The sequence below is a fragment of the Peromyscus eremicus genome, unplaced genomic scaffold (assembly GCF_949786415.1).
Source record: "Peromyscus eremicus unplaced genomic scaffold, PerEre_H2_v1 PerEre#2#unplaced_590, whole genome shotgun sequence".
NCBI classification, from domain to species: domain Eukaryota; kingdom Metazoa; phylum Chordata; class Mammalia; order Rodentia; family Cricetidae; genus Peromyscus; species Peromyscus eremicus.
Genome location: NW_026734826.1, coordinates 1 through 115,757, shown reverse-complemented (window position 1 = coordinate 115,757; position 115,757 = coordinate 1). Strand labels below are relative to the sequence as shown.

The window sequence follows — 115,757 nt, the reverse complement described above, 5'->3', positions numbered from 1 at the left end:
CTCCTTTTGTGACTGGAAAAAAAATACTAGCTCGCCTTACAAGAAACACACTCTGCTTTTGAGAAAAGAGCACTCTTCTAATCTACTGTGTTTCCTATAGGGCCAGAACACTGAGCTTGCTCAGAACAAAAGAACTGTGCTTCAGACGTACGGGCCATATCTAGCTCAACTCCGCTTAGGAAACTGACGAGAACAGTAGCTTCTCTTCAGTCCAATACACTGTACTTGCTGGGAACAGATGCAAGTGCTATTTGCACTGTGTATGGCAATGGGAGCACAATAGTGACTCTTCTTACCAGAAAACAACTCTTGCTCATAGGACAAGAAACTGCATGTGATTCAACTCCATTTAGGACTGGGAAACAAACACTAGCTCGCCTTACAAGAAACACACTCTGCTTTTGAGAAAAGAGCACTCTTCTAATCTACTGTGTTTCCTAGAGGGCCAGAACAGTGAGCTTGCTCAGAACAAAAGAACTGTGCTTCCGACCTACGGGCCATATCTAGTTCAACTCCACTTAGGAAACTGAAGAGAACAGTAGCTTCTCTTCAGTCCAAAACACTGTACTTGCTGGGAACAGAGGCGAGTGCTATTTGCACTGTGTATGGCAAATGGAGCGCAATAGTGACTCTTCTTACCAGAAAACAACTCCTGCTCGTAGGACCAGAAACTGCATGTGGTTCAAATCCTTTTCTGATTGGGAAACAAACACTAGCTCGCCTTACAAGAAACACACTCTGCTTTTGAGAAAAGAGCACTCTTCTAATCTACTGTGTTTCCTATAGGGCCAGAACAGTGAGCTTGCTCAGAACAAAAGAACTGTGCTTCCAACGTATGGGCCATATCTAGTTCAACTCCACTTAGGAAACTGACGACAACAGTAGCTTCTCTTCAGTCCAATACACTGTACTTGCTGGGAACAGACACGAGTGCTATTTGCACTGTGTATGGCAAATGGAGCGCAGTAGTGACTCTTCTTACCAGAAAACAACTCCTGCTCGTAGGACCAGAAACTGCATGTGATTCAACTCCTTTTGTGACTGGAAAAAAAATACTAGCTCGCCTTACAAGAAACACACTCTGCTTTTGAGAAAAGAGCACTCTTCTAATCTACTTTGTTTCCTATAGGGCCAGAACAGTGAGCTTGCTCAGAACAAAAGAACTGTGCTTCCGAAGTATGGGCCATATCTAGTTCAACTCCACTTAGGAAACTGAGGAGAACAGCCCAGGACGCTGCGGGGGGACTGGGTCTAGCAGAGCCCAGGACGCTGCGGGGGACCGGGGACTAGCAGAGCCCAGGACGCTGCGGGGGGACCAGGGACTAGCGGGGCCCAGGAGGCTGCAGGGGAGACCAGGAACTGGCAGAGCCCAGGACGCTCCGTGGAGGCCGGGGACTGGCAGAGCTCAGGACGCTGCGGGGGGGACCGGCGACTGGCAGAGCCCAGGACGCTTCGGGGGGACCAGGGACTAGCAGAGCCCAGGAAGCTACAGGGGACTGGCGACGCTGCAGGGGGACCAGGGACTAGCAGAGCCCAGGAGGCTCCGGAGGGACCTGGAATAGCAGAGCTCAGGACGCTGCGGGGGGCCCGGGGACGCTTCCGGGGGACCGGGGACTAGCAGAGCCCAGGACGCTGAGGGTAGACCTGGGACTAGAAGAGCCCAGGACGCTGCGTGGGGCCTGGGGACGCTGCGGGGGGACCGGAGACTAGCAGAGCCCAGGACGCTGCAAGGGGACCCGGGACTGGCAGAGCCCAGGACGCTGCGGGGAGACCTGGGACTAGCAGAGCCCAGGACGGTGCGGGGGGACCGGGGACTGGCAGAACCCAGGACGCTGCGGTAGACCTCGGACTAGCAGAGCCCAGGACGCTGCGGCGGGGCCCGGGGACGCTGCGGGTGGACCTGGGACTGGCAGAGCCCAGGAAGCTGCTGGGGGCCCGGCGACGCTGCAGGGGGACCAGGGACTAGCAGGGCCCAGGACGCTGCGGGGGGGGGGGGGACTGGGGACTAGCAGAGCCCAGGAAGCTGCTGGGGATTTGGGACTAGCAGAGCCCAGGACGCTGCAGGGGGGACCAGCGACGCTGCGGGGGAACAGGGAATAGCAGAGCCCAGGACGATGCTGGGGGACCAGGGACTAGCAGAGCCCAGGACCCTGCGGGGAGACTGTTGACTGGTAGAGCCCAGAATGCTGCAGGGGGACCTGGGACTAGCAGAGCCCAGGAAGCTGCAGGGGGACCGGCGACACTGCAGGGGGACCAGGGACTAGCAGAGCCCAGGACCCTGCGGGGGGACCGGGGACTGGCAGAGCCCAGGATGCTGCCAGGGGACCGGAAAGCTGCAGGGGGAACCAGGGACTAGCGAGCCCAGGACGCTGCGATGGGGACCAGGGACTGGCAGAGCCCAGGACGCTGCAGGGGGACCGGGGACTAGCAGAGCCCAGGACGCTGCGGGGGGGGGGGGGAACCGGGACGCTGAGGGGGGACCAGGGACTAGCAGAGCCCAGGAAGCTGCGGGGGGGACCGGGGACTGGCAGAGCCCAGGACGCTCCGTGGAGACCAGGGAATGGCAGAGCCCAGGACGCTGCTGGGGGGACCAGCGACTGGCAGAGCCGAGGACGCTGCGGGGGTACCGGGAACTAGCAGAGCCCTGGAAGCTAAGGGAGACCGGCGACGCTGCAGGGGGACCGGGGACTAGCAGAGCCCAGGACGCTCCGGGGGGGACCGGGGACGCTGCGGGGGGAGCGGGGACTAGCGGGCCCAGGACTCTGCAGCGAGACCGGGGACTGGCAGAGCCCAGGACGATGCTGGGGAACCGGCTACTAGCAGAGCCCAGGAATCTGCTGGGGGACCGGCGACACTGCAGGGGGACCAGGGACTAGCAGAGCCCAGGACGCTGCGGGGGACCAGGGACTGGCAGAGCCCAGGACGCTCTGTGGAGTCCGGGGAATGGCAGAGCCCAGGACGCTGCGGGGGGACCGGGGACTAGCAGAGCCCAGGAAGCTGCGGGGGGACCGGCGACACTGCAGGGGGACCAGGGACTAGCAGAGCCCAGGACGCTGCGGTGGGACCGGGGACTGGCAGAGCCCAGGATGCTGCCAGGGGACCGGGAAAGTGCAGGGGGAACCAGGGACTAGGGAGCCCAGGACGCTGCGATGGGGACCAGGGACTGGCAGAGCCTAGGACGCTGCGGGGGGACCGGGGACTAGCAGAGCCCAGGACGCTGCGGGGGGACCGGGGACTGGCAGAGCCCAGGAAGCTGCGGGGGGGACGGGGAGCTGCGGGGTGACCTGGGACTAGCAGAGCCCAGGACGCTGCGGGGGGACCAGGGACTAGCAGAGCCCAGGAAGCTGCGGGGGACCGGCGACACTGCAGGGGGACCAGGGACTAGCAGAGCCCAGGACGGTGCGGGGGGACCGGGGACTGGCAGAGCCCAGGACGCTGCGGTAGACCTGGGACTAGCAGAGCCCAGGATGCTGGGGGGGCCCGGGGACGCTGAGGGGGAACGGGGACTAGCAGAGCCCAGGACGGTGCGGGGGAACAGGGACTGGCAGAGCCCAGGACGCTGCGGTAGACCTGGGACTAGCAGAGCCCAGGACGCTGCGGGGGGCCCGGGGACGCTGCGGGGGGGACTGGGCACTAGCAGAACCCAGGACTCTGCCAGGGACCGGGGACTAGCAGAGCCCAGGACGCTGCGGGGGGACCGGGGACTAGCGGAGCCCAGGAAGCTCTTGGGGGACCGGCGACGCTGCAGGGGGACCAGGGACTAGCAGAGCCCAGGATGCTGCAGGGGGACCGGGGACTAGCCGGGCCCAGGATGGTGCGGGGGGACCAGGGACTGGCAGAGCCCAGGACGCTGCGGGGGCACCGGGGACTAGCAGAGCCCAGGACGCTGCAGGGAGACCGGGGACTAGCAGAGCCCAGGACACTGCGGTGGGACCGGGGACTATCTGGACCCAGGACGCTGCTGGGGAACCAGGGACGGGCAGAGCCCAGGACGCTGCGGGGGGACCGGGGACTAGCAGAGCCCAGGACGCTGCAGGGGGACCGGGGACTGGCAGAGCCCAGGACGCTGCTGGGGGGGCGGGGGACCGGCGAATGGCAGAGCCCAGGACGCTGCGGGGGGGACCGGGGACTAGCAGAGCCCAGGAAGCTCTCGGGGGACCGGCGACGCTGCAGGGGGACCAGGGACTAGCAGAGCCCAGGACGCTGCAGGGGGACCTGGGACTAGCCGGGCCCAGGATGGTGCGGGGGGACCGGGGACTGGCAGAGCCCAGGACGCTGCGGGGGCACCGGGGACTAGCAGAGCCCAGGACGCTGCGGGGAGACCGGGGACTAGCAGAGCCCAGGACACTGCGGTGGGACCGGGGACTATCTGGACCCAGGACGCTGCTGGGGGACCAGGGACGGGCAGAGCCCAGGACGCTGCGGGGGGACCGGGGACTAGCAGAGCCCAGGACGCTGCAGGGGGACCGGGGACTGGCAGAGCCCAGGACGCTGCTGGGGGACCGGGAAGCTGCAGGGGGAACCGGGGACTAGCAGAGCCCAGGACGATGCGGGGAGACCTGGGACTGGCAGAGCCCAGGACGCTGCGGGTGGACCTGGGACTAGCAGAGGCAAGGAAGCTGCGGGTGGACCTGGGACTGGCAGAGCCCAGGAAGCTGCTGGGGGACCTGCGAAGCTGCAGGGGGACCAGGGAGTAGCAGAGCCCAGGACGCTGCTGGGGACCGGGGACTAGCAGAGCCCAGGACGCTGCGGGGGGACCTGGGACTAGCAGAGCCCAGGAAGCTGCGGGGGGGACCGGGGACGCTGCGGGGGGTCGGGGGACTAGCAGAGCCCAGGACGCTGCTGGGGGGGACCAGGGGCGCTGCGGGGTGACCGGGGACTAGCAGAGCCCAGGACGCTGCTGGGGGACCTGGGACTGGCAGAGCCCAGGAAGCTGCGGGGGGACCGGGGACGCTGCGGGGGGTCGGGGGACTAGCAGAGCCCAGGACGCTGCTGGGGGACCGGGGACTGGCAGAGCCCAGGACGCTCCGTGGAGTCCGGGGAATGGCAGAGCCCAGGACGCTGCGGGGGCACCGGGGACTAGCAGAGCCCAGGACGCTGCGGGGAGACCCGGGACTAGCAGAGCCCAGGACACTGCGGTGGGACCGGGGACTATCTGGACCCAGGACGCTGCTGGGGGACCAGGGACGGGCAGAGCCCAGGACGCTGCTGGGGGACCAGGGACTGGCGGAGCCCAGGACGCTCCGTGGAGTCCGGGGAATGGCAGAGCCCAGGACGCTGCGGGGGCACCGGGGACTAGCAGAGCCCAGGACGCTGCAGGGAGACCGGGGACTAGCAGAGCCCAGGACACTGCGGTGGGACCGGGGACTATCTGGACCCAGGACGCTGCTGGGGGACCAGGGACGGGCAGAGCCTAGGACGCTGCGGGGGGACCGGGGACTAGCAGAGCCCAGGACGCTGCAGGGGGACCTGGGACTGGCAGAGCCCAGGACGCTGCTGGGGGACCAGGAAGCTGCAGGGGGAACCGGGGACTAGCAGAGCCCAGGACGATGCGGGGAGACCTGGGACTGGCAGAGCCCAGGACGCTGCGGGGGGCCCGGGGACCCTGCGGGTGGACCTGGGACTAGCAGAGGCAAGGAAGCTGCGGGTGGACCTGGGACTGGCAGAGCCCAGGAAGCTGCTGGGGGACCTGCGAAGCTGCAGGGGGACCAGGGAGTAGCAGAGCCCAGGACGCTGCTGGGGACCGGGGACTAGCAGAGCCCAGGACGCTGCGGGGGGACCTGGGACTAGCAGAGCCCAGGAAGCTGCGGGGGGGACCGGGGAAGCTGCGGGGGGTCGGGGGACTAGCAGAGCCCAGGACGCTGCTGGGGGGCACCAGGGGCGCTGCGGGGTGACCGGGGACTAGCAGAGCCCAGGATGCTGCGGGGGTCCAGGGACTGGCAGAGCCCAGGACGCTGCGGGGGGACCGGGGACTGGCAGAGCCCAGGAAGCTGCTGGGGGACCGGCGAAGCTGCAGGGGGACCAGGGACTAGCAGAGCCCAGGACGCTGCTGGGGACCGGGGACTAGCAGAGCCCAGGACGCTGCTGGGGGACCTGGGACTAGCAGAGCCCAGGAAGCTGCGGGGGGACCGGGGACGCTGCGGGGGGTCGGGGGACTAGCAGAGCCCAGGACGCTGCTGGGGGACCGGGGACTGGCAGAGCCCAGGACGCTCCGTGGAGTCCGGGGAATGGCAGAGCCCAGGACGCTGCGGGGGGGACCGGCGACTGGCAGAGCCCAGGACGCTGCGGGGGGACCGGGGACTAGCAGAGCCCAGGACGCTGCAGGGGGACCGGGGACTGGCAGAGCCCAGGACGTTGCTGGGGGGGGGGACCGGCGAATGGCAGAGCCCAGGACGCTGCGGGGGGGACCGGGGACAAGCAGAGGCCAGGAAGCTCTCGGGGGACCAGCGACGCTGCAGGGGGACCAGGGACTAGCAGAGCCCAGGACGCTGCAGGGGGACCGGGGACTAGCCGGGCCCAGGATGGTGCGGGGGGACCGGGGACTGGCAGAGCCCAGGACGCTGCGGGGGCACCGGGGATTAGCAGAGCCCAGGACGCTGCGGGGAGAGCGGGGACTAGCAGAGCCCAGGACGCTGCGGGGGGCCCGGGGACGCTGCGGGTGGACCTGGGACTGGCAGAGCCCAGGAAGCTGCTGGGGGCCCGGCGACGCTGCAGGGGGATCAGGGACTAGCAGAGCCCAGGACGCTGCGGGGGGTGCCAGGGACTGGCAGAGCCCAGGACGCTGCGGGGGGACCGGGAAATGGCAGAGCCCAGGATGCTGCTGGGGACCGGGGACTAGTAGAGCCCAGGACGCTGCGGGGGGACCGGGGACTTGCAGAGCCCAGGAAGCTGCGGGGGGGGGGGGGACCGGGGACGCTGCGGGGGGTCGGGGGACTAGCAGAGCCCAGGACACTGCTGGGGAACCGCGGACTAGCAGAGCCCAGGAAGCTGCGGGGGGGGACCGGGGGAGCTGCGGGGTGACCTGGGACTAGCAGAGCCCAGGACGCTGCGGGGGGACCGGGGACTAGCAGAGCCCAGGAAGCTGCGGTAGACCTGGGACTAGCAGAGCCCAGGACGCTGCGGGAGGCCCAGGGACGCTGCGGGGGAACGGGGACTAGCAGAGCCCAGGACGGTGCGGGGGAACGGGGACTGGCAGAGCCCAGGAAGTTGCGGGGTGACCGGGGACTGGCCGAGCCCAGGACGCTGCGGGGGGGACCTGGGACTAGCCCAGCCCAGGACGCTGCGGGGACCGGGGACTAGCAGAGCCCAGGACGCTGCTGGGGGACCGGGGACTAGTGGGGCCCAGGACGCTCCAGGGGGACAGGGGACTAGCAGAGCCCAGGACGCTGCGGGGGGTCCGGGGACGCTGCGGGGGTGACTGGGGACTAGCAGAACCCAGGACGCTGCCAGGGACTGGGGACTAGCAGAGCCCAGGACGCTGCGGGGGGACCGGGGACTAGCGGGGCCCAGGACACTGCGGGGAGACCGGGGACTAGCAGAGCCCAGGACGCTTCGGGGGACCGGGAACTGGCAGAGCCCAGGACGCTGCGGTAGACCGGGGACTAGCAGAGCCCAGGACGCTGCGGGGGGACCGGGGACTAGCCGGGCCCAGGAAGCTGTGGGGGGGACCGGGGACTAAAAGAGCCCAGGACGCTGCGGGGGGACCAGGGACTGGCAAAGCCCAGGACGCTCCGGGGGGACCGGGAATGGCAGAGCCCAGGACGCTTCGGGGGGGGGGGGACCGGCGAATGGCAGAGCCCAGGACGCTGCGGGGGGACCGGGGACTAGCAGAGCCCAGGACGCTGCAGGGGGACCGGGGAATGGCAGAGCCCAGGACGTTGCAGGGGGTGCCAGGAACTGGCCGAGCCCAGGACGCTGCGGGGGGACCTGGGACTAGCAGAGCCCAGGACGCTGCGGGGACCTGGGACTAGCAGAGCCCAGGACGCTGCTGGGGGACCGGGGACTAGTGAGGCCCAGGACGCTGCAGGGGGACAGGGGACTAGCAGAGCCCAGGACGCTGTGGGGAGACCTGGGACTAGCAGAGCCCAGGACGCTGCGGGGGGACCAGGGACTAGAAGAGCCCAGGAAGCTGTGAGGGACCGGCGAAGCTGCAGGGGGACTAGGGACTAGCAGAGCCCAGGACGCTGCGGGGGGACCGGGGACTGGCAGAGCCCAGGAAGCTGCGGGGGGCCCGGGGACGCTGCGGGGGACCAGGGACTAGCAGAGCCCAGGACGCTGTGGGGAGACCTGGGACTAGCAGAGCCCAGGACGCTGCGGGGGGTCCTGGGACGCTGCGGGGGGGACTGGGGACTAGCAGAACCCAGGACTCTGCCAGGGACCGGGGACTAGCAGAGTCCAGGACGCTGCGGGGGGACCAGGGACTAGCGGGGCCCAGGACACTGCAGGGGGACAGGGGACTAGCAGAGCCCAGGACGCTGTGGGGAGACCTGGGACTAGCAGAGCCCAGGACGCTGCGGGGGGTCCGGGGACGCTGCGGGGGGGACTGGGGACTAGCAGAACCCAGGACGCTGCGGGGGGACCAGGGACTAGCGGGGCCCAGGACGCTTCGGGGGACCAGGGACTAGCAGAGCCCAGGAAGCTACAGCGGACTGGCGACGCTGCGGGGGGACCGGGGACAAGCAGAGCTCAGGACGCTGCTGGGGGCCCGGGGACGCTGCGGGGGGACCAGGGACTAGCAGAGCCCAGGAGGCTGCAGGGGGACCGGGGACTGGCAGAGCCCAGGACGTTGCGGGGTGACCGGGGACTGGCCCAGCCCAGGACGCTACGCGAACCGGGGACTAGCAGAGCCCAGGAGGCTGAGGGTAGACCTGGGACTAGCAGAGCCCAGGACGCTGCGGGGGGCCAGGGAACGCTGCGGGGGGGACCGGGGCCTAGCAGAGCCCAGGATGCTGCAGGGGGACCGGGGACTGGCAGAGCCCAGGACGCTGCGGGGGGACCTGGGACTAGCCCAGCCCAGGACGCTGCTGGGACAGGGGACTAGCAGAGCCCAGGACGCTGCTGGGGGACCGGGGACTAGTGGGGCCCAGGACGCTGCAGGGGGACCGGGGACTGGCAGAGCCCAGGAAGTTGCGGGGTGACCGGGGACTGGCCGAGCCCAGGACGCTGCGGGGGGACCTGGGACTAGCCCAGCCCAGGACGCTGCGGGGACTGGGGACTAGCAGAGCCCAGGACGCTGCTGGGGGACCAGGGACTAGTGGGGCCCAGGACACTGCAGGGGGACAGGGGACTAGCAGAGCCCAGGACGCTGCGGGGGGTCCGGGGACGCTGCGGGGGGGACTGGGGACTAGCAGAACCCAGGACGCTGCCAGGGACTGGGGACTAGCAGAGCCCAGGACGCTGCGGGGGGACCGGGGACTAGCGGGGCCCAGGACACTGCGGGGAGACCGGGGACTAGCAGAGCCCAGGACGCTTCGGGGGACCGGGGACTGGCAGAGCCCAGGACGCTGCGGTAGACCGGGGACTAGCAGAGCCCAGGACGCTGCGGGGGGACCGGGGACTAGCCGGGCCCAGGAAGCTGTGGGGGGGACCGGGGACTAGAAGAGCCCAGGACGCTGCGGGGGGACCAGGGACTGGCAAAGACCAGGACGCTCCGGGGGGACCGGGAATGGCAGAGCCCAGGACGCTTCGGGGGGGGGGGGGCGGCGAATGGCAGAGCCCAGGACGCTGCGGGGGGACCGGGGACTAGCAGAGCCCAGGACGCTGCAGGGGGACCGGGGAATGGCAGAGCCCAGGACGTTGCAGGGGGTGCCAGGGACTGGCCGAGCCCAGGACGCTGCGGGGGGACCTGGGACTAGCAGAGCCCAGGACGCTGCGGGGACCGGGGACTAGCAGAGCCCAGGACGCTGCTGGGGGACCGGGGACTAGTGAGGCCCAGGACGCTGCAGGGGGACAGGGGACTAGCAGAGCCCAGGACGCTGTGGGGAGACCTGGGACTAGCAGAGCCCAGGACGCTGCAGGGGGACCAGGGACTAGCAGAGCCCAGGAAGCTGTGAGGGACCGGCGAAGCTGCAGGGGGACTAGGGACTAGCAGAGCCCAGGACGCTGCGGGGGGACCGTGGACTCTCAGAGCCCAGGAAGCTGCGGGGGGACCGGGGACTGGCAGAGCCCAGGACGCTGCGGAGGGACCGGGGACTAGCAGAGCCCAGGAAGCTGCGGGGGACCGGCGACACTGCAGGGGGACCCGGGACTAGCAGAGCCCAGGACGGTGCGGGGGGACCGGGGACTGGCAGAGCCCAGGACGCTGCGGTAGACCTGGGACTAGCAGAGCCCAGGAAGCTGCGGGGGGCCCGGGGACGCTGCGGGGGGACCGGGGACTAGCAGAGCCCAGGACGCTGTGGGGAGACCTGGGACTAGCAGAGCCCAGGACGCTGCGGGGGGTCCTGGGACGCTGCGGGGGGGACTGGGGACTAGCAGAACCCAGGACTCTGCCAGGGACCGGGGACTAGCAGAGCCCAGGACGCTGCGGGGGGACCAGGGACTAGCGGGGCCCAGGACACTGCAGGGGGACAGGGGACTAGCAGAGCCCAGGACGCTGTGGGGAGACCTGGGACTAGCAGAGCCCAGGACGCTGCGGGGGGTCCGGGGACGCTGCGGGGGGGACTGGGGACTAGCAGAACCCAGGATGCTGCGGGGGGACCGGGGACTAGCGGGGCCCAGGACGCTGCGGGGGGACCAGGGACTGGCAAAGCCCAGGACACTCCGGGGGGACCGGGAATGGCAGAGTCCAGGACGCTTCGGGGGGGGGGGGAGGACCGGCGAATGGCAGAGCACAGGACGCTGCGGGGGGATCGGGGACTGGCAGAGCCCAGGACGCTGCGGTAGACCTGGGACTAGCAGAGCCCAGGAAGCTGCGGGGGGCCCGGGGACGCTGCGGGGGGACCGGGGACTAGCAGAGCCCAGGACGCTGTGGGGAGACCTGGGACTAGCAGAGCCCAGGACGCTGCGGGGGGTCCTGGGACGCTGCGGGGGGGACTGGGGACTAGCAGAACCCAGGACTCTGCCAGGGACCGGGGACTAGCAGAGCCCAGGACGCTGCGGGGGGACCAGGGACTAGCGGGGCCCAGGACACTGCAGGGGGACAGGGGACTAGCAGAGCCCAGGACGCTGTGGGGAGACCTGGGACTAGCAGAGCCCAGGACGCTGCGGGGGGTCCGGGGACTCTGCGGGGGGGACTGGGGACTAGCAGAACCCAGGACGCTGCGGGGGGACCGGGGAATAGCGGGGCCCAGGACGCTGCGGGGGGACCAGGGACTGGCAAAGCCCAGGACACTCCGGGGGGACCGGGAATGGCAGAGCCCAGGACGCTTCGGGGGGGGGGGGACCGACGAATGGCAGAGCACAGGACGCTGCGGGGGGACCGGGGACTGGCAGAGCCCAGGACGCTGCAAGGGGACCGGGGACTGGCAGAGCCCAGGACGCTGCTGGGGGGGGGACCGGCGAATGGCAGAGCCCAGGACGCTGCGGGGGGGACCGGGGACAAGCAGAGGCCAGGAAGCTCTCGGGGGACCGGCGACGCTGCAGGGGGACCAGGGACTAGCAGAGCCCAGGACGCTGCAGGGGGACCGGGGACTAGCCGGGCCCAGGATGGTGCGGGGGGACCGGGGACTGGCAGAGCCCAGGACGCTGCGGCGGCACCGGGGACTAGCTGAGCCCAGGACGCTGCAGGGAGACCGGGGACTAGCAGAGCCCAGGACACTGCGGTGGGACCGGGGACTATCTGGACCCAGGACGCTGCTGGGGGACCAGGGACTGGCAGAGCCCAGGACGCTGCGGGGGGACCGGGGACTAGCAGAGCCCAGGACGCTGCAGGGGGACCAGGGACTGGCAGAGCCCAGGACGCTGCTGGGGGGGGGGACCGGCGAATGGCAGAGCCCAGGACGCTGCAGGGGGACCAGGGACTAGCAGAGCCCAGGACGCTGCTGGGGGACCGGGGACTAGCTGGGCCCAGGATGGTGCGGGGGGACCGGGGACTGGCAGAGCCCAGGACGCTGTGGGGCCACCGGGGACTAGCAGAGCCCAGGACGCTGCGGGGAGACCGGGGACTAGCAGAGCCCAGGACACTGTGGTGGGACCGGGGACTATCTGGACCCAGGACGCTGCTGGGGGACCAGGGACGGGCAGAGCCCAGGACGCTGCGGGGGGACCGGGGACTGGCAGAGCCCAGGACGCTGCTGGGGGACCAGGAAGCTGCAGGGGGAACCGGGGACTAGCAGAGCCCAGGACGTTGCGGGGGGACCGGGGACTGGCAGAGCCCAGGACGCTGCGGGTAGACCTGGGACTAGCAGAGCCCAGGACGCTGCGGGGGGCCCGGGGACACTGCGGGGGGGGACCGGGGACTGGCAGAACCCAGGACGCGGCTGGGAGACCTGGGACTGGCAGAGTCCAGGACTCTGCGGGGGGACTGGGGACGCTGCGGGGCGACCGGGGACGGGCGGAGCCCAGGACGTTCGGGGGGACAGGGGACTGGCAGAGGCCAGGACGCTGCGGGGGGGGACCGGGGATTGGCAGAGTCCAGGACGCTGCGGGGGAGCCGGGTGCTAGCAGAGCTCGGAATGCTGAGGGGGCGACCGGGGGACTCTCTGCATGGATATCTCTGTGTAATAAGTGTAGAAACTTTAAAATGCATCAGCAATATGGAGAATCAAGCAGAAGAACATCAGGGCTGGGAATCAAGGTGGGCATATTATTATATTAAGGCATTAATAAATTAAATGTAATGGACACATCATTCAAGATCTCTGGGATGCTGCTATTCAGATATTGTACTTGTTAATTTTCTGTTTCTGTGATAAAACACCATGACCAGAAGCATCTTACAGAATGAAGAGTGTATTTGGGCTTCCAGATCCAAAGGCATAGGAGTCTTTCATGGTGGGGAGACTTAGCACAAATGGCTCACATGGGGGCAGGAAAAGGAAGCTTAGGGGTTCCATCTCAACCACACTCAGAAAGCATAGAGTATGACCATTCAAGGCCTGTCTCCAGGGACAAATGTCATCTATTAAGGCTCCATCTCCCAGATGTTCCACATCCTCCCCAATTAGTACCGCCATCTGGGACCAAATGTTCAATTATCTAAACCTGTGGGGGACATTCTTGTTCAAAAACACCTCAGAGACTAAATATAAATATCTGGTATTGCAGATAGAGTGGAGATAATCAGAGCATAAAAATCAAGTTCTGTGAAACAATAGCAGAAATTTCCTCATATCTAAGGAAATTTATGAACCAGCTCTACAGAAGACATTTAGAACCACAACAGCCATGGCTGGATAATAACTTCTCCACATTGTATTGTAAAGACATTAAGCTGGGAAGAGGAGCTTGGACCTGCCTCATCTGAACATACCAGGTTCTACTGACTCCCCAGGGGAGACTTTGCTTGGGAGGAGGTGGGAATGGGAGAGGGGGTTGTGAGGGAAGGCTTGGGGAGTGGGAGGAGGGAGGACAGGGGAATCCCTGGTGGATATGTAAAATGAATAGAAAATTCTCTTAATGAAAGAAAGAAAGAAAGAAAGAAAGAAAGAAAGAAAGAAAGAAAGAAAGAAAGAAAGAAAGAAAGAAAGAAAGAAAGAAAGAAAGAGAATTTGCCATTTTTGAGGAGGTTCTCACTATGCAGCTCTGGCTCACTTGTCCAGGCTGACCTCAAACTCACAGAAATACATTTGTCTCTGTCTCCTGCCAAGGACTGGGATTAAAGGTGTGTACCATCACTCCCAAGCACACAAAAATCGTTATTTTACAGCTTTTCACCTCACTGAAAATTGCAAAAACACAGAACCAAAAACACCAGAGAGAAGTTTCAAGAAATTCCATGTCCTTACGAAAGCAATCCATCCATGACTTCTTAGTAAAAATGTAAATAAAAACAAGCCACAAACCCAAGAAGAAATTTTATAATGAATAATTGCAGTCCCAAAAGAAAAGAAGCACCAAGCAAGATTACAGTGGGGAGGAAAGGATCCACCAAACCTGAGGAAGAGATTGAGGATATGTGCAAATGAGTGCAGGAGACCGCCACATTTACATTACACATGCGCAGTGAGCACCATTTGCTCCATAAACTGTCAGTTATGCCTGAGGAAGAAAGAGCATGCTTTTGTTTACCAGTGTTGCTTAGCAACGTCTGTTCTATAACTGCCTGCTTCGGTTTGACTGGTCAAACCATAGCCTCGCACTTGTGAGAGTCGCAGAGTTAGGCTCTGGTTGTTAGACGGTCAGTGGTTAAAAGTTCATCATTTCCTAAAATTACTTAGTGTTGAGTTGATAGAAAGGTGGTCACTGCTATGCTGTCCACCCTGAGGAAGCTCTTCTGCTTTAAGAAGGAGCCGAAAACCCCCTTGGGGTTTTGTGACGGCCCAAGCAGGGGAACGGGATACTTGTCCTGCTTTCACTGTGGAACTGAAGACAGGTACCGCCAGCCTTATGACCCTGAAAACCAATTTCATGAGGCAGTATGCATGGGAAAGCGCAAAGTGATGGTGCGTCTCCTCAGGAAGAACCAATTTCATGTGAATGATGAGGATGAAGGGAAACGGTAAGAACACTTGGAAGATAAGGATGAGGGGCCTTGAGGAAATCGGGTGATGGGAGAAACCTACCTTTCCTAGCTCTATTGAGGGCAATAGGGGTGAGGAGAGACCAGCTGTGCTTTCTGGACTTACAGTCTCCTTGGTACCCGTGATCACACAGGTCCAGTGTCCAGATCTTCTTCTGGAGGAGGAGAACCATAAGACTAAAGCTCCAGCAGGTTTACTGTCACCCCGTAATTCCCCTATGGAGCATTTTCTTATGGAGCATCGAATACACAATAGAATAATCTAACAAATTATAAAGAAATAGGAATTAATTTCAATGTACCTAATAAACACAATGTTGTGTAAACTGTAGAAACTACAGAGATCAAGTAGTGTTGTTCCTCATAATGTCTTCCTCCCACCTAAAATCACCCAAAAACATTCAATATGGATCTTTTATCTGTGTGTACTAACATTTATATTCCTCACTGAAAATAACAGAAATAATCTAAACTTGATAGATGGGTGTGTGCTCCTCTTCCTGCTGCTCCTTCATTTTCTTGTTGTTTCTCACTAGTTTCCTGGGGATATCACTCTCCCTTCTCCGTAGATTTCTCTTAAGTTCCTTCACTCATTACTTCATGTGTTTCTGAAAGTTTATTCAGTGTGGCCTTGGTCAGCCACCATTTTAATAACACAATGTGCTGACAAGCTCCAAGTTCTCTGAAAGTTACTTCTGACATCTTTACTTATTTCTGATAGAGGTGAATGGAGCTTGCTGTGAATTTCATGATTTACAAATCAACAAACTATCTTGCTTTCCCAATTTTGGGTTTACTCGAGGTGGCCCACAGTGTCCTAAATCCTCATGAAATTGATATTAGATACTGACGTTAGGCATAGCATACATCTAATTCATATGTATGCTGTGAATTTAACTGTTGTCAAAAATGGCCATTCTTACATATTTAACTTGAGGTTCCATACTTACTTCCTTTGAATTAAAGTTCCTTAAAAAGCAAAGCCAATTTTGCTGTGCATTTAGATTTTGCTGTTGACACTTTTCACTTTTTCTCAATAGTACACTTCATAACTATGTTAAAAACAGTATAAAGACTAATAATGATGCGTGTGTAATATATATGTATATATATATATCATATATCACATTTCACTTAGTAGAGACATCATGCATGGCACAATGACATGTTACCTTATGTATTAAGAATTGCTTTTAAGTGTTGCCAATCATTGTTGTACATTATGAATTGTAAATGACATTTAACTTTAGCTTAATTAAAATGTGAGAAAAATCAAATCTCAAACTCAGTGCTGTGCCATATCTACAACCCAGGCTCCCTGGAGGCTGAGGCAGCAGGACCATACGTTTACAGCAGAACAAGTCTCAAGTTTTGAAGAGATCACCTTAGACTTGAAAATATATACTTGCTCTGTACATTCAATATTTCTTTATGTATATGTTTTATGTCTAAATACATGGGATGGGATAATCTTTCCTGGTACACATCTCTGGAAAAGACTAATTCTTTCTCTGCCAGAGGTCATTAAATATTTCTTACAGACCATCCAGTGATGAGCTCTCATGAGATTTTCCTAATCCAAACTAGCATTTCAACTGATCGTTTCATTTTTCAGATCTCATTTAAGCAGCCATATTATTGAGATTTCATAGGTATAGCTTCCCTGCCATAGCTGGAAGACACAATCTTTTAACAGATATACTAATACTCCAACTCTTATCATCTTTCCACCTCTTTTTCAGTGATGTTCCCTGAAATCTGGAGATGTAAGAGTTGTGATGTAGATGTTTCAGCCCGAATTTTGTAAATATGTAAATACAAATGCAATTTATGAGTACTCTAACTAGAACCTTATACCAGTGTGTACAGACCTATAAAGAGCTATCCATTATATGTGCATTTAAGACGGATTTTTATTTTTCTAGGTGAAAGATTAATCATAAAATTTCTTTTTTTATGCTTCTTTTTTTCCTTTTATTTTATAATTTAATTTAATTTTACATATCAGCCACGGATTCCCTTGTCCTCCCCCCTCCTGCCCCCCCAACCCCCGCCTTCCTGCAGCCCACCCCCCATTCCCATCTTCTCCAGGGCAAATCATAAAATTTCCTATGTGAAATGAAAAGTTCTACTCTAATTTCTCCACTCTCTGTTACTGGATTTGAGAAACATATTCTTCTTCACACTAATCCAAATAGTCTAAAAGAGCTACAGGGTTTGTGCGCTCATAAAAGGAATCTGTTTCTCCCAGGTTAGTGATGCATTATATAAATGCTTGTCTAAAGGAATGGGACGGAATGTACATTCTCATGCACCCTGGTTAGAAATGCATTTCACAAGTTCTCTAATAAGGTATTTATAATAAAATTATATAGACCTATAATGACCAGAGAAAATGTCTTCCTCTGAAATAGAATCTTTATGAGGTATTCATCATAGGAGTTCTCTCATGGCCTGAAAGAATGCCACATCTTTACACCTTCTGTTTAGTAATCATCTCTAAGTCTTCCAGAACAGTGCATTTGATTGATAATCATGTAGGGAGAGTATGTTCTTGGAAAATAGATTTCTTTATTCTAGATGATAGATCCTCAAATATAATTTTTCAAATTAAATAGTTCTTATTTTCTTCCTTCTGTATATTGTAATAGGAGTAATGCCAAAGATATTTTCCATAACACTTACATTCCTATAATGAGCTGGAGGAAATGTGGGCTTATAAAATGGGACCTGTGTGATATAGAAGAAATATTGACTATAGACATATGAATCTCTCCCACCTGCCTATTTCCAAATAATCAGTCGGAGGCTTATTATCAATTACAAACTGTTTTGTGTATGGCTCAGGCTTATTGCTAGCTAGCTCTTACCTCTTAAATTAGCCCATTTCTATTAATCTATGTATTGCATGTGTTTATCTGTGTTCTATTACATCTTGCTCCTCCAGAGGCATGCATTGTCATCCCTGACTCTGTCTGTCTTCTTCCTGTATGTCTCCTTGGATTTCCCACCTGGCTCTAAGCTGTCTTGCCATAGGCCAAAGAGCTTCATTCATCAACCCATAAGAGCAACACCTATTCACAGGGTTCCGAAAGACCACTTCACAGCATTTGACAAAACTTTCATTGTGGATTGGAGAAATTAGCCACATTCTTATCCAGTTACATAATTTAAATGCTCTCCTACATGTTTTGCATAAGTTTACAAGTAGCTCAATATTGTACAGTTGTAAAGATGTGCTCACAAAATAGAATCTACTCATTCTGTGTTAATCATGCCTCATAGACTACATTTCAATTATCAAATACTGGATGAACGTGAAGTGTCTTCCAAACTTTTATGTAACCAATTTCAAAAAAATTCTAACATTCTTCTTGTCCATAGTGCTATAAGATTTAAAAATGCGATAGTTAGTGTATACTTTTCACACAGCTTCTTCATTAATAGTGAAGAATGCACCATTCATAAACTTTTGTTTTGGAAAAGAACAGTGTTTCATTTTCTTCTCTATCATGTAACTGCATTATCCAATGTGGTAACTATTTCTCCAGAGTGCAAATCTACCTAGATCATGCTTCTTGTTCATGTGTTATATGTCTTAAAATGAGAATAGAGAATCTTGCTACATAAAAAGAATATATTCATTCGTGACAAAATTTTAACATGAGTTTCTGTCATGAAATGAAAAAAAAAAACACCATGGAAATGATGTCTTCTAGACACAATGGATCTGATGCACAAGTGAATTCATAAAGACTGTGGCAGTACACAAAAAACTTGCACAGGTTCAACTACATGGAGTTCCAGCATTGAGGAGGGTAGAAAATGAAGTAGGGTTCCCATCCCTAATAAAGAAGGTATCTGAAATTTATACCTGCCAGAAAGGGAAAACCTTTTTTCTGTAACGGAGTGACTCTGTGTATACAAAATCCCACAGCCAAGAGTAGTTGGCCAACAAAAATGAATTCCAGGTTCTTTGTGTATGTGTCAGGGGGAATTTGTGTTTTCTCATTTTTGTTTTTACATTTGTTTTGTGGTATTATTGCAAAAGAAAAAGAAAAGAGAAAACAAAAGCTTAGGTTCATAATGTGGAAGGGAGGATCTGGAGTGAGTTGGGGGAAGGGAAAGCATGGTCAAAATATCTTGCATGAAAATTTGAAAACCAGTAATCTTGTAATTGCTAAAAATATGAATCTAAAAAAGAAACATTTTAAACATTAAAAAAATAATTTTTAAAAGGAACAATAGACAGCTAACAACTACTGAAAGAGGGAAAATTAGTCTTTTCCAGGGGTAAGTCCCCTAGTCGTCATGTAACAGTATTTAATCACACACTCTAAATAGCCAGACCTCCAACTTAGGAAGGAACCTAAGGCTCTTGCTCAGTGAGTTTCCCATGCCCTTCATGTACATACCCTCTCCTCATCCATGCCTTTTCAATCATGTCCATTCTTGCTCTTTTAACAATAGCTAGGAAATGGAAAAAATCTTAATGTAGTTCAATTGATAGATGGATAATGAAAATGTGGTACATATTTACAAAAGCAACATGAAGTGGACTCAGCAGGTTGCATTAATCTCTCTCTCTCTCTCTCTCTCTCTCTCTCTCTCTCTCTCTCTCTGTGTGTGTGTGTGTGTGTGTGTGTGTGTAACAGTAATAATTTTAAAAAGAGGCTATCAGTTTAAGAGGTAATGGAAAAACAGAATAATTTGGAAGGTGAAAACATTGGAAGAGATCAAGGAAGGAAAGAAAAAAGGTAAAGTGATATAATTTATATGTTAATCAAAATATAACATGGAATTGAAAAATCAGAACTGGAGATACTGTGTAGTGCTTAAAGTGTTTCTTACTCTCCATTAGAACTAAAGTTTAGTTCTTAGAATGCAGTTCAAGTGGGTCACAACTGCCTGTTACTTCAACTCCAGGGAAGACAACACCTTATTCTAGCCACCTCAAGCACCTTCACACACATAACACATAGAAATACACAGAGAGACAGAGACAGAGAAATTTATTTTTTTCATATATTTGTATTTTATTTTATTTTTTTCTTTAGAATTTTTTTATTCATTTTACATACCAATCAAAGATCTCTTCTTCCCTCCCTCTGCCCCTCCAGCCTCCTCTTCCCAACCCACCCTTCATTCCCTCCTACAAGAAGGTAAGGGCTCCCATGGGGAGGTAGTTAGTAGAGGCAGGTCCAACCAAGCCCCACCCCCTGAACCAAGGCTATGCAAGGTGTCCCATCATAGGTAGTGCTCTCCAAAAAAGCCTCTCATGCACTTGGGATGGATTCTGATCCTACTGCTATGGGCCCCTTAAGAAGATCAAGCTACACAACTGTCTCATGATGCAGAGGGCCTAGTTCAGTCCCATGCAGGCTCCACAGCTGTTGATCCAAATTTTATGAGTTCCCACTAGTTTGGTTTGGTCATCTCTGCAGGTTTCCCTATCATGATCCTGATGCACTTGCTCATACAATCCCTCTTCTCTCTCTTCCACTGGACTCCTGGAGCTCGGCCTGATGCATGGTTGTGGATCTCTGCATCTGCTTCCATCAGTTACTGGAGAAAGGCTCTATGATGACAGGGTATTCACCGATCTGATTACCAGGGTAAGCCAGTTCAGGCACCCTCTCCACTATTGCTAGTAGTCTAAGCTGGGGTCAACCTTGGGGATTCCTGGCAACTTCCCTAGCACCAGTTTTCTCTCTATCCCCATGATATCTCCCTTTATCATGGTATCTCTTTCATTGCTTTCCCACTCCACCCTTGTTCCAGCTGAACCATCCAGTTCCCTTATGTTCTCATCCATCCCCGATCCCCTACCCTCCATTGCCCACCCCTCATGCCCAGTTTACTCATGGAGATCATCTATTTCCCCTTCCCAGGACAATCCATGTGTCCCTCTTTGGGTCCTCCTTGTTAGCTAGCTTTTCTGGAGCTGTGGGTTGTAGTCTGGGTGAGTACATACCATGTTTGAGCGAGTACATATCATGTTTATCCTTCTGAGTCTGGGTTACCTCACTTAGGATGATATTTTCTAGTTCTATCCATTTGCCTGAAAATTTCATGATGTCATTGTTTTTCACTGCTGAGTAGTACTCCACTGTGTATATGTACCATGTTTTCTTAATCCATTTTTCAGTTGAGGGGCATTTTGGTTGTTTCCAGGTTCTGGCTATTACAAATAATGCTGCTGTGAATATAGTTGAGCATGTGTCCTTGTGGTGTGATTGAACATTTCTTGGGTATATGCCCAAGAGTGGTATAGCTGGGTCTTGAGGAAGATTGACTCCCAGTTTTCTGAAAAACTGCCATATTGATTTCCAAAGTGGCTGTATAAGTTTGCACTCCTACCAACAAAGGAAGAGTGTTCCCCTTGCTCTACATTCTCTCCAACATAAGCTGTCTTCAGTGTTTTTGATCTTAGCCGTTTGGACAGGTGTAAGATGGTATCTCAGAGTCATTTGCATTTGCATTTCCCTGATGGCTAAGGTTGTTGAGCAATTCTTTAAATGTCTTTCAGCCATTTGAAAAATTTAATTTTTTTAATTTAAGAATTTTTTTTATCCATTTTACATACCAGTGACAGATCCTCCTCTCATACCTCCTTCCACTCCCCCACAGCCTTCCTCCCCCTGACCCAACCCCCATCCCCTCCTCTGAAAGGGAAAGGCCTTCCATGGGGAATCAGCAAAGCCTGGTACATTCAGTTGAGGAAGGACCAAGCCCCTCCCCCTTGCATCATGGCTGAGCAAGGGGTCCCACCATTGGTAATAGGATCAGAAAGCCAGCTCATGTACCAGGAATAGATCCTGATCCCATTGCTAGGGTCCCTTCAAGTAGGCCCAGCTACACAACTGTCTCCTGTGTGCAGAGGGCCTAGTCCAGTCCCATGTGGGTTCCACAGCTGTCTAAAGTTTATGAGTTCCTATGAGCTTGGTTCAGTAGTCTCTGTATATTTCCCCACCATGATCTTGACCCTCTTGCTCGTATAATCCCTCTTTCCTCTCCTTGACTGGACTCCCTGAGGTTGGCCTGGTGCTTGGCTGTGGATCTCTGCATCTGCTTCCATCATAATGATGATAGTTATGGTATTCACTAATCTGATTACTAGGGTAGGGTAATACAGTGGCATCCTCTCCACTATTTCTAGTAGTCTAATCTGAGGTTGTCTTTGTGGATTCCTGGGAATTTCCCTAGCACCAGGTTTCTCCTTAAACCCATAATTTCTCTCTCTATCAAAATATCTCTTTCATTGCTCTCCCACTCCATCCCTCCCCCCACTTGACTATCCTGTTCCCATATGTTTTCATCTCCCATCCCCTCCCCTATATTGCCCCCGCATCACCAGTTTACACATGGAGAACTCATTTATTTCCCCTTCTCAAGGTGATCCATGTGTCTCTCTTAGGATTCGCCTTGTTTCCTAGCTTCTCTGGAGCTGTGGGAAGAATAACTACTATATAAATAAAATTTAAAATAATTAGAAATGAAACATCCATTACTACAGTGAAGATACACATAAAACAACTGAATGTATAAGAAAATTAATACACAACTTGGATGTGAAATTCAGGAGAAAGAATGTGAAAACTATCACAGTAATTTTTCCAACATAATATTTGTATTGCTTATTGGGAATTTCAAAAAATGTGTAACAATCACACTAGCTTCCCAGTTCTCCCAGGTCCACCATCCAACATTTGTGACCCAGCTCCAAATACACCAAGTACAATTTGTGTTGCTCATGTACTCACTGGAGTGGCTGGCTATTGGGAATTTCACTTTTACAGGTTTTTTTTTTTAATGGAAATATATCTCTATACACAAAGCATAGAAATTCTTTCAAAAGAGTCAGCAATAGAGTGAAAATCCAGTACAAAAACATCAGGGATACTAAGGTATGTGTATTATTATATTTAGACACTAATAAATTAAAAGTAATGAGCACATCTTTTATGATCTCTGAGATGCTACTGTTCAGAGATTGCATTTGTTAATTTTCTGTTTCTGTGATAAAACATCATGACCAGCAGCATCTTACAGAAGGAAGTGTGTATTTAGGCTTTCAGTTCCAGAAGCATAGGAGTCTATCATGGTGGGGAGACTTAGCACAAATGGTCAACCTGGGGGCAGGAAAAGGAAGCTTAGAGGTTCCATCCCAACCACACTCAGGAAGCAGAGAGCAAACACAATGGGCAGAGACTATGACCATTCAAGGCCTGTCTCCAGGGATGGATGTCATCTAACAAGGCTCCATCTCCAAGACGTTCCACATCCTCCCCAATTAGCACTACCCTCTGGGAACAAGTGTTCAATTATCTAAACCTGTGGGTACATTCTCTTTCAAAAGTACCTCACACAGCAAATATATGTATCTAACACTACAGATAATGTGTGGAGATATTCAGGGATAGAAAATATGTTCTATGAAACAACAGCAGAAATTTCCTCATATCAAGAGAAATAAATAGACCCAAGTACACAGAATACATTTAGAATCACAACAGACATGACTGGATAAAAACTTCTCCATGAAATCATGTGAAATTAAAAACATTTTTTCATTTCATTTTCTTAAGGAGGTTCTCACTATGCAGCTCTGGCTCACTAGACCAGACTGACCTCAAACTCACAGAAATCCATTTGTCTCTGCCTCCTGCCAAAGGCTGGGATTAAGGTGTGTACCATCACTTCTGAGCTCAGAAAATAGTAATTTTACAGCTTTTCACTACACTGAAAATTCAAAGAACACTGAACCAAAAATATCAGGGAGAAGCTTCAAGAGAGAAATTTCCTTACAAAGACAAGCCCATCCTTGACCTCTTAGTGAAAAAGGAAATAAAAAAACAAACACTCAGCAAAACAAGAACAAAACCAAAAAAAGATATCATAATGAGTAATTACACCCACAAAGAAAGTAAGTACCAAGCAAGATTGTTGTGGGGAATAAAGAAATAAAGAGATCGAGATCTTGCAGGATATACACAAACTAAAGCCCAGGAGACCGCCACACTTATATTGCACATGCGCAGTGAGCACTATTTGCTCCATAAACTGTCAGTTATGCCTAAGGAAGAACGAGCATGCTTTTGTTTACCAGTGTTGCTTAGCAACGACTGTTCTATAACTGCCTGCTTCGGTTTGACTGGTCAAACCATAGCCTCGCACTTGTGAGAGTCGCAGAGTTAGGCTCTGGTTGTTAGACGGTCAGTGGTTAAAAGTTCATCATTTCCTAAAATTACTTAGTGTTGAGTTGATAGAAAGGTGGTCACAGCTATGTTGTCCACCCTGAGGAAGCTCTTCTTCTTTAAGAAGGAGCCGAAAACCCCCTTGGGGTTTTGTGACGGCCCAAGCAGGGGAACGGGATACTTGTCCTGCTTTCACTGTGGAACTGAAGACAGGTACCGCCAGCCTTATGACCCTGAAAACCAATTTCATGAGGCAGTATGCATGGGAAAGCGCAAAGTGGTGGTGCGTCTCCTCAGGAAGAACCAATTTCATGTGAACGATGAGGATGAAGGGAAATGGTAAGAACACTTGGAAGATAAGGATGAGGGGCCTTGAGGAAATCGGGTGATGGGAGAAACCTACCTTTCCTAGCTCTATTGAGGGCAATAGGGGTGAGGAGAGACCAGCTGTGCTTTCTGGACTACAGTCTCCTTGGTACCTGTGATCACAAAGTTCCAGTGTCCAGATCTTCTTCTGGAGGAGGAGAACCATAAGACCAAAGCTCCAGCAGGTTTACTGTCACCCCGTAATTCCCCTATGGAGCATTTTCTTATGGAGCATCGAATACACAATAGAATAATCTAACAAACTATAAAGAAATGGGAATTAATTTCAATGTACCTAATAAACACAATGTTGTATAAACTGTAGAAACTACAGAGATCAAGTAGTGTTCCTCATAATGTCTTCCTCCCACCTAAAATCACCCAAAAACATTCAATATGGATCTTTTATCTGTGTGTACTAACATTTATATTCCTCACTGAAAATAACAGAAATAATCTAAACTTGACAGATGGGTGTGTGCTCCTTTTCCTGCTGCTCCTTCATTTTCTTGTTGTTTCTCACTAGTTTCCTGGGGATATCACTCTCCCATCTCTGTAAATTTCTCTTAAGTTCCTTCACTCATTACTTCATATGTTTCTGAAAGTTTATTCAGTGTGGCCTTGATCAGCCACCATTTTAATAACACAATGTGCTGACAAGCTCCAAGTTCTCTGAAAGTTACTTCTGACATCTTTACTTACTTCTGATAGAGGTGAATGGAACTTGCAGTGAATTTCATGATTTACAAATCAACAAACTGTCTTGCTTTCCCAATTTTGGGTTTACTAGATGGCCCACAGTGTCCTAAATCTCCCTCGTGATATTGATATTAGATACTGACGTTAGACATAGCATACATCTAATTTCTCTGTATGCTATGAATTTAACTATTATCAAAAATGGGCATTCCTATGTATTTGACTTGAAGTTCCATACTTACTTCCTTTGAATTAAAGTTCCTTAAAAATCAAAGCCAAGTTTGCTGTGCATTTAGATTTTGCTGTTGATAATTTTCAGTTTTTATCAATAGTACATTTCATAGCTTTCTTTAAAAAATCCAGTAAAAGTCTAGAAATGTTTTATATTTATGGATATGTATATATGTATGTATATGTATATCACATTATATATCACATTTCACTTAGTAGAGACACCATGCATGGCACAATGACATGCTATCTTATGTATTAAAAATTGTCTTTAAGTTTTGGCAGTCACTGTTGTACATTATGAATTGTAAATGACATTTCAATTTTAGCTGAGTTAAAATGCGTGAAAAACCAAATCTCAAGCTCAGTGGTGTGTCATATCTACAATCCAAGCTCTTTGCAGGCTGAGGCAGCAGAAGCATAAGTTTATTGCGGAACTTGTCTCAAGTTTTGAAGAGATATCCTTAGACTCTAAAATTTATACTCCTTAATATATTTACAAAATAGAGATAATGGAACTAACATTGACTTGAAATATGTTTATTACAGTGTTAACATTCATAACTTAAATACCGAAAAGATTGTTAAGTTGTTGTTGAAGAATATTTTCTGAATAGTTGCAAAGAATCTAATTGAGTCATCCTAATTTGATAGAAGTATTCCTTTTAACACCCATTTTCTGGACAAGAATTCACAACACAGGAAGGCTGAGAAGTAGTTGGTTGATGGTAGTGTCTAGAGTAGGATTCAAACTGAAAATGAGTTCACCCAATAGTCATGTTCTTTTTGCTCAAATAGGCTGCTCTTTACTACGTAGTTCACTAATAGAGCACTTATCTAGGCTGCAACAGCTGTGTGTATTATTCACACTGCGATAAATGATAGTTGCAATAAATTTTTAAATACAGTAAATTATAAGAGCAAATAAAAATAAATTTTGAATGAAGTTAAATATTTTTATGGGTCTATGGACTTAAATACTATATAATATTTATAAATGCCAGAGTGATTGTGTATGTTGATAATAGTGCCTTACAGTTTTCCTTCAAAATGTCTCTCATTCCCACAGAACTGCGCTCCACTTTGCATGCTTCTATGGCCATATCAATCTGGTTCGTTTTCTGTTAAGATTTAAGGCCTGTGAGATTAATGCCCTTGACAATCAAATGTCCACACCACTAATGAAGGTATTTCAAAGACTTCAATTTCAGTAATTAAGTTGATCTAAGTGTTTAGAATGAAAGTAAAATTAAAGTCACTTAAATATAAATCATGGTGAAAGTTGGGGGAAGTTTCTTGTGTGTTCTTTAAATTGACAGTGTTTTCCTGGTAACGATATCCACAGGCTGTACAAAGCTGGGAGACAGAGATCGTGTCTGTCCTACTTGATCGTGGAGCAGATCCCAATATTAAAGATTGCAATGGAGAAGCAGCAATTCACCATGCAGTGTATGTAGACAGGCCAGATATTGCCAGCAGTCTTCTTGAATTTGGGGGAAACATTGAAGATACTACAAAGGTAAAAATTTTCTAAATTGAATCCCCAAGTATTTGAAAACTATATGCTTTAACAGTTGTCATATCTTGGTCCAATTTATTCACGTTTAGAAGTTGAAGTATTACTTGACTGGCACTTTGAAATAACTTGATCGGTATCCATCTAAGTATTGATATGTTGTTATAGTTTGTTTTTTACCCCATTGAGTCCAATTCGTGCTGCCCACATACTCTTGGGTATGTGACCATCCACTGGAGCATGCTCAGTCCACCCAGGCCACACCTTTAAATGAAAATGACTATCCAGTCCTAGCAGCTATAACTGTCAAGAAGTTCTCAGCTCAGAGCAGAACTTCATGCTAAATTCCTGCTTGCATAATGACATTTTGTGTCACTTGAGCTTCCAACCATCATCTTCTGAATGTTTTCACGGTGACTGTGATGTCATATGAACATCTACGCTGGTGTGCCCATGAGACACTCTTTGCTTTTGGTCATCCAGCAGACCTGGCTCTTACAAGCTTTAACCTGATCTTCTACAGTGACTCCAGAGACTTGAGAGGAGGTTTATATCAATAAGGTTAGAAAGATGGGTGGGTACAGAAGAGGGGTGCATTTGGAAAGTAGTGAAAGGGAAGGGGTGAATATGATTAAATTGCACTGAATATAGCTCTCAAAATTATTTCCAAAGGGGGAGAAGTAAATGTTAATTTATTGAAATCAACATTAGAGAATTTAGCTTACTTTTATGGAGCCATGGAAAATATTTATAAAAATAGATAATGGACTAAAAGGATTATTTGACTTACATTTCCAAGTTACTGTGTATTACTGGGAAAAGCACAGAATCAGGATCTTGAGAAAGCTGTTGACATATCATCTATCCTCAAGAGAGGGAGAAATGAATGAGTCCAGGATGCCTGTTTGCTTACTCTGCAGCTATCTCTGTAAAGTCTTACACAGCCATGTTCTGAAACAAGGCTGTGGTGCCACCCACCAGGGGCTGGGTTCTCTTCATTGGTTAGCCATCAAGATAACTTCCTATTGGCAGCTGGATATAACTTTGTCTGTGGTATCAGGAACTTGTAATCCTTCCTTCCTCCTCATATCTCCACAGAAACAGAATCAGTGGCCTCTTGAAAAACTCAGAATAGGTGTACCACAAAACTGCCTACATACCAATATCACACCCATCAAATATCCAATTCCAAAAGCTTCAACACCTACCCAAAATATTGACAAGCTGTGCTGGGATATAAATCACTTCAGGCTGTGGGTGATACTTCACCTTCAAAATGCTATCACAGACTGAATATTTGCAACTGAAGCATGGTACATTGCACTACAAGCACTTGATTTCCACACATCCATTAGTATGCATGCAGCAGAGGTTAAAATTTTAGTAAACAAACCAAAGGGCTATGGAACAGCGCAGTCCATTCATAACCTCCATTTTCTCCAGGAATGCAGTGCATGCTCAATCTCTAAGAGAATTTTAAAAACTATGCTTCATCCTGACTATAACAAATCAAATCATTTTGCTTTTGAGCCCCTATGATGGAACGGTTCCCTGCAGGTACTTCCACAATCCAACCTCCAAGTGTGTTTTATTTGCTAACAAATCCCATTTCACCTGCTTTGCCGATACAGGTGTTTCAGTCTACTAGCCTTATTTCTTAGTGTTTGATATAAATTTAGGATGTCTGAAGATTCCTTTTCTCCCTTGGCAGTTTGCAGAGCACCACAGGAAGCTAGTACTTGGATAGGAATCACTGGGTTAGTTCCAGCTTTATTCCTGCTAGTCTTTTCTCCAAAGGATTTGGTGTCTTCTGTAGCAAGATCTTACACTTAAGTGACTGGAGGCAACCAAGAACACTGGCAGTAGCTCATATTGTTTGGGAAATCTCTGGAACTCCCAAAAAGTCTAGGGAATTTTTACCTGCCTGGCACTGTGTATTTTGTTAGCTGTGGAGTTGGGCAAGGCTTTTCCACCCCTTGTTGCATAACTTCATGTAAATTACAATACATCGTCTTAATCTCACTGATATTGATAATCCTAAAATCATCATAGACTTCCAATATTAATTTTTTAGATAGGGTTTCACTATGTAGCCCAGACTCTCCTAGAAGTCACGATCCTCCTGCAATAATACCCTGCACTCTATTGATGGGATTACAGTTGTGCCTTCATTTCTGAATTCTAATGTTTAAAATACTTTTAAATTATTGCTCTATTTTGATTCCTGCTTAGGTTGTTTTCTAAGCAAAATATAAACCAGAAAGAAAGCAATGCCTTGCCCGTCTCTAAAACTTCCATTACACAGATCTGTATGCACTAGCTATAGTACAGTACAGTCACTCAGTAAATTGGAGTTAGATGCAATGATGATTAAAATGCAGCAAATACAGAGTATAACAGAGATCCACAACTAGTGAAAATGCAAAGACCAAAGGACCATGGGTGCCTACCACAATCCTACATCTACAATACAACACCCACACTTAAGTTTCGGGTGACACTGAGAAAGAAAGTTCTGAAAAAACAAACAAACAAACAAACTCTGAGTTCAGTGACCAGGATGACTGTTGCAGAAAAGTGTCTTCTAGATACAAAAGGGATAATTCATCTATGAAATCTCAATAATATGGTTGCCTAAATAAGACATGCACAAGGAAAACACCAGTTGACATGCAAACACTTGATAGGGGAAACTTCAAAACTACACTCGTAAATAAAGAGTTGCCAATTATCCATAACTGCTTAGAGTAGAATTCAATTTTCTCCAGGGATACACTCTAAACTCCTCAATAGTTTATCTAACCACAGTGGCCATGCTTAAACACACACACTTACACACATGCACATGCACACACATGGACACACAGACACACACAGACACACACACAAACCAACACACATACAGGAAGAGAGAGAGACAGAGGGGGAGGGAAAGAGAAAAGGAGAGGCAGAGACATAAAAAAGAGGCACACAGAGAGTCTGCTCACATTACATGGAACCAGTAGGTTGTACATAATACACATGTGTGTGCGACAGTAATAAAAAACAGGTCCTGAATTTCAGAGGGAGTTAGGGGGAGTTGGAGGAGTGAGGGTGTAGAAACTATGTAAATACAGATCTCATGTAGGAAACTGTCTAAAAATAATATAAATAAAAACATTTTAAAAATGTACTGGATTTTCTAAACACTAAGACAGTTTTCAACTTGTAACAGGACAGAATACATTTCAAGGTAAGCAATCAAAGATTCTTTGAGTTGGGCGGTGGTGGCACACGCCTTTAATTCCAGCACTCGGGAGGCAGAGACAGGCGGATCTTTGTGAGTTCAAAAAAAAAAAAAGATTCTTTGATTTCTTACTCATTTTGAGGTCATTTCTTTGGTGACCTGTTCAGAGCAAGAGGCAGACATTGTTACCCTTGGCCCTTCCTGAATGGAGAATCAAGAAGAGCTTCCTCTGTGTCCTCAGCAAATACCACATCATTACAATACTCTGAGAATTGTGCCTGTGAAACAACTTCTGCTGTTGCTGACATTTGCCCCACAGAAGATTTGCCAAACAGTACTTCAGAAATCAGGTTTTAAATACTGGACAATTCCATAGTTTTGTCATTGTCCTTAATTGAATTTTTCTGTTGGGAAATGCTACATCTGCCACATAACTGTCTTTTGAAATACAGGAGAATTTCTGACATAGAAAAGACAATTTTGCTCATCCATGCAACTTAGGATCTAACACCTTTGCCACTGTGTGTCGGTGTGTGTCTCTTCAGATAAACTCTGAGGGGAGAGTGCCATGGCTTCAAAGTACCATGACAACTTCTGTGACAGGAACCACAGGTCCATGGGTGTCACATGAGTTCTGTAATGGACTAGAGGACTTTGTGACAACTGCAGCCATGGTTAGAATATTGCAATCTTGAGGATCATTAGCAGGTGCATTAGGCTAATAAGGAAAAGACTACTGTGGTCAAGTCTATGGTAAACATTACGATCACGGGCTACATATATGATTTTCAGTTCAGTTGTGAAATATGCGGTATTGCGAATGATTAATTGATATCATTACAGGATGGGTTGACCCCTCTGCTGCTAGCACTCCGAGAAAGGAAACCCCGCATGGCAGCATACCTAATCACACACGGTGCGAATCTTCACGTATCTGATCAATATCTAAGGTACTACACTTTGCATTTTTAAAACACTACTTGTGTTGAAAATAGTCTAGAATAGTAAAAATCATTCATTTCATATGTGTTATGGGACTAGATTAGAAAAAGTCAATAAAACATCAGTTACATATCTAAAAATATCTATTACATGAAATGGTTATGCCAAAGAATGATAGTCAGGTTCATATTCCCTTTCATAATGAGAGGTTTTTATTTTGATTTTTATTTTGACTGCCATATGATCTTCTATGAATTGATAGCATTTATATTAGATTGTACATTTACAGTGTCAGTCCCAGTGTTTTCAAGTTTGCAATCACACAACCTTGTGAACACCCTTTAATCTTCAAATACTTTTGGTGGTGTGCAGAGAAGGATGATACATGAATGGTAGTTGTAAACTTACATATATGGCATGATATTAGTATCAGGATTTGAAAACATTTATTTTTAACATTAAAATTATTTGATAACATTATTACTATCATTTTACGCAAATTTCAATTCCATATATAATAGTGAATTGTATTTTAATAGAATAGGAAGGAAATGGTGTTCTTTTTCATATAAAGCTTTCTGTACTTCTGGTCAATTTTCTCCAAACAGTTATTCACCATAAACAATTTAAAATACAAATTCTACTCTATAAATTATCATAGTGGGCTAAGAAGTTTTCTGCTTGTTTTCTAGTTTTAGCCTTGGACATATTTTAGGAATCTGAACTCTGCTTTCAGGATGCTTAAGGCTACTTAGTTAATGGTCCATTCTACACACAAAGGCCTTATACTTATATGGTAAAATGTATACAGTTCACCATTTAAGTAATTGAATTGCCTCTGTCATTCTAGAACAACACTCATGTATGCTGTTAGATGGGATTGTGAAAATATGGTTGAAATTTTACTGAAGAAAGGTGTTGATCACCAGTTAAAGGACACATTTGGATGGAGTGCTCTTTATTATGCCATTATGGGGAAACGCAAAACGTAAGTCCAGAAGTTAAAACGCTAATTGAAACTAAATTTAGACATGAAATATTTACCAATGTTGTATTTTAACCAAGCGTGACTTCATTATTTAAATGCTTTTGGAATGGAAGCATTTTAGTCAACTCCACTTGCGATTCAGGATCATTATGACAAAACTCAGATCATTGTTTCCTTCTTGGCTAAAGGAAGACCAGCAATAGAGCAACCTATGTCTTGGAATTCATTAGTGTTCTCACCATGGGCTTACTCTTTATTTCAGTAATATCAAATTCTGAATTCTGTAGCATTTGATAATAGGTCCATTCATGAATTATAGAGTGCTTTCATTTAGGATTCTAATCAGATCAAGACTGAGAAGCAAGTTAGATACTGCTTTACTATTTCTGTGCCTGTTTTTAGGTGGTGAAATTTTCATAGCAAACTTTTAAACCAAAGTAGGGAAATCCTGAGTTTTGGAAACTTAAGTCGGAGCCTAAGGAAACACTTTCCCAGAGCGAGTATACTTAGGACTCCTACCTATATTAGGGCACTTTCCATCCTGTCAAGATAATCAAGATGATTTGAACCATAGTAAATCTACACCATCTCACTCTGTTCTTTCCCTCTAAAATGAGACACTTTGTAAAATCTTTTAGAACTAATAAATTTGAAGGGTATGTCCAGATGACTTGATGGAATCTTATATTGTCTTTGAAATATCTTAAATATTTAATATATTGATAAATGATTTTCCATCCATATTAAAATAATAACGTTGTTTACCACCATTTCCATACTTGGCAGAAAAATGGTGATTATTCAGCACGACTTATTCCTCTGGAGACAACAAAATACCTTCACACGTAAGTCTTTTGAAGTTTCCTTCTCTGTAGCCCTTCTTTAGATTAAAAATGTTGCATTTAGAATTTTTCAATTCTCTGTAATTAGATATTATTTGGGTACATACCCAAGAATAGTGTAGCTGGATCTTGAGGTGGATCCATAACCAGCTTTTTGAATAATGGCCAAACAGATTTCCATAGTGGTTATATGTTTGTACTGCCCTTACCATTGGGTGAGTGGATGAGTGTTCCCCTTCCCCTTCACTCGCAAAGAGCAGTTTTTATTTTTAAAATGCATTTAAATTATGATAGAATTAATATCCTTTCCTCCTTTACATTCCTCTCTCCAGCTCCTCCTAGGCAGTTTTAAAAACCAAGTGTCTATTGACGGCTGAATTGTTTAAGAAATTAGTTGTATGAAACTGCTTTGTTAAAAAGTTTCTCAGTTTTACACCGGAATTACATACTTGCATGTAAAAATATTTTTTTAATTACCATACTGTGATGAGATGCCAGCCTCTCCCCAGCCCACAGCACATTTTAGTGTACTTCATACATTTTTTTTCTAAAAATGTTAACATAGTGTCTACTTCATTAATAGTTCCACTACACTGTATTGTAATTCATTTTATTTGTTTATTTTATTTCATGTGTGAGTGTTTTTGCCTGCATGTACACCAGGCATGTGCATCATGTTCATGTCTGGTGCTTGTGGGAGAGAGAAGATGGTGTTGTATTCTTTGGAACTGGAGTTACAGGTGATTGTAAAATACCACATAGGTTCTGAGAGCAGAAAACAGGTCCTCTTGAAGAGCAATGCATGCTGTTAACTTCTAAGTTGTCTTCTTAGCTATCCACACACATTATAAAAAAAAACACATTATTTTCTCACAGTAAAAATGAATGCATTGCAGTAAGTGAACACAATTACTTTGTTATACATATCATAGAAAACATGATTTGTATGGCTAAACAAGACACAATATTCAATCCTTTTATGATTTCCTTTCCTGTGTATGTTATTAAAGGAATGTTTTCTTTTCTATAGATTTTAACTAAAGTACAATTAGATCACTTTCCCACTTCCCTTTCTTCCCTCCAGCACTCTCCCCACGCTCCCGCTTCTTCCATGTCCCCGCAGGTCTCAAATTGATAGTCTCTTCTTCCCTTATAATTACTCTTCAATGCACACATTCACACACAGAGACACAAATGTGTAACTACAACCTACTGAGTTCAGTTTTCTTGTTTGTAGTTACATGGTTTCAGTGCTGACTACAATTTCATCAGTCAAGCAATTAGGGGTTCCTGTCTGAGAGAGACTCACTATCCCTATCTCAGCAGTCATTAGTTTCCTGCAGTTCCTTGTCCAGGAGCATGGCCCTCGGAGATTCCTCCCTACTTCTTCCTTAGCATGTCTATTGATATTGTCTCTGTTCAGATCTTGTTAATATAGCCATTTCCATGAGAGACTGTTTCACAGCAGACTTCCTGATGTTTGCAGTCTTTCCCTCTGCCTGTTCTGTGATGTTCCCTGAGCTAGAGATGCTGGAGTTGTAATGTTGATTTATCAACTGAGACTGGGATCCCTAGACTCTGCTGATCTCTGCTTCATGTCTACATTCTGGTGTGAGACTCAAGAGAATCTTGATGAAGGAGTCATCTTTATCTTCTCAGAAAAATAGCTATTAGATTCATTAGTTCTTTGTACAGTTTTCTTTTTTTCTATTTAATTCATTTACTTTTTATTATTTCGTACTATCTACTGTTTGGGGGTTTGGTTTGTTCTTGTTCTTTTTTCTTCAAATTCTTGACTTGGATCATTAGGTCATTTATTTGTTTATATGCATACTGGAGTTTATTTTGCTGCCAATTTTAACTTTTATGACTCAGTGGTTGCATACTGTACATGGCATTATTTCAATTTTCTGTATTTCTTAAAGTTTCCTTTGTCTCTAGGCATATGCTCTATTTAAGAGGAGCCTCTTTGTGCTGCTGAGTGGAATATATATTCTTTGGTATTGAGGTGGAATATTTAATTATTGGTTAGGTCAATTGAATGAAGATGTCATTTAATTCTGAGATTGTATGTACTTGGGCTGGATGACCAATCAATTGGAAAAATCAGTGTTTGCAATCACATAACGTTATCGGGTCTGTGTTGATCTGTGCCTTTTGTTCCATTAGGTTTCTTGTGAAGTTGGGTGCACCTGCATGTGTGTGTGTGTGTGTGTGTGTGTGTGTGTGTGTGTGTGTGTGTGTGTAAGTATTCTATTTTGTATTTGTTGACACTTTAATTAGTATGAAGTGCACATCTTTGTCTCTTCTGCTTCATTTTAGTTTGAAAATGATTTTTCAGGTACTAGGATGCCGATACCTGCTTGCTTCCTGACAGTGTTTGCTTAGAATACATTTTGAGAATACATTTTGCATCCATTCATTGTAAGAGGGTGCTTGACTTTTAAACTAAGATGAGATTTTTCATAGACAATAGATAGTTGGATTTTGTTTCTTAATTTGTTTAGGTAGCCTTTGTCTTTTGACTGGAGTGTTGAGGCCATTGATATCTGGATTCGTTATTGAAAGTTGTACCTAGATTGCAGTGTTTTATTTTCCTGTTGTTTTGTGTTGTTAGATGCCCTTTGTATTTCCTTAAATTTTAGCGTTGCTTGTTTTCTTTCTAAAAGTCTCCTCTCACACTTACTCCTCTCTTCAGTTAGAAGTATTACATTTAGTAGTCTGTTTAGAATTTATTATTTGCTATAACTGTTTCAGGCTGCTTGTATCATGGAAGTGTTTCCTCTTCAGCTATGGCAGACAGATTCACTGGGCACACGAGTCCTGGTTGACATGCATGGACTTGTAGTATTTGAAGTTCATTGCTTCAGGCTCTTCTGCTTTTCAGAGTTTTGTTTGATAATTCAGCTGTTGCCCTGGGCACGTTCATTTCCAAATGACTTGTATACTTTCTTTTCTTAAGCTTTCAATATTTTTTCCTAGTCCTGTATATTTGGTGGTGTTACTATTATATGCTTTGGAGTTTTCTTTCTGATCTTGTCTGGTTGGGGTTTTGTTTGATTCTTGTATCAGTGTGTGTATATATTTCCTTACTTGGATGAAGAATTCCTCTGTGATCTTTCTATTAATCTTGTCTATGCTATTGATTGAGAATACTGTTTCCTCATGTATGCCAATAGAATTCAAAGATTTGAGCCTTTGATAGTATCTCAAATTTCTTTCCTGGTCTTCTAGCATGGTTTTTTTTTTATATTATTTGCTAATTAATTATAGATTTTTCTACTTTTTCTTTACATTCTCATATTCTATCTTTTGTTTGATTTGTTATATTGGTAAGGTTTTTCTCTGAACTTTCTAATTGGCATGCTGAAATTTTCAGTATTATATCTATTGCAGCCATTGATCTGGACCTAGTCTTCTGTGTATGGTGACAGCCACAAACAAAAAATGTGGGGGCAGAACAGGGAAGAAGTGACTTACCCAGAAAAGGTTGTGATATATTGTGTACTCTAATAAAATTTGCTTGAAGATAAGAGGACAGAACAAGCCACTAGATTAAATATAGAGGCCAGGCAGTGGTGCCACACATCTTTAATCCTAGCACTCGGGAGGCAGAGATCCATCTGGATCTCTGTGAGTTATATCCACCTTGGACTACATGAGATTTAATCAGTCTAGGAGAGAAAGAGAGGCAAGCAGTGGTGGCACCAACCCTTAATCCCATTACTGGGAAGTCACTGCCTTTAATCCCAACACTAGGAAGGAAGTGATGGCTGGGTGGAGAAAGGTATATAAGGCATGAGGAGACAGGAACTAAAGGCTTTTTGGCTGGAACCCCTTTTGTCTAGAGGCTTTTCAGCTGGAGCGCTTTCAGCTGAGTACTCAGAGGCATTCAGTCAGAGGATTCCTGGAGTTGGCGAGGTTAGACTTGGCTATGACTTGTTTCTTTGTCTCTCTGATCTTTCAGCATTTTCCCCAATATCTGGCTCCATTTTTTAATTAAAATAACATTTAGGATTCCTGCAACAGAGGGTTCACAGCTTTGGGTCTGGAATAGGATTGTTGGCTTCCAGAGAAAATGAAGTAGCCACCTAGCTAGCAAAGGTAGCTAGGAAACATGGAGGCCATGCCTGCTGCATTTCTTAAGCAAGGCATGTGGGTTTGGAGATAGTAGTAGGGGATAATAGGATGGGAAATGGAAAAAGAGAATTGCCCAACAATGGTGGCTCACAAACAAAGAGGGTTGTCAGCTTGGATCTGGACCAGGTGTGAGTTTACTGATGGCAGTTTTTGGGGGGTGACAGACAAAAAGAGACGTATTCAATAAAGGTGGCGCAAAACCTAAAATAATGGTAATTTTGTATTCAAATTCTTCCATTTAAACAAATATATCACATAGTGTTACTGAAATGTTTATATACACGGTGATTACTTCTGGCTCTACTGTATGGCAATGGTCTGGTTCCTAAATGTATAATTAGAAATTAATATTCTTATCTGTGAGGTGTTGAACTCAAGGTTTCATACTTTAAGAAGGAGGTGCTCTATGTGTTTGCTACTCCAATGACCCTATTTTTATTTTTATTTTTGTTTATTTTTGTCTTCCTGCTTTGTGTTGCCAAACTGACTCTTGACTGCCAAAAGGCAATCTCCAGAGGTCATACTTTTCCAAACTGTAGTCAAGTCTTTCACATGGCTTTTTCCCATATGCAGTAACCTTTAGAATGTGAATACTGTAGATGAAGTAAATAATGAACCTCTTCTTTGGGGGAAAAAAGAAGAAACTAGTCTACTAATTCCAGATTTAAATTCTGTTTTTATTGTGAGTCGTTAATATCTATAGTGCTTATCAGTAAATATGAAGCCACTCATACACCAGAGAATACTTGACTATCCATCCACAATCCCATTTTATCTTTTACCCTATTTTTGCAAGACAGGTGCTCTGCCACTTGGGCACATTTCCAGTCTTCATTTTCCATGGGAAGATACTTTCTCAAGGGTAATGTCAATAGGATCTCACCATGTGTGGTCTTTCTTATTTTATATAAAAGGAGAACTGTAGACAAAATTCTAAATGGTCTTAGTAAATAAGAAACACAGAGCCAACTAAAGAGTTAAAAGTCCAAGAGATGAGAGCACTAGTGAAGAGCCCAGACAGCCTTATCTTAATACCTGGCTGCTGTCTCTTCTCTAGAGAGAGAGACCTTCTTCCTGTGTGACTTGTCTTTTTATTGCTTTTCTGTTCTGCCTTCTCATTGGCTCTAAACCCAACCACATGACTTCCCTGTCACTGCCTGTCTATACAGACCTCCAGGTCTCTATGGTTGGTACTGGGATTAAAGGTTCAGGTCACCACTCCTTGGCTGTGTCCTTGACCACACAGAGACTCTACCTGCCATGGGATTGGATTAAGGGTATGTGCCACCACCACCTGACTTCTGCTTAGTGGCTCGGTTTTACTTCTGACCTCCAGGCATCTTTATTAACATACAAATAAAATCGCATTTCAGCACAAATAAAATACCACCATAGGGAACTAGGTTTCTATCCCAGTAGAAAGATCTTAAGTGAGTTATTAAGTGATATATATGTAGATACCTACATATGGATTTATAGTTTTATAATAAACAAACCTCCAAAGCAACTTTCTCGGACCTAGCCTTCCTAGTACATACTTTTAATTTTCTGTATTTTAGCCATGTGCAGAATAGATATTTTCTTTAGGAGGGGATCTTACCAGTAGTTATGTCCAAAGGTGACAATAGCAATTGTGGTTCTACCTTATTGTATCATAGGTAAGAATGAAAACTATAGCCAGATCTAAAAGAGCTCATTAGAACCTAACCACAGAGGAGATCAGGAGGGTGGGCAGCATTGATTTCACCTTACCTCTCTTTTCTGATACCTTGCAAGTCTTTATGAGAAACCTTGTCCAGATAGGTTTCCATAATTTTAGGGGAGATTGATAAGTACAATGATCATTGCCTCAGGTTCTCTCTGATAGGTTGTTTCATCCCTACCTAAAGGATTGCAGCCGTGCATCTGGGGAATATTTGTTGTGTTATAACAAAATATTTATGCTGTCTTCAAATTGATCCTGGTACCATTCTTCCAGAAAACTACTCTCTTTGCTATTTATTGATGATAGGCACTGATTCTGGCAACGGCACTATTTGCCATTAGTTGGACTTGTTGTCAGTATACATGGTCACCTACTTTGAGGTATCAAATGCTGATAATTTCTTTCATTCTTTTATTCAATAAATCCAAAGGAGGTGAAGATTTCCTGATGCATTTGTTATATTCCAGTACCATAGTTATTATTTACCCTAGAAGATTTTTTACTCTAGAAGATTTACCCTACGGTATTTTATAGACTAATATAATCGACTGAAATATGTCTACTTTTCATTCAATTATAGGAAATCAGCCTGAAGATGTCTTTTTATCGGGGTAAGATTTTAAGGTCTTTGAATATGAATGTTAACTTATAATTAGAACCAGGGAAAAGAACTAATGTTTATTGAATATTGTGTTCTTCACTAATTCCATCTGATTTATTTAGTGTCCATGATGCATTAATATAATCATATGTTTTAAAGCTTTCATATCCTTGTGACTAAGTGTCTTACTACTTTAGCAAAGGTCATCCAGAGAGTTTGATTAATTCTATGAATCCCATAGGTAACAAGTTGCCATCTCTTGACTGAACTGTCAGCCTGTGCACTCTCTTGTTCCTGTGACTACATTGAGATGATCTCATGTAGAAAGCCAGTTTTCCTTATGTGTCAACTCTGGATTAGAGTTTTCCTGAGAAACCTATCTAAAACCTCCATAGTTTTTCTTTTGAAAGTTGTTCTTAGACACTACATTGCTATCAAGATTGGAGGGGGAAACCTCTCTTTATTGTGTCTGTAGTGCCATAGGTTTGAAATGAGCAAGATGACAGAAGGCTTGGAATTACATTATTGGAATGGTAGTCCATGTGCACATATACCATGTTATGTTGATACAAGTGAGCATCTATTTAAGAGACGTTATGAACTTATACTCAGTTTTGTTTTCTCTTCAAACTACTGGACTGCCTGGGTACAGGAGAGTTTTTTTCTCATTTCATCAAGTCTTTGTTTCCCCATGACACTAAGAATTTTGAAATTTTTTATTGTACATTTATTTTTCCTCATGTTTCTTGACCTATAGTTTAGAATTTTTGACTGCCAGGTACTGCTTCTTGTTTTATTAGAAAATCTCAGATCTGAAAAATTTGTAGTTTTTAAGGAATTTTGAAAACTAATAAAAATATCCTGAGCACAGAAAACTAGATCCAACGTTATACATAAACAGTTGCTCTGAGGGAGAAGCCAAAACTAAAACACAGTATTCTATGGAGGTGGAAATACAAATGGCCCAATTTAGATTCCCATGCATTCCTTCACTAAAAGACCAGTCCTTACTGACCAGTATTTTGATTGAGAATTTCTGTAGGAAAATATGGGAATGAGTCAAGTGTTCCAAGAATGGCATTAAAAGTAGCCTAATGGTGGATGATTTGAATGACATTAACAGGGGAAGGGCAATTTCGAAAGGAAAATCATGGAGGCCAATAGGACTAAGAGTTTGGCCTCGTGATTAGTTTTTTAAAGACAATAAAGTTATTTACATAGACACAGGATGGTGAAAATCATCTGGGAATGGATAGGGTTGAACGTAATTTGGAAACTATATTACCTTTTGTGCTTAATTGATAGTAATGACAAATAGATTCTTCTGTTGAAACTTACTTGAGCAACCTGAAGTCTTTATAGAAAACGGGAATGTGGTATCACAGAGGGTGGGCTAGAGAATGTTCAGAACCAAGGGCTGAAATGAAAAATATCTGTGATCCACTGCCACTGCTTCTTTTCCTGTTACCTTTGCCAAATTCCTGTCCTTTTCAGATTGGAATTGCAGAACATAATCATAGAATTTTGTAACATATCTAGGCTTGGGATGTGTGTTGCTGACCCTCCATTTAGCTTATTTGCCTGAACCAGGGAACTAGCTGTCTTTCAGGTTCTTTGAGCCTGTACTTTCAGGAATCTGCACCTTCCTGGGATGAATATTTAAAGGCCAGAGAGCATCACTGAAGACTGCAAAAGAGGGAACGAGGAGTGGTATCCTATATAAGGAAGACATCTAGAGAACATAGAGGGAAACAGAGGCAAAAGTCCCAGGGATCTGCTTTTCCAGAAGTCTCTGCCATCAACCGAGCACATATGAAGGTTTTTAAGTGCTTGGTAGTTTTTGAATCAGCCTCTACCAATGTAATAACTGAATTATTACATTTTAATGTTTGAACACCCATGATAAGAGGATTTCAAACCTCAATGTGCACATTTGTTTGTTCACTTATAACTTTAATGTTCAAGGATTTCACATCTTTTTCATGACTTTATTAGTTGTTTTACAATGAATGGATGTGATGATTTCCTTTCAATGGGTATTTTCCATGCTCAAGAATGAAGGTTGCCATTTAGTAGTTATATAGTTTTATGCTTTATTAATAGAGTAGAATGAGGACACTATTGTTTTGCTTTATTTGGGGCTATAACCTTTATTTAAATTAATGATTAAAGAGTATGTGAGCAATTCATTGTAATTTGCATGCAATCATCAGGACAGTTTTCAAAACAAATGATTTTCAGGTTCCACAAATATATTGACTGACACTATTTGATGTGGAACTATGTGGAACTCTTTCTTGACAAATGCAGAGATTAGGAGAAGTGGAGACAGAAATTAACAGCTGAACAAATTTTATAAAACAGATGTCTAATAACAACAGAAACACCATCTGCTATTCAAATAACTAAACATTCAGGACAAATGCTTTTGTCCACTACTCACTTATTTGTTGTTGTGTGTTTTGCTTCAAAGACATCACTTTGAATCTGAGTCACTGATTTCCGTGTGTGCAACAATGGAGGACACAGCTAATTTGAAAACTCAGGTAATCAATGCCTTCTTGAGGTAAATTCTTGTGCTGAATTTCTTCTTTGTGGAGTTTGAAATGGTATAATAGAGCAGTTGTCAAAATGTCATCACTTTAGATGAAAAATTGGCTAGAATTTTTTTATAAAATTATGACAATATTACTATATTGATGGTGAAAAGTACCAAAACATAATAATTACTTTAAGGTTCTGAAAGCCAAAAATGAGATAAGAAATAAGTAATCACAGAAAAATTAGTTTGTATAGTTTTACCACAGTGGAGGGAATTTGAAATTTGGGAATATTTGGACAAATAAACATTAGTAGTTTTATTTTTATTTCTTATAGCATGACTTACATAATTTTCAGGCTTCTCTAAATATGTAGACTAACCTATTCATTATGTTACTTAAGGTAGCTTACATATCCAACCCATGTATTGAAGGGCACAGAAATTAGCATTAGTTTTTAAAGTACCTTTTAAAAAATCTTTTACTCATGATACAAACTTTTAAAAACTGTTAACTGGATGTCAACTACATGTTAACTGGATGTCAACATGCAGAAGACTGCATATAGATCCCTATCTGTCGCCATGCACTGAACTCAAATCCAAGTGGATCCAAGACCTCAACATAAATCCAGTTACACTGAACTTGAGAAGAGAAAGTAGGAAGTAGCCTAGAATGCATTGGCACAGGAGACCACTTCCTAAATATAACACAGACACTGAGAGAAACAATTAATAAATGGGACTTCCTGAAACTGAGAAGCTTTTGTAGGGCAAAGGACACAGTCAATAAGACAAAACGACAGCCTACAGAATGGGAAAAGATCTTTACCAACCCCACCTGACATCTGACAGAGGGCTGATCTCCAAAGTATATAAAAGAATTCAATAAACTAGACATCAAAATTCCAAACAATCCAAATAAATGGGCTACAGGCCTAAACAGAGAATTCTCAACAGAAGAATCTCAAATGGCCAAAGGACTTTTAAGAAATTGCTCAACATCCTTAGCCATCAGGCAAATACAAATCAAAATAACTCTGAGATACCATCTTACACCTGTCAGAATGGCTATGATAAAAAACACTGAAGACAGCTTATGTTGGAGAGGATGTGGAAGAAGGGGAACACTCCTCCACTGTTGGTGGGAGTGCAAACTGGTACAGCCACTTTGGAAATCAGTATGGTGGTTTCTTAGAAAATTGGGAGTCAGTCTTCTTCAATACCCAGCTATACCACTCTTGGGCATATACCCAAGGAATGCTCAATCATACCACAAGGACACAAGCTCAACTATGTTCATAGCATCATTATTCATAATAGCCAGAAACTGGAAACAATCTAAATGCCCCTCAGGTGAAGAATGGATAAAGAAAATGTGGTACATACACACAATGGAGTACTAGTCAGCAGTAAAAACAATGATATTATTAAATTTGCAGGCAAATGGATGAAAACCCAGACTCAAGAGGAAAAATATGGTATGTACTCACTCATAAATGGATATTAAATGTAAAGCAAAGAATAACCAGACTACAACCCACAACTCCAAAGAAGCTGGCTAACAAGGAAGACCCTATAGATCAAACAGTGAAGGCGAAATAGATGAGATCAACATGAGCAAACTGAGGGTGAGGGGGAGTAATGGAGGGCAAGTAATGGGGGATGAGAACATAAGGCAATGGGAGGTTTGAGCTGGAACAGGGACAGAATGGGATAGCAAGGAAAGGGATACCATGATAAATGAAGACATCATGGGAACAGGGAGAAACAGAGTGCTAGGGAAGTTCCCAGGAATCCACAAGGATGACCCCACCTTAGACTACTAGCAATAGTTGAGAGTGTGCCTGATCTGGCCTACTCTGATAATCAGATTAGTGAATACCGTAACTGTCATCATAGAGCCTTCATCCAGTAACTGATGGAAGCAGATGCAGAGATCCATGGCCAAGCACCAGACCAAGCTCCAGTAGTTCAATTGATAAGAGAGAGAAGGAATTCTATGAGCAAGGGACATTGAGATCACGATGGGAAAATGTACAGAGAGAGCCAGCCAAACTAGTGGAAATTCATGAAGTGTGCACCAATAGCTGTCGAGGCCCATGGGACTGGACTAGGCCCTCTGGATAGGTGAGACAGTTGTTTGCCTTGAACTGGTTAGCAGACCCCCAGGCAGTGGAATTGGGATCTGTCCCTGGTGTGTGAGTGTGTTTTTTGGAACCCAGTGCCTGTGGTGGGACACCCTGAGCAGCCTTGGTGCATGAGGGAGGGGCTTAGGCCTGCCTCAACCAAATATACCAGGCTCTGCTGAGTCCCCATGGGAGACCTTGCCTTGGAGGAGATGGGAATGGGGGGTGGGTTGGGGAGGAAGGCTGGGGGTGCAAGGAGGGAGGACAGGGGAATCTGTGGTTATTATGTAACCTGAATAGAAAATTTCTTAATAATAAAAATATCAAAAAAAAAACCACCCTCTTACTCAGGACACTAACATTTAAAAACAATTTTTCAAGTCTGGTGTAGATGGAAGTTTTCCTGTGTCCTGCAGCCACTTGGTCCCAAATAAAAACACAGAGGTTTATATTAATTATAAACTGTTTGATATATGGCTCAGGCTTATTGCTATTATATCTTAAATTAACCCATTTCTATTAGTCTATGTGCCTCGTGGCTTTACCTGTATTTTATTACATCTTGCTCCCCCCGACAGCTTGCAGCATCTTCCTTGACTCCACCCTTCTTCTTTCTCTGTCTCTCTTGGTTTTCCTGCCTGGCTCCATCCTGACCTGCCATAGCCCAGTACAGCATTATTTATTAACCCATGGGAGCAACATATATTCACAGCATACAGAAAGACCATCCCACAGCATTTTGGTACTTTATCTAGAAAAAAGTATTATTTAAAGTGATTAAAATGTAGAAATACAAAATCTTTCTCTCAAAATAAGTATAATTGTAGCTTTGCATTATTCATTCTCATAAAATATTGGATCCAGTCATCATGGCACAGTCTTTATCCTAAAATTCAGATGACAGAGGCAGGTTGAACTTTCCAAGAGTTCAAGGATGTTCCTAATGAGTTCTGTCTCAGGCTGCCAATGGGTATATAATGAGGTACAAAAAGAATGTTTGAAGGCTCTTCACATCCTAGTATAAGTTTGCACTTCCTTCAGGAAGGAACAAGTGTTTCCCTTTCCTTGCATACTCCCCAGCTGAGCTGTCATTTGTTTTATTGATCTTGACCATTTTGACTTAGGTAAAATGAAATCTCAGAGGGGCATTGATTTACATTTCCGTTGATGACTAAGGATGTTGAACATTTACTGAAGTGTTTCTCAGGCATTTGTGTATCTCTGCTTTGTTCTGTACCCCATTTTTTAGAACATGTTATTTGTTTTCTTGATTTTCAGTTTATTAGTTCTTTGTGGTTTAGATGCTAATCCCCTATCAGATGTATAATTGGCAATGGTTTATTCATTTTCCATGCCATAAATTTTTACATGATGCTGTTCTATTCTAAGGAGAAGCTTTTCATCTTCATGAAGTTACACTTGCTAGTTTTGGTTCTAATGCCTGTGTTATTGGTATCTGGTTCAGAAAGTCAGTCATTGACTGTAACAATGAATTCAAGCCCTTTCCAGACATTTTCTTCTATCTTAATCAGAGTTTATGGTCTTATGTTGAAGTCTTTGATCCATTCGTAGTTGAGATGTATGCAGGGTGATAGATATGGATCTACTTAGTTCTTCTGCATGTGGCCATCCAGTTTGACCTGAACCATTTGTTGATGATTCTACAGGCACATAGAATTATCCAAACATAACAGGCTATGGTGAAGGCCTTTGGTCTCACTCCACAACCAAATAGAAAGACCCTATTGGTGAAAAAACCACATATTAAATACCCAAACATAGAGTAGATGGATTTGTGCCCAAATAGAATCATTACACCTTCTAACTAATGTTCGTGGTGCTAGAAGATACACCTCCTGCTCACAGAGGAGAAAGGTAATCATCGATATCACCAACTACAACCCTGTGACCTACAACAGTGACCTGTCGGAAACATATGCTGGTCCCATAGTAGCATAAATGTTATGGGAATAACAAATAACTTTTTCATTGGACTTAGAGACTGCATAAGGTGGAATACAAACCTAACACTGCCAAAGGGGCCAATAACGTGATAATGTAGGGTATGGGCCTATGGATAAACCCAATGCTACTCTTCTTCTGAATGAATACAGCAAGAAAATGAGTCCTAGAGACATGTCACTATACCTTTCCCGATCCTCCTTATAGAAGTTTTCTCTTGCAGTAGATGGGAATCAACACAGAGATCAACAACTGGTCAAAATGCAGAGTGAGAGACTTTGGACCACCTAGTCATAAATTGGATGTCTTCATCAAACCTCCTCCATCAAGGCTCAGTGTTTATGTAGAAAAGGAAGCAGAATGATTATAAGAGCCAGTGCTTATGGATAAGGTCAAGGAAACTTTGGCTTCCAGATACAACAGGACCAAGACCAATGCACATATGAACTCAGAGACTACGCCCATACACAGATGATTTGCCCAGGTTCCAACAAGACAGGGTGCCAGCACTAAGAGGCAGAAGAAGACACAGGCTGCCATCCATAACCAGGACACAGTTTGTAATTGATAGCTGTTGGCAAAAGGAAAAGTCAGTGTTCTACTTGAAGCATCACTGGGTATATCAAAGGCACTCCAGAGAAGACACTATGACCAGGGGAAGTTGATCAACACAAAGGAAGCAGTGTTCAATTTTGTGTTTGTGGTATTGTTGGGGGCTGATTGTTCTCTTGTGGCATGTTTGTCTTATTGGTTGTAAGTTTGTATTTTCAATTTTGGGGTAGATTTAAGAGAGAAAGATTATAAACTTGGGGGTTAGGTAGATGGGGAATAATCTGGGAGTATTTTGGTTGGGAAAATATGTTCAAAATATATTGTACATGCAAATTTTTAAATCAAAAATGGAAGAAAAAACTCTTCATATAATTGAGGTATACATGTTTCCCCCTAATTGTAGAAAGTTCTAGAATAAGGTCTTTGATAACCAATGCTAAAGGCAAAATTTCAATTTCATCTTATTTTTGCACTCAAAATCTTTAAAAGTAACCTGAAATTCTTTGCATCATATGTAACACTTCAAATTTTAAAGGATGTCTACACAGTGGTTTCATTGCTCATTTAAATCTCCAAAATCACTCTGAGGTTAGGCTTCCTGTTTCTGGGTGTCCTAGATCACTTGTGATTAGAGTTTTGTAGTTTTCTTTTTTGTTTTTTCGTTTATTACATCAACTATGAAATTAGTGAATGCAAGGCAAATTCTTTACCACTCAACCACACACCCAGTCCTTCAAGTCTTATTGTGATAAGCTATACATAAATTCTTCAAATGTGGATTTCAGCATATAGTCAATAGGGCTTTTTATTCCTTTCTTCACGTGTTTTATGAATGTTGGGACCAGACTGACATATATTTCAACAGTATTTGAAGACTTACAAATCCTCAGCTGACATAATGACATTGATGTTTCATCACAGAATCTTTCTGAATTAAAACTACCAGTTCATATGACTTAAATATGAAGTGATAACCATTAGTGTTATGCCATTTAGAGAATAGTGAATCTATGTGAACTTTAAATTTTCTTACCTATCTCACAAGTAAATGACTAAAAATGCTGAGTGTGTAATTGCATAAGGACCTCTCTACTATTTCAAGTATAAATAAGCACCAGGAACATTCCAGACATAGAATGAATGTTCTGATGCTTCCCTTCATGTTAATGCTTGTTATGCTCTAATGATACCCATTTTTTACTGTGAAAGAGTTTAAGATTTCATTGAAAGATTACATGCATTATGTAAACAAAGAAGAATCACTAATTGCTTTTTAATTTTATGAAACTATTTTCTCTCTTTCTAAGATTTTAACAAAACTATTTTTTGTACATCCTTCTTTTCATAAACAAAACTAATTCTAAAATATTTCAATTCTTCTCCACCTGGCGTAGTTTGTATTTTCATACTAACCAAAGGGCCTTATTATAATATTAAAATGATTTTCTCAAGGAATTGATTTTTAAATCAAATACTTTGATATGGCAAGCACATTAACAGTTATTATTACTTAAATGTATCCTTTCACTGATTAATTTTTGGTGAGGAATGTAAGTTTCATATTATGAGTTTAGTTCTTTATTGAATTCTGCAGATAATCTTTTTCTATTTCTGCTACAAGGCTTGATTTTAGAATATGTGACTGTATGGGGTAAAAAGACAGGTTGATCTCAAGAGCATGCAAAAGGTTATCTATGAAAATATTTTATCCTATTTTTAAGTTTAGTTGAATTCAAAATAGGAAATTCAACTATATCCTCATTATTATTTTCATTATTTTAGCAAGATATTCCTGAGAATAGTCTGAAAAGTGGTGTGGATGACTTACCAATAGCTTCCAAACAATATGAAAATGTAGAAGAACAAGAAGGTAATGCACATGCTTAACTTGTAAGATCACTTGGCAGAGAGGTTTGCTTAAAACATGGCAACAAATACCTTAGCCAAATAAAATAACCCACGTAATACATATTAAATCAAACAAAAGTAAAAATGTAATAGTAGACAAGAAAAACTTTCATCCAAAGGTTGAAATAAGAATGTCAGTAAAAGAGTTGCCTTTTATTTTATTTAGCTTTTGATAATTTCATGCTTGTGTACTATATTTACATCATTTTCAGGTGTCTGGCTATTCCTACAACCTTTCCTGTGCTCAAGTCCTTAGTAACTATGTGTGTGACTTCTATACTATTAGTAAAGACACACTATTTTTTTTTGTGTGTGTGTGTGTATGCGTGCGTACATGCGTGAATATGTGTGTGCATGTGTGTTTGTGTCTCTGTGCGTGTGTGAGTGTGTGTAAGTGCATGCATGCTTGTGTGTATTTGTTTAGTGTGTTGCTTGTATGTACATGTGTTTAGGACTGATCACTGGAATTGCACAACCTATTATCCTACTAGGATGAGCTCATCTCTGGAAAATCACCTGATTTTTCTTTGTTTATCAGTCACTGATTGCCTACAGATCTTCATCTAGGGGTTGTGCATTGTGAGATTCACTTCACCCACAGTAGCATTTCATCAAGTGTTGTCCTTATATAGGTGTCTTTTCAGATATCATACTTTTGAAATTTCGTGGTAGCAATATCTAAGTCATGCATAGAAGATGCTGTGTAGCTTCAAGAGTGCTGGTACTTTGATTTTACAATCTATCTACCCAATTCTTGCTATTTTTCCTGATCTTTAGATTTAGGACTTTGTAAGTGGAGTTGCGGCATATTATGGTCACTCCTTGGAGTCTGATTAATTGTATATACTGTAATATTTTTATGTACTGTGTAAAGTAAATTCTTTGAGGAGAAATGACAGCTACATTCTTCTGTGGTATAACCGTGACTATAAAAACCATATTTAGAACACAGTAAGTATACTGTTATAAGAAAACGGGAGTAATTGATGACTCCTAGTGTTTATGATTTCTCCATCCATGGATAGTTGATTAGTTTCCCAGTACCAGGAATGAATTTCTCATTGAGTGGGTCTCCGGACCGATAGGACAGCTGTTGATTACCCCAAAAATAAAAGTGTCGCTATCCTACCATGAGCGTTATCTTGCCAGGCCTTTCAACATCTTGGTGGTGGGATTACTGATTGCTTATCTCCCTTGGCACTTTGCATAGCATGTTCTCATAGTAGGAGAGCAGGTTTCTATGTCAGGTCCAGCTAAATTACTCCAAATTCTGTGTCTAAAGTGTGGAGTCTTGAGCAATAGGGCCTTACAACTAAAACTATTTTGCCAGTTTCAATAAAAAAAATTATTTCATAATCCTTCTCCAATTTCTTTAATTTGTACATTTTTGAATGTGCTTGTGGGTGTGAGCACATGATAAATGTTCTGAAAAATGGATGACGTCTGAAAATGTAGATTTTAGAGAGCTTGGTCATTTATGAGAGGTGTGTTACTACTAGATGAATTAGTCAAGTATTTGGATGTCTTGAAGCTGGCAACATGCAGTTTCTGTACAAGTGATATACAGGTATTTCTACAACTTGGGCATTTATCTAAGCATGTAAATATTCATGTATAAAGTACATTTAATTGAAATATTTGATAAGAGTAAATTTTTTTCTAAATTCTAATTATGAATGTATTTCAGTCTATTGTCATAGAAAATTGTGTATCTAATTGTTATATTTATTTTTTAAATAAAATATGTGGATATGTCAGAAGAACTAGAATTAGAAACAATACCGGATTTAAAACTGGAAAATGAAAATGCTTATAATAAGAATGAAGACTATCAAAAGTTGGTATGTAACTATTTAAATTTAAATTTCTCACTTACTACTGTTTGGTTTGATGATCTTACCATAGGCCAAAAGAAACTACACTTCAGGCTACTATATTCAGTCCATCAATGATGATTTAACATTGAAGTGAAAGTCTTTTACCTATTATAAAACACAGGGTATTCTTAGAATCCAGTCACACAGCTAATCATTGTCTTTTATAAGTAATTTAGTAAATAATTATGTGATTATTACTTGTGCTTTATGTTAAGCTCTTTACGTAGCTGGAGAGTCTTATGGCTCTCTATTTAAAATAGTGGATGATATAAAATTGTGACTTCAGAGTTGGATTTATTTCATAAAGTTGATTCTTCCTGCAGAAACTAAATTTGTTATGTGATGATTATACTCAGTTATGTCAAGGAGAAATTTTTTCCTTATGGTCATTGGGTTATTTCAAGGTCCTCATTTGAGAAGATAATATGGACATATAATCAACTAATCTGCCAACAGAAAGAATTTTTGATTCCATAAAAGAGGCTTCATTGTGAAGGAAAAACTCAATTATTTTGCTCAATTCAATGAAGAAAATTAATTATTTCCACATTATTGTCCAATATGCTTAATTAATATATATATTGGGAGTTGAGTTAATGTAGAGAATTCAAATAGATTCAAGACACTATAGTTTCCCTTTTACACAATGTTAGGTACTTACTGAAGTATGAGTATGTTCTGAAGACATTTTTAATATTTTAAACCTACATAAATCTGTATAGTCAATATCTACTCTATGTTGAGAAATCAAGAACTGAGAATTTCAGAGGGAAGCCTAATATGCTATAGTAATAGAACACAAAACAAGTAAAAAGCAACTGTTTTAGTTCAGATAGGTGCATTTTGTCATAAAGAAAACATATGGTACAGAGAGACATTTAGGTAAAATTGTCGTTAATACAGGGTAGGAGTGAGAATGGTATTTTGATATCAGAGATCAAAGTATGAAGCCTAACATGTTTTAGAAGATGAGGGAGTGTCCACTCAGTAACTGTCAAATAGGATGGCATTACTGTACATATAGAATAATGGACAACATATTCTCATAACTTTTAAAATTCTTGAATGACGAGAAAGCAAGATTTGTTGATTCTATTAAACATGCAAAAAATGTGAAATGGTGTTTGGGGAAGATTTCTGTTCATTGAGAAACATTTGCAAAATATTAAAACTGCATAATGGTCTAATGTTATTGTCTAAAGGTAACATAGGAAATAACTTGTCTGCTTATCATTTTGATCCAGATTTACCATCTATAAGAAATTAACGAAATATGTCAGTTTTGTTCGTTCACTTTTACCGAAATTAAGCACATTCTGCCTTCTTCACTACACAATCAGCATGATATAACATGAATGCTTTTTAACATAATACATATCTCCTATCAAGCCTAACCACACAAATAATGTCATTGTATAACACCTCATGATTAATATTAATCGTGTCCTAGAGGAATGGCCTTACTAAAGATGTGAACATTTGTGTCATTAACATTCTCCAACTTTACTAAGAAGAACAAATTAGTTTTATGCATTGTAATATAAAATAATTACTTTTATTGATACATACACATCAGGCATTACTCTGTCTATGGATGTTTTTCCTCTATTCTATATTTCTTGTATGTAATTGGGAAATGAAAGACTTAAACTTGACTGTGTATATAAGATTCTCCATTCAAATACCATGGTTTTTGATATATACTGCATATATTCTCATGAACAATTTTCTTAAAGTCCAATATCATGATATGTTCAGAAATAGAAAATGAGACCTTTTGAAATTACACTACTAATATCACGTGACGGAGTGTCTTTTACCCTAATCCACTGCAGAAAGCTGCCCAGTCATCCAACATAGGAAATGGTCTAGAAGAAAATGAAATAATTCAAGGTAAGAGTCATCATGAAGAGACTTTATGTAAGACAAATGCTGGTATGTTGTGCTACCAAAAGAAATCACTGAATAAATTTACACTTAAATAAAAGACAACAAAAGTGGTAATAAGCCCCATATGTTAATATGCATGAGCGATGTGTAAAATTGAGATACTCCCAGAAGGATCTCTGAGTTCTCTTCTACCTGAGATACCTAAATTGCCCTTTTGTCCATTGACTCAACTAGGTATAACTGAAGGTTTCATGTTTAGCAAAAGATGTCTAATTGGGGCTTTATCTCCTCTTTTATTTGGAGACTCCATTTGGATTTATTTTATATGCATATGTATTTAGAAATATTCTACAGCAGTATGTTTCCATATGGTTTTTCACGTGGACTTTAGTAAATTGTCCATCCCCATATTCCTACCCTAACCTCTCACTTGCATCGCCCTTCCCCCCACTGTCTCTTTACAATTATATATTCTATTTCCCTTTACTTGAACGATCCTCGCAAGCAGTCCCTTACTTGATGCAGAGTCTATGGATTTTAGCACACATGTTGAAGACTTAAATGCTAACACTCACATATAAGGGAAATTATACAGTATTTGACTTTTGGATCTGGGTCTCCTCATTGGTGATGATTTTTTTCTAGCTTCCTACACTTATATGTAAATTTCCTTTTTTTTGATAGAAGCAAAACACCCCATCGTGTAAGTTCACCATATTTTCATTATATATTTGCCAGTTAAAGGACATCTAAACTGTTCCCTAAATCTGGCTATTGTAAATAGTCAATAATGAGCATGTATGAGCAGGTATTTATTGTAGTAGGATATAGAGTCCTTTGGGTATATGCCAGATAGATGTATAGGTGGCTTTAGAGAAGGATTAGTAGCCAGCTTCCTGAGAAAATGCCAGAGTCATTTCCTTAATGGCTGTAAAAGTTTACATTCTCATCAGTAATGAGCAAGTGTTCCATTTTCGTCATATCCTCACAAGCATGAGTTGTCATTTGCTTAATTGAACTTTGCCCTTTGGACAGGAGAAAAATGAAATCTCAAAGTACTTTTGGTTTGCATTCTCCTGATAAAGAAAGATGATGAGCATTTCTTTAAAAGTTTGTCAGCAGTTTGTGTTTTATCTTTTAAAAATTGTCTTTGTATTCCCGAACACCATTATCATTGGGTTAGTTGTTTCCTGGGAGTCCAATTTTTCTTCTTTATGTATTTTAGATACTAACTGTACATTAGAGGTTTGAATGATTAAGTTCTTTTCCTATTATGTAGCCTGATGATGGTGTCCTTTGCCATAAAGAAGCTTTCAGTTTCATGTGGTCCCATTTACTAAATTTGGGTCTTAGTGCTGTATTGCAGGTGTTCTGTTCAGAAGTCTTTCCTGTACCAGTGAGTTCAAGCCTGTTAAAAACTTTTTCTTCTGTCATATTCAGGGTATCTAGTCTTATTTTGAGATTCATGATCCACTTGGAGTTGAGTTTTGTATGTGTATTCTCCTTCATGTATCCATGAAGTTTGGTAATCTCCATGTATGGAGGCTATTTTTTTATCCAGTGTGTATTTCTAGTTTCTTTATGAAAAATCATGTATTCATAGGTGTTTTGACATTAATTTGATTTCATTGATCAACATGTCTATTTTGATGATAGAATCATGATGTTTTTATTACTCTAGTTCTGTAACAAAACATGCAATCTGGGATAGTGATTTCTCCAGCGTATTTTAGTATTGAGAATCTTCTTAAATCTATCCAAGATTTTTTTGTATTTCCATATGAACCTGAAAGGCTTTTTGATGCTGTTGTGGTTGTTTTTTAAATTTCTCTGAATTTTGATGGGAATTAAATTGAATCTATAGATTTCTTTTGATATATTTCAATATATTTCTTGTCAGCTGCTTTCCTAACCAATAAAATAATAGATGGTTATTTTGAAAGAAGGGAATAGAACTCATTGCCCTCTGAAGCCTTCATAAAGGTAGGTTTGGAATTCTTATTGTGCATAAGATTGACTATACTTTCTTTTTCTTTCAGTTTGGGCTGAAAAATGTCCACATCCAGAGGTAAATGCCTTTTAATATTTATATTGAATATTTATATATTGTTGAAATCCAAAATATTGATTAAATGTCTCTTTTCAAAATAGCTGAGGGATGATTGTCATCTAGTCTCCAGATCCAAGCCTGAAACACAGCAGTCTCAAACAGGTAAATTTTGTAAGTCACTTTCTCCTGATCAATTTATTCTAATACATTTCAAATACACACAGTCTTCCTGATGCCAATTATATCTTGACTATAATGTTGGAAGGTTTTGTCATAAGCAATGCCAACTCACTAGTGGCATACATGCTTCAAAATTATTACATTGACAACATAAAACATTTAGAAATGTCAGCTCAGCTTCAATGTTTAATATTCATGTTGGACTGCCTTATCATTTCCAGTGTGCAATCTCTGTTTATTAGTGACTTGTAGAAGTCAATCATGAGACTAATGAGACTGCCCCAGTGTGTGACCATAATTTCTTGATGGATCTCAGAATGCACACCTACACACATAGCTATCTGTAAGGACAAGGCAGAAACTTATTTGAGCTCAGAGATTCTGATCTGGACTGGACAAACAGCAATGTACAATATCTTCAGGAAAGAAAATCAATTTTTGTGTTGCTCTAGAACTCATAGTACACTGCTTCACTTCACTCATAGTGCATTGTAATTTAATTACAAGGAATATGAAATGCATTTAGAATTCTTATCTACAGTCTATTTCAATAACACAGCATACACTATCATATAGTGGAGCAGTCATTGACAATCCCAAAGCTTACATAGATATCTTGCCATAGGAAACTTTCAGCTTCATGTGGTCCCATTTATTAAGTGTGGGTCTTAGTGCCTGTGCTACAGGTGTCCTATTCAAAAAGTCTTTTCCTGTACCAATGAATTCAAGCCTATTACACACTTTCTCTTCTGTTATATTCAGTGTCTCTGGTCTTATTTAGAGATCCTTGATTCATTTGGAATTAAGTTTTTATTTAGGGTAGTAAATACAGATCTCTGTGCAGTTTTCTCCATGCAGCAATCAAGATTAGTTCATTACCATGTGTGGAAGATGTTTTTTACCCAGTGTATATTTCCGGTTTCTATATGAAAAATCATGTGTCCATTGGTGTGTGGACCTCCATTTGGTGTTTAGTTTGATTTCACTGATCAACATGTCTATTGTGATGCTAGAACCATGCTGTTTTTATTAGTCTACCTCTGTAACAAAACATGAACTCTAAGATAGTGGTTTCTCCATCCTCTTTTCATATTAAGTATCCTTTTATCTCTATTCAGTGTTGTCTTTCATTATTTTGTTCTTTTTTTATTTAAAATTTTATTTTACATACCAACCACAGATCCCCCTCTCATCCCTCTTCCGACTCCCCTCCAGTATACCCCCAGCCCCTCCTCCAAAAAGGTGTTAGGTCTCCCATGGGGAGTCAGCAAATCCTGGTACATTCAGTTGAGGCAGGATCAAGCACCTCCACACTGCAACAAGGCTGAGCTAGGCATCCCACTATAGGTAATGGGCTCCAGATTGCCAGCACATGCACCAGGTATAGATCCTGATCCCATTACCAGGGGGCCTTCAAACAGACCAAGCTACACAACTGTCTCCCATATGCAGAGGGCCTAGTCCAGTCTCATGCTGGTTCCACAGCTGTTGGTCTAAAGTTCCTGAGTTCCTACAAACATGGTTTAGTTGTCTCTGTAGATTTCCCTACAAATCTTGACCCCGCCCCCCTTGCTCATAGAATCCTCTTCCCTCTTCTCTACTGGACTCCCAGAGTTCAGCCTGGTGCTTGGTTGTGGATCTCTGCATCTGCTTCCATCAATTACTGGATGAAGGCTCTATGATGACAGTTAGGGAATTCACCAATCTGAATACCAGGGTAGGCCAGTTCAGGCACCCTATCCACTATTGCCAGTCTTCTAATCTGGGGTCATCCTTGTGGATTCCTAGAAATTTCCCTAGCACCAGGTTTCTCCCTTACCCCATAATGTCTCCCTCTATCAAGATATCTCTTTCATTGCTCTCCCACTCTGTCCCTCTCCCAGCTCAGCCATCCCATCATCCCCTCATGTTCTCTTCCTCTATCCCATCCCCTTTATTGCTCCCCATCCCCACTTTACTCATGGAGATCTCCTCTGTTTCTCCTTCCCATGGCAATCCATGTGTCCCTCTTAGGCTCCTCGTTTCCTAGCTTCTTTGGAGCTGTGGGTTGTAGTCTGATTATTTTTTTTCTTTACATCTGGTATCCACTGATGAGTGATTACATATCATGTTTGTCTTTCTGAGCCTGGGTTACCTCACCACAGGAGTCTTGCCTGCTGGTCTACAACTGGGGCTACAATGGGTGGGGGTAAGGGGGCTTGGGTTGTGCCTCTGAAGCAGGGTGACCGGCTGGGAGTACAGTAAGTCACCTCTTGGTCCAATGGGAGCCAGCCAAGTCTGTGTCTCAGGGAACAGCTATGGTCTTGGGGGATGGGTGGATTTGGGAGAGCAAGTGGGACTTGTAGATAACAGAGTCTTATGTGGAGTGGAGGTAGTTAGTTCTGCCTGCAGGAGACTTTCCAACTGGCCTGAAATTGGGGCTGCAATGGGTGGGGGAATGGGGGCATGGGTTGTGCCCCTGGGCCTAAGGCCTAGAGGCTGGGTGACTGGCTGGAAGAACAATGATTCACCTCTTGGTTCAATTGGAGCTAGCAGAGTGTGTGTCTCAGGGAGCAGCTGCAGTCTTGGTGCAGTGGGTAGGCTTAGAGGGACAGAGTAGGACTTGTGATTAAAGGATCTGATGGGGTGGTGGGAATCAGACCTGCCTGCAGGAGTGTTGCCTGCTGGCCTGTAACTGCGCCTAGGAGAACGGGGACAATCTGAGCTGGTGGAGTCTCTCCATTCTTTTGTTTGGTTTTTTATTTTTTTATTTTTATTTTTTGGATTTCCATATGAACCTGAAAGGTGTTTAGACGCTGTTGTGGTTGGTTTTTCTTTTTTTCAATTTTTCTGACAAATTATATTAGAATTTTGATGGCTCTTGCACTGAATCTTTAAGTTGCTTTGCTAAGTTTCGGTATATTTATGTCAGTTTTTGTCCTAAGCAGTAAAATAATAGGAGTTTATTATGAAAGAAGGGAATGAAATCTCACTGCCATCTGAAGCCTACATAAAGGTAGTTTTGGTGATCTCGTTGTGCATGAGACTGACTCTACATTTTTCTCTTTCAGTTTGGGCTGAAAAATGTCCACACCCAGAGGTAAATGCTTTTTAATAGTAATATTGAATAATTACATCTTGATTGAAGTCCAAAATATTGATTAAATATCTCATTTCAAAATCCATTCAGCAGAGGGATTATTCTCATCGAATTTCCAAACCCAAGTCTGAAACACAGCAATCTCAAGCAGGTAAATTTTGTAAGTCACATTCTCCTGATCAAGGTATTTTAATAAATTTCAAAAGCACACAGTCTTCCTGATGCCAATTATATCTTGATGATGGTGATGGTAGACTTTGACATACGCAATGCCATCTGATAGTGGCATACATGCTGGAAAATATATTACATTGGAAATATAAAAAATTTGCAAAATAAGCTCAGCTTTAATATTTAATACTCATGATCTAAGGCCTTATCCTTTCCAGTGTGCAAGCTCTCTGTTTATTAGTTACTTATAGAAGTCAATCGTGAGACTAATGAGATTTCTCCAATGTCTATGATTTCTTGATACCTGGGTCTCAGAATGAACACCTGTTGTACCCAAAGTTACCAGAAAGGGCAAAGCAAAAACATATGTGAACTCAGAGATTCTGTTCTGCACTGGACAGCCAGCAGTATACCACATCTTCAGAAAATAAAATCAAGTTTTGTTTTGTTCTAGAATTTATAATGTATATCTTACCTTCATCTGTACTGCACTGTAATTTAGTAACAAAAAATAGGAAATGTATTTAGAATTCATATCTATAATTTATTTCAATAACACTATCATATGATGGAGTGATTATTTAAAATCCCATAACTGGTATACATATCTTGCCATAAAGAAGCTTTTAGCTTCATGTGGTCCCATTTATTAAATGTAGGTCTTAGTGCCTGTGCCACAGGTGTCCTATTCAGAAAGTGTTTTTCCTGTACCAGTCAGTTCAAGCCTATTACACACTTTGTCTTCTGTCTTACTCAGGGTCTCTGGTCTCATTTTGAGATCCTTGATCCACTTGGAGTTGAGTTTTATTCAGGGTTAGAAATACAGTTCTCTGTGCATTCTTCTTGAAGCCATAAAGTTTGGTGAGCACCATGTATTGAAGCTGTTTTTTTCCAGCGTGTCTTTCTAGTTTCTTTATCAAAAATAGTGTCCATAGGTGTGTGGACTTACGTTTGGTGTTCAGTTTGATTTCATTGATCAACACATATACCGTGATGCTAAAACCAAGATGTTTTTATTACTCTAGACCTGTAAAAATCATGAAATCTGGGGTGGTGGTTTCTCCAACTCTTTTTGTATTGGGGTTTGTTTTACCTCTCTCCAGGGTTTTTTCTTTGTTCATTTGTTTTTATTTCTATGTGGAGCTGAAAGGCTTTTTCTTGCTGGTGTGGTTATTTTTTTTTCAATTTCTCTGACTAATTATGTTGTAGTTTTGATGAGAATTACATTAAATCTATAGATTGCTTTTAGAATGTTTCAGTCATTTCTGTCAGCTGTTGTCCTAACCAGTAAACTAATAGGTGTTTATTTAGGAAGAAGGGAATAAGAACTCACTGCCATCCAAAGCCTATATAAAGTTACTTTTGTAGTTCCCACTGTGTAGGAGATTAATAAATTTATCCTTTTTCTTTTAGTGTGGGCTGAAAAATGTCCTCACTCAGAGGTAAATGACTTTTAAAATTTATATTAAATGATTAATATTTATTGAATTCCAAAACATTAATTAAGTATCTCATTTGAAAATCCATTCAGCTGAGGGATTATTCACGTCCAATCTCCAAACCTGAGTCTCTACCACACCAATCTCAACCAGGTAAATTTCGTATGTCATATTCTTCTGATCAGTTTATTTTAATACATTTCAAATGCACACAGACTTCCTGATGCCCATTATATCTTGATGATGGTGATGATAGGGTTTGACATAAGCAATGCCATCTTACTAGTGGCAGACATGCTTCAAAAACATTCACAAGGACAATATGAATTATTAGTAAATGTAAGCACAGCTTCAATGTTTAATACCCAGGTTCACTCACCTTAACCTTTCCAGTGTGCAAATTCCCTGTTTATTAGTGACTTCTATAAGTCAATCATGAGACTAATGTGACTTCCCTAAAGTTTGAACATCATTTCTGGACACCTAGGTCTCAAAACGCACACCTATAGTAAAGCTCCCTGAAAGGTCAGGGCAGAGACATGTTGAGCTCAGAGATTCTGTTCTGGGCTGGACAAACAGCAATATACCACCTCTTCAGAAAAGAAAATCAATTTTTGTGTTGTTTATAACTCATAGTGCACTGCCTTCCTCCATCTGCAGAGCATTGTAATTGATTTACAAGGAATAGGAATGGCATTTTCAAACCATATCTATAATCTATTTCAATAAATTTGGGTACACTCACATATGGCAGTTCAGTCACTGAAAATCTCATTACTTATATGCACATCTTGTTTGCTTTTACACCTTTTCATTTCTCTGTACTCTATTGTCTGAAACTCATCTCTCTGTGTTTATATCAGTAAAGAAAACATGTCTGCCATGGCTTACTTACTTTCAAAACTTAAAAGTCAAAACCTATCAGAATCACACAAAGTAATTAAAAGAAAACAGGAAACAAAAGCAAATGAGATCTTCCGATCTTAGAATAACCTTTAATATAGTTTCTACATGTCAAGGAGAAAAACGGATACAACCGTAACAAAGTGGGTTCAAGTTGAAGTCCAAAAGAAGAGTTTAAGCATTATCTTAAGCTAGGGTAGCTACAGCAATACCCATTTTTCTTGGGAAAAAAGGGATGTACAGTACAAAATGACTCCATGTGATAAAGTGAGTCATAAAAGAGCAATTTGTCGGGCGGTGGTGCCTTTAATCCCAGCACTTGGGAGGCAGAGGCAGGCAGATCTCTGTGAGTTCGACACCAGCCTGGTCTACAGAGCGAGTTCCAGGAAAGGCTCCAAAGCTACACAGAGAAACCCTGTCTCAAAAAACCAAAAAAAAAAGGAGCAGTTTCAGTGCAGAGCAAAAGCATGTTATCCTGTTCACAGAAAAATGTGTGGTAAACCAAGTACCATTTGGGGGAAGTGAACAGTGAGTTACTTAAGTTACTCTTGCAAGGCAAGGATAGTTTACAGGATGAAAATGTTATTTTCCACAGTTCCTTCATATGTGGATGTAAGCATATAGGTCATTTATGAGTTTCCTGACAAATCATATGAAGCATGTATATGACTCAAAACTGGCCAATATGTAGTACCTGTCCAAGTGTTGATTTGTCTACAATTACAAGTTTTCTTGAGGATGTAAATATACACCTATACCATGTGGTTAATTGAAATAACATATAAAAAATAAAACCCTAACTTTACATTATTTCTATTTTTATAGAGTATTATTTTGCCTAATTGTTGTTCATATTTTTTATGTAAAAGATATAATATTTTCAGAAGAACTAGAAGAAGAAATAACAGAATTTAAAGTGGAAAATGAGAGAAGTTTTGATAAGACTGCAGAAAATCAAGAATTTGTACGTAAAATTTAAATTTAAATTTCTCATTTCCTATTGTTTGCTTCAATGACTTTGCCATAGACTCACATGCTACATTTTAAACCACGTTATTCAGTCAAAAAATTAATAATCGAGTAATACAATGAAAACATTTAATCTATTCTTAATTACAAAGTATTCTTAGAATGCCATGACATTGCTAAATATTTCCTTTGATGTATAGTAAGTAAGTTTCTGATAATTGTAATTGCTCTATTTTTAATGTATTTACACACCAGCGTAAAGACAAGACTCAATGTGAATATCATGGATTGGTTTTTGAAGTAACAATGCATTCTTTATATTCTACATACCCTCTCTCATGTGTACAATGTGTAAAGATTTTTAACCATTCTTCCATGCTGCCTTGTCAATCACTTTATGGTGTCCTTTGCTGCACAGAAGATTTTTATTTTCATGGGATCCCATTTATTACTTTGGTAATTACTTGTTTATAGTGTCTGTACCAGTGACCTGCTCAGAAAGTATTTAGCTATACCAAAGAATTAATCATTAATCTGTAACATTTGGGCCTTGTGTTGAGATACCTGGATCATTGGAAGCTGAGTTTTATGCAGGGTGAGAGATGAGGCTCTAACTTCATTCATCCACCTATAGTCCAATCTGTCCAATGTGACTGGCACCATTTGTTTTCTACAATGTGAATCGTTGGCCTCTTTTACAAAAATTAAGAGACTGCAGGACTGTGGGCTTATATGTGGGTCATTAGTTTTCTACCACCAATCAATGTTTGTTTGGGGACCACTGCCATACTCTATTTATTACTTCAATTGGTTATCGTAACTTGAAATCTGGAATGGTGATGCTTCCATAAGTTTTTGTTTTTGTTCTTTTTAGTTTGCTTTGTTTTTGTTTCATGGCTCAAAATTGTTTCAGCTATTCTTGGTCTTTTGGGTTTCCGTTTGGGATTTAAAATTTCTTTTTCATTTTCTATGAACATTGAACTGGAAATTTTATGTGGACCATGTGGTGTTCATATATCGCTTTTATTAGGATGACCAGTTTCACAATATTAACCCTACAATAATGATCACAGAAGGTCTTTGCAAGTTATCGAAATATCTTCAGTTTCTTATTTTCACTTTCTTACTGCTTTCATTGTTGAAGTTTCACTTTTTGGTGACATTTATCCTAATTCATTACACTTTGAGATTATTTGGAATAGCATGGTTTTCTTGATTTTATTCTCAGTATGTGCAGTATTTTTAGGTAGGCTACTGATTTGGAGGCTCAGATTAAAACCTGTTACTTTGCTAAATGTATTTATCAGCCATTGGAGTTTTCTGGGCAAAATATGTTTTTTTATAGAATCATATTATTACAAATGAAAATACTTTCACCTCTTGGTTTCTTTCATGTATCTTGTCTTGTCTTACTCTTCTAGTTAAGACTTCTAGTACTATATTGAACAGAAGGAGGAAGCGTGGTCATCCTTTTCAGGTTCCTGATTTCAGAAGGAATGATTTGAGTGTTAACAATATGTTAGTTGTGTGTTTGCTTTTTATCGGCTTTATTATGCAGAAATATGTCCTTTTCATTCTTAGACTCTGAGATTTTTATCATAAAGTGACAATCAATATTGTCAAAGACCCTTTCTGTATCTAATGACATAATCATGTGCTATTTGTCCTTGAGTCTGTTTCTGTAATGGATGGTGTGAAAGTGCTATCCTCTAAATTGAATTCATTAGATAAGTTCTTCCTATTTTATTGGTTTGTGCCCTCAGTTCAGTTATTTCCTGCAATCTACTCCTCTTGGTGTGCTTGTTGCAGAGCTTTCAGGTGTTCTCTTAAGTCTCTAAAATGAGATCTCTCAAAATTCATTATGAAGGCAGTTGGTGCTATGAACTTTCCTTTTAACAACCCGTGCAATGTGTTCCATACATGTGAATATGTTGTGCATTAACTTTTATTGAATTTGAGGAAGTCTTTAATTTCTTTCTTATCTCTGCCTTGACCCAGTGGTAATTCACTGGAGAGTTGTTCTGTTTCCATGAATTTTTAGACTTTCTCTTGTTTCTGTTGTTGTTGAAATTCAACTTTAATCCATGTGGTTTGATAGGATGCAGGGAGTGTGTTTCAATTTATTTGTATCTGACAAAACTTGCTTTGTGACTGAATATGTTGTCAATTTGGAGAGTGTTCCATGAGGTGCTGAGAAATGTCTTCATTTGTGTTTGGATGAAATGGTCTCAGGAGATCTGTTGGGTCCATGTGAGTCATAATGTCTTTTAGCTCCAGTATTTGATTGGAATGGACTCAAAGACTCAGTGGTAAATCCATAAATGTATGGATATTGAATTTCAACCAAGAAGCCAAAATAATACAATGGAAAAAAGAAAGCATCTTCAACAAATGGTGCTGCTATAACTGAATGTTGACATGTAGAAGAATGCAAATAGATTCCTATGTATCATCCTGCACAAAACTCAAGTCCAGGTGGATCAAAGACCTCAACATAAATCTAGTTACACTGAACCTGATAAAAGAGAAATTGGGAAATAATCTTGAATCCATTGGCACATGAGACAACTTTTTGAATAGAATACCAGTAGAGCAGACACAAAGGTCAATAATTAACAAATGGAGCCTCAAGAAACTGAAAATCTTTTCTAAGGCAAAGGGCACCATCAATGGTAAAAAAATGACAGCCTACAGAATGAGATAAGATCTTCACCAACCTCACTTCTAAAAGAGAAAATAGTTCCAAAATATATAAACAAACACTCAGGAAATTACACATCAATAAACCAAATAACTCAATTAAAAACAGGACACAGATCTAATCAGAGAATTCTCTGTAGAAGAATCTCAAATGGCCAAGAAACAGTTACAATAGAGTCCATCTTACACCTATCAAGATGGCTAAGACCTAAAACCAAAGTGACAGCTCGTGATGGAAAGGATGTGGAGCAATAGGAACACTTCTCTCTTGGTGGTGGAAGTGGAAACTTGTACAACCACTTTGGACATCACTATGGAGATTTCTCAAAAAATTGAGAATCTATCTACCTCCAGACGCAGCTATAACAATCTTGGGTATATTCCAAGGCACACTTAATCATACCACAAGGACTCTTACACAACTGTGATCAGAGTTATTTTTTCATAACAGACCAGACCTCAATACAAGCTAGATGTCCAACAACACAAGAAAAGATATAGAAAATGTGGTACATTTACATAATGGAGTATTACTCATCTGTTAAAAAACTGACATCATTAAACTGGCATGTCATGTTGATATGCAATGCTTTGTTGATACTCATGGAAAATTTGCCCTTTCTTAAACAAAAGAGAGGAGGAGTTGATGGGGGGTGGGAACAGAAAGTGAATGGAGGTGAGGGACTGAAAGGCAGGTGAAGAGAGAGCAGAAACTGTGGTTAGGATGTAAAACAAACAAACAAACAAACAAATAAATAAAAGAATCGAAAACAAACAAAAACCAAAATCAAACCAAAAAAAGAAAAAGGAAAGAAATTTGCAGGCAAATGTGTGGAACTGGAAAAAATCATCTTGAGTGAGGTACCCAGAACCAGAATACAAACTTGATTGTGCCCTAGCTCAATTGTCATCAGACAGGCTTCACCCAACACCTGAAGGAAACAGATACAGAGACCTGCAACCAAAATTTAGGCCTAGCCTGGGGGAATCCTGCTGAATAATGGGAGGAAGAATTATAGGAGTCAGAGGGGTCAAGGACATCACATGAAAACCCACAGAATCCACTAACCTGGCCTCATAGGAGCTCATTGAGACTGAAATGACATCCAGAGTGCCTTCATGGACTGACCTAGGCCCTCTGCATATAAGTGGCAGTTGGGTAGATCTTCCTTCTTGTAGTACTCTTAAAAGTGAAAGCAGAACTTTTCTCTAATTGTTTTGCTGGCTTTAGGGATCTATTCTTCATACTTGGGTCCCTTGCCCAGCCTTAAAGCAAGCATTTGTGCTTAGTCTTACTGGAACTTGTGATGCCATGTTTTGTTGATATTCATGGGAAGCCTGCCTTTTTATGAATAGAAACTGAGTAGTGCATGGGGGACAGTGTAGGGAGAGACACAGGAAGTAGAGGTGGGGTGGAAAGCTGTGGTTGGGATGTGAAATAAATAAATAAATTTAAAATAAAACCAAAAAGTTGTAATTCACATGTAGTGAATATTTACTATATGCTGTGATATTAAGCCCTGGATATTACAGATCAGGAGAGCAACCAACAGAATTTACAAGAGCCTTTGAATAGAGATTGAAAAATACTCAATAAAATAACTTTCAAAGCTAAAATAGACACACACCAAAATGATGATCTGCTGTGGGATGTTCTGCATGGCAAATGTGTTGCTCTGATTGGTTGCTAAATAAAACACTGATTGGCCAGTAGTCAGGCAGGAGGAAGTATAGGCAGGACAAGGAGGAGAATAAAGCTGGGAAGTGGAAGGCTGAGTCAGAGACACTGCCAGCCGCCACAATGACAAACAGCATGTGAAGATGCCAGTAAGCCATGAGCCACGTGGCAAGGTATAGATTTATAGAAATGGATTAATTTAAGCTGTAAGAACAGTTAGCAAGAAGCCTGGTATGGCCATACAGTTTGTAAGCAATATAAGTCTCTGTGTTTACTTGGTTGGGTCTGAGCGGCAGTGGGACTGGCAGGTGAGACAGATTTGTCCTGACTGTGGGCCAGGCAGGAAAACTCTAGCTACAAATGGCGCCCAACAAGTTGGCAAGAGTTTCCACCTAAAACCTGAGAAAAGATTCTAAAATGGAGCTAAAAATAGCTTCCTAATAGTCTCTCTTAAATGAGCAGCACCTGCCCGTTTGAGCTACTTGTGGGTTCCTGACATGCGCACTCGACCTGCAGTATGGCAGGAATGAGGCCTCTGCAAGTGGCACACTAAGCTGCATGGTGGATTTAGCCTTTGCTAGTACAAAACAAAAAAAGAGGTTTCTGGGCTACACGCTGCTTGGATGAAAGTATAGAACCACGATAGCTCCCAGAGCTGGCGGTAAATGTACCACCACCATGTTGGGAAACTGAGGTGGGCAGAGCCAGCAGCCATTTAGCACCGTTTCAGTCTTACAAATGCTGCAGTTTAAAGCAATAGATTCACAATAAGACAGATTCAGATGTAATAGTTTACAATGTGTGTAAAATGTACTTAGGCTTGAAAGAGACAAAAAAGGTGATATATACAGTTATAGAAACAAATACATAGTTTTAAAAAATAAAGTCTTTAAAGAGACAATAAAATTAATATAAAAAATAAGCCACGTAAAGATGAATATTACACAGAGAATCTGGATTGTGTTGTCTTTGGGATTTTTAACTGCAGAAAAACATTTGATTGTAAAAGATGTTGAGTTAAACCAATATGTATATTTTAAAGATACCTTGACTTCAAAATTTGGATGTAAGGATGTGTTGCTTTGGAAAGGAGGCTCTGCTTTTGTTCCCACAGAAAGCCAGAGGCTATGGATTTGTTTCAGATTAAGATATATCAGGTTTGACCAGCCAAGACCCCCTGAAAGGTCTCCGATGACACCATGGCCCAAATGATCCAACATCCAGAATGGTTTGAAGGCAACTGGCTCAGACGATACACCATCATGGGCTATTCCATAATCCTAAAATTTTCTTTGTGTCCCCATAAGATACAGTGCCCCCTCCAGCAGGAAGTAGTAAGAGAAGCTACACCCAAATTCCCAAAATATATGTAATTTTATTTTGTTAAGGTTAAAACCTCCCTTTTTGAAAAAAAAAAAAAAGAAAGAAAAGGGGAAGTGCTATGGGATGTTCTGTATGGCAAATGTGTTGCTCTGATTGGTTGGTAAGGCTGAGTCAGAGACACTGCCAGCCGCCACGATGACAAACAGCATGTGAAGATGCCGGTAAGCCATGAGCCATGTGGCAAGGTATAGATTTATAGAAATGGATTAATTTAAGCTGTAAGACAGTTAGCAAGAAGCCTGGTATGGCCATACAGTTTGTAAGCAACATAAGTCTCTGTGTTTACTTGGTTGGGTCTTAGCATCTGTATGACTGGCAGGTGAGAGAGATTTGTCCTGACTGTGGGCCAGGCAGAAAAACTCTAGGTACAATGATCCACCATGAACAAGTTGTTTTTATCTCAGAGATGCAGAGATGGTTTGAAATACACAAGTCAACAGATTTAACAAAGCACAGAAACAGACTTAGACAAAAAGTCACCTAAACTTCTCAATACATGTAGATAAGGCCCTTGCCAAAATCCAATATACCATCATGATAACAGTCCAGAGAGTGTAAGACAAGAAGGACAATACCTCAACACAATAACAATTATATAAGGAGAAACTCAGAGCCAACATCATCCTCAATGGAAGAAAACATGAGTGCATTGAGGTGATAAGAGACAGGTTTGTCTATCATCTTGAATCCTTTTCAATGTTGTGCTCAATCTATTAGCTGGAGCAATAAATCAGGAGAACAAAATTAAAGGGAGAGAAATAGGAGAATAGAAATCAATACTGTTTGCATTAGTTATGGTTTCTATTGCTGGGAAGAGATACCATGACCATGGCTACTCCTATTAGGGAAACATTTCATTGGGATGGATTCCTGTTTCACAGGTTTTGTCCACCATCATCATGGTGGGACATGGCAGCATGCAGGCAGACATGGTCCTGGATAAGGAGCTGAGAGTTCTCATCCTGATCAGCAAGCAGTAAAAGAGCCTGTGTCTACTCTGGGTGTAACTTGAGCACAGGAGACCTCAAATGGCCCCCACAGAGACAAACTTCCCCCAACAAGGTCACACCACCTCCAACAAGGCCAAACCTTCTGATAGTGACACTTCCTATAAGCTTATGGGGCCCATTTGCATTCAAAGTACCACACTGTCCAAAGAAATTTTCCTGATAATAGGGTAGGCAATTCTTTATTTTATAAATATCTCCAAATTCATTTGGGAATATAAATAGCATTAACAGTTCTTATATAAAAGTAGTTGCTTTTGTTTTGTTAATATTGTGCATCAGGTCAAATCCTCTGAATGTGTTTCCTTTTTTCTTTGTACCTCTTACATAGTGAAGTGCCATGAAAAATGAAGGATAGATTTAAACTTTACTGTGCGCAATAGATTTGCTATTAAAATGTCTTTGTCTTCAATATACACTACATAGAATTTCAAGTACACGTGTCATAAAATTAGGAATTCAAGTATGTTCTTAGAAATCAAATAAGACCTTTCTAACATATGTTACCAATACGCCTTTTGATAGAGTGTGTCTGACCCTAATGGACCACAGGAATCTTCTACAACAGGTCCCAACTCATCCAAAATGGACAATGATGCAGAAAAAAATGTAATAATGCATCAGGAGATAAGTAAGTACTACATTTTAAAATATATTTGTTCTATAGAATGATTGTGTATAGAACAGAACACTATCTGTAATAGACAGACAACTACACATATAGGAAGCAAAAGGATTAGTAGAATGGTAATAACACACACATTATCAAATCTGAGCAACAGATAAGATTTTGTTTGTCAAAGACAGAGTCCTTGCTCCCACCTCTCAGGTGTCCATATTTCATTTGCTTTATCTTCAGAAATATATGAGATCAATCTGAATATATAAGTGAAGGGAACTCCCATTCAGTGGGGGCTGCTTCCTAAACCTCTGTTCAGAGAAAAACCACACCCAGACACATGTTTTGGAGAGAGATCCTTTATTAAGCAGAGAAGAAAATTTAAATATTTCCACTGCAGTTTATAATTAATTCAAACTATTGCTTGGGAAAACGAAAATAAATATTTTATCATCCCTAATGTGCCTTCATTATAGCAATGGACAGCTTTTCCCCTAAATGTTCATTGTACTTTGCTTAGTGAAATATGTGTGCTTCTTAACAGCATCTGTCATGGAAGACCAAGAGCATGCCTCAGAAGAGCAGAAGCAGCACAGTGCTAGAAAAACTAAGCGGCCATTTGTAAGTATATACTTCAGTTTACATTGCACATTTATGCTGTTTCCACAGTAATGTTCCATAGGCCAAATAAGGTTAAATTTAGTATGTCTTCTAGAATTAATACATAGAACGTAAATTTTTTTTTAAGTATTCTTATTATTTATTCTTTGAAAACTACATTCACCACTGACTCCTTCCATCTTGTGCTGGTGGAACTCCTCCTCCTCCTCCTCCTCCTCCTCCTCCTCCTCCTTCTTCTTCCTCTTCTTTGCTTAATGTCTCCTAAAATTAACTTTTGTTTTTGTTTTCTGAGACAGTGTTTCTCTGTGTAGCTTTGCACCTATCCTGGAACTTGCTCTGTAAACCAGGCTGGCCTCGAACTCACAGAGATCCGCCTGTCTCTGCCTCCTGAGTGCTGGGATTAAAGGTGTGTGCCACCACTGCCTGGCTCTTAAAATTACTATTAATAGCCCACTGAGTCCAAGTAGGGCTGACCATCTGTGAATGTGTGTGAAGACACTTTCTGGGACATGAGCAATCTGTCCTAAGCCACAGCCCACAGATAAATTAATCTCCTCCTTTCACAACCAGCCATGGCCAATTGCTCCTCATCTAGTGCTGGGGCCTTGAGAGATGTTTCCTCACTCATGCTGGCATCTTGACTGGCTTGAGCTTGTGCAAGTCTAGTATAAGACACAACTGTTCTGAGTTGATCTGTGCATCCGTTATGCCATGTCCCCAAAAGAACATTTCAGTGTACTTCAAACTCTTACATTGTTTTCAGACCATTCTTCCTCATTGTTTCTTGAGCTTTCAGTAGTGGTAGGTCAATGCAAATGACCCATCTGCAGATGAACCTTCACACTGGCTTATCCTTATCATGTTAACTAGTTAATATTAACATTAACCATTACCCTCTGAAAAAAATATCATATGACCAACAATGAGAGCAGAACAAACCTATGAGTATAAATGTAAATAATAATAGCACTAGTTAATTCTCCTGAACTAGCTTATGACTATTCCAGACATAAGCTTTTGACAAGGTTTACAGCATCAGACATTTAATCCATTGCTTGGTGCAGGTCTCCCATCCATTCCTAACAAGGTTGGTTATTTACATAACTACCACACAACCATTGTGGACAGCTTGCCTGGCTGGTCACTGTTGTCATAGGAAAGGTCCAAGACTGGATAGACTCTTGATGTATTTCATGACCAGTGGCTGGAATTACAACTTTTATTATGATGAAAGGCAGAAATTCCTTGTCTGCTAGGGATTGAATTCTAAATGCCCTGCAACCAGACTGTGTGGTATCTTCAACAAAGAGTCTTACCATTTAGTTATGACAAACAACCAGAATGTGTAGAAATAGATTGTTATTTGAGATGACATGGAGGCCTACTTGACAGACAACTCAAAGGGAGGTATGCTGTCCCTTGTTTTGGAGTTTCAATATAAATTTCATGTCTTATGAGATAAGTCAACACATTCCAGGTACCTCTGAACTAACTCTTTTTAGTATGTCTTTTAAACTATTTGACCAAGTAGTTGCTTCCACAAGCCTTCATACAGCCTTAGTTTATGTTCAGTTACACCTTAGTCCCTGCTCTGACTTACTCTTCTACCTTCATTGCCACTTAAACCTTAGCCCAGAGTACTTATCGCTCCAGTGTTATTTCTTGTCACCTGTGTTCTACCTCCCCTTAAATTATATTTTACTTAATTTGCAAGATCTTGGTTCCTATAAGGCTTTATTCATAGACCTTCGTTTTTATTTGGCACTCATCATTCTGTCCTTTATCCTCCAATCCTTCCGTGATTGAAACTGTCAACATCCAGTATTCTCCTTCTCTGACTTAATTTTACATATATTTTACTACCTCCCTTTCAATGGGTCCATCTATAATAGACCACATCTAATTTCTAGGTTTCCTCGTGTAATCCTATTTGAACATACAAAAGTCTAATATCTACACATGAGGGCAGCATATCACATTTGCTTTTTTAATCCTAGCTGTCCTCATTGAGTAAAACTTCTTCTAGTTCTATTAATTTACTTGCAATTTTTACTATTTTATTTTTCTTTATTGAGTAATATTCCATTGTGTGTATATACCACATTTTCCCTATCCATTCATCTGCTGATGGCTATCAAGGTTGATTCTATATCCTAGGGCAGGTGAGTGGGATTCTTTCATTGATTTTTTTTATTCAGTTTGTTATCACTGATTTTGGTGTTAAATTTGTGAAATGCTAATTTGTTGTAGTGTTTACCAGCTGAAAGACTTTTTGTGGAGCCTCAACCCTTTTACAGCTGATAAAATCCTACCATCCTTAAGTAGGGGCATTCTGAGTTCTCTCACACTTTGTATGCTTTAATATCCTTCTTACCTTATTGGGTCTGTCTAGAACTTCAGCTCTTTATTAAAAAGAATAGAGACAGTGAACAATGATTGCCTTTTTTTCTCATCATTATGGTTAGATTAATATTTTTTCTCCATTTTAGAATATGTAGATGGTAGGCTTGTTGTTTATTGCTTGTATAATTGTGACATATTCTCTACCCATACCTAGCCTCTCCTGACTTTTATCATTAAGGTCCAAATGTTCAATTGTGTTAGTGGTCGTTCATGCATATATTGGGATGATCATGTGAATTTCTTTATTCCATTTATTTGATTTGTTGTATTGATTGATTTACATACATTTTTCTTACCCTGCATTCTTGGATGAAACCAAAAGGGCCATCATGGATAATCTTTTTGTTATGGTCTTAAATTCTCTTTGCCAATATCATTTTTAATTTTATATATATGGTTATTTGCCTACATGTATTCTTGTGCATGATATGTGTGCTTGGTATACTCAGAGGCCAGAAAAGAGCATCCAATTCCCTGGAACTGGAGTTACAGACAGCTGTGAGATATGGTGTGGATGCTGGGCATTGAAAGTGGGTCCTCTGGAAGAATAGGCATTGCTTGTCAATGCTGGGGCATTTCTCAAACCCCAGCTTGTCAATCTCACATTTAGAAGTTTTGTATCTGTTCTCATCATGAAAATCAGTCTGTGGTTTTAATTCTTTTCGTATGAATCTTTCTCTAGTTTGGGTATCAAGGTATTACTGGCATCATAAAAATTTTGGAGAAATCCTTTGTTTTACTATTTCATGAAATGATCTGAGTAGCAATGATATTCATTTTTCTTTGGTATTCAGTAAAATTCTTCAAATACTCCATCTGGTCCTGGTCAGTTTTTAGTTGAAAAGTATTTTGTTCCTTCTTCAATCTCAATAGTGCATATATATATATATATATATATATATATATATATATATATATATATCATTCCTCCTGACTTAATTTCATTACATACAATGAATCTAGAAATACATCCATTTCTTTTAGATTTTAGAATTACATTCAAAGGAGATTTTTAAATATGTTTGTGATTTGAAGGATATCCTTCTTCTGGGAGTCAGCCTCTGTTTAAGCCTAGAGCAGGGTTCATGTGTCAATACAGGTGGTGCCTGGCAGGTGAAACATAGTCACCTGTGGGAATGGTCCTGAGCAGAATACATAGGTTGAATCAAAGCAGTGAGAGCCTCTCAACTGGTCATGGAGTTTGCCTAGTTCATCAGTGGGCCTAACATCTAGAAGGCAGGGTCCCTCACTTGGTGTAGGAAGTCATACTGCCTGGGATTCTGGAGGAAAATCCCTGGACCTTATGTTGTTGTAGGAGATCATGCAAGTCAGGCCCCAGGACAAAGTTCATGGGTATCTTATGTGGTCCTAAAGGGAAGTCAGAATCTTTCATCTGGTTCTGGAGTTTCTGGAACATCAGAGGTAGCCTAAGCCTAGAACTCAGAGTCCCTCCCTTTCTGAAGGAGTCCTAGTACTTAATTCTCATACTATTGTAACTTATTCTAAAATTGTGAATGTACGTAAAATATGCAATCAGCCATAGTTGCCATTTTTAGTTGAATGGATGGTTCAAATCTTTGGTGACATTGTTTTAATTTTCAGTTTAAAAACTCCTTATTTTACATAATCTCTTTCAGATTGATGCTATAAGAGCATGCTTTTGTGCATGTTTCACCAAAAAATGGAGCTCTTCTTCCCACTACAAGAAATAGAAGAGAAAACATAAAAAAGTGATGGTAAGAGTTATATTTTTTTAAATGTATTAGAAAGAATGTTTATCTAAAATATATACTCAGTTTTCCAGCTCAGGAGTATAAGTATTTCAGTGCAGCAAGGGGGATAAAAAGAGTTAACTGTCAATGGAATGATTATCTCATGAGTCAACAACTGGCTAAATCAAGATTGTCATCAATTGCATATATATATATATATATATATATATATATATATATATATATACATATATATACAGTTATTTAGATAGATTATATAGATATAGATAGTAAGATAGATAGATAGATAGATAGATAGATAGATAGATAGATAGATAGATAGATAGATAGAATGTGTGTGTGTATGTTTTGGTCACATTTCAAAAGTTCAGGAATATTAGGAAATAAAGCTGAAGAGAGAAAGCTGGGAGCTAAAGAATATGAACAGTTTCAAATACTGGACATAGAGGAGGAAAATGGGGCAGTGTGTCTGGTGGTCAGGGAGAGAATAAATTCTTTAGAAAAGGAATAGTATGGTGTTGAAAATGTAAAAAGAACATAAATCGATTTCTAACACAAAGGTTTCATTCATAAGAAGAAAAGGTATTCCTAACCATCTTCCATGTTTTCCTCACTGTTGTTACATACTAGAGTTAGGACCCAATTTAGAGTTTAAGGCTCGGTTGAGTTTTACGATTAGGCTTCCTGTTATATAGTTAGAGTAGATTTAAGGTTAGAGTTAGGTGTTAGCATTAAGGTTCACAAATGTCATAGAGCATATCGATCTGTCGTGAAAGTGAAGTATTCAATGGAATGTTCATGATGGATGAAAGGTGAACTTTACAAAAACGTCTCTGTTGGCACACATGTTCTAGAAATGCATTTTATGAATGCTCTAACTAGCTCTTTTCACCATATAGTTTATAAAGCAGAAGAGAACACTGTGCATTTAAAATGAATTATTCTCATCCTAGAACTTGGACAAGCCTCGACAATTGCCTGACAACTTCTCCGACCATCCACAATAAGACAACTCAGGAGAAAATCTGTCTCTTCTCCAATAATTGCTTCAAAAAAAAGCATATTTTTATTTTATGTTTTAGAATAATATTACATAATCTTCAGTGTTATTTTCACCTATTTATTTTGTTTTATTATGTTATACTACATTACACTATTATATTATCTTCAGTTTTTATTTCCATATGTTTATCTTGTTTTATTAGATTATGTTATATTATGTTAATATGCTATGCTATCTTCAGTGTTTATTTTATATTTACCTTCCTTCCCTTGATGTAAATAGTTCATGTATATGTGTATATATGTATATATGTATATATGTTTATATGTATATATGTTTATGTGCTTTGTAATATATTTTTAGAAGATATCATTTTTGAATGTACAAAGTTATTGAATAATTAATAATTAATAATAATTAAATAATAATTTAATTACCCATTCAAAGTTGTTCGAGTCCATTTGATTACTATATTTCCCTTTAGCTCTTCTAGTTACTAATGCAGCTATACAGTATTTGATGATGGTCATTGATGGTTCATCCATACCTTCTTTATGTAAATGAGCACTGTTTTAGTTTTTTTAGTTTATCTATTGTTTATTCTTTTACCCATGAATGGATTTCTTCTTGGTATCTTGCAATTATAATGAGCAATGCAGAAGTGTGTTTTCTCAGAAGTACATGAGTATCTGAGGCCTGAAATGAAGTTCTTTGGGGAATAAATATAGATGTGAAGTAAATATAAATATGTATAAAAAAATCATATGGTAATTCCCCATTTAGGTTTGTGAGGAGGCACCATACTGTATCCCCCAGCTCCTACATCACTCTCCATACCTATCAGCAATGCACAAAGGTTACAATTTCTCACACCCTTTCTGACACTTCTTCCTTTTATGTATAGTAGCTATCCTAATTGCTTTTGCAATGTCTTTTTTACTGCCATTCCAGTGATTCTGGGTAAAATAAAACCTACTGAAGCCTTTTCTGTTGACTGTTGAGTGTCCCATACAAGGCAATCAGCAAATATTGGTCCCTCTCTTGTTACTTTGTTTTTTGCTTTTTTTTCATTAAATTTTTTGTTTATTTTACATACCAACCACAGTTCACACACACACCCCTTCCTCTCTCATCCTATTCCCTCTCCAACCTCATTTCTATTCCCCAACCCACTCCTCAGAAAGGATGAAGCCTCCCATGGGAGTCAACAAAGCATGATATGCCAAGTTGAGACAGGGCCAAGCTCCTTCCCTGTCCATCAAGACTGAAGCACTGCTTTAGTTAAACTGCTGCATTGGAACATTTTTCTATGTCCTTATTTATAGTTTGAGATAAATATAAATGCAGGAATTTTCTGTTTCAAAAACAGTCTTATATGTGAAAAAATATATGTGATATGTCAATATTTGTTTTTAAGATACTTTAAGCCTCAGAACCAAGCCCTGATGGGAATTTATTTTGGACAATGTTTGCTCAGTAGAATTCATTCTTTCATTGGTGAAAAGGACAGGAGGAGAAAGAAAATTTACTATGAAATGTTGTCTGTTCCATGATACTATATTACTTCTTTAAGTCGTGTGACAAACACCATTTGAGAAACAAAGCATGGTTTTGGCACATCACTTTAGAGAGTTTAAGTCCATGTGAATGAAGAAGGCATGGTGTAGGAAATCAGTGGAAGGTGGCTGAACTGTGAGGCGGCAGATGTTCCGGTTATGGTTGACCTATAAGCTGAGCACTTCTGAAACTAAAGATTGAGGATAATCCCTCAAAGCGGTGGCTCTAGCGATCTACTGTACAGGGCATTCCTTAACTTTTAAAGATCCCACAACTTTTAAAAAAAATGCACCTCTATTTTTGGGGAAGGAATTTATTGGATGGCTCTCTGGAAGACACTTCACAAATAAATAAGAATATTCCATACATAAGGCTCATGAAATTCTCATAATGTAAACTGCATTTATTGCAACTTGGAATGTCCCCATATGATTCACAATTCAAACAATGTACAAAAGTCTGAAATCCAAAGGCTCTTCTGAGTCTCAAAGCTTTAATCCTTTGCAAAATCAGAATGAATATTGAGTCTTTAAACATACAAAGTCACAAATTAAAGACCAGCATTCTAAAAGGAAAGTGTAGGTAATGGTACACAAAAATCTTAAAAAGAGCGAGACCAAATACAAGTGAGAAAAATACAAAAGCTTGCAGCTCCAGCACAAGAAAGTGGGGAATATGATTACAAGAAATGAACTCCAAAGGACATAGAGAGGCCCTTTTCAGCCTTAACTCCTGCAGTACATCTGGCCTCTCTCAGGCTCATTCCACTTTTTAAATGTGAGCGTGCTTACATACATCCCACATTCCTTGCATCGCCAGCATCCTAGCGTGTCCATGGCACTTTAGACCTCACCCTCATGCATATTTGCCTTAGTTAGGGTTTCCATTGCTGTAAAGAGACACCATGACCACAGCAACTCTTAGAAGGACAACATTTAATTGATGGAGCTCCCTTACACTTTCAGAAGTTCACTCCATTATCATCATGATGGGGAGCATGGCAGCATGCAGACAGACATGGTGCTGGAGCAGTAGCTGAGCCTCCTATATCTTGCAGGCAGTGGGAAGTCAACTAAGACACTCAGTGGTGTCCTGAGCATGGGAAACCTCAAAGCCCACACTCACAGTGACACATTTGCTCAAAAAAGGTCATGTCCGCTCCAACTAAACCATACCTCCTAATAGTCACTCCCTATGAAACTATGGGGGTCAGTTACATTCAAACTACCACATTCCACTCCCCTGTACCCATAAACTTGTAAAAATATCATAATGCAAAATGAATACAGTCAACTTCAAAAGTCTCCATTGTCTATCACAATCTCAACAATGTTTTAAAGTCCAAAGTTCAAGGACTTTTCTGAAATTCATAAGTCTCTTAAATGTAATCCCCTATAAAATCAAAATAAAACAACCAGATCACATACTTCCAACATATAATAGCACAGGATGTACATTAACATTCCAAAATGTAGTGAAGGGAGCATAGTGAGGAAAACTGGATCAAAGCAAGACTGAAAATCAGCCAGACAAACTCCAAATGCTGCATTTCAATGTCTGATGTTAGAAAGTTCTTCAGATGCCCAACTTTGTTCAACTTTGTTGAGTGCAACACATTTCTCTCTCTCCTGAGCTGGTTCCATTCTCCATCAGCAGCTCTCCTCTGCAGGTATCCCATGACACTGGCATCTCTAACATTGGGTTCTCCAAGGAAATCCAGGCTTCAACTTCCCAGCTTCACACAATGGCCTCTCTCCTAGGCCTCCATTCAGGGACATCCTGACACATGCCATTTCTTCTATCCTTAACTCTAAAGCCAGAACCACATGGCCAAATTTGCCAAGATCTGCTGCTTACTGGAGCTGGAACATGACCCACTTGTTCAATTGAAATCTTTCCTGGCTTTCTGTCCTTCACTGCCTAAGCTTGGCTCTTCTGAAACTGGGTCTCTAGACCAGACTGGCTTAAAACTCAGAGATCAGCCACTTGCAAAGATCAAGATCACTTATTCTGCATATCTAGTATGTTATTACTCCACTCTACAAAATTTAAAAATTATTCCCTAGTGTCTTTGGATATCCCGTACCCACTGGCCACCACTCTTTTCATAATTTGTGACAGTCATTAAGCTAAATCATCGTATTTAATCCTTTAAAATTTATGGAATCCAGATGTCCACCTCATTTTCTTGGCAAGGCTATTTCCACTCAGAAAGAGACCCCAAGTCCTGTGCACTCCCCATACCTCCAGGTTCTGCCTGCCTCTGCAGTCGGTGCCCTTGGTGACTCTCCACTGTGCTCTGGTGACTTCTGTCCTGATAGTGAAGTCAAGGACCACCCTGTACACTGTTTATTGATAAGACAGTCAACACATGCCACTGTGGTGAGAATTCTCTGCGGGATGCAATTCTCTAGGTAGAAGGCTGCTTTCTGCGAAGATGGACAGCAAATATGAAAGAGAAGTGAGAGTATTTTCTTGGCTATCTGTGTAAACACCATGTTAACAACTGAGAAGGATATATTTTTCTCTGTTTTTTGAGTCTAAATTATCACACATTCTTGACATTCATAAACATATACATAAATATTCTTTAAGACAAAGACAAGCGTCTTTTCTTGAACCAGGCTATTTGGTTCTCTCCTTCTAAGATGACTTAAGGTTTCCAAAATGAATCAACAGAAATACAAAGTAATATTTAGCATACATGGCATAATAACCCTGAAATCTCATGCTGTGGGTCTTCCACTAGGTTAGGCTGAAACGCCAAGCAGGGGTTTTTTTAAGTGTATTTTTCTCCACTGCCACAGGGTGGCAGATTTGTCCTTAAAGACGGAGCTTCTTTACAACCATTCGCTAAATTTTTTTTCCTTTCCATGACTAATAGAAGCTAGAAGTCACTGGGAATGGTGTCTTCCTTTTCCTCTCTTTGGTTGGGTCCCCTGGTGACAATATTCTCTGGTTTCTTTCTGAGCAGCAGGCCTTCAGGTGAGGACGTGATGGCTTCCTGTGTGCTGAATCTGGACCTCCAGGAGACAGGAGAAATCAGCCTTGCCTCCCTTTCCTGGTAGGACTGATCATCCTCGGGGCCAGCCGGGGCATGTGGCTCCTGCCCTGTGACCTTGTGAATGCATGGTCTCTTTTGAATGACATCTCTATGAATGCTCAAACCGCAGAGATCAATCTGACATCTGTCTTCTCTCTTCATGTTCCCTATTTATACTAATAATCCTTAAATTCCCAGCCTTTTACTTCCCAGATAAGAGACCAACATTTATCTACACCCCTACCCCCAGGTTCACTTTTTCACAGGACAATAGAGAAAGGTCTCATTCCCAGTGCTCATAATCACTGCAGCCAAGTACCCATTTGCCACCTGGTGGTCGCTTTCTTCTCTTTGATACTATTCAGAGTCACCATGAAAACAAACCTCTGAGCTGTCTGTGAGAAATGTTTTAAATTAGGTTAATTAAAGTGGAAAGACCCATCCTAAATGTAGGCAGCACCTACCCATGAGCTAGGGTCCCGGGGTGACCTAAAAGAGAAGCAACTGAATGCATGCATTCCTGTCTCTCTGCTTCCAGTCTGCAGGTGTCATGTGACCAGTTAGCTTCTCTGACTTCTCTGCCAGGACAGACCATACTGCTTGCAGTGTAAGCTGGAATTAATCTGCACCCCCTTAATTTGCACTTGTAATGTATTTATCACATCAACCAGAACTATTGTGACTGTACAAGAGCTAACGGTCTTAACATTTTAGACAAATTCCATGATGTCCCCCAAGTGTAGAATAATGTTGTATCAAAATTCTATCTAGAATTATATTTGCATATTAGAAAACATAAATCTAGGATCTGCTTGGCTGAATGTGTCTTGACTTACTTTCTCCTCTATTTGGTGAACACGTATAAAGTATTTTAGCACCAGCATGTACATATTTTCTTTAAAATTAATTTACTGTATTTGAGGTCATTGAGTTTCCTACAAAGAACGGTTTGTACTGACTCCTAGGTCCAGGCAGAGGTCAATGTAATTCTGTGGTCATGGGTCAGGCTAGGTGCTTAAAAACCAGTTGAGACAGTTGAGACAGTCTTTACATCATAGCCGGTGGGGACACACACACACACACACACACACACACACACACACACACACACACACGAGACGGGCGGGGATGGGACACACACAGCCTGATACTGTTTGTTACGTCATTACTAACTCCCACTGAGGCAAGCTTCGTGGTGACAAAAGTTTATTACATTCAAAAAATGAGTCTCTGTTTAATGTAGCTTAAAAACCATTCAGCAGTGTTATAAGAACGTTCAGTTCAGATGGAAATGCCTGTCATACTGAATCTTGTATAATTTAGATAATGTTATAAAATTCTGAGTAAAATATACATTAATTCAGTGAATTAATACTAGATATTAAATTAAAAATCTGATGTAAATTTATTCCATCTGTCTTCTGAGAAGTTCTTTATTAGATTTTCATAAAGATTAAAATTAATTAGGTTCATAATGAAAGGATATTATGTGCTTGTGCGCCCTTCCTCTCATTACAACTTTTCCAAAAACCTCTGTGCGCAGAGCTGAAGGTGCAGACATAAAAACCAAGATTAAAAAACAATGCAGTGACATCATATGTTTCCAGAGAGCTCTATCTTTGTGCCTATATTGAAGCACATGAACACATGTGTGTATGTATACATTTGTTTTTTCAAGGACTTGTATCCAATGCTCCTTTAAAAGTTTTTAAGTTTAAGATGTCATGGTCATTTTTCCAGATTAGCCTATGACCTAATTTGGTTTCCTGTTGCTGTGACGAAACACTGAGCAAACACAATTTTGGAAGAAAAGAGTTTATTTGGCTGCTTGCAGGTTACAGTGCGTCGTCAAGGGAAGCCAGGACAGGAAATTGGAGGCAAAAACTGAAGCAGAAGCTGTGGAGGAAAGCTGCTGACAGGCTTACCCTCAGGCTCTAGGTCAGCTGGCTTCTTTATATATCCCAGGACCCAAGGCCTAGGGGTGTGGTATAGCCCTGTCAGGTTGGGCTTTCTTACACCAATTAGCAATTAAGAAGTGCCCTGTAGACATGGCCATAGGCTAATCTGGAGGTAATTCCTCCATTGTTATTTCCTCTTCCCAGGTGTGTCAAATTGACACCAAGATTAGCCATTGTATTATAGAACCCTACCTAAATCCACTTTCTTGCTAAAAGCCCTTGGGACTTACATGTACTTTAAAAGTCAAGATTGGGGGTAGTGTGGCCCCCAAAGAGCTGAGGTGGATATTATTATAGCATTTCTGACTGAGTCTTGGGGAGCACATGCTAATCAAAACCTTTAACATTGGTCTATAGGGACCTGAAGAAAGACACACTAAACAGAAAAAAGAAGATTATGAGTGATGGTGTCTGGGAAGCCGGCTTTATCTCCAGGCAAATCTGTGGCTAAGTCTCAGGTGGAGTGTGTATCATTGTAACTCTTTGCCTTCCTTTGGTGCAAAGCGCTGGGCTGGATGAAGCCACTGGATGAAGAAAAGTCAGTAGAATCTGGCATCCTGATGGTGTCAGAAGCGGCACAGCTCTCAGGGCAGGCGAAGGTCTGTGGGATGGTGGTTTTCTGTATCCTCTGATGACTGAGGTACAAACCAGGCCCAGAGCTGCATTCGGCTTTGTGATCAAACCCTGCCGTGGAGGTAGCACATCACATGCAGCCATCCTGTACTCCTGGGAGAACTTTCCTGAGATGCTAAAAGATTTACTGAGTCCGCTGAAGAAGGCCGGCATGGGAATTCTCTGCCAGGCCAGAGGAGAAGCAGAGGGAACATGAAGCAGGGTATGCTGTGGCGTCCCAGCCTGTAGAAACAAGCCCGGTGATGCAGCCTGCGCATGATCCTTTCAGGGATCTGGTGGAACAAGAAAGTGCTGCCTCTGGATAGACTCCCATTCTCTGAAAGACTTTGAAAAACCTTTTGTGATTTATACATCGTGGTCATGAGAAGGTAGGGTTTCTTTGCAATCTCATGCTGAATGCAATGAAACACATTTTATTTTTTAAATATTATATATTAATTGATTTTCTATGTGTATGTGCATGTGTTGTTCATGCTTGTGGAGGCCAGAGGACAATTTGCGGGAGTCAGTTCTCTCCTTCCACCATCTGGGTCTCAAAGAATCAAACTCAGGGCATCAGGTTTGGTTGACAAGCCTCTTTGCTAAGCCATCTCAGTGGCTGAGACAAGACATTCTTTTAAAAGCAATTCCATCTCTTTACTCTCATTAAATATCAGGTGGGTAAAGAATACCAAAGGCTGCATGGACTGTGTCCCAGGACAGGGGCATGGCCTTTAATTCCCCATGTAGGTTGGACAGTGGAGCCTCAAATGTCTCAGATGTGTATATATCTATGCACACAGTACATGAAGAGACTTCAAATGAACATTCTGGAGGTTTGGGGCACTCTTCACTCAGTGACTTTTGCTGTTCCTGTGATACAGTGTACCAATGGAAGAAGAAAGGGTTGTCTGCTCTCAAAGTTGGAGGGTGCAGTTTATCACAGTGGAGAAATCGGGAGGCCAGAGCTTGAAGCAGTTCATCATGATGCGGCCTCAGTCAGAGTCGAAGACAGATGAGTGTTCATGCTCAGAGAGCTTTCTTTCCACACAGTCCAGGAGCTTAGTCCAAGGAATAGTCCTCCACACCTAGGGTGAGTCTTCTCTCTCAATTAACATAACCTAGACAATCCCTTACAGGCCTGGCAGAGGCTTGCCTCACAGGTGAGTCTATGTCCTGTCAAGTAGACAACCCCTATAAAACCACATCAATAGACTATTTTATTGCATTGGTATGCTCTTACATTTTTATAGTTTATTCAACAACAACAAAACCCAAGATACTTAATAAAAATGAGTAAATGACAGATTACTCTAAAATCCATATAGGATGAAATAGAGATACCCATTTGAAACCAGAAGCGGAAATTAACTCCAGGTTTTCCCACACCTGAATCTTAGCTCATCTTAAAATTGATCCATTTCTGGGACAGTCTCCTGCTTTTCTCAGGGTTGCTGTAACATTGTTTGGACGGTGGTTTCTAGACCATTAAGGCATTCCTCAAACATTTCTGAGTCTTCCCAAGTGTTAAGCTTGCTAGTTCATAGGGCGTATAGGACAGCCCTGTAGCTGTGAATCTGTGAAGTCAATATCATTTCCAACCTCCTTTACTGACCACACCTTCACTTTCAAATGGTGGTTTCTCAGAGAAAAGGCAATGGAACCCTGGTTTAAAAAAAAAAAAAAGGAGCCAAGTCATGACTCTTCTGTCCAGAACTGGGGGTTCCCGTCTCATCTTGTAAAAACCAATCTTTCACTGGTTGTCAAGTCCCTGCCAGATCTGACTTGCCTCTGTTTCTGTTTCCCCACCCTCCTGTCTTGAAGCTCCCATGGGGCTCCAGTCACACAGGCCTCATCGTTCTGGGCCAGGTGACTCAGAGTGTTTGCATTTACCATATCCTCTGCCTGGAAAACCCCTCTACATATTCACACACCTGGGTTCTCATGCCCTCCAAGAAGAGGTTCAGCTGCCACCTTCCTGGTGAAGCTTTCATCATGCCACTAAAAATGTCAAATGACACCAACAGCACTCTTGATCCCCACCTATAAATTTTGATGCTGCATATTGCCTGAGCCTTTCTTCTTGTATGTAAGCCCCGTGAAGCCTTTTTTGGTCAAGTTGTTGCTCACTGCTGTAGTTTCAGTATAGACTTGAATGCATGCGTGTAGGAGGGACACCCCAGCATGAGTGTTTGTTGAATGAGAGATAGGCAAAGAGTAGCATCTAAGTTGAACGAAGTATGTACTTGAATGGGAAAAAGGAAAAGGATACATGACTGCTCCTAGGTATGTATGGAGGAGAAGGTTTATTGTAGATATGTGGGAGAGCATAGCCAGAGGCTAGAACATCCGGGAGAGCCCAGAATGGACATGACCAGACTGAGGTGGGTCATGTGAGGAGATGGAGGAGGGGAAGGGAGAGAGGAAAGAGGGGAACCAGATGCAGCAGCCAGGAGGCCCAAAGGTACACAGATAGCACTCAACCAAAATGATTGGATTAAGGAAGGGTAGCTAGGAGAAGGGCAGCCTAGCCCCAGGGCTGGAGAAGGTCAGGGTAGGGGGCCTGGTATGCCAGCCAGGAAGACCCTTTAACAGATAGGGACTGAGGGATACAGGGAGAACCTGGTGGTCAAGTCTATTTTGATATAGGTATAGGCACCTCAGCCGTTTGTCCCAGGTTTGAAACCTAGCAGTACTGAGGAGCACAAAGGAGTGAGTTGACATTACGTGACATGGGAAAGACCAGATGTGACATTTGAGAATGCTATTGGCTGTCTCTGTGGAGATGCTGAGGAAACTGTCACACATGCGCTTTGGGGGGAAATCTTGAGATGTTCATGCATCATTGATAGATTTAGGACTCACTGTATTAAGAAAGGCTGAGGTTAGCGAGGACTTAGAATAGACTGCAGAAGATCCCTTAGACTAGACATGGGTCATGTGAACATCAAGGCAGGCTGAGGATGCTCAAGGACACCAGGCCAGATAAACACACTCAAGACTGAGTGCCATCTTCAGATCCTAAAACCTGAAGACGCTGGAAGAAACCTTGAAAACAAATGCAGGGAGGAGAAACACCTTAGGTATCTAGAAGTGAAAAAAGGCAGACCAATGTGAAGAAGCCAAGCAGAGGAGAAAAGTGGGGTGCAACTGCTAAAACAGTGTGGAAATTCGCAGAGAGGACGAGCATGGCTGAAGGAATCTATGAGAAGGAAGTCAGTGTGTTTACTGTTTCTGTTCTTAAGTGACCTAGTGCAGCAGGAGGAGACAGCATAGCATGGCCACCAGCAGCCTGAGACTAGGGTTAGGTTTCTGTCAGAAACTGGAAAGCTGCAGGCATTGTTACCACAAATACCTCTTCTCCTTCCTCCTCCTCTGCCATTTCTCCTACACCTGTGTAATTCTTCAGTAGCAATATGATGCCACATCACTTATCCTTTCTCTGGGGACATGTCTATGAACCTGTCTCCAGGTTCTCTGACCACTGCACTGCCTGTCTGTAGTATGCTAGTGAGTCTACATCAGTGGTGTTTTATATTCTAGGTTGCCTTAACCATCAGCCCTCTCACCCTTGAGCCTCACTCAGAGTGTCCATCATCCCTCTGGCGTCCACTTGCTCTGGAGCTGTTCTTGATGTTCCAGTAGTTCTCCTAGTAAGTAGTCAATTTGACCTTCCCTGCCTCTGTGTTTTGAAGACCGTCACAGAAAGAGGGAATCACGGTTTTAACAGAAGCATCAAGAGCTCAGATACACAGTACATGGTGCTGCCCTGCAGAAGTGTTTAAACTTAGAACAGGCACAGGAAGAAAACTATTAACAAATGGCCTGCACACAAGAACAATGGCATATAAACATTCCAAGAGATAGGTTTAACTCTGAGTTGTGGTCATCAGTAAGGTCAACATGTTGTCTCAACTTCAACTTGACACCGGAAGTCATTGAGGCTGTCAGCCACACTGCTAGACCAGAAGAGAGGATAACTGTGATGAGCAGGAATCAGTTCAAGAAACAAAGTCAGAGCTGGTGTGAGGTGGCGCACACCTTTGATTCCAGCACGCCTCAAGAAGAGGCAAGTGGATCTCTGTGAGTTCAAGGCCAGCCTGACCTACATATCAAGTTCCAGGCTAGCCAGGGCTACACAGTGAGACCCTTTCTCAAAGAAAAGAACAAGGAAACGAAGCAGGAATGAAGCATGCTCCAGGCATGGATGTGAGGGTGATTCCTTTCAGACATTTATTTTTGAGTGAAATATCTAATATGAGTCCTTCAGACCTTTAAGTAAAAAATATGATGGGGCCAGGTGGCTTGTCTATTTCTCACTTTCCCCTCCATCATAGGTGGATGTTTAGAGGAACTTCTGAATTTCAGGACACTACTAAAATTTATAAGAAAATCCTGATTCGTGCACAGTTAAATGCCTTTGAGCGGTAATTTAATATTCTTGTGATTATGACTTGGCTACATGCATTCACAGTTCTTTGTAAACTACAGAGTTACAAATACTAGTTCCTGTCTGGATCAAACAACATGAGTGTGGGTTTAACTCTTTGTAAAAATTCAGTTTGGAAGGAAGAGGCTATCTGCCTTTTAAACTATGAACAGTTGCCCATCCTTTTCTGACCACTGGGGGTCACTGCTACATTGTAAATATATTTCATAATTCCTGGGCAAAAGTAATCAGTTTCATAATTAGGACACTACAATCTATACATTGTGATTACTTGAAAATAAAAATGTTATTTTTGAGTAATTTTACTCAAAAATTTGAGTATGGTAATTTGAGGAGTTTTGTCCTTAAAATGGAGTATTATGAAATTCATATTAATATTGACATGCAAATATTCATCTATAAAGTGGAATTTTTATTATCAAAGCCTGTGTTCCTTAATATTTATAGGTCAACAGTAAAATTTCTTTCCATGGAATATCTTTGCAAAAGAGGACGGACCCTAAAAGATAACAGAAATCAGTAAGAAGTGGAACATATTATCAAAGTTAGTGGCAAATGTTATTCTGAGCATTTTGCAGTCATTCAGACAATTGGCTTTTGTAAGACATCTGCATCCTCCAGAAATTATATCCTCAGAGTCTAAGCAAGGGGAGGCAGCCCAGGGGAAATTAGGTGAACAGCACATGTTTAGTATACTGTTACCAGACAGCTGAAATGTACATGCATGTGTGCATGCAAACGACACACACAGAATTACATGCATGCACATACAACATTATCTGACTTTTAGCAATGACTTCCTGTTCAGAATGTTGTGGAATCTCAGTTCACCCTCTTGAGAAGCTAGAAAATTTTCTTTTTCATATCCAGCGCCAAATACCTGGCTCAGAGACCAGAGGCCTTCCCTGCTGTAGGAGAGCAGAAGGCAGGGCAACAGGTTGGGATGTGGCTCCCAGAAGCTCAGATGCTCAAAGTCCAGCCATAGCTGACTTTTTCTCTAACCTAGGGGAAGGACCTCATGAATCTTCTAGATTTCATATTTCCCAGATGTGTGACATCTCAGGAGCCTCCCCTCTCCATCTGGAGGGGATATTTCAGCTCGAGGTAAATTACTAGGCAGAGCCCATGTTAGGCCATTTATATGGTCATATCTGGCACCCTCCCTTTCTACATGAAACCCAGCAGAAACGGGCTTTCTTGGCCAACTGACTTCTTTCATATGTTAGCCTTGATGTAGCTCATCCTGGTCTCTAGTTTCCTGTCACATGCCTACAAGCTGTAACTGACAGGCTATCACCCCAGAAGCCCCTATTGGGACAAGGGTGAAACCTAAGAAACAGGTGTTGAGAAGTCTGTGGCAGAGGTGTCCATGATGCTCGAATGTCTGACTTAAATGCTAAAGGACAAGGACAGAAAACAGTGAGTAAGCTAGCCTCCTGCCCCAGGAGTGGAGGCCATGAACAGAACAAAAGAAAAGCAGCGTGTGTACAGAACACCCCATGAAGCACAGCTGGAGTATTCCTTGTGTTTCTGATGTTGAAAAAATTCAGTGTTTTGAATTACAATAAATGCTTTAAGCACATTTCCAGATTCGCAGTGATGCGTCTTTTGTACGACAAATGGAACATAATGTTGGGCAAAGATGAGTGGACTCCCCAAACTGCCCAGTGTCTTAAAAGCTGCTGACATTCTGGATTTTCAAATTTTGTGTGACTAGTATGATTTTCTCATAGAAATTTTATTCTTTTATTATTTTTAACAAATTCTCAGAGAGATGTTTAAAAACATGCAATTAAAATATAAAATTTAAAAACATTTTCTGAATCATGTTCCTGCTTTGTGTTCAGGCCATCGGAGTTGGCCCCAACAAGTCACCTGTCTTCAATGAGTCCATTAAAAACACAGTTGATAACGAAAAGCAGAAAAAAGGGGATTTGTTCCTTGTAGCCACATTGGGGGAAGGAACAAAGAGGTTCAGTGAGGTCTGAGTGTAAACAGAGGGGAAGAGGACCATAGCTAAGGTGACCCATCCTGATCAAGGTGACTGTCATCGCTGGCCTGACTATGAAATCTCTTTCCAGTGATAAACTCCCTTTTGCCCTTTCTTTCTCTCACAGTAGGAGTTCTAGGGAAATTCCTTCAGAAGATCTCTACACAGGATGGTGACTCTGAGCCCTCCACGTCCGTGTCCATGGCTAGTGAACCTAGTCCAGCCCAGTTTTGATTGGGTTTGTATCAGACGGGTGTCGGGTCAGTTTTCTCATCAAAAGAGTGTGTATTAGTTTCGATGTTGCTGTGTCTCTGTTTCCTGTTTCAAATGAGTCTCTTAATGATAAAAGGAAAAAATAACATGGATATCTCTATACAATAAGTATAGAAACTTTAAAATGCATCAGCAATAGAGAGAATCAAGCAGAAGAACATCAGGGCTGGGAATCAAGGTGGGCATATTATTATATTAAGGCATTAATAAATTAAATGTAATGGACACATCATTCAAGATCTCTGGAATGCTGCTATTCAGATATTGCACTTGTTAATTTTCTGTTTCTGTGATAAAACACCATGACCAGAAGCATCTTACAGAATGAAGAGTGTATTTGGGCTTCTAGATCCAAAGGCATGGGAGTCTATCATGGTGGGGAGACTTAGCACAAATGGCCCACATGGGGGCAGGAAAAGGAAGCTTAGAGGTTCCATCTCAACCACACTCAGGAAGCAGAGAGCAAACACAAGGGCATACACTATGACCATTCAAGGCCTGTCTCCAGGGACAGATGTCATCTACTAAGGCTCCATCTCCCTGATATTCCACATCCTCCCCAATTAGTACCGCCATCTGGGACCAAGTGTTCAATTATCTAAACCTGTGGGGGACATTCTTGTTCAAAAACACCTCAGAGACTAAATATAAATATCTGGCATTGAAGATAGAGTGGAGATAATCAGAGCATAAAAATCAAGTTCTGTGAAACAATAGCAGAAATTTCCTCATATCTAAGGAAATTTATGAACCAGCTCTAGAGAAGACATTTAGAACCACAACAGCCATGGCTGGATAACTTCTCCACATTGTATTGTAAAGACATTAAGCAGGGAAGAGGAGCTTGGACCTGCCTCATCTGAACATACCAGGTTCTACTGACTCCCCAGGGGAGACTTTGCTTTGGAGGAGGTGGGAATGGGAGAGTGGGTTGTGAGGGAAGGCTTGGGGAGTGGGAGGAGGGAGGACAGGTGTAGATGTAACCAACCGTCTTATTAAATAAGAAACACAGAACCGATTCAGAGAAGAAAGCCAAGAGGTCGGAGCTAAGAGCCTCACCCTTCCTGCTTCAGCGATCCTCTTCAGCCAAGAGAGCTCTCCGAAAAAGGGACCTACTTTCTGTGTGTATGTCTTTATACAATCTAGCTGTTCTGCCTTCTCATTGGTTGTAAAGCCATGCCTCGTCCCTGCCTGTCTGTAAAGACTTCCAGGTCTTCCATGGTTGGGATGGAGATTAAAGGCGTGTGTCTCCAATGCTGGTTGTATTCTTTTACACAAAGAGATCTACCTAGCTCTGTCTACCAAGTGCTGGGATTAAAGGCATGTGCCACTACCACCACATACTTGATATGGCTCTAATAGCTCTGATCCCTGGGCAAATTTATTTATTAACATACAATTAAAATCATATTTCAGTACAAGTAAAATACCACCATATTTCCCCTTGTCTATTTTAATAAAAAGAAAAAAAAAGAAAAAGGTTATAACAAAAGAAAAACTATATACAAAAGTACAAGAACTATATACAATATATACAAGTAATAAATGTCTAAACAATGTCTAGTCCATTTGTACTTGACAAATTCAGAGAAAATAATTTCATTATCTATCCTATTTTGGTAAGTCCAAAATGTATCTAATTCACTTTCTATCCTAATCAATCTTCAACTATAACTAACTAACCTTAAACTACAACTAACTAATCTTCAACTCCCTCAGAGACCCAAGAAAGAGTGCTCCTTTCTCAAAAGCAGAATGTGTTTCTTGTAAGGCGAGCTAGTGCTGGCTTCTGCTTCATAAACGGAGTTGAATCACATGCAATTTCTGGTCCTAAGACCAAGAGTTGTTTTCTGGTAAGGAAAGTCACTATTGCACTACCATTGCCATACACAGTACAAATAGCGCTCGCTTCTGTTCCCAGCAAATATAGTGTTTTGGACGGAAGAGAAGCTACTCTTCCTGTCAGTTTGCTAAGCAGACATGAACTAGATATGGCCCATGTGTGTAGGAAGTACAGTTCTTTTGTTCTGAACAAGGTCACTGTTCTGGCTGTATATGAAACACAGTAGAGTGGAAAGTGCTCCTTTCTCAAAAGCCGAGTGTGTTTCTTGTAAGCCGAGGTAGTGTTGGTTTCCCCTTCATAACTTGAGTTAAATCACAAAAAGTTTCTGGTCATACGAGCAAGAGTTGTTTTCAGGTAAGGAAAGTCACTGTTGCGCTCCCATTGCCATACACACTGCAAATAACACTCACGTCTGTTCCTAGCAAGTGCAGTGTTTCAGATGAAAGAGAAGCTACTGTTCCTGTCAGTTTCCTAAGCCAAGTTGAACTAGATATGGCCCGTGTGTGTAGGAAGCCCAGTTCTTTTTTTATGAGCAACCTCACTGTTCTGGCTGTATAGGACACAGTAGAGTAGAAGAGTGCTCCTTTCTCAAAAGCAGAGTGTGTTTCTTGTAAGGCGAGCTAGTGTTGATTTCCCCTTCATAAATGGATATGAATCACATGCAGTTTGTGGTCCTACAAACAAGAGATGTTTTCTGGTAAGGAAAGTCACTTTTGCGCTCCCATTGACACACACAGTGCAAAGAGCACTTGCATCTCTTCCCAACAAGTACAGTGTATTGGATGAAAGAGAAGCAACTGTTCTTGTCAGTTTCCTAAGCAATGTTGAACTTGATATGGCCCGTGTGTGTAGGAAACACAGTTCTTTTGTTCTGAGCAAGGTCACTGTTCTGGCTGTATAGGAACCACAGTAGAGTAGAAGAGTGCTCCTTTCTCAAAAGCAGAGTGTGTTTTTTGTAAGGCGAGGTAGTGTTGGTTTCCCCTTCATATCCTGAGTTAAATCACAAGAAGTATCTGGTCGAACGAGCAAGAGTTGTTTTCTAGTAAGAAAAGTCACTGTTGTGCTCCCATTGCCATACACAGTGCAAATAGCCCTGGCGTCTGTTACCAGCAAATGCAGCATATAGAATGGAAGAGAAGCTACTGTTCTTGTCAGTTTCCTAAGCAGAGTTCAACTAGATATGGCCTGTGTGTGTAGGAAGCCCAGTTTTTTTTTTTTATGAGCAACCTCACTGTTCTGGCTGTACACCAAACACAGTAGACTGGAAGAGTGCTCCTTTCTCAAAAGCAGAGTGTGTTTCTTGTAAGGCGAGCTAGTGTTGGTTTCCCTTTCATAAACAGATTTGAATCACATGTAGTTTGTGGTCCTATGAGCAAGAGTTGTTTTCTGGTAAGGAAAGTCACTTTTGCTCTCCCATTGACAAACAGTGCAAAGAGCACTCGCGTCTCTTCCCAGCAAGTACAGTGTATTGGACGGAAGAGAAGCTAGTGTTCTTGTCAGTTTCCTAAGCACAGTTGGACTCGATATGGCCCGTGTGTGTAGGAAGCACAGTTCGTTTGTTCTGAGCAAGCTCACTGTTCTGGCTGTATAGGAACCACAGTAGAGTAGAATAGTGCCTCTTTCTCAAAAGCAGAGTATGGTTCTTGTAAGGCGAGCTAGTGTTGGTTTCCCCTTCATAAATGGAGTTTAATCAAATGCCGTTTCTGATCCTAACAGCAAGAGTTGTTTTCGGGTAAGGAGAGTCACTATTGTGCTCCCATTGCCATATCCTGTACAAACAGCACTCGCGTCTGTTCCGAGCAAGTGCAGTGTTTTGGACGGAAGAGAAGCTACTGTTCTTGTCAGTTTCCTAAGCAGAGTTGAACTAGATATGGCCCGTGTTTGTAGGAAGCACAGTTCTTTATTTTCTGAGCAAGCTCATTGTTCTGGCTCTACAAGAAACACAGTAGAGAAGAAGAGTGCTCCTTTCTCAAAAGCAGAGTGTGTTTCTTGTAAGGCAAGCTAGTGTTGGTTTCAGCATCATAAACGGAGTTGAATCACATGCAGTTTCTGGTCTTACGAGCAAGAGCTGTTTTGGTGGTAAGGAAAGTCACTATTGCGCTCCAATTGCCATACACACTGCAAATAGCACTCGCATCTGTTCCCAGCAAGTGCAATGTATTGGACGGAAGAGAAGCTACTGCTCTTGTCAGTTTGCTAAGCAGAGTTCAACTAGATATGGCCCGTGTTTGTAGAAGCACAGTTCTTTTCTTCTGAGCAAGCTCACTGTTCTGGTAGTGTAGGAAACACAGTAGAGCAGAAGACTGCTCCGTTCTCAAAAGCAGAGTGTGTTTCTACTAAGGTGAGCTAGTCTTGGTTTCCCCTTCATAAATGAAGTTGAATCGCATGTAGTTTCAGGTCCTAAGAGCAACAGATCTTTTCTGGTAAGGAAATTCACTATTGCACTCCCACTGCCATACACAGTGCAAATTGCACTTGTGTCTCTTCCCAGCAAGTGCAGTGTATTGGACAGAAGAAAACCTACTGTTTTTGTCATTTTTCTAAGCAGAGTTGATATAGATATGGCCCGTGTGTGTAGGAAGTACTAGTCTTTGGTTTTGAGCAAGCTCATTTTCAGGCCCTATAGGAAACACAGTAGAGTAATTGAGTGCTCCTTTCTCAAAAGCAGAGTGTTTCTCAGAAGGCGAGCTAGTGTTGAATTCCCTTTCATAAACGGAGTTGAATCACATGCAGTTTCTAGTGCTGTGAGCAACAGTTTCTTTCTGGTAAGGAAAGTCACTGTTGCGCTCCTATTGCCATACACAGTGCAAATAGCACTGGCGTCTGTTCCCAGCAAGTGTAGTGTATTGGACGGAAGAGAAGCTACTGTTTTTGTTAGTTTCCTAAGCAGAGTTGAACTAGATATGGCCTTTGTGTGTAGGAAGCTAAGTATTTTGTTCTGAGCAAGCTCACTGTTCTGGCTCTATTGGAAACAGAGTAGCATAGAAGAGTCTCTTTTCTCAAAAGCAGAGTGTGTATCTTGTAAGGCGAGCTAGTGTTGAATTCCCATTCATAAAGGGAGGTGAATCACATGCAGTTTCTTTTCCTATGAGCAACAGTTCTTTTCTGGTAAGGAAAGAAACTATTGTGCTCCCATTGACATGCACAGTGCAATTAGCACTCGCGTCTGTTCCCAGCATGTGCAGTGTATTGGACGGAAGAGCAGATACTGTTCTTGTCAGTTTCCTAACTAGAGTTGAAGTAGATATGGCCCGTGTTTGTCAGAAGTACACTTCATTTGTTCTGAGCAATCTCACTGTTCTGTTTCTATAGGAAACACAGTAGAGTAGAAGAGTTCTCCTAAATCAAAAGCAGAGTTTGTATCTTGTAGGCGAGCTAGTGTTGAATAACCCTTCATATACGGAGTTGAGTCACATTCAGTTTCTGGTCCTATGAGCAACAGTTCTTTTCTGGTAAGGAAAGTCACTATCATGCTCCCATTGCCATACACAGTGCAAATAGCACTCGTGTCTGTTCCCATCAAATGCAGTGTATTGCACGGAAGAGAAGCAACTATTTTTGTCAGTTTCCTAAGCAGATTTGAACTAGATATGGCCCGTGTGTGGAGGAAGCCCAGTTCTTCTGTTCTGAGTAAGCTCACTGTTCTGGCCATATAGCAAACACAGTAGAGTAAAAGAGTGCTCCTTCCTCAAAAGCAGAGTGTATTTCTCATAAGTCAAGCTAGTGTTGAATTCCCCTACATGAACTGATTTCAATCACATGCAATTTCTATTTTAAGAGCAACAGTTCTTTTCTGGTAAGGAAAGTCACTGTTGCGCTCCCATTGCCATACGCAGTGCAAAAAGCACTCGTGTCTGTTCACAGCAAGAGTAGTGTGTTGGACGTAAGAAAAGCTACTGTTCTTGTCAGTTTCCTAAGCAGAGTTGAACTAGATATGCCCCATGTGTGTAGAAAGCACAGGTCTTTTGTTCTGAGAAAGCACACTATTGTGGCCCAATAGGAAACACAGTAGAGTAGAAGAGTGCTCCTTTCTCAAAAGCAGAGTGTGTTTTTCATAAAGCTAGCTGGTGCTGAATTCCCATTGATAAACAGAGTTGAGTCCCATGCAGTTTCTGTTCCTACGAGCAACAGTTCCTTTTTGGTAAGGAAAGTCACTATTGAGTCTTATTGAGATAAACACTGCAAATAGCACTCGTGTCTGTTCCCAGCAATTGCAGTACATTAGACAGAAGAGAAGCTACTGTTCTTGACAGTTTCCTAAGCAGAATTGAACAATATATGGCCCGTGTGTGTAGGAAGTACAGTTCTTTTGTTCTGAGAAACTCAGTGTTCTGTCTCTATTTGAAACCCAGTAGAGTGGAAGTGTGCTCCTTTCTCAAAAGCAGAGTTTGTTTCTCATAAGGTGAGCTAGTGTTGAATTCACCTTCATAAACAGAGTTGAATCCCATGCAGTTTCTGTCTTACGTGCAGCAGTTGCTTTCTGGTAAGGAAAGTCACTATTGAGCTCCATTGCCAAACACAGTTCAAATAGCACTCACGTCTGTTCCAAGCGAGTGCAGTGTATTGGAAGGAAGAGGCGCTACTGTTCTAGTCAGTTTCCTAATCAGAGTTAAACTAGATATGGCCTGTGTGTGTAGCAAGTACAGTTCGTTTTTTCTGAGCAAGCTAACTGTTCTGGATCTACAGCTAACACAGTAGAGTAGAAGAGTGCTCCTTTCTCAAAAACAGAGAGTGTTTCCCCTTCATAAATGGAGTTGTATCACATTCATATTCTGGTCCTCAGGCAGCAGTTCTTTTCTGGTAAGGAAAGTCACTATTGTACTCCCAATGCCATACACAGGGCAAATAGCACTCGTGTCAGTTCCCACCAAGTGCACTGTATTGGACGGAATAAAAGCTACTGTTCTTGTTGAACTAGATTTGGCCCATGTGTGTAGGAGGCACAGTTCTTCTGTTCTGAGCAAGCTCACTGTTCTGGCTCTATAGGAATCACAGTAGACAAGAAGAGTGCTCTTTTCTCAAAAGCAGAGTATGTTTCTTGTAAGGAGAGGTAGTGTTGAATTCGCCTTCATAAACGGAGTTGTACCACATGCAGGTTCTGGTCCTATGAGCAGCAGTTCTTTTCCGGTAAGGAAAGTCACTATTGTGTTCCCATTTACATACACAGTTCAAATATCACTCGCGTCTTTTCCCAGCCAGTGCAGTGTATTGGACAGAAGAGAAGCTACTGTTCTTGTCAGTTTCCTAAGCAGAGGTGTACTTATTATGGCCCATGTGTACGAAGCCCAGTTCTTTTGTTCTTAGTAAGCTCATGTTCTGTCTCAATTTGGACACAGTAGAGTAGAAGAGTGCTCTTTTCTTAAGAGCAGAGTATATTTCTTGTTAGCCAACCCAGTGTTGAATTCCTCTTCATAAAACTAATGGAATCTCATGCAGCCTCCTATCCTACTAGCAACAGTTCTTTTTGGGGTAGGAAAGTCACTATTGTGCTCCCTTTGAGACACAGCAGAAATGTCACTAGTGTCTGTTCCCAGAAAGTACAGTGCATTGAATGGAAGAGAAACTACTGCTGTCCTCAGTTTCCTAAGCAGAGTTGAACTAGATATGGCCCGTGTGTTTAGGAAGCACAGTTCTTTTGTTCTGAGTAAGCTCACTCTTCTGGACATATAGGAAACACAGTAGAGTAGAACAGTGCTCCTTTCTCAAAAGCAGAGTGTGTTCCTCATTAGGCAACCTAGTATTGAATTCCCCTTCATAAACAGGGTTGAATCACATGCAGTCTCTTATGTTATGAGCACCAGTTCTTCTCGCATGAAGAAAGTCACTATCGGGCTCCCAATGAGATACACATAAGAAATGGCACTCGTGTCCTTTGCCAGCAAGTACAGCACATTGGATGGAGAGAAGCTACAGTTGTGCTACATTTCCTAAGAAGAGTTGAATTAATATGGCCATGTGTTTAGGATGCATCGTTCTTTTCTACTGAGGAAGTTCATTGCTCTGGAAACATCAGAAACACATTGGAGTAGAAGAGTACTGTTTGCTCAAATGCAGAGTATGTTTCTTGTTAGGCAATGCAGTGTTGAATTCCCCTTCATAAACGGAGTGGAATCAATCACATGCAATCTCTTTTCCTATGAGCAACAGTTCTTTTCGGGTAAGGAAAGTCACTATTGGATTCCCTTTGAAATACCCAGAAGAAATGGCAGTCGCATCTATTCCCAGCAAGTCCAGTGCAATGGATGGAAGAGAAGCTACTGTTGTGCTCAGTTTCTTATGCAGAGCAGAACTAGATATGGCTCTTGTGTGTTTGAAGCCCAGTTCTTTTGTTCTGAGTAAGCTCACTGTTCTGGCTCTAGAGAAACAAAGTAGAATAGAAGAGTGCTCTTTTCTCAAAAGCAGAGTGTGTTTCTCGTTAGGCAACACAGTGTTGAATTCCCCTTCAAAAAAGGAGTTGAATCAAATGCAGTCATGTAACCTATGAGCAACAGTTCCTTTCGGGTAAGGAAAGTCACTATTGGGCCCCATTGAGTTACCTAGCGAAAATGGCACTCACACCTGTTCCCAGCAACTACATTGCTCTGGACAGAAGAGAAGCTACTGTTGTGCTCAGTTTCCATAGCAGAGTTGAACTAGATATGGCCCATGTGTGTAGGAAGCACAGTTCTATTGTTCTTAGTAAGCTCACTATTTTGGCTCTATAGGAAACACAATAGAGTAAAAGAGTGCTCTTTTCTCAAAAGCAGAGTGGGTTTCTTGTTAGGCAACCCAGTGTTGAATTCAGCTTCATGAACAGAGTTGAATTACATGCAGTCTCTTATCCTAAGAGCAACAGTTCTTTATGAGTAAGGAGAGTCACTATTGTGCTCCCTTTGAGATACACAGTGAAAGTGGCACTCCTGTTGTTCACAGCAAATACAGTGCATATAATGGAAGAGAAGCTACTGTTGTGCTCAGTTTCCTAAGCAGAGTTGAACTAGACATTGTCCGTGTGTTGGAAGCACAGTTCTTTTGTTCTGAGAAATCTCAGTGTTCTGGCTCTATAGGAAACACAGTTAAGTAGAAGAGTGCTCTTTTCTCAAAAGCCACTAGAGTTTCTTGTAAGAGAACTCTATGTTATCTTCCCTTTAACAAACGGAGCTGAATCACATGCTGTCTCTTTTCCTACCATCAACAGTTTTTTTCGGGTACGGAAATTCACTATTGGGCTCCCATTGAAATTCACAGTACAAACAGTACCAGCATCTGTTCCCAGCATGCACAGTGCATTGGAAGTTAGAGAAGCTACAGTTCCTCTGAGTTTCTTAAGCAAAGTTGAACAAGATATGCTCCTTTGTATAGGAAGCACAGTTCTTTTGTTCTGAGTAAGCTCACTTTCTGCCTCTATAGGGAACACAGTAGAGTAGAAGAGTGCTCTTTACTAAAGAGCAGAGTGTGTTTCTCATTAGGCAACCCAGTGTTGAATTCCCCTTCATAAACAGAGTTGAATCACATGCAGTCTCCTATCATATGAGCAACACTACTTTTCGGGTAAGGAAAGTCACTATTGTGCTCCCATGGAGATACACAGTGGAAATGGTACTCGAGTCTGTTCCAAGCAAGTACAGTGAACTGGATGGAAGAGCAGCTTTTTTCTGCTGTTTCCTGAGAAGAGTTGAACTAGATATGGCCTGTGTGTGTAGGAAGCACAGTACTATTGTTCTGAGTAAGCTTTCTGTTCTGACTGAATAGGAAACACAGAAGAGTATAAGATTGCTCTTTTCTGAAAAGCAGAGTTTGTTTTTCATTAAGCAACTCAGTGGTGAATTCCCCTTTTTAAAGGGAGTTGAAACACATGCAGTCTCTTATCCTAAAAGCAACAGTTCTTTTCGTGTAAGGAAAGTCACTATTGGGCTCCCATTGAGATACTCAGAAAATGGCACTCGTGTCTGCTAATCGCAAATACAGTGCATTGGATAGAAGAGAAGCTAGTGCTGTCCTCAGTTTCCTAATCAGAGTTGAACTAGATATGGTCTGTATGTTTAGCACCCACAGTTCATTTGTTCTGAGCAAGCTCACTGTTCTGGCTCTATAGGAAACACAGTAGAGTAGAAGAGTCCTCTTTTCTCAAAAGCAGAGTGTGTTTCTCCTTAGAAAACCCAGTTTTGAATTACCCTTCATAAACGGAGTTGAATCACATGGAATCTCTTATCCTACCAGCAACAGTCCTTTTCGCGTAAGTAAAGTCACTATTAGAATCCCATTGAGATACAGAGTTGAAATGGCACTCGTGTCTGTTTCCAGAAGGTAGAGTGCATTGGATGGAATAGATGCTACTGTTGTGCTCAGTATCCTAAGCAGAGTTGAACTAGATATGTCCCATGTGTTTATGAAGCAAAGTTCTTCTGTTCTGGGAAAACTCACTGTTCTGCCTCAATAGGAAACACAGTAGAGTAGAAGAGTGCTCTTTTCTCACAAGCAAAATGTGTTTCTTGTTAGACGACCCAATGTTGAATTCCCCTTCAAAAAAAAAAGTTGAAACACATGCAGTCTCTTATCCTATGAGCAACAGTTCTCTTTGGGTAAGGAAAATCACTATTGGGCTCTTTTTGAGATACACAGGGGAAATGGCACTCGTGTCTGTTCCTAGGAAGTACAGTGCATTAAACAGAAGAGAAGCTACTATTGTGCTCAGTTTCGTAAGCAGAGTTCAACTATGTATGGACCGTGTGTGTAGGAAGCACAGTTCTATTGTTCTGAGTAGTCTCACTGTTCTGGCTGTAGAGGAAAAACACTGGAGTAGAAGAGTATTCTTTTGTCAAAAGCAGAATGTTTTTCTCATTAGGCAACCCAGTGTTGAATTTTCCTTCAAAAAAGGAGTTGAATCACATGCAGTCTCTTATCCTATGAGCAACAGTTGTTTTTGGGTAAGGAAGTCACTTTTGGGCTCCCATTGCCATACACAGTGGAAATGGCACTTGTGTCTGTTTCCAGCTAGTACAGTGCATTGGATGGAGGAGAAGCTACTATTGTGCTCAGCATCCTAAGTAGAGTTGAACTAGATATGGCCTGTGTGTGTAAGAAGGACAGTTCTTTTGTTCTAAGTAAGCTCAGTGTTCTGGCTGTTTAGGAAACACAGTAGAGTAGAAGAGTGCTCTTTCCTCAAAAGTAGAATGTGTTTCTCCTTAAGCACCTGGTGTTGAATTCCCCTTCATAAAGCGAGTTGTGCTGTGGGATGTTCTGTATGTCAAATGTGTTGCTGATTGGTCAATAAATAAAACACTGATGGGCCATTGGCTATGCAGGAGGAAGTATAGGCGGGACAAAGAGGAGAATAAAGCTGGGAAGTAGAAGGCTGAATCAGAGACACTGACAGCCACCACAATGACAAACAGCATGTGAAGACGCCGGTAAGTCACTAGCCACGAGGCAAGGTATAGATTTAAAGAGATGGGTTAATTTGAGCTGTAGGAACAGTTAGCAAGACGCCTGCCATGGCCATACAGTTTGTAACCAATATATGTCTCTGTGTTTACTTGGTTGGGTCTGAGTGGCTGTGGGACTAGCAGGTGAGAGAGATTTGTTCTGACTGTGGGTCAGGCAGGAAAACTCTAGCTACAGAGTTGTATCACATGCAGTCTCTTATCATAGGAGCCACAGTTCTTTTCGGTTAAGGAAAGTCACTATTGGGCTCCAATTGACATACACAGTGGAAAAGGCACTCGCATCTGTTCCCAGCAAGTACATTGCATTGGATGGAAGAAAAGCTAGTGTTGTGCTCAGGTTCCTAAGCAGAGTTGAACTAGATATGGCCCGTGTGTGTGTAGTAAGCACAGTTCTTTTGTTCTGAGTAAGTTCACTGTTCTGTCTGTTGAGGAAACACAGTGGAGTAGAAGATTGCTCCTTTCTCAAAATCAGAGTGTGTTTCTCATAAGGCAATCTAGGGTTCAATTCCCCTTTATAAACAGAGTTGAATCACATGCAGTCTCTGGTCTTATGATCAAATTTTTTTTGAATAAGGAAAGACCATTGGGCTCCCATTGGGATGGATAGACAGTGGAAATGGCACTTGCGTCTGTTCAGAGCACGTAAAGTGCATTGGATGGAAGAGAGTTATTTGTGCTCAGTTTCTAAGTAGATTTGAACTACATATGACCTGTGTACGTAGGAAGCACAGTTCATTTGTTCTGATTAAGCTCACTGTTCTGACGCTATAGGAAACACAGTAGAGTAGAAGAGTGCTCTTTTCTCAAAAGCAGAGTGTGTTTCTCATTATTCAACCCAGTGTTGAATTCCCCTTCAAAAAAGAGTTGAATCACATGCAGTATCTTATCCTATGAGCAACAGTTCTTTTCGGGTAAGGAAAGTCACTATTGGGCTCCCTTTGAGATACACAGTATAATTGGCACTCGCGTCTGTTCCCAGCAAGTACAGCATATTGTATGGAATAGAAACTACAGTTTTGCTAAGTTTCCTAAGCAGAGTTGAAGTTGATATGGCCCATGGTTACGAAGCCCAGTTCTTTTGTTCTTAGTAAGCTCATGTTCTGCCTCAATGGGACACAGTAGAATAGAAGAGTGCTCTTTTCTTAAGAGCAGAGTATGTTTCTCGTTAGCCAACCCAGTGTTGAATTCCTCTTCATAAAACTAATGGAATCTCATGCAGTCTCCTATCCTACTAGCAACAGTTCTTTTTGGGTTAGGAAAGTCACTATTGCGCTCCCTTTGAGACACAGTAGAAATGTCACTAGTGTCTGTTCCCAGAAAGTACAGTGCATTGAATGGAAGAGAAACTACTGCTGTCCTCAGTTTCCTAAGCAGAGTTGAACTAGATATGGCCCGTGTGTTTAGGAAGCACAGTTCTTTTGTTCTGAGCAAGCTCACTGTTTTGGCTTTATAGGAAACACAGTAGAGTAGAACAATGCTCCTTTCTCAAAAGCAGAGTGTGTTCCTCATTAGGCAACCTAGTATTGAATTCCCCTTCATAAACAGGGTTGAATCACATGCAGTCTCTTATGTTATGAGCACCAGTTCTTCTCGCGTGAAGAAAGTCACTATCGGGCTTCCATTGAGATACACATAAGAAATGGCACTCGTGTCCTTTGCCAGCAAGTACAGCACATTGGATGGAGAGAAGCTACAGTTGTGCTACGTTTCCTAAGAAGAGTTGAATTAATATGGCCATGTGTTTAGGATGCACTGTTCTTTTCTACTGAGGAAGTTCATTGCTCTGGAAACATCAGAAACACATTCCGATACACACGAGTTATACCTAGTTCAACTCTGCTTACAAAAATGAGAAGACCCATAGATTACATTACATCCAATGAACTGTAGTTGTTGTGATCAGACACGGGCGTGATTAACTATGTATGTCAATGGGAACCCAATAGTTACTTTCCTAACAGGAAAAGAACTCTTATTCTTAGGACAACTTTTTGAAATTAGACTAAGGAATATTAACTCTTCCCCCTTTCTTTATAATTTAACAAAATCTCAAGCCTAGTTAGAAAACCCAAACTTTTCAATTTAAACAGTTCCATTTGTAACACAAAACCAGTTCTGTATGTAATTCCATTTTTACATAAACAGTTCCACAAAACAATTGCATTCTTAACACGGAATACATGAATAACCAGCATATACGCATACACAAAACTGTATCTTGATTCTAGGTAGAAATAATAAATTTCTTAATTTAAACAGTTCCTTTTTTTTTTTTTTTTGGTTTTTCGAGACAGGGTTTCTCTGTGTAGCTTTGCGCCTTTCCTGGGACTCACTTGGTAGCCCAGGCTGGCCTAGAACTCACAGAGATCCGCCTGGCTCTGCCTCCCGAGGGCTGGGATTAAAGGCGTGCGCCACCACCGCCCGGCTAAACAGTTCCATTTTTAACCCAATTCCAGAAAACAGTTCCTAGGTCATTACTATAAGTAAACTCAAAATTGTCCCATTGCAATGAAATCTCTACTATTCATTTCATTTCTTAAGTCCCAAAATTCAAATGATAAATTCTGGTACGAGGCTTCCAAATATGAAGAAATCCATAACCAAAATCTTTTTGTAGTTTTATCTCATTTTAAGTTCAAAAAGTTCAAACAAATAAATTCTGGTATTAGGCTTTCACTTCAAAATATGAAGAGACGTTTTTCAACCAAAACTTTTTGCAGTTAACAATTTTTGTTCAAACAAGCGTCTCTGAACTTACTCTTTTTTAGGTACAGTAGTATTCTAAAACTGCACCATTTTTGATGTTAGCTCAGGTTTTTCTGTGTTGCGTTAATTTTCCACGGATCTCAGCTGTGGATGCCTTGTTGTACTGGTTCTGGCGTCCGCCATTCTTAGCTTCTTAGCGGCTTTTGGAGCTTTTGAAAACCGCTCAGACTGCCTGCTTTGCAGTCTCCTAGGACACTAACTCTGTATCTCAGGTTTTTTCATCATATACATTAAGCATAGACTCACTTAGCATTTACACTTTTTAAACTCACATAACATTTTTTGCCTTGCAAAGCATTTAGATTCACATTCAACATCTACATTTTACAAACTCACATTTAATGTATTAACATCTACTTATTTATACTCCTTAAGGAAACTGTAGAACTACTTTAGCAAATATATTTCTTATTACTTCTTATATACTTATCATATTTCTTATTTAAACTTACATTTACAATTAGTATCTTTACTTCTTACAAGCTTATTACTACACGTCTTAAGACTACCTTAGATATTTCTTGCAAGCTTATTTTCTTAAAGGAACTCTATAGATCTATTTTACAAACTTATACAGGGCTACCATTAGCATATATTTAACTTAGCAAACACCTAAAGATTTCTTAACACAGATCTAACAAGAGAATTTTTACAAACTCACATATCTTATTTTCATCTTTTTCTATTTCTTACTCTTAATTATTAGTACTATCTCTATTAGACAGATTCTCTTAACTAGACAGGAAGTAAGTACATCATTTCTAAATTTTAGAGTTTATAGTCAGCTTTGTTAAAAAGCACTGGGATTTAGTGAGTGTTGTTATAGAATTGTGATAGTTGTTGCTAGGGAACTATAACCTTCCCAGGATGATGCCACACTCCAAAGTTGCCAGTTCTCTCAGCCGTTCCGGACCGGCAGAGCTGCACTGTCAGCGGTAAACGGTTTTTAACTAGAGGCTGTCCCTTCACCCAAATTCATAATAGTTCCCCTAAGTGCTTCAATTCAGACAAACGTTTCTATTACAGCAGTACTTTTGGTTTGTTCTACGGAAAAACTTCACTTCACACTGAGGGTGAAACTACCGTATTTAGCTGCTGTAAGGTCTTTGCCAAATACCGCACAGCTATTAGGTGATATAAAGTATTTTTCCAAAGGAGCTAGTAAAGCCAAAAGCGGCACAGCTCCGAACTGTATTTAGTATTTTCTCTTCATTAGCTTTAACTCCTGTTATTAGCAGTTGTAATATTTAGCATTGATTTCTTATAAGGAACTTTCAGGTGAAGCAACTCTTTTGTAAGACAGCTAGATTTTCTGAAGTTTGTTCCCATCTATAAAGCAGTCATTTCTTTGAATGCCTGTTTCCTTGTCTCCTTATTAGATTTGCAAAGGAATCACTCATTGCAGGCAGTTTGTTCAAAAGGTAAAGAGTTTTTAATTTCACGTAAGTTTCCTTCATATCTAAGACAACATTCAGTGTATAAACTGCTTTCTCTTGTTTTAAGGATTTTAAAGTGGCTTGTTTGATCTTAAAGGTAGCTTTTTGTAATCCAACTACCGTAAAAATTTGCACAGCTATTAGGGTAAACAAGTCATTTTACCAAGGAGCCCCAAACCGTGAAGCACCTAGTTCCGTATCCTTTCAATTTTTCATTGGAACTGACACGTAAACTCTTAGATGATTTTCCTCCTTATTCTTTTAAAAGCTGTATTTTAAGTTTATCATGAACGTATTTTCGAGCTGACAAAAGTGTTTCAGGGCAATGTCGCCATCTTTAGCGGAAAAACTACCTTTCCCAGAATGCATTTCCTTTATATCAGTCCATAATAAGATCAGTCCCATATCGGTCCCTTATCTCAGTCATTTCCCATAGTTCTTTTTGGGTCTGAGAGTCAACTGGTTCTCTTTTACCAGACTTGCTTACAAATTCTTGCCTGGGAGGTTTGAACAAAGTTTTTTGCTTTTGCAATGGGAGATTTGAACAAGCATTTTACATTTTCTGCTATGGCACATTTGGAGATTCCTGGTCTCTCCTCAGCTGGCTATAACAGGTGTCTCTCCTTCATCAGACACTGGCCCCAAATCAGAACCGCACCTGCCTCGTTAGCTGGCATTGAGGCTGGCATTTCTGATAGCAACTTTTCTAGGGGCTTGTGTTTGTCTTAGCCAGTCAGTGAAAAACAAGATCATTTACAACAGCTTTTCCATAGCTCCTTCAGAGAGATTTTCTCCCACTGATCTATCTCATTTTGCTTGTTCCTTCCTTCCCCAGATGCAGAGCTTCAGGTATCTGTCTGTGGCTCTGTTCCTCTGCTAGCTGCCTTTGGAGGTAGGGGCTTTTTTTCTCCCCCTGAATCCGCCTCAAATTCTAGCAGCTTTTTCAGGTCATATATTTTCTGGGGAGGATTATGTCCCTTCTCTGTTTCTTCAGAGTATTTCTCCCAGACAGTTCCCAGTTTGGTCTCAGTTTATCCCCTCTACCCCAGAAACAGTTTCGGACACTACAGTGGCGGCTTTCCCTGCTACCGAAGGTAGGCGCTTTAGTCCGTTTCTGTTTTCAGGGTTTGTGTGGTTTGCGTACAGACTGAAAATCTAACAAGGGAGGTTTTTTGCCATTTCTAAACTCCCATTAGGACAGGTGTTTTGCTTCATCAGGCCTTCACCTGGTCCAGTCCCCCAGTAGGTTGTGTTTGTCTGGGTGCTCAAGGACAGAGCTTATGCCAGAGGCAATCATCCCTTAGGGCTGTACTCCCTCATCTGATCGCGAGTTAGTTGAAACAAAGCTTTTTTCAAAGAGATGCTTTCTCTGACAGAAAAGAAAGCTTTACTAGTTCTGTTCTGCCCTGGCTTGGGCTCTTTCCTCAGCATTCTGACTCAGCAGCACAACTGCTTCAGACACAGTTCAGCTTTACTGTTTTCCCAGAAAGGTCCTTACTTTGATACAAAAGCTTTTTTCAGATTTCTTTTTGCAGTTGTGGACCTATCAACCCGGGACTTGTAGGAAAGCAGACAACTGTGCTGTTCCCACTGGCTTTAATTTTGTTTGTTCATTAGCAATCTTCCCCTGGGTCCTGCACCTTCCTGCCTCAGCTCTGTGCTCCAGGAAGTTTGCAACTGCAGGAACCCTAGTATCCCCGAAATGCATTCCAACTCAGAGATACTGGCCAGTCGCCTCTGGGTTTTTGGTCAGAAGCTAGGATACAATGCTAACAGTTTGCACTGCTTCAGGGGATCTTTGCATTAGGACAATTAGGAGTACCTTTTCATTCTGAAATGCTCACTCAGAAACAAAACCCTTGATGCCTCAGCTTGGCTGTAACTGAAAAGCTTGGCTTTTTTGCTTTTCTCAGGTAAGGTTTCCGGCCCTTTTGGGCTCTTTACCCACACTCTCCCAAGCGTTTCCCTCAGGGGACTCTGACCCACTGTCTTTTACTAGCTTGAAGAGACAGAGCTTAGAAGAGGTTTTTAGAAACTTGTCCCTGCCTCCTGCATTGCAGGGAGGATTTTTAAAGCTTGAAAGAGAACTTAGGTTTTGCTGTCTTAAGAGGTTTGTTGTTTTCCCTTTGAGCTAATCTCAGGTGGTCCCCATACTAATATCTTCAGGTGATTCTAGTTTTTGCCCTTCTGAGAAAGTTAAAGGCTTTAGTTTTTAAGTTTGAGAGCATTTGAGAAAGATGAAGGCTTTTTTAAAGAGATTTTTTCCCCCAAATTTTCCAAGAAAAGCTTTATAGTTTGAGAAAGACCAACTTTTCCCAAAACTTCCCAACTTTAAACTTTTTGGCTTTTACACCCCCATTTTTGCCTCAGGGAGAAAGCACTTTCTCCTGCCGCTTGGATTTAGCATTTCAGCTGTCCCCAGGTCAAGAAGCTTCCATAGGAAACTTTCTTCCCCAAAAGCTCAGAGAAGAGCTTTTTTACTACCCATAAAGCCCAAAGAAAGATTTTTTCCCAGTTTGCGTTTATAGCCCCCAAAGTTAGAAAATTGTAGAGTTTTTCTGTCTAGTTGCCTTATTTTTTTCTACACAATCTTACACTTCTAAGTTTTTCCTACACTATTACTACGCTATATCTTATACTTATTTTTCACAGATAGAAATTGAGAAAGGGATAGAAGATAGAAAATTTTGACAGAAGAGAATTTCACTGCAGCATTGGACATCCTTCCTGTCCGCTTTCCTTTTCTCTCGAGGATAAAACCCCTGCCTCTCAATATATATAAAAAATATATATATTCCATAACACCGGCGTGCCTTAACAACTGGCAGGGCCGAACTCAGCACTTTCGCCAAAAACTCTGTAATAAAACTATTATTTTCCTTATTCAATAGTCCCTATTACTTTGTCTTTAGTCCCCCCTTTTTTTTAGTCCCCCTTTTTTGTCCCCCCTTTTAGTCCCTTTTTTTTCTTTAGTCTTTAGTCCCTGTTCATGGCGCCATTCTGTGGGGTGTTTACCCAACCACCCCCACAATTCCCCAGAGTTTTCTTGAGTGCGAGAAGCAGGAAATATTAGATAGAAGGATTTATTGCGGAGAATATCGTGGAGATAAACAGAAAATAAAGGATAGCCTCGAGAGGGCCTGGAACCTATTCCAATGGGCCCTGACTGTCTCTGCCCCAGGGTTTTATAGAGATGCCAAGGGGTGGAGCAAAAGACCTCCTCCCCCAGCACAGCCAAGTGCAGACCATCCCCGACACCTGCACTTAGGGCCATGGTCTAATCATCCTTTATGCGGACCTGCTGGGTAAAGCCACGAGGAACCCGAGAACGGGCTCCCACACTCTATAGCCAGAACAATGAGGTTGTTCAGAACAAAAGAACTGTGCTTCCTACACAATGGCCACATCTAGTTCAACTCTGCTTAGGAACCTGAGCAGAACAGTAGCTTCTCTTACATCCAATGCACTGTAATTGCTGGGAACAGATGAGAGGGCCATTTGCCCTGTGTATCTCAAAGGAAGCCCTATAGTGACTTTCCTTACCAGAAAAGAACGTTTGCTCATAGGACAAGAGACAGCATGTGATTCAACTCTGTTTATGAAGGGATAATTAACCCCGAATAGCCTTATAAGAAACACCCTCTGCTTTTGAGAAAGGAGCACTCTTTTAGTCTACTGTGTTTTCTACAGAGCCAGAATAGTAAGCTTGCTCAAAACAAAAGTACTGTGCTTCCTAAGAACACGGATCTATCTAGTTTAACTCTCAGCATCCTGGGCTCTGCTAGTCCCCTGTCCCCCTGCAGCATCGCCAGTCTACCTGCAGCTTCCTGGGCTCTGCTAGTCGCCGGTCCCCCCATAGCATCCTGGGCTCTGCCAGTCCCCGATCCCTCCCGCAGCGTCCTGGGCTCTGCTAGCCCCCGGCTCCCCTGCAGCATCCTGGGCTCTGCAAGTCCCCTGTCCCCCTGCAGTGCCTCTGGTCCCACTGCAGCTTCCTGGGCTCTGCTAGTCCCCGGTCCCCCCGCAGCTTCCTGGGCTCTGCTAGTCCCCGGTCCCCCCGCAGCTTCCTGGGCTCTGCCAGTCCCGGATCCCCCCCGCAGCGTCCTGGGCTCTGCTAGTCCCTGGTCTCCCCTCAACGTCCTGGGCTCTGCCAGTCCCGGGTCCCCTTGCAGCGTCCTGGGCTCCCTAGTCCCCGGTCCCCCCGCAGCGTCCCTGGTCCCCCCGCAGCGTCCTGGGCTCTACTAGTCCCCTGTCCCCCTGCAGCGTCCTGGGCTCCCTAGTCCCCGGTCCCCCCGCAGCGTCCTGGGCTCTGCTAGTCCCTGGTCCCCCCGCAGCTTCCTGGACTCTGCTAGTCCCCAGTACCCCCGCAGCATCCTGGGCTCTGCCATTCCCTGGTTCCCCCGCAACGTCACCGGTACCCACCCCCCCAGCGTCCTGGGCCCTGCTAGCCCCCGGTTCCCCAGCAGCGTCTCCAATGCCCCCGCAGCATCCAGGGCCCTGTTAGCCCCCGGCTCCCCTGCAGCGTCCTGGGCTCTGCAAGTCCCCTGTCCCCCTGCAGTGTCACAGGTCCCCCTGCAGCTTCCTGGGCTCTGCTAGTCCCCAGTCCCCCCCGCAGCGTCCTGGGCTCTGCTAGTCCCAAGTCCCCCAGCAGCGTCCTGGGCTCGCTAGTCCCCGGTCCCCCGCAGCGTCCTGGGCTCTGCTAGCCCCCGGCTCGCCCACAGCATCCTGGGCTCTGCTAGTCCCTGGTCCCCCCGAAGCGTCCTGGGCTCTGCTAGTCCCCTGTCCCACTGCAGCGTCGCCAGTCCCCCTGCAGCTTCCTGGGCACTGCTAGTCCCCGGTCCCCCTGCAGCGTCGTCGGTCCCCCTGTAGCTTCCTGGGCTCTGCTAGTCCCTGGTACCCTGGCAGCATCCTGGGCTCTGCCAGTCCCCGATCCCCCCGCAGCGTCCTGGGCTCTGCAAGTCCCCTGTCCCCCTGCAGTGTCGCCGGTCCCCCTGCAGCTTCCTGGGCTCTGCTAGTCCCCGGTCCCCCCGCAGCTTCCTGGGCTCTGCCAGTCCCTGATCCCCCCGCAGCGTCCTGGGCTCTGCTAGTCCCTGGTCTCCCCGCAACGTCCTGGGCTCTGCCAGTCCCGGGTCCCCTTGCAGCGTCCTGGGCTCCCTAGTCCCCGGTCCCCCCGCAGCGTCCCTGGTCCCCCCGCAGCGTCCTGGGCTCTGCTAGTCCCCGGTCCCCCCCGCAGCGTCCTGGGCTCTGCTAGTCCCCTGTCCCCCTGCAGCGTCCTGGGCTCCCTAGTCCCTGGTCCCCCCGCATCGTCCTGGGCTCTGCTAGTCCCTGGCTCCCCCGCAGCGTCCTGGGCTCTGCCAGTCCCGGGTCCCCTCGCAGTGTCCTGGGCTAGCTAGTCCCCGGTCCCCCCGCAGCGTCCCTGGTCCCCCCGCAGCATCCTGGGCTCTGCTAGTCCCCGGTCCCCCCTGCAGCGTCCTGGGCTCTGCCAGTCGCCGGTCCCCCCCGCGGCGTCCTGGGCTTGCTAGTCCCTGGTTCCTCCTGCAGCTTCCCCGGTCCCCAGGAGCGTCCTGGGCTCTGCCAGTCCCCGTTCCCCCCACAGTGTCCTGGGCTCTGCCAGTCGCCGGTCCCCCCCGCAGCGTCTTGGGCTCTGCCGGTCCCCGGTCCCCCCGCAGCGTCCCCGGTCCCCCCCGCAGCGTCCTGGGCTATGCTAGTCCCTGGTGCCCCCGCAGCATCCTGGGCTCTGCTAGTCCCCGGTCCCCCAGCAGCATCCTGGACCCAGCTAGTCGCAGGTCACCCCGCAGCGTCCTGGGCTCTGCTAGTCCCCGGTCCCCCCGCAGCGTCCCCGATCCCCCCGCAGCGTCCTGGGCTCTGCCAGTCCCCAAAACCCCCGCAGGGTCCCTGGTACCCCCACAGCGTCGCCGGTCCCCTGTAGCTTCCTGGGCTCTGCTAGTCCCCGGTACCCCTGCAGCGTCCTGGGCTCTGCCAGTCGCCGGTCCCCCTGCAGCTTCCTGGGCTCTGCTAGTCCCCGGTCCCCCCGCAGCTTCCTGGGCTCTGCCAGTCCCCGATCCCCCCGCAGCGTCCTGGGCTCTGCTAGTCCCTGGTCTCCCCTCAACGTCCTGGGCTCTGCCAGTCCCGGGTCCCCTTGCAGCGTCCTGGGCTCCCTAGTCTCCGGTCCCACCGCAGCGTCCCTGGTCCCCCTGCAGCGTCCTGGGCTCTGCTAGTCCCCGGTCCCCCCCCTCACCCCCCCGCTCAGCGTCCTGGGCTCTGCTAGTCCCCGGTCCCCCCCGCAGCGTCCTGGGCTCTGCTAGTCCCCTGTCCCCCTGCAGCGTCCTGGGCTCCCTAGTCCCCGGTCCCCCCGCAGCTTCCTGGGCTCTGCTAGTCCCTGGCTCCCCCGCAGCGTCCTGGGCTCTGCCAGTCCCGGGTCCCCTCGCAGTGTCCTGGGCTCACTAGTCCCAGGTCCCCCCGCAGCGTCCCTGGTCCCCCCGCAGCGTCCTGGGCTCTGCTAGTCCCCGGTCCCCCAGCAGCGTTTTGGGCCCAGCTAGTCGCAGGTCACCCCGCAGCGTCCTGGGCTCTGCTAGTCCCCAGTCTCCCCGCAGCATCTTGGGCTCTGCCAGTCCCCAAAACCCCCGCAGCTTCCCTGGTACCCCCACAGCGTAGCCGGTCCCCCGTAGCTTCCTGGGCTCTGCTAGTCCCAGGTACCCCCGCAGCGTCCTGGGCTCTGCCAGTCGCCGGTCCCCCTGCAGCTTCCTGGGCTCTGCTAGTCCCAGGTCTCCCCGCAGCTTCCTGGGCTCTGCCAGTCCCCGATCCCCCCGCAGCGTCCTGGGCTCTGCTAGTCCCTGGTCTCCCCGCAACGTCCTGGGCTCTGCCAGTCCCGGGTCCCCTAGCAGCGTCCTGGGCTCGCTAGTCCCCTGTTCCCCCGCAGCGTCCCCGGTACCCCCGCAGGGTCCTGGGCTCTGCTAGTCCCCGGTCCCCCCCCCCCCCGCAGCGTCCTGGGCTCTGCTAGTCCCCGGTCCCCCCCCCCCCCCGCAGCCTCCTGGGCTCTGCTAGTCCCCTGTCCCCCTGCAGCGTCCTGGGCTCCCTAGTCCACGGTCCTCCCGCAGCTTCCTGGGCTCTGCTAGTCCCTGGTCCTCCCACAGCTTCCCGGGCTCTGCTAGTCCCCAGTACCCCGGCAGCATCCTGGGCTCTGCCATTCCCTGGTTCCCCCGCAACGTCACCGGTCCCCCCCCCCCAGCGTCCTGGGCCCTGTTAGCCCCCGGCTCCCCTGCAGCGTCCTGGGCTCTGCAAGTCCCCTGTCCCCCTGCGGTGTCACTGGTCCCCCTGCAGCTTCCTGGGCTCTGCTAGTCCCCAACCCCCTGCAGCGTCCTGGGCTCTGCTAGTCCCAAGTCCCCCAGCAGCGTCCTGGGCTCGCTAGTCCCCGGTCCCCCTGCAGCGTCCTGGGCTCTGCTAGCCCCCGGCTCGGCCACACCGTCCTGGGCTCTGCTAGTCCCTGGTCCCCCCCCCCCCAGCGTCCTGGGCTCTGTTAGTCCCCTGTCCCCCTGCAGCGTCGCCAGTCGCCCTGCAGCTTCCTGGGCACTGCTAGTCCCTGGTACCCCGGCAGCATCCTGGGCTCTGCCAGTCCCAGATCCCCCCGCAGCGTCCTGGGCTCTGCAAGTCCCCTGTCCCCCTGCAGTGTCACCGGTCCCCCTGCAGCTTCCTGGGCTCTGCTAGTCCCCGGTCCCCCCGCAGCTTCCTGGGCTCTGCCAGTCCCCGATCCCCCTACAGTGTCCTGGGCTCTGCCAGTCGCCGGTCCCCCCCGCAGCGTCTTGGGCTCTGCCGGTCCCCGGTCCCCCTGCAGCTTCCCCGGTCCCCCCCGCAGCGTCCTGGTCTCAGCTAGTCCCTGGTGCCCCCGCAGCGTCCTGGGCTCTGCTAGTCCCCGGTCCCCCAGCAGCATCCTGGGCCCAGCTAGTCGCAGGTCACCCCGCAGCGTCCTGGGCTCTGCTAGTCCCCAGTCTCCCCGCAGTGTCCTGGGCTCTGCCAGTCCCCGGTCCCCCCGCAGCGTCCCCGATCCCCCCGCAGCGTCCTGGGCTCCGCCAGTCCCCAAAACCCCCGCAGCGTCCCTGGTACCCCCACAGCGTCGCCGGTCCCCCGTAGCTTCCTGGGCTCTGCTAGTCCCCGGTACCCCCACAGCGTCCTGGGCTCTGCCAGTCGCCTGTCCCCCTGCAGCTTCCTGGGCTCTGCTAGTCCCCGGTCCCCCCGCAGCTTCCTGGGCTCTGCCAGTCCCTGATCCCCCCGCAGCGTCCTGGGCTCTGCTAGTCCCTGGTCTCCCCGCAACGTCCTGGGCTCTGCCAGTCCCGGGTCCCCTTGCAGCGTCCTGGGCTCCCTAGTCCCCGGTCCCCCCGCAGCGTCCCTGGTCCCCCCGCAGCGTCCTGGGCTCTGCTAGTCCCCGGTCCCCCCCGCAGCGTCCTGGGCTCTGCTAGTCCCCTGTCCCCCTGCAGCGTCCTGGGCTCCCTAGTCCCTGGTCCCCCCGCATCGTCCTGGGCTCTGCTAGTCCCTGGCTCCCCCGCAGCGTCCTGGGCTCTGCCAGTCCCGGGTCCCCTCGCAGTGTCCTGGGCTAGCTAGTCCCCGGTCCCCCCGCAGCGTCCCTGGTCCCCCCGCAGCGTCCTGGGCTCTGCTAGTCCCCGGTCCCCCCTGCAGCGTCCTGGGCTCTGCCAGTCGCCGGTCCCCCCCGCGGCGTCCTGGGCTTGCTAGTCCCTGGTTCCTCCTGCAGCTTCCCCGGTCCCCAGGAGCGTCCTGGGCTCTGCCAGTCCCCGTTCCCCCCACAGTGTCCTGGGCTCTGCCAGTCGCCGGTCCCCCCCGCAGCGTCTTGGGCTCTGCCGGTCCCCGGTCCCCCCGCAGCGTCCTGGGCTCTGCTAGTCCCTGGTGCCCCCGCAGCGTCCTGGGCTCTGCTAGTCCCCGGTCCCCCAGCAGCGTCCTGGGCCCAGCTAGTCGCAGGTCACCCCGCAGCGTCCTGGGCTCGGCTAGTCCCCAGTCTCCCCGCAGCGTCCTGGGCTCTGCCAGTCCCCGGTCCCCCCGCAGCGTCCCTGATCCCCCCGCAGCGTCCTGGGCTCTGCCAGTCCCCAAAACCCCCGCAGCGTCCCTGGTACCCCCACAGCGTCGCCGGTCCCCCGTAGCTTCCTGGGCTCTGCTAGTCCCCGGTACCCCCACAGCGTCCTGGGCTCTGCCAGTCGCCTGTCCCCCTGCAGCTTCCTGGGCTCTGCTAGTCCCCGGTCCCCCCGCAGCTTCCTGGGCTCTGCCAGTCCCTGATCCCCCCGCAGCGTCCTGGGCTCTGCTAGTCCCTGGTCTCCCCGCAACGTCCTGGGCTCTGCCAGTCCCGGGTCCCCTTGCAGCGTCCTGGGCTCCCTAGTCCCCGTTCCCCCGCAGCGTCCCTGGTCCCCCCGCAGCATCCTGGGCTCTGCTAGTCCCCGGTCCCACCCCCCCCCCCCGCAGCGTCCTGGGCTCTGGTAGTCCCCGGTCCCCCCCGCAGCGTCCTGGGCTCTGCTAGTCCCCTGTCCCCCTGCAGCGTCCTGGGCTCCCTAGTCCCCGGTCCCCCCACATCGTCCTGGGCTCTGCTAGTCCCTGGTCCCCCCGCAGCGTCCTGGGCTCTGCCAGTCCCGGGTTCCCTAGCAGCGTCCTGGGCTCGCTAGTCCCCTGTTCCCCCGCAGCGTCCCCAGTACCCCCGCAGGGTCCTGGGCTCTGCCAGTCAGCGGTCCCCCTGCAGCATCCTGGGCTCTGCCAGTCCCCGGTCTTCAGGGAGCGTCCTGGGCTCTGCCAGTCCCTGGTCCCCCGCAGCGTCCTAAGCTCTGCTAGTCCCAGGTCCCCCTGCAGCGTCCCTGGTCCCCCCACAGCGTCCTGGGCTCTGCCAGTCCCAGGTTCCCCCTCAGCGTCCTGGGCTCGCTAGTCCCCGGTTTCCCCTGCAGCTTCCCTGGTCCTCAGGCACCGTCCTGGGCTCTGCCAGTCCCTGGTCCTCCCGGAGCGTCCTGGGATCTGCCCGTCCCCAGTCCCCTGCAGCGTCCTGGGCTCTGCCAGTCCCGGGTCCCCTCACAGCGTCCTGGGCTCGCTAGTCCCCGGTCCCCCCGAAGCGTCCCTGGTCCCCCCACAGCGTCCTGGGCTCTGCTAGTCCCCGGGCCCCCCCGCAGCGTCCTGGGCGCTGCTAGTCCCTGGTCCCCCTGCAGCATCCTGGGCTCTGCTAGTCTCCAGTCCCCCCCCGCAGCGTCCTGGACTCTGCTAGTCCCAAGTCCCCCAGCAGTGTCCTGGGCTCGCTAGTCCCCGGTCCCCCTGCAGCGTCCTGGGCTCTGCTAGCCCCCGGCTCCCCCGCAGCGTCCTGGGCTCTGCTAGTCCCTGGTCCCCCCGCAGCGTCCTGGGCTCTGCTAGTCCCCTGTCCCACTGCAGCGTCGTCAGTCCCCCTGCAGCTTCCTGGGCACTGCTAGTCCCCGGTCCCCCTGCAGCGTCGCCGGTCCCCCTGTAGCTTCCTGGGCTCTGCTAGTCCCAGGTACCCCGGCAGCATCCTGGGCTCTGCCAGTCCCCGATCCCCCCGCAGCGTCCTGGGCTCTGCTAGTCCCTGGCTCCCCTGCAGCTTCCTGGGCTCTGCAAGTCCCCTGTCCCCCTGCAGTTTCGCCGGTCCCCCTGCAGCTTCCTGGGCTCTGCTAGTCCCCGGTCCCCCCGCAGCTTCCTGGGCTCTGCCAGTCCCCGATCCCCCCGCAGCGTCCTGGGCTCTGCTAGTCCCCGATCCCCCCGCAGCGTCCTGGGCTCTGCTAGTCCCTGGTCTCCCCGCAACGTCCTGGGCTCTGCCAGTCCCGGGTCCCCTAGCAGCGTCCTGGGCTCTGCTAGTCTCCGGTCCCCCAGCAGTGTCCTGGGCCCAGCTAGTCGCAGGTCACCCCGCAGCGTCCTGGGCTCTGCTAGTCCCCAGTCTCCCCGCAGCGTCCTGGGCTTTGCCAGTTCCCGGTCTCCCCGCAGCGTCCTGGGCTCTGCCAGTCGCCAAAACCCCTGCAGCGTCCCTGCAACCCCCACAGCGTCGCCGGTCCCTTGTAGCTTCCTGGGCTCTGCTAGTCCCCGGTACCCCCGCAGCATCCTGGGCTCTGCCAGTCGCCGGTCTTCCCCCGCAGCGTCCTGGGCTCTGCCAGTCCCCGGTCTCCACGGAGCGACCTGGGCTCTTCCAGTCCCTGGTCCCCCGCAGCGTCCTGGGCTCTGCTAGTCCCTGGACCCCCGAAGCGTCCCTGGTCCCCCCCGCAGCTTCCTGGGCTCTGCTAGTCCCAGGTCCCCCGGCAGCGTCCTGGGCTCTGCTAGTCCTCGGTCCCCCATAGCTTCCTGGGCTCTGCTAGTCCCCGGTACCCCGGCAGCGTCCTGGGCTCTGCCAGTCGCCGGTCCCCCCCCGCAGCTTCCTGGGCTCTGCTAGTCCCCGGTCCCCCTGCAGCATCGCCGGTCCCCCCGTAGCTTCCTGGGCTCTGCTAGTCGCCGGTACCCCCGCAGCATCCTGGGCTGTGCCAGTCCCCGGTTCCCCCGCAACGTCACCGGTGCCCCCCCCCCCCCAGCGTCCTGGGCCCTGCTAGCCCCCGGTTCCCCGGCAGCGTCGCAGATGCCCCCGCAGCATCCAGGACCCTGTTAGACCCTGGCTCCCCTGCAGCGTCCTGGGCTCTGCAAGTCCCCTGTCCCCCTGCAGTGTCGCTGGTCCCCCTGCAGCTTCCTGGGCTCTGCTAGTCCCCGGTCCCCCCGCAGCTTCCTGGGCTCTGCCAGTCCCCGATCCCCCCGCAGAGTCCTGGGCTCTGCTAGTCCCTGGTCTCCCCGCAGCGTCCTGGGCTCTGCTAGTCCCAGGTCTCCCCGCAGCGTCCTGGGCTCTGCCAGTCCTGGGTCCCCTTGCAGCTTCCTGGGCTCGCTAGTCCCCGGTCCCCAGCAGCGTCCCTGGTCCCCCGCAGCGTCCTGGGCTCTGCTAGTCTCTGGTCTCCCCGCAGCATCCAGGCTCCTGTTAGCCCCCGGCTCCCCTGCAGCGTCCTGGGCTCTCAAGTCCCCTGTCCCCCTGCAGTGTCGCCGGTCCCCCTGCAGCTTCCTGGGCTCTGCTAGTCCCCGTCCCCCCGCAGCTTCCTGGGCTCTGCCAGTCCCCGATCCCCCCGCAGCGTCCTGGACTCTGCTAGTCCCCGGTCTCCTCACAGCGTCCTGGGCTCTGCCAGTCCCGTGTCCCCTTGCAGCGTCCTGGGCTCGCTAGTCTCCGGTCCCCCTGAAGCATCCCTGGTCCCCCCGCAGCGTCCTGGGCTCTGCTAGTCCCAGGTCCCCCCCGCAGCGTCCTGGGTTCTGCTAGTCCCTGGTCCCCCTACAGCGTCCTTGGCTCTGCTAGTCCCCAGTCCCCACAGCAGCGTCCTGGGCTCTGCTAGTCCCAAGTCCCCCAGCACGTCCTGGGCTCGCTAGTCCCCGGTCCCCCCGCAGCGTCCTGGGCTCTGCTAGTCCCTGGTCCCCCCGCAGCGTCCTAGGCTCTGCTAGTCCCCTGTCCCCCTGCAGCGTCGCCAGTCCCCCTGCAACTTCCTGGGCACTGCTAGTCC

The 115,757-nt window shown here is 44.5% G+C and overlaps 1 protein-coding gene across 5 annotated transcripts; it reads left to right on the top strand.

Annotated features, from left to right (window-relative positions):
* The first annotated feature begins 14,214 nt into the window (after positions 1-14,214).
* Positions 14,215-78,492, top strand: LOC131901888 (POTE ankyrin domain family member B-like). 5 transcript variants are annotated; one of them, XM_059252951.1, is made up of 22 exons: positions 14,215-14,596; positions 26,180-26,297; positions 26,456-26,629; positions 30,696-30,802; positions 31,645-31,782; positions 32,569-32,627; positions 39,050-39,080; positions 41,544-41,616; positions 48,035-48,122; positions 49,922-50,001; positions 51,873-51,930; positions 53,967-53,995; positions 54,079-54,139; positions 57,208-57,236; positions 57,327-57,387; positions 58,821-58,849; positions 58,939-58,999; positions 60,619-60,713; positions 68,012-68,117; positions 68,650-68,726; positions 72,767-72,865; positions 73,816-74,311. In XM_059252951.1, exons 1-21 carry the CDS (start codon positions 14,346-14,348, stop codon positions 72,839-72,841), a joined length of 1,800 nt encoding a protein of 599 aa, XP_059108934.1. In that variant the 5' UTR covers positions 14,215-14,345; the 3' UTR covers positions 72,842-72,865; positions 73,816-74,311. The 5 variants fall into 5 exon arrangements, with proteins under 5 accessions (XP_059108934.1, XP_059108933.1, XP_059108931.1 ...); XM_059252950.1 differs by lacking the exon at positions 73,816-74,311 and adding an exon at positions 78,397-78,492 and having other exon boundaries at positions 14,218-14,596; positions 49,919-50,001; XM_059252948.1 differs by having other exon boundaries at positions 14,218-14,596; positions 49,919-50,001.
* The last annotated feature ends 37,265 nt before the right edge of the window (positions 78,493-115,757 follow it).

Excerpts from the sequence above, each read along its gene's own strand:
- LOC131901888 (XM_059252950.1), top strand. The coding sequence starts at position 14,346 with ATGCTGTCCACCCTGAGGAAGCTCTTCTGCTTTAAGAAGGAGCCGAAA. Across the intron at positions 41,617-48,034 it reads CAGCTAATTTGAAAACTCAG|CAAGATATTCCTGAGAATAG; the intron begins GTAATCAATGCC and ends TCATTATTTTAG. Across the intron at positions 68,727-72,766 it reads GAAAAACTAAGCGGCCATTT|ATTGATGCTATAAGAGCATG; the intron begins GTAAGTATATAC and ends AATCTCTTTCAG.